Consider the following 144,179-nt stretch of genomic DNA (forward strand, 5'->3'; position numbering starts at 1 on the left):
TCCTCCAAAGTTGGAGCCCTAGATAACTTTCCAAAGAAAGAAGGGGGCGCCGGCCCTAGCTCCTCTCTTCTTGTCGCCCCAAGCAATTGGAGAGGGGCTGATGCCCCTCTTAGTTGGTTAACCTAATCCTCTTCCAAAGAGGATTAGGTGCCTCTCTCATGGTTTCATCCTAATCTAATTAGGATTAGCCAATTTGGGTTCAATCTATGCTAGTCCCAATCTAATTAGGACTTGAATGGATCATGACTCAATTGAACTTTTCAATCCTAATCCAATTAGGAGTCATGTTGATTCATTAGATTAATAATTAATTAGAACTTAAGGAATCCTAATCCAATTAGGATTTGTTTAATTTTAGTCCTAATCCAATTAGGACTCTATTTGAATCCGAAGTCCTAATCCAATTAGGATTTCTAGGAATCCTACTCCAAGTAGGAATCCAATTTTAATTCAAAACTCCTAATCTCATTAGGATTGAGGAATCCTATTCCAAGTAGGAATGCCAGTCCTAATCCAATTAGAACTCTAGGTATCCTACCCGAAGTAGGATTCTTGTTTCAAGTCCAATTAATTAATTCCTTTTCCTTCTTCAACTTCTTATCAATCAAATTGATTTCTTGTGATTCCTAATCACGATTTCAACCATCGGATCGGTCAATACTTCTAGTGTGTGTGACCCCATAGGTTCTATTCTGACTGGTAGTGAGATATATTGTGATCTCTATCACTATATCATTGAAAACTCCTTTCAATGGGTTGGAACGATTCCAACTCAACTCATTAGGGTTTATCGATCATCAAGATAATCCCTATGAGTCCCACCATCCACCAGTGATACCTAGCAGCATGTAGTGGCTACCCAGCAGAATGGAATGATGAACCTCTAGGTGCAGTTAACATGTGATACAGTCCTACTATCGTGGATCCCTACAGGACGGAGGTAATGGACAACTCGTCAAACCCCATCGTCTGTCATATGTCAAGATTTATTCGACTTGAGTTCGATAGTGGAAAACTCTTTCTCCACTTTACTGCCCTGGCCAAGGTCTTAGAACTCAGTCTAACAAATCACATAGGATCACTCCTCTTCTATCAAGGTCGATAGATTCCTTGTAGGTGCATACCCTACTCCTACAGTGAACCTACTGCAGCCAATCTACACTGCATGGACCCATATGGCTAGAGACCATGTATGTGTGCAGTCAAACTACAATAACCTCACTGTGAGTAGCCGAAGCACCGCAGGTCAAAGGACCAGTCACACTACTGCAACATCAAGTAAGTCACTGACGAGTGGATAGACATCCAAGTGACTTCTTGTCTTGGTCACGCTCAGTACCCTTGTTCTCTAACAAGCACCTGCACTATCACTTCAGTGTCCCTACACTGTGGACTCAAGTCTCGTCCATCCAGAAGGAAAGTGATCTGTGCACTGATCGGATCGATCACCGTCCTCGTGATGATCCATTGATCAGGAGCATTTAGAAATTAATCACCAATGATACATGGCTCAAATTCTCAACTCTTGAGAATATGTATCATCATCTTATTAATTTCTTGGACGATTCATAGACACATAAACAATATGAATGAAAAAGATGCCTTTTATTTATTCAATAATAAATAGTCAAGTACAAAATTATGTCCCTAAAATCAACAATGTGTCAGCCAAATTGGCTTCTAGGGCATACATCTAACAGAGGATTGTAAAGGATGTAATAGTGAAGGTGAACGAGTTTTACTATCCTGTAGACTTCGTTATCCTTGAGATCGAACCTGTAATACATCCAGACAGTCACACACCTATAATTTTAGGTAGACCTTTCTTAGCCACAGCAAATGCTGTGATAAATTATCGAAATGGCATGCTGAAGTTATTTTTTGGCAACATGCAAGTCGAGCTTAATGTCTTCAACATAAGTAAACAACCACCAGACGATGAAGAAATCAATGAAATTGACATGATTGAAAGTCTGGTTCAGGAGACTTTCTTACAAACTTATAGTAAGGACTCTTTAGAGGCTTACCTTGCCCATTCCGAGGAAGGGGTCGAGCATGCGCTCCCTAATTCTGTTCTCCTTATGAGCATAGATCGTCATCAGCCGATTGTTCTTCCTCGGACTCTTCCAAAACCATTCTTAGATAATGGTTGAAAAAAAAATGAATCTACATTTTGTCTGGCTGAAGACATAAAACTTAGCACTCTTGGGAGGCAACCCAACATGTAAATATTATAAAAAAATAAAAAAAATTCAATAAATTACTAACATGCAGGTTTGGGGGTTTTTTCCCTAATTGTCAATTTACCTACCCATATCAAGTAACTCCTTCTCTATCCTATTACTGCTTTAAATTTTTTTTAACATTGAGGACAATGTTAGATTTAGGTATGGGGGTGAGAATATTTTTTTTTTCTGCCTAAAAAGATTAAAAAAAAGAGGGGATTTCAAATTTCTAACTCAAATTCTAATCTTTTTAGCTGTATAAACTAGAAATTGCTTTGACAATAACTTTGAGTTAAGTAATATAATAGCAGTTCTAGCTTGAGTTTTCGTCCCACCTGTCTCCTGCTAACATGATAGAAGATGATTTAGCACCTACACGTAAGCACATGAATAGTGGGGTATGTAAACTTGCAACTAATATGAATACTTTTAATCTTCTGGATAATTTAAAGTTAGATGTGCGATGAACACCCTAAAAAAAAAAGGGTTTAAGTCTTCTCACTGAGTAACCGGGCCTCTTGCCTGGCAAGCAGCGAGTGTTTGCGTAAAAAGGTGAGGATGGCTGAGATTAAACTCTGAGTGACTAATTTAGCCTTGGAGCCTAGTTGACTTGAGTTATTAAGCCTGTTAGGGTGTCTTTACACCTAGTGCCCTGAGCCATCTGGATCGGGAGTCATTGGCCTAACACTCGCTACATGGGTTAGCTAGAAAGCTTAATAAGGCTAGATATTGCACAAGTCATTCTTCTTAGTATTCAGTCTGACAAAAAAAAAAGAATCTGGAGTGTTCATTACCATTTAACTCTAGAAAGTCTTGAAAATTGGAGTGATTATATTGGAAGTAAGTGAAAGCCACTCATTTATATGATACTATCTTGCACCTCACTACATTCTTGACTTGTTAGCAGATAGATGGGGTGTAATAAAACTTGAGTTAGAATCTGTTTAAATATGATAGCAACAAGTCTCTATTGTCCTTGCAATTCTAGTTTCATACAGTAATACTTGTTCAAATTTCCAGTTAAAAATTGAAAATTCCTGACTGATGAAGTTTGTGGATAACTTCACTGCAAACCCTTACGAGATAACACTCGTCCACTAGGGTAATCTAGGGGTTTAAAGGCTTGTTGCACGTGCTAAGTACAATCGGGATGCTCTATAAAAGTGGGTACATATCTCAGTTTTATATACTTAGCTTCAATAAAAAGTCATGGGTTAGACTACATCTTTTGTGCCCTCATTTTATCGTTTGCTCGTTAATTGCTAGAGACTAGCAATAAGCTAGTTGGAGAGTGTGATGAGAACACAAAAGTGCGATCTACACGCTGCTTAAATTAGTATTACTGTTAACATATAACGTTAAAATTACTAAGTTAATATTATATTTTTGTTTGGCACAGGTTAGTATAAATTAAAGTTTAAATGTGCATTTGGTAGGGTTTAGAGGGATGCATCATGGCCCCAAACCGCGCAGGCCCAATCCTGCCATGATCTGATCGAGCACATTTGCACCCAAACATTTGAGCCCGCGTGCGATCTCCCAGTGATCCTCGCGTTTCCTCCTTTCCGGATTACCCGCACTCTTCCGGAATAGAGATTCCCACTCTCACTTCATCACAAAGAAAAAAAACTTTTTAACCTCCAATCCCATGAAGAATAGCTGAAAATACTATTCATGTTGAAATCACTGTTCATATGAACAGTGTCCCGAGATGACATTGTTCATATGAACAGTGTTCCGAGATGACACTGTTCATATGAACAGTGTTACGTGAACACACTGTTCATATGAACAGTGTTACGGAAATATTTTGATGTCACCGTCTTCTTCTTCCTCCCGCAACGTCCTAGCCCTTGCAGCACCAACTTGACCGTGCCAGCCGCATGCCAGCTTCCGTGCTAGGCCGTCCGCGTCTTCAGTGCATCCCCACCGCGCCTCACAGCCATCCAGCCGTTCGCCCATCAGCAGAGTCCCAGCATCCGCTGATTCAAAACGCTCCTAGCCATGAGGTGTCTTCCGTGATCTTCCCAGCGTATCACACGTCGCGGCCAGCTCAGTTCCAGATCTTCCCCGGGTATTCCGCCATCAGCAGCGTCTCCAGCCAGCCATCCGCGTCATCCCTATTGGGAATTGTATCCTAAATATCAATCGTCAGCATATTGATGATTGAATTTTGTAAATAAATTGACAAATTAATAAAGTATTATTTGGCATTATTCATCATTTCATCTTCAAATGAACTCTTATATGATGAAGTCCTTAGGACTTATGTTATGATAAAGGAGGATTTATCTTTGAGTCTTTAAACTTGTTCGCGACCAAATGATATGTTGTTACTAGGACGACAATATTATCGAGATTAGGTCATTGTGTGACATATACGTTGGTTGTCCTCTTAACCAAGGAGTGTGGAGACACTGGTATGCCATACAGGTGAAGTGTAGGAGTACATTTTACTGAACGTGACCAATTCTGGAACGCTCTACTGTCAAAAGATGTTCCGAGTGGATATGGGTATAAGTTTGGCCCTCTGATCTGAGATCGCAACCTGTGACTAGCAAGCAACTCACTGTACTTTGGTATCGGACTACCTGAATTTCTAATTCAATGACGGAAGGTCACTGGGTGCAGTCAAGTACTTGCGTAGTCAGTTGTGAGTCAAGATGGAATTGACCCCTCCTAGAAATAGGAGATAATGTCTTGTGATTAATTTAGCAAAACCTTGGCCAGGATAATCCCAGTGAGGAGTCACGGGATATCTAAAGTTAATCATATAATGGATGTACTAATTATAGAGTTGACAGTGAGCTCTAAGTCATCCTGGCATTAGGAGGGATTGAATTATACAGTAACCATAGTCCAGGATTCCAGAATATTTGCTTCGCATATATTTGGCCTATCCGAACGTCGGGTACCATTGCTAGATGGTCACATCGATTAGTATAGGAAGATATTCCTATACTACCGGCTTAGGTTCGAACCTATGAGGTCACACGCATAGAAGTTTTTAGGTTGATCAAATGGCTGATTGATGATTAAGAATCATTCAGGGATAATTTGGTCAATTCGATTGACAAATTATCCTAAGCAAAAGTTGCATTAAAATAATTATTGAATTATTGGAGGATTAATTAACAATTAGATTGCTAATGAACTCAATTTGATTGAGTAATTGGGCTTAGGTTGAGCCAAATTGAATAGGATTCAATTTGGGCTGCATCAGGGTTTGACCTAAATGGATTGGGTTCAACCCAAGTAGATTGAGCTTGACCCAATTGATGGGACTTGACCCAATTGGATTGGACTTGATTCAAATCAATTAGAAGACCTTATTTGATTAGGATTATGAGTCCAAATAATCAAAATTGGATAAGGAGAAGAATTCCTAAATTTTAGGAACTCATCCTTATCTTCTTGGAGAAGAATGACACCTTAATTTATCCCCAATATTTTCTATGCCTATCCTCTTTATTTTTGGCTAAAAATTGGCGTGAGAAGAGAGGAGGCGTGGGGCTATATTTTTTATAAAAATGGTGCCTTATATCTTTCTAGAAAGATTTAGATGAATTTCCTAATTTGTAGGGATTGTATGGTGAATGAAATAGGATGGTCTGCGGCTGAACTTTGGATGCATGAATTCCTCTTAGCTTCCAAACCACCAGAATTTTTTGGAAATTTTATCAGCCAAATTAGTTGGCTAAATTAGGTGTGAGGCGTGGGGTGGTCTTTTGGCTATAAAAGACCCCCATGCCTTGGGTTCAAGATATACCATATTTAGAGGTTTCAAAAAATTTTGAAAAAAATTTCTGAGGGCCTCCATCCCTTCTTCTCCTTCTTCCTCACGTCCATCCATTATCTCCTTGAAGAACAATCAAAGGTTGAGTGTTTAGAAGGAGAAAGCTTCAGCCATTGCTGCGTTCCTGCGCGAGCTAGCACTCCCGCGGAAGATGATCTACCTAGGGCTTCGCGTGTACTTCTCATAGAGGCCATTCATGTGCGTGGCTGTGAAGTCAAGGATCAGATCCACAAGTTTCTTCCATCATAAAAGGTATTAATTCTATATTAATCTTTTTATTTTGGAGTCAGGGTCTAGGTCCGATTCTCCGAGGTTTTACCCTCCTTTGGGGCTCCTTACGGAGTTATCTCCAGAATCCATTCGATGAATATTCGGAGGTTAATCGGAATAGAGTTCTTAAGTTTCAGATCTGATAGTTAATCATGCATAAAAGTTTTAGCATAATTGTTTAAACGATTCCGGCATAATCCTTTGTGTTCTTAAGGTGCTGATTTCTAGATTTGATCTTGTAAGCATGCATGAATTAAATTGTTTGATTCGGTTTTTTTGCTGCGTTTTAAAACTTAAAAAGAACTACGTATGGCTTGATCCCCCTTATGAAGGGGTACGTAGGCAACCCGATCAGGTTCAGCCATGATTTTCAAAAAAAAAAATTCAGCATACTAAACACCGAAGAACTTAGGATTCACTTTCAATCCCCGCCTCGTAGCCATCCGTCCTCAGCGGAATGGCAACCCAATCATCCGGATCCAGCCGTTCCCTCCACGGATCCCGCGATCCCAGCACCCCATCCGCATCCGGGTGATCCCACGGCCAGCCCCTCTTCCGAGTTCCAGCATCCGCGAGCAATCATCCCACGCATCACCGGCAGTCCAGCTCTCTTTCGGATTTGAAATCCCAAGCATCCGCCTCACAGATCGCATCCGCCCTCTCCTTCCTCCCATTGATCACGCGTCCGTTTTCCCCCTCCTCTCCACGTGCTTGCTGGCTAATATTTTGTGGGGATCTATATAAGGAGCATCGCACCATGGAGGGGAGGAGCTCTCGGTTGGGGGCCAAGAAATAGAGGAGGCCATCGGCTGGGAGAAGATAGCCCTGTTTGAAGAGAAGAAAAAAGAAGCCGTGCTCTGTTTTCAAAGAAATTTGAAAACAGAGCAATGTGTTCTTGGGTTTAGTTTTAGTTTTAGTTTTATTTTAGAGCTTTATGTTTTTTCTTTCTGTTGCAATATTAATTTCTCTTAATTTATTTTGTTATGCAGATTCTGTAATTTTTTATTTTATGCAATATATTAAATTTTCTTTTTTGCAATTTATGTTCCAGGCTTCAATCTTCTTAGTACTGTTTGCATCCATTTTTTTATGCCAGAGCTTTCTTTTTCATCAAATTTATAAATGCTCTTCGATTTCTAAGAACCTATCTTTTGTTAATTTCAATTAGAAAACAATCTCTGGTAGACTAGAGAATTATTTAACATCCTCAAAGTAATGTTTTTCTTCTATCATTCAAAAATCGATTTCGAATCCGAGTGAACGTTTTAATTTTTATGCAACTCCAATTGTCTTCCTGTGGATCGATCTCTTACGACCACTATTCTTCGAGTAGAAAAGGTAAGAGTATAATTAAATTAAACTTTGTTTGTCGGTTCTAACAATGATCTGTTTAGCGTATTTTAAGGTAAACAGGAATCAGACAATAGGCGCCTCCAGGTCACGTGCCGGTGATGCGTTTATGCATTTTGGGGTAATCCGTTTTTCCCCAACACTATCCTCCGACTTCCAAGTCCGAGCCGTTTACGAGCTCGGGCGAAGGAAGTAGTTGCCTTTACTGTATTAGTGGGGGCCAGGAAGCCTTAAATTATTCCAGCGCTCCGCGTGTTTTGGGGCATCCTTAATGAGAGGAGACGGGGCAACACCCTTTCACCTTTCGAGGTTGCCTTGCATTGTGGGCTCATGATGGGGCTCCGGGATTCGATGGGACGCCGCCTTGATTCTGTATTCAAAGCGTCAATCCAGATTAAATATGCCGCTTCGGTCTTTGGGGCCGACACGTGGCGGAATCTGGACGGAAGGTGGGATCTGGACTTGCCGATCTGGGCCGTCGGAAGGTCCTATATAAACCTCAAACCTGGTCCTAAAAGTTCTTATTTGGCCGCCGCATTCGCTGCTCCCACTCCTTCTTTCGTCTCTTTTCTTCTTTCACAGTCACAACCGAGTCTTCCCGGCGGCGCCCTGAAAAAATTTCCGGCGACTCCACAGTAGGTTATTTTCCCACGTTGGCTCGGGGGATCCTTCTTCTTCTTCTTCTTCTTTCCTTCATTCCTTGTTTTCTTCTTCATCTTTCCTATTCTGGGATGGGTCGTGGTCCAGGTGAGGTCGGGTCTAGCTTGATTGAGGAGGAACTGGAGCTGGTCCGTTCCCGTTTTTTTTTTCGGCCCGAGTTTTGTCTTGAGCCTGCGGGGTCGGAGGACCGGATGACGAGACCTCCTTCAGGTCGGATTGGGGTGTACATTGAGATACTCTGGGCCGGCCTGCGGTTTCCTCTTCACGAGTTCGTGAACGAGTTGCTGGTGGCGTACCAGCTCGTCCCAGCACAACTCGCTCCGAACTCGTGGAGGACCATCATCGGGTTCCTATCCCTTTATCTTGCGTACGGGATACCGACCTCGGTGAACGTCTTCCGTCGGTGCTTCATGTTGAAGTCAAATCCGGCGGACGGAGAGTGGCTCTATCTCGCCTTTCGGGGCGGTAAGCCACTCTTCCGAGGTGCCCCTTCCTCCATTCATGAGTGGAAGGGGAAATTTTTCTTCCTTTCCTCCGAGCTCACGTGGGGATTCGATCCGAGGTGAGGGCATCCCCAGTTGAAGGCCCTTAATAAGCTCCCCCAGCTTTTGGCGAACGAGCAGAGGATTCTCGACGCTCTGCATGGCCTCGGGGGGGATATCCTTCTGACTGACCTCCTGAGTAAGGAGGCCCTGGTGAACGTCGGCTTGAGCTCGGCGCGTCCCGAGGGTAAGAGCAGTCGCGCTGCTCCTTCTTCATTTCGCTATCTTTTATCTTATTTGTTTCTTGTTGCCCAGATAGACAACTCAAGAGGGGGGATGAATTGGGTTTTAAAATAATTTTAATTATTAAAGCGTTTGTGGGTGACTAATTAATGCTTTTTACAAGATGATTAATTAGTTGCTGTGATGTGTATGAAATGAGGGTAATGGTAAGAGACAAGCAATCACAAACACAAAGCTTTTATAGTGGTTCGGAGCTAACCCTTGCTCCTACGTCCACTCCCCAAGTCTCTCTTGGGAATTCACTATAACCCCTTAGATTACAGCCGGTTGTTTTCCAAGCTCACAACCAAACTTGTTGTTTTACGAGCTCACAACGAACTCGGTCGGTTTTCCCAGGCTCACCAACTAGAACCACCCCGATTGTTTTCTCGGGATCACAATCGAACCCTTACACACGTTGGTTTTACACTCGGCTCACCAACCAACCTCAATCCCCTTGATTCAATCCCCCGATTGAACCAAGCAAATACAATGTGTAAATAAAAGGAAGAAACAGAAAAATACAGCTTCTCAAAAGCAGATAAAAGACAATATGAACAATAAATGAAGTTAAGAAGCCTCAAACGCTTTTAGGTTGGAGAAGAGGAATGGCTTCTTAAACTTCTGGTCTCCTCTTGAGTGAGTAGTCAACTTGAATGCAGGAGGAGAAGGCTTTAATTGCTGGGAAGATGTAGGTGGATGCAGTAAATGCAGATCTTCCTCTTTTTCGTTGAAGAACACGTTGCAGAGCTTGAATGCTTGATTAGTTGGAGTGGAATGGTTCTTTTCTGCCTTGCTACAGTCTTCTGTGGCTATTTAAACCAACCCCCACGGAAACTAGCCGTTAGAGAGCTTTTTCTGCCCGTTCTGCACACTCTGCGCAGCCTGACAATGTGTCCGTTGGTGGGTTAGAGTCGACTCGCGCGATCAGGAGTCGACTCGGCTATAGCGGGAGTCGACTCAAGCTTTTCCGGAGTCGACTCGGCAACTGTTCCAAATTTGAATTAAAGTTGCCTTCACGACTGGGAGTCGACTCGTCTTGACCTGGAGTCGACTCGCCAACTTCTGGAGCTGACTTGGCAATTTCGGAGTCGGCTCATCCACTGAAGTCCGTGGATCCAATTTTGAATTTGATCCACTCGAGTCGACTCGACTATCCTGGGAGTCGACTCGAATCTCAAAGCCCGAACTCCCGATTCTCTGTCTTTTGGCTCGTCCAGTCTTGGAGTCGACTCGAACTTCCTCGGAGTCGACTCGGCTCTCAGTTTCCGAAACTTGGTCTTCTGCCTTTTTGATGTGAAGCTGTCTTGGAGTCGACTCGAGCTGTCTGGGAGTCGACTCGAATCTCAGAGGCAGTAACTTGGTCTTCTGTCTGTTGATGGTCGCGGAGTCTTGGAGTCGACTCGCATATTGCGGGAGTCGACTCGAATCTCAGAGTCCGAAAATTGCTCTCTGACTTTTTCTTGTGTTCCTCTGAGAGTCGACTCTCACCTTCTTTGGAGTCGACTTGCTATCCATCGGAGTCGACTCGCGTTTCACTGGAGTCGACTCGAATCTCAGACCCGAAAACTGCTCTCTGACTTTTTCTTTGTGTTCCTCTTGGAGTCGACTCTTACTATCCTGGAGTCGACTCGGTGAACATCGGAGTCGACTCGCGCACTTTGGGAGTCGACTCGTTGACAGGTTCTAAGTTGAAGCTTTCTGTTCTTCTGTCTGTTCTCAGTCGGAGTCGACTCGTACAGATCTGGAGTCGACTCGAGCCCGTGCCAGTGAACTTGATACGCTTGGAGTCGACTCGTGATACTCTGGAGTCGACTCGAGTCTCAGACTTTGGTTCAAGCTGACTTCTTAACTTATCCAAAAATTATGAACCAAGTCTTGAGACACTTAGACAAGATTTTCACTGAAACACTTAATTGAATTCATTAGTAAACAAGAAATATACTCAAATGCTTTGAGCTCATCAAAATCAAATAGGGTTTTAATCAATCACTCCACAATCTCCCCCTTTTTGATGATGACAAAACATTGAGTATATGTAAAGTGAATTGCACAATAAACAATGAAATAAAATCCATAAATGAATTCAAATGTCTGGTAGTTCAATTTATCCAAGCTTGAAAGGAGTGAAACAATAAATTTCGGAGTTAAAGCTCCCCCTTTCATTTGGAATTATATAAGCCTTCATATCATGCAATCAATTGTTTGGCTTATATATATTTAATGATTTAGCTTTCTTAAAAATTCAGATTCTCCCCCTCAACATATGCATTCTACTTTGTTTTGATTCTTTGAATTTCCTTTTAATGCTTTGAAGTTTTTGAACTGAAATTTTGGTTTTTAGAGGGAAAATCTGTCAATTTGTTCTTGAGTAGGATTCAGCTAATCTCCGAATATCCCTTGAATAGATTCTGGAGATTACTCCATTAGGAGCCCCAAAAGAGAGATAATGAGCCTCGGGGTACCGAATCCACTTAGAACAAATTTGTGTGTTTTAAGAGTTTATCTTTTTATTGATTTCCATTGATTCCTTTTACATATTTTATACATATTTTTCTTCCTTTTACATATTTCTCCCCCTTTTTGTCATCATATCAAAAAGGAGGTAAACAGAACACACAATCAAACATAGATCAAAAGGCACATTATTGAAGAAAAATGCGGCTACTCATTGTATTAATTTGTATGTAAGTACATTTCAGAATACAATAAGTAACATAAAGCAATACATGTCAAAGCAAAATACAAAAAGTAGCTACGGTCTCCTCGAGGATGTAGGTCCTCCTCTCGAGGATGTATCTCCTCCTCTCGAGGATGTGACTCCTCCTCTCGAGGATGTATCTCCTCGAGGCATGCGCTCCACGAGTGATTGGACCGCATTGGTCACGTTCTCTAGCTGGCGAATGATGGCCTGGATGGCCCTGCTCTGTGTCATATCCAGCTCGAGTACTGACTTCTGCAGTCCGTCCAGCTTGTCGATGAGCACATTCGACAAGCGCTCGGCCCCTGCGGTAGTGGTGGACATGTCACGGCCGATGTCATCCCGCATCTGTCGAGTGGTGCTCGTGACCTCACTCATGCTGTGGAACTAGGCCTGTATCAAGGTCCTCCTGTTGTATATCTCTTGCCGCACCTCAGCCGTCATGTCTGTCACGGCTGTCAGGGAAGGGACCAATGCGGAAGATGTGGGCGCAGGAGAGGGAGTAGGCACCGAACCCCGGAGCTCCTGGAGCAGATCTCGGACTATCTCCTGCCGCAGCTCCCGGAGCTGCTCAGATGAGATCCGGACCTCCATAGGCTGAGTGGGTGGAGCTGAGGAGGAGGGTCCGGCGGAGGTAGTAGGAGCAGAAGTGGATGGAAAGTCTGGTACGTCGGGAAAGTCAGAATCGGGCTCAGGACTGGAGGAAGGTCTGGTGGTCTGTGTGGTGATGGATGACTTCCTAACCCAGATCCCCTCTCTCTTCCGAAACCCCATCCTGTGTAGGGTCCCTGCGCGCGTGCGATCAGTCCATCGCAATGCGCGAAAGGGCTCCCCCTCAGGAATGGGAATCTCGTACTCCCTAAACAGAAGGGTGAATATCATGCCGTATGGGAGGGTGAGCCTAGGTCTATCTAGGGGCTCACACATATACCTATAGATGAGTTTGGGGAAGTTGATCGGGGTGTCCTGAAGAATATAAAACATAAGAGCTAGGTCTCTCTCATTTACAAAATCAAATCTCCCTGTCTTAGGAAAGATGGACCTAGACAGTATACTCAAAAGGATTCTCACCTCAATCGGAAGTGAGCTAGCAGAAACCTCGTCTAGAGGTGACTGGGGTGGATGCCCTAGAACGGCCGTAAGGGCCTCAACCCTGTCCTCAGGGTGTGTGGGAGCCACCCCTACTAATGGAAGGTGGAGGATGTGGGCAATAAGATCCTCCGTAACAAACAGAGGGACACCGGCTACTGTGCCCTCGATACCCCCATCTCTCCGATGGACGGTACCATAGAACTCTCTAACAAGGCCAGGGTAAGTGGGGAGATCTAAAGTGAGGAAGTACTCTAATCCCTGTGCCCTAAGCCTATCACCTATGGTGAACCCTTCCCGGGAGAGATAGTCGAAATCGACATATCTCCCGGTGGTGACGGCCTTCCCGGCCAATGGCCTCGCGGGAACCGCCCTAGGCGGGGAACGAGCCGGAGGTGGTTGCCTCGCGGGATCGTGCCGCGCCTTGGAGCGCCGCTCGGGACCGGCCTCGGGTCGGGACCTCTTCCTAACTACGGTCTTACGCGGCATTTTGACCTAAACTGAGAGGAAAAACCTAGAGGACGGTGAAGGACCGACGGAAAAGACTCGGAACCGACCGGGAATGACCTAGGAAGGGAGGAGAACTCAATGTCCGGCGAAGAATCGACGGGAAAATGGCTTGGAGACGATCGGGGACGACCTAGGAGTCGGCTCTAGGGCTTTTTGAACAGTGGCGGCTTGAAAGAAAAGTGTTTTCGAAATGACAAATCTAGGGTTAAAAAGTCGGATTCCGACTGCGAGTCGACTCCACTGAGTCGCGAGTCGACTCGACCTCGAGTCGACTCCAGAATATGCGCGAGTCGACTCTCCTTATGCGCCTGTGGACCTCGAGTCGACTCCCGACAGTATGCGAGTCGACTCCCCCTCTGCTGCCATCTTTGCGAGTCGACTCCCGCCAATGCGCGAGTCGACTCCCCCTTAGGAGCCGGCTCTGAAACTTACTCGAGTCGTCTCTAACTTTGGCACGCACCTAAAACTCATGCTATAATCGTGCCGAATGACGGAAAATCACTTAATTAAGATCTGATTTGATGATCATTGGAAAGAAACTCTATTTTTAACCACATTGTAATCATCAAAATCAATGTATCTAGTGGAACCGCTAGGATGGATCAATCACTCCTAATCCCCTCCTAAGCACACTAAACCTCTCTTCACTTAGGAGTTTTGTAAAAATATCTGCTAATTGATTATCAGTACAAACAAATTGGAGTGTCACATCACCATTCAATACATGATCTCTTATGAAGTGATGTCTTATCTCAATGTGTTTAGTTCTTGAATGTTGAATTGGATTTTTAGTTAGGTTTATGGCACTTGTATTATCACAATTAATGGAAATTTTATCTTGTTTAATGCCATAATCTTCTAATTGTTGTTTAATCCATAAGATTTGAGCACAACAACTCCCGGCTGCAACATATTCAGCTTCTGCAGTGGATAATGCAACCGAGTTTTGTTTCTTGCTAAACCATGAGATAAGGTTTTCTCCTAGAAATTGACACGACCCGCTGGTACTTTTTCTATCAAGCTTACATCCAGCGAAGTCTGAATCTGTGTACCCTATTAAGTTTAGGCTAGATTCTTTAGAGTACCATAGCCCTATGTTCTTAGTTCCTATTAAGTATTTAAAAATTTTCTTAACTGCAACTAGATGTGATTCTTTAGGATTAGCCTGATATCTAGCACACATGCACACACTAAACATAATATCAGGTCTACTTGCAGTAAGATACAGTAAAGATCCTATCATACCTCTATAAAGTTTTTGATCTACAGATTTACCTGATTCATCTTGGTCTAACTTGCATGATGAGCTCATGGGGGTGCTGATTGACTTGTTTCCCTCCATGTCAAACTTCTTGAGCATCTCCTTGATATACTTGGCTTGATTGATGAAGATGCCTCCTTCAGACTGTTTGATTTGAAGCCCGAGGAAGTAGTTCAGCTCTCCCATCATGCTCATCTCAAACTCATTCTGCATCAAATCAGCAAATTCTTCGCAGAGGCGATTGTTAGTAGCACCGAAAATGATATCATCAACATAAATCTGTACTAATAACATATCTTTGTTTTGCTTTTTCAGAAATAGGGTTGTATCTACATTTCCCCTAGAGAATTCATGTTCTAATAGGAATTTGCTAAGTCTCTCATACCATGCTCTAGGTGCTTGTTTTAAACCATAAAGTGCTTTGTTCAGTTTATATACATGATTAGGGTATTGATGATTTTCAAAACCAGGAGGTTGTTCTACATATACCTCCTCATTAATATACCCATTTAAAAATGCACTTTTTACATCCATTTGAAAAAGTTTGAAGTCCTTAGAGCATGCATATGCTAATAATAGTCTAATAGCCTCAAGTCTAGCTACAGGAGCAAAGGTTTCATCAAAATCTATACCTTCTTCTTGATTATAACCCTTTGCTACTAGTCTAGCCTTATTCCTTATAACAATTCCATTTTCATTAAGTTTATTTTTATAAATCCATTTCGTGCCTATAATAGGATATTCAGAAGGTCTCTCTATTAGATTCCATACCTTGTTTCTAGTAAATTGGTTTAATTCTTCTTGCATTGCATTTATCCAATTTACATCATTTTCGGCCTCTTCTATGTGTTTGGGCTCAAAGTGTGAGACAAAAGCTAGATGGTTATTTAAATTTCTAAGGGATGCTCTAGTCCTAACCGGTTGAGATGGATCATCTAGAATTAGTTCCTTAGGATGCCCGTGAGCATACCTCCAAGCTTTAGTTAGCCCATGATCCACAATAGCCTCTTGGCTTGATGATGCTCCTTCACTCAACTTTTGATTATCATCTTGTAATGCCATCTCATCTATCTTTTCTTCAAGAATTTCAACATCATCATCAAAATTAACTTTCTTACTAGAGGAGATGTCACTAGAGTCATCAAATACAACATGTATAGATTCTTCTATAACTAAGGTTCTTTTATTAAAGACTCTATAGGCTTTACTAGTTGTAGAGTAACCTAAGAATATTCCTTCATCCGATTTAGAGTCAAATTTACCTAGATTATCTTTCCCATTATTATGAACAAAACACCTACATCCAAAAGCATGAAAGTAATTAACTTTTGGTTTTCTGTTTTTCCAAAGTTCATAAGGTGTTTTCTTTATGATGGGTCTTAATAAAACTCTATTTAATATATGGCAAGAAGTATTAATGGCTTCTCCCCAAAAGTACTTAGGGAGGTTACTTTCACATAACATAGTTCTAGCCATTTCCTCTAGAGTCCTATTTTTCCTTTCCACAACTCCATTTTGTTGTGGTGTCCTAGGTGCAGAAAAATTATGAGTTATTCCCTTTTTACTACAAAACTCATTGAATAACTGATTTTCAAATTCGGTACCATGGTCACTTCTAATGGCTATTACTGAAGTATCTCTAGCATTGGTTACTTCCTTATGAAACTTTTTAAATACTGAAAAAGCTTGATCTTTATGTGCTAAGAACATAACCCAAGTGTACCTAGTATAATCATCTACAATAACTAGACCATATTTATTTCCACCTAGGCTTGTTGTTCTAGTTGGTCCGAATAGGTCCATGTGTAATAATTCTAGAGGTCTAGAGGTAGAGACACATTTTATGGATTTAAATGAGTTCCTAGATTGTTTGCCAAATTGACATGCTTCACATATTTTGTTCTTTTCAAATTTTAATTTTGGCAAACCTATCACGGAATCTCTTTTAACTAGTTTAGTTATTGTGTCCATGCTTGCATGACCTAACTTACGGTGCCATAACCAACTAGCATCATTATCTTTAGTTTCATTAACAACTAAACATTGGTTATGTTTTGCAAGATCTTCTAGGTCAACAACATATACATTTCCATATCTAATCCCTTTAAAAACTAAACTACTGTCATTAGGGTTTGTTATAATGCATAGTGATGGTTTAAACATAACATCATATCCTTTATCACATAATTGACTAATGCTTAACAAGTTATGCTTAAGACCATCAACATATCTAACATTATCTATAAAAGTTGAAGGGGTGATTTGAACTTTACCAATACCAATGATGTGACCTTGGTTGTTGTCTCCAAAAGTCACAGCACCTCCCTTCTTAGCTTCAAGGGTGAAAAATTGATCCTTATCACCCGTCATGTGCCTTGAGCAGCCACTATCCAAATACCAGCAGTTTTTGTTGACCTTGGCTGCAAGACACTCCTACACAAGCAAATCATGTCAACTTAGGTACCCAAGTTTTCTTGGGTCCTTCATGGTTAGTCAAGTTGGTTCCTTTTGGAACCCATACCCTTTTAATTTTCCTTCTTGATTTACCTTTCCTAAAATTACACACATTTGCTTTATGACCTATAGTTCCACAACAAAAGCAGGTTATTTTCTTAGTTTTAGTTTTTCCAGCTTTAACAAAGAAGTTACTAAGAAGTTTTTGTTTATTTCTTGGTTTATATCCTAAACCCGCTTTATTAAATACTGCTCGTTGACTATTGAGTATCATATTTAATTTTTCTGAGCTATATGTAAATTTTTCAACTAAGGGTTTGTATTTGTTAAGTTCTTTGGTTAGTGTTTGATTTTCTGCCTTTAGATCATTTAGTTCTTTCGTGAGATCCTTGTTTAAGATTTGTTTATGGTTTTTAAGTTCTGAGAGTTCCTTAGTTAGTTTTTCATTATCCTTAGTTAAGGTATTAGTCTTTTGAGTTAAAAGTTGGTTGCTTGTCTTAAGGTCTATATTTTCTTTGGTGATTAAATCCTTATCCTTAACTAATGAATCATACTTACGGATATAAGTTTGGTTAGTTACTTTTAATTCTCTGTTTTTAACATTTATAGCCTTATATTCAATCATTAGTTCATTAAAGGCATCATAAAGCTCATCAAAAGTAAAATCTAAAGGCGATTCGAGCGTTACCTCATTTCCATTGGCCATGAAGCAGAAATTGGCCTTTTCCTCTTGTTCCTCATCCGATGAAGAGGATGATGAGTCTGAGTCGGATAGTGTCGTGACAAGAGCCTTCTTCTTCTTGTACTTGCTCCCCTTCTTTAGTAAAGGGCACTCAGCTCTTATGTGACCCGGCTTCTTGCACTCGTAACAGCCAATCCCCTCATTTTTCCTTTCCTTACCTTTGTCCTTGCGGTAGGAATTTGAGGGGCCTCTCCTTTGATGATAGGACTTCTTGTGGTTGATGAATTTTCTGAATTTGCGCACAAGAAGTGCCTCACCATCATCATCCTCATGTTCTTCTTCTTCACTGCTGCTACTGCAAGGTAAGTCCTTGTTAGATGAAGTAGATTTTAGAGCTATTACCTTTTTCTTATGGGAGGACTCTTCCTCGTTGTGTTGTTTCATGGTTAGCTCGTGCGTCATTAGGGATCCAAGAAGCTCCTCAAGTGGTAATTTGTTCAGGTCCTTGGCTTCTTGGATTGCGGTCACTTTAGCTTCCCATGACCTTGGTAGACACCGAAGGATTTTCCTGACAAGCTCACTGTTAGTATAGTTCTTGCCAAGGCTTTTTAGGCCATTGACAATGTCAGTAAACCTAGTAAACATGCATGTAATTGTTTCATTAGAATCCATTTTAAATAGTTCATATTTATGAACCAAAATATTTATTTTGGATTCTTTGACTTGATTCGTGCCCTCATGGGTCACTTCAAGTCTGTCCCAAATCTCTTTTGCAGAATTGCAAGTAGAGACCCTATTAAATTCATTTCTATCTAAGGCACAATAAAGCACATTCATAGCTTTAGAGTTTAGTTGTGCCTTCCTCATGTCATGTTCATCCCAATCCTTTTCTAGTTTGGGTACCATGACACCCTCTACATATATGGATGGGATGTATGGGCCATTTACTACAATGGTCCACATCTCATAGTCTTGGGCTTGGATGAATATTCTCATCCTAGCCTTCCAATATGAGTAGTCGGATCCATTAAAGAATGGGGGTCTTTGGGTGGACTGACCCTCAATGTGGGAAGATCCAAATGGGGTTGTCATTTTGATCTTTTACTCTTGGGTGGAAGAGTTTAGGCTCTGATACCACTTGTTGCCCAGATAGACAACCCAAGAGGGGGGGTGAATTGGGTTTTAAAATAATTTTAACTATTAAAGCGTTTGTGGGTGACTAATTAATGCTTTTTACAAGATGATTAATTAGTTGCTGTGATGTGTATGAAATGAGGGTAATGGTAAGAGACAAGCAATCACAAACACAAAGCTTTTATAGTGGTTCGGAGCTAACCCTTGCTCCTACGTCCACTCCCCAAGTCTCTCTTGGGAATTCACTATAACCCCTTGGATTACAGCCGGTTGTTTTCCAAGCTCACAACCAAACTTGTTGTTTTACGAGCTCACAACGAACTCGGTCGGTTTTCCCACGCTCACCGACTAGAACCACCCCGATTGTTTTCTCGGGATCACAATCGAACCCTTACACACGTTGGTTTTACACTCGGCTCACCAACCAACCTCAATCCCCTTGATTCAATCCCCCGATTGAACCAAGCAAATACAATGTGTAAATAAAAGGAAGAAACAGAAAAATACAGCTTCTCAAAAGCAGTTAAAAGACAATATGAACAATAAATGAAGTTAAGAAGCCTCAAACGCTTTTAGGTTGGAGAAGAGGAATGGCTTCTTAAACTTCTAGTCTCCTCTTGAGTGAGTAGTCAACTTGAATGCAGGAGGAGAAGGCTTTAATTGCTGGGAAGATGTAGGTGGATGCAGTAAATGCAGATCTTCCTCTTTTTCGTTGAAGAACACGTTGCAGAGCTTGAATGCTTGATTAGTTGGAGTGGAATGGTTCTTTTCTGCCTTGCTACAGTCTTCTGTGGCTATTTAAACCAACCCCCACGGAAACTAGCCGTTAGAGAGCTTTTTCTGCCCGTTCTGCACACTCTGCGCAGCCTGACAATGTGTCCGTTGGTGGGTTAGAGTCGACTCGCGCGATCAGGAGTCGACTCGGCTGTAGCGGGAGTCGACTCAAGCTTTTCTGGAGTCGACTCGGCAACTGTTCCAAATTTGAATTAAAGTTGCCTTCACGACTGGGAGTCGACTCGTCTTGACCTGGAGTCGACTCGCCAACTTCTGGAGCTGACTTGGCAATTTCGGAGTCGGCTCATCCACTGAAGTCCGTGGATCCAATTTTGAATTTGATCCACTCGAGTCGACTCGACTATCCTGGGAGTCGACTCGAATCTCAGAGCCCGAACTCCCGATTCTCTGTCTTTTGGCTCGTCCAGTCTTGGAGTCGACTCGAACTTCCTCGGAGTCGACTCGGCTCTCAGTTTTCGAAACTTGGTCTTCTGCCTTTTTGATGTGAAGCTGTCTTGGAGTCGACTCGAGCTGTCTGGGAGTCGACTCGAATCTCAGAGGCAGTAACTTGGTCTTCTGTCTGTTGATGGTCGCGGAGTCTTGGAGTCGACTCGCATATTGCGGGAGTCGACTCGAATCTCAGAGTCCGAAAATTGCTCTCTGACTTTTTCTTGTGTTCCTCTGAGAGTCGACTCTCACCTTCTTTGGAGTCGACTTGCTATCCATCGGAGTCGACTCGCGTTTCACTGGAGTCGACTCGAATCTCAGACCCGAAAACTGCTCTCTGACTTTTTCTTTGTGTTCCTCTTGGAGTCGACTCTTACTATCCTGGAGTCGACTCGGTGAACATCGGAGTCGACTCGCGCACTTTGGGAGTCGACTCGTTGACAGGTTCTAAGTTGAAGCTTTCTGTTCTTCTGTCTGTTCTCAGTCGGAGTCGACTCGTACAGATCTGGAGTCGACTCGAGCCCGTGCCAGTGAACTTGATACGCTTGGAGTCGACTCGTGATACTCTGGAGTCGACTCGAGTCTCAGACTTTGGTTCAAGCTGACTTCTTAACTTATCCAAAAATTATGAACCAAGTCTTGAGACACTTAGACAAGATTTTCACTGAAACACTTAATTGAATTCATTAGTAAACAAGAAATATACTCAAATGCTTTGAGCTCATCAAAATCAAATAGGGTTTTAATCAATCACTCCACAATCTCCCCCTTTTTGATGATGACAAAACATTGAGTATATGTAAAGTGAATTGCACAATAAACAATGAAATAAAATCCATAAATGAATTCAAATGTCTGGTAGTTCAATTTATCCAAGCTTGAAAGGAGTGAAACAATAAATTTCGGAGTTAAAGCTCCCCCTTTCATTTGGAATTATATAAGCCTTCATATCATGCAATCAATTGTTTGGCTTATATATATTTAATGATTTAGCTTTCTTAAAAATTCAGATTCTCCCCCTCAACATATGCATTCTACTTTGTTTTGATTCTTTGAATTTCCTTTTAATGCTTTGAAGTTTTTGAACTGAAATTTTGGTTTTTAGAGGGAAAATCTGTCAATTTGTTCTTGAGTAGGATTCAGCTAATCTCCGAATATCCCTTGAATAGATTCTGGAGATTACTCCATTAGGAGCCCCAAAAGAGAGATAATGAGCCTCGGGGTACCGAATCCACTTAGAACAAATTTGTGTGTTTTAAGAGTTTATCTTTTTATTGATTTTCATTGATTCCTTTTACATATTTTATACATATTTTTCTTCCTTTTACATATTTCTCCCCCTTTTTGTCATCATATCAAAAAGGAGGTAAACAGAACACACAATCAAACATAGATCAAAAGGCACATTATTGAAGAAAAATGCGGCTACTCATTGTATTAATTTGTATGTAAGTACATTTCAGAATACAATAAGTAACATAAAGCAATACATGTCAAAGCAAAATACAAAAAGTAGCTACGGTCTCCTCGAGGATGTAGGTCCTCCTCTCGAGGATGTATCTCCTCCTCTCGAGGATGTGACTCCTCCTCTCGAGGATGTGGCTGATCCTCCTCTCGAGGATGTATCTCCTCGAGGCATGCGCTCCACGAGTGATTGGACCGCATTGGTCACGTTCTCTAGCTGGCGAATGATGGCCTGGATGGCCCTGCTCTGTGTCGTATCCAGCTCGAGTACTGACTTCTGCAGTCCGTCCAGCTTGTCGATGAGCACATTCGACAAGCGCTCGGCCTCTGCGGTGGTGGTGGACATGTCACGGCCGATGTCATCCCGCATCTGTCGAGTGGTGCTCGTGACCTCACTCATGCTGTGGAACTGGGCCTGTATCAAGGTCCTCCTGTTGTATATCTCTTGCCGCACCTCAGCCGTCATGTCTGTCACGGCTGTCAGGGAAGGGACCAATGCGGAAGATGTGGGCGCAGGAGAGGGAGTAGGCACCGAACCTCGGAGCTCCTGGAGCAGATCTCGGACTATCTCCTGCCGCAGCTCCCGGAGCTGCTCAGACGAGATCCGGACCTCCATAGGCTGAGTGGGTGGAGCTGAGGAGGAGGGTCCGGCCGTTGCGTGGATGGAGGCTGCCGAGGCTGAGCGGCGATCGGCAGTCGACCAGCTCGAAGATGAGAGAGCCGCACACACCTTGGCAAGGTCGGAGTTGCGCACCTCCAAGGCGCATCTAGCCGAGGCCCGCCGGCTACAAATATGAGGGCGGGGTTCTCCACTTGAAGGTCGAGCAGGTCGAGGCTCGAGAAAAAAGGGCACTAGAACAAGTCCGGGACGCGGTGGCACTCTTCAAGGAGTCGAAAGAGTTCCGTGACCTAATGGAGGAGGAGGCCGTGGACGGGTTCCTCCACAGCTTCGAGAATTTTCGGAGGCAAATGCAACGGTTTTGCCCCCAGCTCGACCTCAGGGGTATTCGGCCAAGGATGGGAGTCGGCGTAGAGAGCGAGCTCGACGTTCCCGCGATTCTCGAGGCCGAGCAGGAGGCTGATGAGGCCGAGGCTGATGCGGCCGAGCAAGCGGTGCAGGAGACTCCCTCCAGGGGAGTCGCCGGGGGCGCTCCAAAGGTCACTGGCGAAACCCCGTCTGAGGTCGCCATGGAAGGTCCCGAGCCAGCTTCTGCCGAGGACCCCCAAGTGATCATTGTAGATGACTCCGAGGTCGGTGCCGATGCAGCTGCCGCCCCCTAGGACTTAGCTTTCTCTTTTTCTTTTTGTAAGTGAGGTTGGCCTTCGAAGTCATTGTACGGCCGAACCTTGATTTTGTAATAGCCTTCGGGGCTTTATCAATGAGAAACGTTCTTTTTCCAAACTTATGCTTGCTTCTGTTTGTGTAATTGATAAACCTTCATTTTCGGCCGAACATTGAGTTGGATTCCTCTTTGGCGAATTTCTTCAAGTCTCCAAGCTCGGCTAAGTTTTTAGACCTAGGTTCCGGTAGAATTCACTAAGTTGTTAGGCTTAGCTCTAAGAGGGATCATGCTGAGGCTCTAGGATTAGACTTTAGGAAAACTCGCTAGGTCTTTGAGCTCAGGCTCCGAAAAAGTCCCGTCCCACTAGGTTTTAGGTTTATCTTTTGGAAAAATTTCGCCAAGTCCTTGGGCTCGGCTTCCAGAATAAGCTTGTCAAAGCTTTGAGCTCGAGCTCCGAAGATAACATAGGTCGGGGCCGGGCTATCATTGGAGTTTTCATACTCTTTGATCTCGAACTTGGTCAGAGTGTCATCAGGTAAAATTAGAGCCCATGGTGAGTGACTTGGCACTTCCGAGCTCGGCCAGAATATCATCGGGCGGAGCTCGAGGTCGTCGTTACAGGCCGTCTCGGCTTGAGTTGACGTTCGGACTTGACCGGATCCCCGTCCAGAGGGGTCTGGAGCAAGTGAAAATTGAGCTGGAGATTGGTGGTGAGGAGCTCCCCGTGCTTAGTTGGAAGATTATGCGCGAGGTCGAGAGCACCTTGGCTCGTGGTCGATTTGGGAGAGCATCCCGGCCTTGGTCGGGGGGGAATCCCGAGCTTGGTCGGGGCTTTGTTGAACGTCCTGTAATATAACCAAGTAAGCGCAATGACATAGGTGCTGGGTAGGATATACCTCTTGCACCATCGGAGCTGAGCGTGTCAGATTGAGGTAAGCGACTCTGCTCTGAGGTCGACTTTCAGTGGGGTTCTTTGGCTTGTAGTCCACTCCCATGGGTGGTGCCATCTATTGCAGGGATGGCGCTTTGGTCGGAGCCTCCACAAAAGCATAGCCCACACCGGCCGAGCAGAGAAGGATACTGCGTCCCCCATGAGGTATTGTCCACTTTGGGCACGCCTGTACGCCAGGGGGTCTACGTAGGTACTGCCCCTAGGTCGTACGCCACGAAGGTCCGCGTAGGTACTACCCCGTCGTCGTCGTGCGCCGCAGGGATCCGTGTAGGTACTACCCCATCATCGTCGTCGTGCGCCATGGGGGTCTGCGTAGGTACTACCCCATTGTCGTGCGTCACGGGGGTCCATGTAGGTACTATCCCGTCGTTGTCGTCGTGCGCCATGGGGGTCCGCGTAGGTACTATCCCGTCGTCGTGCGCCACGGGGTCCGCATAGATACTACCCCGTCGTCGTCGTCGTGCGCCATGGGGGTCCGCATAGGTACTACCCCGTCGTCTTGCGCCACGAGGGTCCGCGTAGGTACTACCCCGTCGTTGAATGTCTTTCCGAGGCCGAGGGAGCTTGGGCTCGCTGTCGACTCAGCGGGGCATCCCGACCTTAGTCGGAGGATCGAGCACGAGGTCGAGGGAGCATGGGCTGGCTGTCAACTTGATGACGCTTCCCAAGGTCGAGGGAGCTTGGGCTCGCTGTCGACTCAGCGGGGCATCCGGACCTTAGTCGAGGGATCGAGCACGAGGTCGAGGGAGCTTGGGCTCGCTGTCGATTTGGTGACGCTTCCCGAGGTCGAGGGAGCTTGGGCTCGCTGTCGACTCAGCCCGGCATCCCGATCTTGATCGGGGTCTTTGATGGAGATCGAGACTGAGCTCGACGTTGACGTGGCAAGGTGTTCCAGACTTAGCTGGGGCATCCGAGCTTGGTCGGATTTCCTGAAGTTCACAAGCGTCCCAATATCAAGAAGAGCATGGAATAAATAAAGGAGAACTATGAATGAATTAACATGAGAAGGGGATGAGAATCGTGTTTCCAATCGTCGAGAACCCCTGGGGGCTTTACTGGTAATACATCCAAAGATTTTTGGAATTCCAGCTTCGTGGAATGAGGGCTCCTTCGAGAGACTCCAACTTGTATGCTCCGGGCCGCTGGACTCGTGCAATCCGGTATGACCCTTCATAGTTCGGGGCAAGCTTTCCTTGCTCGGCGGGCTGAGAAGCTTCAGCTCTCCTGAGGACGAGATCTCCTGCCTTAAAGAGCTTGGCCTTTACTCTGAAGTTGTAGTACTGTGCCGTTTTTCATTGATATCTCGCCATGCGAACTCGGGCTACCTTCCTTGTCCCCTCGATGAGATCCAAGTTGCCTCTAAGTTGGGAGGAGTTGGAGGCTGCGTCGTAATGTTCCACTCTTGGCGAGGGGAATCCGACTTCCAGAGGGATGATAGCTTCTGTTCCGTATGCTAGGTTGAAGGGGGTCTCACCGGTAGGAAGTCGGAATGTGGTCCTGTAGGCCTAGAGAACATTGTAGAGGTCTTCGACCCATTGCCCTTTGGATCAGTCGAGCATAGCCTTGAGGCCCTAAAGGATGGTGCGGTTCGTCACCTCGGTTTCTCCATTCGTCTGTGGATGAGCTACCGAGGTGAAGCGGTGGTCGATGCCGAGCTTGGAGCATAATTTTCTGAAATGGGTGTTGTCGAACTGACGGCCGTTGTCAGATATAAGGATGCGGGAGAGTCCAAATCTGCAGATTATTGACTTCCAAACAAAGTCCTGCATCTTCTGCTCGGAGATCCGGGCTACTGGTTCGGCTTCGACCCATTTGGTGAAGTAGTCGATGGAGACGACCTGAAATTTTCTCTACCCGGTAGCCAGGAGGAATGGCCCTAGGATGTCAATCCCCCACTCGACGAATAGCTAGGAGGCACCGATCGAGGTCAGCGGGGCCGAAGGTCGGCACTGGATGTTGGTGTTCCACTGGCATCGATCGCAACTTCGGACGAAGTCCAATGCGTCCTTCTGAAGTGTGGGCCAGTAGTATCCCTGACGCAGGATTTTGTGGGCCAGTGCTCGGCCTCCCAAGTGGTTTCCGCATATCCCTTCATGAACCTCTCACATAGCATAGTCTGCCTCTAACGGGAGGAAGCATTTAAGGAGGGGAGAGGTGAAAGATTTCCGGTAAAGCTTGCCTTCATATAATATGTATCGGGAGGCTAGACGCCTGATTCGGCGGGTCTCGAGCTCATCATTGGGGAGGGCTTCATTATGCAGATAGCTGACGAGCTCGTCCATCCAGCTTGGCTCGGTGTCGATGCAGAGGGTTGGCTCAGGCTCCTCTATGCTGGGCGTTTAGAGATATTCGAGCACTGTTGCCTTAGGGAGCTCGCTCATGCGGGAAGTCGCCAGCTTCGACAAGTGGGGATGTGGTGGATGTTGAAGGAGCTCAAGATGGACGCAAGATCTCGCACCTTTTGGAGATATCTTTGCATCGACAGCTCTCTTGCTTCAAAGTCCCCCAAAACCTGGCTCACGACCAGTTGGGAGTTACTGAAGACCTTCAGGTCCTCCACCTTCAGCTCTTTTGCTAATTTGAGCCCGGCAATGAGTGCCTCATACTCTGCTTCATTGTTCGAGGCGGGAAACTCGAAGCGTAGAGCCTGCTCCACGACTACCCCATTTGGGCTAGTAAGGATAAGACCTGCTCCGCTACCCTCCGAGGTTGAGAAACCGTCCATATATAGGACCTATGGCTGCCTCGGGGTCTCCTCCGCTGGCATGAGTGAGAGCTCGGGATCGTCCGGCAAAGTGCATTCCACGAGAAAGTCAACGAGCACCAGATCGGGAGTCCAAAGGCCGGGCCTCCGGTGGGGCGCCTCCAGGTCGGGCGCCACCAGGTCGGGCGTCTCGAGGTCACGTGCCGGTGATGCGTTCATGCATTTTGGAGTAATCCGTTTTTCTCCCAACAGAAACGATCCTTACTCGCACTACTACATTTATTTTTAGAAGTATAGGTTTGATTTTTTGTTGCCTGTGACACTACACCGTCGATCAATATATATTGTTTTAATCAAAAGGGTTGAAATTATAGCTATCCATCAAATACTCTCCCGGAGAAAATCACATGCATGGCTTTAGAAAGACTTATACGTTACACGTTCCGCATGCTAGCGTGACTTTTGTGATACGAGAAGAGAGTAAAAAAAAAACTCCCCGCATCAACTCGGATACCTCCCGGACCCACAGCGCAATCTAGCCGGCCATCCGGTTGGACAAACTAGGGCTCTTTTCTCCTTTTCTCCGTCGTGGCTACCCCTACCAAAACAAAGGACTCAGTCCGCTGCTTCGGACACAAAACTGGTGCAATGTATTAAATACCCCGCGGAAGAAGACGAAGAGAGCGAAAGCAGGGGACACGCGGAGAGAGAGCAAATGCCGAAATCATCATCACCGTCACCTATCATCACCCCCATGAACCCCATCATCAAAACCCACCCCCAAACCCTAACCCTAACCCCACCACCACCCCAACCTCCAACCCTAAACCCCAACCCCCCTTCCCAAGAGCACGACGACAGCGACGACGATCTCCTGCGCCTCCAATCGTACCCCCAATCCCTCCTCATGGACGAGGAGGATGATCTCGAGCCCAACCCCCACCGCGACCTAACCCTCAATCCCCCGCAGTCCTCCAACCCTAGTTCGGACGAATCCCCCTTCTCCTCCGTACTCTTACGCGATCCCGACGACGACGACGAGGAGGAGGAGGAGGAAGAGGCTGCCGACGAGGAGGACGACGAGATCGATGGCAACCAAGACCGGAAGCCCGCCCTCAACGCCCTCCCCGGGTCCTCCACTGCTCCCGCTCCCGCTCCCGCTCCCGGCCCCGCCCCCGCCCCCGGCCCCGCCGCCGACCCCCCCGTCCCCCCAGCCCCCTATATCGACCCGTCCCCCCACATCTCCTCCCAGTTCTACACCTTCAACCGTGACTCCCATGCCTTAATGGTGCGCTGCATCCTGGAGGGCCGGCTCGCGACTCCGGACGAGATCCGCGGCGCCACCCCCGCCCCCGTCCTCAAGTCGTGGCGCTCCGTGTGGAAGGACCGCAACGAGGACACCGCTTACCTGACGGCTTGGAAGCGCATCCAGGACAAGCTCGCGGCCCATCTCGACTCCACCCCAGGCTCCCTCCCTGCCCTCTTCTTCAAGAACAACCCCGCCCAGCGCGTCTCTCATGTCGACCAGTGGCAGGATATTGTCGCCACTGCGCATGCTGACCCTGACTTCCTCCGCCACCTTGGCCTCAAGGAGACTGTCGACCGCATCAAGCAGTCCTGGACCGTGGGCGCCAAGTTCTATGGTATTCCCGAGTCATTCATCCGGGTCTGTGTCGCTTCCTGCCCCGTCTGCACCTCTGCTTCCTCTGCCATGTCCCAAGGTGGTGTTTCTGCCGCTGCCCGCTCCAAGCGCCGGCGGTTCGAGTACACCGAGTCCTTTGATGTGCCTGCGAAGGATGTGCCTCGCCGGCTCCAGCAGCTCGCGGCTAAGCACAAGGTGGTTCTTTGCATCCGCCAGAAGTACATCCGGTACAAGCCCTTCATGGCAGAGGTGAAAGACTATGCCTGCCACCGAGCTGGGGAGCCATCCTCGGCCTCTGCTTCCTCCAAGAAGGCCAGGGTCTTGAAGAGGGAGCCTTACCAGTCCAAGCGATGTGGGTGTGGGTTCAGAATCCGGGCTATTGTTCCTATCGCCAACTACAATGAGAAAGACAAGACCTTTGTGTACCAGGAGGAGGGCACTGCAGTGTTCAAGCTGTATGCTGTGCACTCTGGGCATGAGCCTGGCCCGCTCGATGGGAATGCCAGGATCATGCACCGGGTAGTTGGGCACAGGGGGAGTTTCGACCTTGACCCAGCAGACTACGGGGTCAGGGACGATGCTGAGCCTGAATCATTCAGTAACCTTATAGGGAAGGATCACAGTGGGGATCTCCACCACATGGTGCTGCAGCAGCTCCAGGAGCTCAGGGTGGAGGCTGGGTTGCTGGAGGGGAAGATTGCTAAAATGCCACTGGAGATGCTGGGTTCTCTGTCACGTGAGCTGTTCGATATTCTTCACAGGCTGAGAAGTGTGGCTGGAACTCAACACGCAGAGGAGGCTCTGGTAGCAGGAGATGAGGAGGTTGGGCAGTGGGGTCATGATGGCAACCATCACCTTGACAGGCATGATAGGATTTTTGGTAAGGATGCAGAGATGATTAATGAGGAGGACAATGATTTTGATTCAACTCTTGGGGCCATTGTCCCATGGGACAGGATGTCGGCAGAGTGCCAGGATAGGAAGCTGCTTATGAGGGAAAGCTTGAAGCCAGACAAGTGGATGATGAAGGAGGATTGTGGCGACTTTGATGAGAAGAGCATTCTGAATTGTGGTGAGGATGCGGACTCCAAGCTGATAAAACCCTTAAGGCATGATGGGACCATTGTGCAGGACCCGAATCTGGTAGGGATACAGGCGGATGGATTCTATCCTGATGTTGCGAAGTGGTATGATTCGCCGAGCAGCTTGGATCCTGGTGCAGATTCTGTGGATAGTGGATTTAGGCATGGAGGAATTGTATGACGTAGTGTTTAGGAATTGCGTGGTTTGCCTTCCTTGATGTTGGAAGGGATTTGTAAATTCTGTATAGTGGGGGAAAGTTGGGACCCACCTTCAGATTACTAGGTGGAGCTTCCCTTCAGTATCACTTTTGGTTGTTTTATATGCAGGTTGCATTTATCAATTAAACCATGTTTAGTAGGCTTGTTCGTGATGGCGCTTGCAGTCATGAGCTACCGGCTAGTTGTTTCCATTTTTGCCTACCCTTGGCCTTTTCTGGCACTTTCTTCGCTTAACCATAATCACGACTGGAAATACTTGTATTACTATATATGGTTTCTTGCATCTACATGGCTAAGCATGGAATGTTTCTGTGAATTAATGTGGCAGGTTATGATTTGTATTCTGAATTATTGAGGTCATTCGTTGGTAGGCGCATTATAGCATTTGTAGCAGTACTTTCAATTGTTTCCTCTTTGAATGATATTAGCATGAATGGAGCGTCTCTTTTGACTGTGTGGTAGTTTATATTACTCATGCAGCTTTGCAGATTTCGCATGCAGTTTAAATCTATGAAGCAGTATTGCCATTTATTTACCTTGTCTTGTGAATATGACAACATATTGTTTGCCTTATGTCAGCATTATTAGGAGCTGTGGTAGTAGTTGTAAGTGGTTTTATTTAGTTTTGATGCTCTGATAAGTTCTCTACTTATGATTAGTTGCTAGCAAGGAAGTTTCTGCTTCCTTTCCTAATCAGGCAAGGGGTTTGGTATTTTCTACATATGATTATCCATTTGCTGCTTTTTTTGTTGCATACTCTTTTATATGATTATTTCTTTATACCATTTAATGTTGAAGTGCTTCTTCTTCTTATCAGGCTATAGTATATCATTAAAAGTCAGCTTTTATGACATTTTTTTTCTCTTCCTTTGTCATATAATCAAGGTTAGAGGAACCGGTACCGGACCCCGTACCGGTTCTCTGGCGGCACGGCTCGGTATGGGCCTGCGCCGTGCCATGCCGGGCCTGTATTGACACAGGGGAGCAGACGGGAGAGAGGGAGAACGAGAGAGAGCGGGGGAGGGAGGGAGGGAGGGATGCCGGCGGAGGCCGGCGGAGAAGAAGGGCCTCTTAAGCGGCCTTTCTTCCTCGGCATCGGCCCCCTCGCAGCCTTCGCCGGGCTCTGCCGGCATCCTTTCCCTTTCCCTCCCTCCCCTACTTGTTCTCTCTTTCCTTCTCCTTCTCTGGCTCCGGGAACGCGTCCCGTTTTGGAGCCGGAACCGTATTAGTGAGCCACCGGTACGGTTCGAAACGGGCGGAATTGGTCGGTTTGGGTCGATTCCGCCGACGTTGCATGTAATGTATATCGATTTATTTGATTTATGACATATGACTATTTTAGTCATTTTATCAGACAAGCTGTGTTGGATTTGGACCATGTGGTTGCAATTGATATTCCAACCAAGCTTAACTTGATGCCTTCTGTCAAGTTGCTCGAGTGTTTTGATGTCTGTCCTTGCTTTTGGCTACTTTGTCACCTTAAAACTTAAATAGTGCACTGTATTGTTGAGAATTTCTCAGTGATAATGCCAACTATGTATTTAGTGATCTTTGACCTACGTGCCTGTTGCATTATCACTTTCTTGTGGACATATTGGTTATTTTCCCAAGTCTTTTGAAATAAAGAGGTGTTCCAAATCATGTCTTGTTGTCTTGTTGTGTTCCTGTCTAATTAATATTGATCATGTCTTCGCTGTTTTAACCTGTCATCCTATATACCTGAGAACCATCTTTGGTGAGACTTTATCAGCCTTCTATTGCACAAATTTATTCTGCATGAAACAACCTCCCACTTGCTATATCTTATGACTTCTAATCTTTTTCTAGTTAGTTATCTTGGACCCCAGTTTCTCCCAAGTTTACACATTAACAATCTTGCCTCTGCCAATTTCATATTATTCCTAAAGGTACTCCGTACTGCTCAACATTTTGATCTGTATAGACTCTTCAACTTCTGATTTAATTGTTGAAGAAGGGGAGGTCGACTTGGTTCAGATTCTTGCAGCATTGTGTCAGATTGTAGAGTGCTTGAAAAGAAAGGTTCTGTGAAGGAGACTGCAAGTTTGATGAGTGTACGTCTGGTAATCTGGATCAGAAGAGCATTCCCACCAGTTCGATGCACTCCCATAAGGCATGACACTACAGTGGTGGCAGAACTGAATTTGGTCACAAAGTGAGCATGTTTCTTAATGCTTGATTGTTATTTTTCCTTAGATATATATTTTTTTAGATGGATTCATCCATGATTTTCCATACTCACATTTTTGCAGTACTAACTACTGAGTTTCATTCTTGTAGCTGCATGGATATGCAATAAATTTGTGGTTGCTGGTATTAATATGTCAGGTATTTTATAGGAGAGTTGTATTGTTCTGATGAAAGGTGAATGTGATCTTTGCTTCATTATTAGGTCCAGTTTGACTGATTTTAGTTAGAGGATCTGAACACCACATTTCCTGAACATTTTACAGCTCTCTTTGGAGTCTTTCTTGTAGAGTTTCCTTACAACCATAATTTAGGGTTTTATTTTAAGAAGATGACTGATTAGCTCTTTTAGGCTCTAGTATTGGATATTGTGGAAAAGGCTAATTTCCTTGATGCCGTCCGAGCCACTAATATGTACGTCTAATGGTCTATAGCGTGTTCAAAGCCTTCTTGGAAATCTTTTGTTGGGAGACTAACATGTGCCTAGCTCCCCATTGTGAGTTAGGCTTCTCTCTTCGGGACATGTTAGCCCACCCTCATCTTCCAACCAGGGGTTACGAGGAGTTTTTTCCGAACCAATGAAGAGCTCGAGGTCGTTCTCCGGTCAAACCTTACTTTCTATCATGTGATGGTTGAGGTATTCCTTTACTTCCATATAGGGACAACCTTGTTGGCATTAAGCACTGGATGCTCCATTTCTTTGGCGTTCGTGAGACCGACAAGGGAAGAAGGGCCGGAGTTAAAGTCCAGTTCAGGTATCCTTCAACTGAAGGAACATTCCTCTGGCTACCAAGTAAAACTGCGAATTATGAAAACAATCATACTGGTTTATGTAGTGCTTAGTAGTTTTTTTAATTAGGTTTTAGATTTATGCAAAAATATGGATTATTTATGAAAACAATCTAACTTGTTTATGTAGGGTTTAATGCTTTCTTCAATTTGACTCATTTAATGCTTTCTTTAATTAGCTTTTAGATTTACATAATGCTTTGTTCAATTTGTTTGTGTAAACAATTTGATTGGTTTATGTGGTGTGTAATGCTTTTTTTTTTTTTTTCAATTACCTTAAATTTTACAGCTTTTTATGATCTATGAATTTGTTGTAGTTATGAGGAAGCATGCCAAAAGGGAAAAAAAAAAAAGGTTTCTTCTTTGTAAAGGGGAAGTCTGATTTGCAGATTTTCTGCTGTTTGAAATACTGGCAAAGAAAAAGGAAAAACAAAACAAAGAGCCTAATTATACTTTTCCAAGAGAACCCCCAATTTTACATTTTGTTTTTTTGAATGCTTTTGCCAGGAATCAGGAAGCAGACATGGCTACAGCTCCCCACCTCCCCCCATGACATGGCCACCCAAACCAACACCCCAAAATAAAAGGGTTTGGATTTATGTGTGGTTGCAATTTTTAAGTATTTAGCAACTTTTCTCGAACAAAGGGCTTTTGCCTTTGTTGTGTTATTTGCTTTTTTCTGACTTAAACTGTTAAAGTACTTCTAAACATCTTTGCTAACCTGGTTTTGTTTTTCTTATATATTAAACCGTTATCCTATATTAAAATTCTTAGAACAAAGGTAATGTAGGAATGCAATTTTAGTGAAAATGGAGATGAAGATGAGGTTGCAAGAGATATCACAAGGTGATAGGTTTTGTTATTTAGAATCGACTATGAAAAATAACATAGATTTAGATGAAGATATATGTAATGGTATTAGATCTGGTTGGATAAAGTCTAAAGTTTTTTTGAGGTATAATGTAATAAATGCATACTTTGGTGACTTGAATGGAAATTTTATAGAAAAATAAGGCCTGCAATAGGTTCGAATATTTGGCAATAAAGATGGTTCAGAAAACAAATATAGCAGAAATGAGGATGTTGAGATGGATGTATCGTAAAACTAGAACAAATAAATTGATAAATAAGTTTGCTAGAAGAGTTATCGGATTTGCATAAATTAAGGACATGGAGAATTTGATTAGGATGATATAGGCGTGAAAATGAATATCTAAGGGGCGTTGGTAATACGTACTTTAATAATTTGATTGAAGGATGGAGGATGCAAAGGCCTAAGGTAACATGGATGGAAGTTGTGAGAAAAGATATGGAAAACTTGAAATTACATCAAAGATGGTCTTGAATAGGAATTCTTTGCAAATGTGGATCTTATGCATGAGGCGGCTTATGTGGACCGCACCATGTTGCCTCTATGCAATTACTATATGGGGTCATACCACTTGTTGAAAATGCTGTCCAAGCATTATATGACCACATAACCAGCTTGCTTAGCATTGTGCAGCTGCATGTATGGCTTGCTTAGCATTATGGAGCCACATATGAGGCCCATTCTTATGTGGTCCTGTGCAGATGGAGCAGATGCAAGCTCGTGGTCAGTTTGGCTGTGTTTTTGATAGGGGTATTGATAATGTTAATATGTTAAGTATGCTTTGACTATCGCTATTAGGTATTAAGTACTAATTAGTAAGCACTAATTATTAGTTCTTATTGTTATGATTATTATTATTTATCCACAAAATTACTACTATCATTATATGACCACATAACCAGCTTGCTTAGCATTGTGCACCTGCATGTATGGCTTGCTTAGCATTATGGAGCCACATATGAGGCCCATTCTTATGTGGTCCTTTGCAGATGGAGCAGATGCAAGCTCGTGGTCAGTTTGGCTGTGTTTTTGATAGGGGTATCGATAATGTTAATATGTTAAGTATGCTTTGACTATCGCTATTAGGTATTAAGTACTAATTAGTAAGCACTAATTATTAGTTCTTATTGTTATGAATTATGATTATTATTATTTATCCACAAAATTACTACTATCATTTTTATTGTTTTTATTGTACTTAATGTATTATTTGTATATTCAAATAGTTAAAAAATACCAATTGCATATACACTCACGCACATGGTCTGCATATGTGGTCCCTTGATTTTCTGAATTCTGCATATGCTCTATATGGTCCCTTGATCGCTTGCATACTGTGGCTGCCTTTTGAAACAATGATATAATCCTTACTAAATCTCTTACTTGACAACTAAATATTTTGCTTAGGATGAATTCTCTATTAAAGATTGTAAACATTTTGATGTCTGTGACTGAATGGCACATGACATTTGATTCTTGAATGAGAGTCAAAGACCATGATTAATATATTTGGCCATGTCTTAGTAATGTTGATAGGTCTTTTATACTATGAAGTATGAAACCATGTTTCTTGCTATCTGACTTGTGAGCCAGTACCTTCCCTCCCCCTTTTCATTTGTTCCACTTCCTATCTCACCAAGAAGCTGACCTCAAATACTTGGGACAAGCCTGGAAGTTTATGGTTATTACTTAATTTGCCTATCAAGATCATTTTTGGAGATGGTTCATATATTGGGCATGCAATTAATTATGGTATTCCTAGATGGTTTGGTACCTCTGGCATTCACAACTGAAAATCCTATACTGCCGACATTCTAGAGGGCTTCAATTCTCTGTATAAGTGGAGTTTGTGCAATCAGACTAAAAGGTTGCATCTTGCATCTTAGTAATGCAGTTATATTGAAGCCAAGGTTTCAAATCTCGGTCTTGGGTCTGGGGACCCGGTCACAGATTGGGTCAATATGGTAGTAGGACAAGATCGTACCAACTCTTGAGATAGCCTAGCCGATAATTGACTAGGACATGTTTTGTTTTTATTTCTCTCTTATTTGTTGTTTTTAATGCTTGTTACAGACTTTTTAGTTTTTGTTTAGGTCATAATTTAGGACTAAGAGAGATTTTTGAGCTCATGATTGTGTTTGTTGTGCAGGTACTAATATTGGCACCAATTTGAGCAATTGAAGCGGGGTCTAAGTTCTTTCCTGACCACCATTCTCTCTCTCTCTCTCCTGACTCTCTTTTCTCCCCTGGCTTACAAAGCAAATGGCAAAAACAAAGTGGCTTGAGCATCTCCTTTTGACACTTCTTGGTGGTACTGGTGGGTATTTGGTTTGTCACAAGCACCATCCTGGATCTTACTAGTTGGTCCCAACTCCGCCAACTTGGTTTGTTATGTTCTAGAGTTGGGGACTTAATCTCAAGACTTCTCATCTCACCAATCCGATCCAGGATGGGCTAGTACAAACTACAAACTGTGATTTGAATCCCTGATTGAAGCGTAAGTTATGGAATTAACCTGTGTATTGCTCATTCTTCTATTAAGATAAATAGAATTATGCATAACTGGTCGTAGTAATTGACCATGTTAAATGTACATTATATGGCTGTGCTTTTTACATCACATACTTTAGTGCCCTCAAGCAGTCTAATTATTCATGTACCATTCTATTTATATACTTGAAATATTAACGATGTTAAACCATTGTTGTTATTATCAATAATTTTCCAATAGTGGATCATCTGTTTTTAAATTCCTTGTATGAAGGGTGGCATTTTGCTTAATTTAATATATGCATTAATGTAGGCTCTGCCTAAGTGCTATTTACCCCTTTATCCAGCTTGTCATGTATGGTAATTCATCCTGGTATCTTGCTGATGATGTAGGTCATGTATTATTTGGATGATGAGTCATATTTTGTAGCTGCTGATACTTTGATTGGTAAAAAATTCTCGAAGTACTTAATTTTGTCAAAGCTTTCTTATTCAGGTATTGCAGGATATCTATGGAGTGTTTCTTTGATTCTTCGGAACCTATTGTTTCCGACCTTGGACTGTTAATTGCTTATCAATTAAAGTGGGATCAAATCATGAATATGCTGCAGCAAAATGCTTGAATTTTCTGATCTATGTTACGTGCTATCTTTTATAGATAAAATATTGTTCATACTGATATTTGTAGTTATATTTTGTTCATCAGTATTTTTTTGTGGTTTAGTTGAACCTTGTAATGTCAATATAGATTTTGGATAGGCATGAATTTGTACCTACTTATCCGCTTCTATGAAGGTTGACAAGGTGGCCAGTCAGTCCTAGCAGGTAGGGACCTTTGACTGCCTAGATGGACCGCCTAGTGCTTGGCAGTCCATCTTTAAACAAGGCAAAGAAAGACAATATTATCAAAAAATATTACAGCTGATTTTTTTTTTTGGTTTTCAAAGTATGCAGGTAAATAACCAAACAAATCATTATAGCTTAATTGGAGTTAAGATTAATCAATAGCAAGAAACATTTTCATCGCATACCAATCTGCCAATGGTAAGAGTGACCAGTGATAACAAAGGCAAATTTATTAAAAGTTAAAGACTTTAACATGCTACAACTAAATAGTAACAACATGTGAACAAGAAACAATGATTACAATTTGCAATAGGATGGGAATAATTAAGAGGGGAAAAATAGAGAAAATAGAAAAAAAAATGCAACATCGGGAAAACGAATAAACAATAGAGAACAAAAATAGGAAAAAATGCAGATAGAGACAAGTCAAAAATGAAGAGGATGAAGATGAGAAGAAAAGGAAGGATCTCTTGAAAGAAAAGGGGAAGAAGAGAAGGAAGAAGAGAAGAAGAAAGGATCATTTGAGAGAGAGGTAACAAGAATAAGAGGTGAAGAAAAGAGCAAGAAAGAGAAGAAAGTGGAAGAAGACGAAGCATGGGGAAAAAAGAAAGAGAAAATAAACATGAATACACACACATAAAACATAGCTTCTGTGATCTGTTAGTCAGTCATTGTGGTGGGTGTTACTCGAACTGACCATTTGACTTGTTAAGCTTATTTCAGTCACAATAATAAAGATACAATAAGGCATTGAAGTACATGTAAGAAAAAATGGGAGCGCACATTTGTTTGAATAAGCGGTTCCTTATCTGTCACTTCCTTGGCAGCCAGGTCTCTTTGGTGCCTAGGCAGACCATCTAGATGCTGAGTTTGACAACACTGGTCACTATACATTATTTTTGATGCCTGTGCTGGTTTATTAATTTTATTTGCATGCATTATGTTGTAAGTATTCTTTATGCTTTGTGTCTTGGATTTTGGCAGCCATGTCCGTTTTATAGCATTAGTTACCATAAATTTTTATTTTCTGGAAATTAGATGCAGGACTTCTACACAGGTATTTGATATTGAAGCCTGAGGGATTAATAATAAACTGTTGATTCAAGCATTGCAATTATAAATGTTGGGCCCAACAAACAAGAGCCAGTCAAGTAATGGATGTGGCACAAATGCCATGGTTTGTGCCACAATCTCTAAGCAGCTGATATGCATAGAAATTTTGAAGCTGAAGGCATTTTTCAGGAAAGGTGGTCCATGAATCTGAAGGTCTGCAACATTTTCTCTCTTTTTTTTTGGGCTGTCATGGGAGGCACTTAGAAATTTAATTACATTTGGGTGGTTGCATGCATAACAGCATCCCATCTTTGATAGAGTTGCAATGCTATGTTACGTTAGATGCATCTAGTTGTACAATTCTGGTTTAAGTTACTCTAGCTTTTCATCTACTAGAAAAATGTAATAATGATAAGTTTAATCATCAAATAGCCCTAAAAAAACAAAGTCTACCTTTGCTTTCTATGGTTTCATTTATAGAAGTTGTCATTTATTAATATTTCTTTGTATGGATCTTAGAGGGTAAAGTATGCTATATCGGTGAAGCATGGCATTTTGTGGCCATCCCGACAGACAAAATGGCCAATTTTTGTTCAATCTGATATAGTGTAAGAATCGAGATGCAAAGGAGTGGAGCACTGTATGTGGAGTTGCATGCGACCTGCAGGAGGCTGGATCTCCCGTCTAGAAGAGGAATATAAGATGAGGGGGAGAGCAATAGTGTGGAGAGGTGGAGGAGGGCTCTAGCGAGATGGAGGTGTGGGGGAAGAGACAAGTGGAACATTTGTGGGGAGGGTGGAGTGGCGGAGGCAGCGGCTGCTTGTAGTGGGATCAGGGTGGGGAGAGCAGGGGAAGAGGTGTGGGAGAGAGGTGGAGGGTGGAGTAGACTGCCAGCTATGGGATCATGTAGGGGGGAGCAGAAGAAGAGGTTGAGTGGCACGTGAGGAGAGAGGAAAGTAGAGGAGGCGGAGGTGAGGAAGGAGAAGAGAGGGGGATTGGTGGAGGGTGGGGGCATGGACTAGGAAGAGTGGGCGCCGGGGGGTGGGGTGGGTGGATGAGGGGGAATGCAGAATGAGGAGCGTGAAGGTGGGGGGGGGGGGTTAGCGTGTAGTGGGGAGTGTGGAGGAGAGGGTGGGGGGATGTGGAGTGGGGAGCATGGAGGAGAGGGGCTGCTGAGTAGGGAGCAAGGTTTGCTGAATTGGTACTGAAGGAGGTACCAGCTGGCAATTGTTTCAGCACGGTACGGGTCCGTACCCTGCTGATTTGGGGTGTGTCGACATACGAAGAGCCAAAGAGGGCGAAAAGGAGATAAGAGAGAGAGGGAGAGGGAGGGAGGCAAGGTTCGCTGTCTTGGTACTGGACTCCGTACCGGGACCATATTCTTATAGTGTTAGTGCACGGTACAATATGAAATGGCGAGGCGTATCGAGTGTCGGTATGATATAAGATTGCATACCAATTCGGTATAGTATGCCCGATATGATACGGTACCAATCCGTATGGCAAACCTTGGAGGGAGGGATGAAGTGGGAGGATGAGGGCAACCCTAACCCTAACTTGGCCCTGAGAGAGGGGAGGGGGGTGACAGGGAGGAAGGGGGAGGGTGAGGGAAACTCTAACCCTAACCCAACCTAGAGAGAGGGTGGGAGGAAGGGGGAGGACGAGGGAAACCCTAACCCTAACCCGATCCAAGGAGAGAGGGTGGGAGGGCAGGACTTACTAGAATGCATGCCGGGGGGGTGTGTGTTTCTAAGTAGGGAGGCATACTCTCGAGTATCCCGAGCCCCGAGAAAATGAATTACGAGTGGGCCGAACCATGTTTAATGGTCTGGGGAAGGGAGGTTTAAGTGAACTGGCTCCATTTTCATTTTTAAAGCTTGAACCGTGCCGGTTCCTGACTGGCCCGATTCGGTATGCCTGGAACTGGCCGGTTCAATATGTTTTGGGAAACCATGGTAGGGAGCTTTGATTGAGAAGTCCAGGGCATGAGCGACTCAAGGCTGCATCTTGTCATGTGATAGATTTGTCTGTAGGATGAGTTGCAGCAACTCGGGCCTGATCTGCAGCCCTTTGGCAACTCGAATGGCAACATGTAATTTAACTATAGGCCTTCAAACACTTGTAGTGATGCTCGCCTGCAGGTGGAGCTGTATGCAGCTCCTCCTCCAGAGCTCCAAATACATCCTAAATGAATGTTCTGTGTACAGTACTCTGAGGAGAAGATCTGTGATATGATGCAAGGGAGAAGGATAGCTGAGACCTAAAATTTACTAACTATTTGACCTGTTACGAAGTATTTAATTAAAAGTCTGAAGTTTAAGAAGATTCCGAGCATACATTCTGTCCTGTCTTTTAATTCTTTCCTCTGAACACCAAGTAAGCCTGTCCATAGCCAAACATGCGCAGCTGTGGTCTTGCCAACTCATGAATATCCCTTGCTGCTCTTGGTTGCACCAGAGGGCTGGTGAAATGGAATGGAAAAACAGGAAGCAAAGGTTTATTATTTCTTTCAGTTTTTTTGTTTACTTGTTTGAGGCAAATAAAGAAAAGTAAATTAGAAATGACTAGCTTGGTGATCCATATTGATGCATAAAGTTCTCAGAAAGCTTTGATGATGATATTAGTTGTTAAGGTGCATAGAGAATAATAAATCAGGAGTCTCCTTGAAGAAAACACGGATGCAAATTCCCCTATTAGGCAACGAATATCTTCTACTCTTCCCTAACAATGTTTGGAACAGCTGCATATTGGTTTCTCAATTTGTGGAAAACATGTTGATGCTGAAGGGTACCAGTGACAGCATCCTACTGTTCTCCAGATTCATTAGTCACAGGTTGCTATATTTCAGTCCAAGTGGAGCAGCATAGTGGAGCCATGAATGGCATATTGGTGAGACCAATTATGTGAAACACTATTGTGGAGATTTAACAACTGTGGATGGAAAAACAATGGGTTCGAAGTATGGAGATTGCAAGCTCTCCATGTGAGTTTGAAAATCATGTTTCTAATAACTAATCTTATGGGTCCCCAAACCTATTGGCGGGTGTTAAGATCTTCTGTTGCAACTGAAAAAGGGTGTAAAGTTGGAGGTTTCAGACTTCTATGGAGAATATACCTTAAAGTATTTCATATACTTTGCAGAAGTATATGTGACTAGAATATGAACCATTGTGTTGATGTGCTGAGTGCTGAATGGCACCACACGTGATGAAATATCTTGGACTTTTGGGGAAGATTTGAGAAATACTTTAGCTTATAAAATTTGCAATCTTGACCCAACCCAAAGTTTGACATTTGTAATAAAGATCAACTTTTTGTACTCTTGGAAGTTGATTTTTTTGAGTATTATTATTACACTGAAATATGAGGCATTTCCTTATTTACATGTAATATCTTAAAAAATTTGCTGATACTCATGTAAAAAATGCCTTTATTAAGTCTGTCTGCCTGTCTTTTGTTGTCTGTTTGCTGAAGTGAGGTCTTATATGCTGAGTCAATATGTTGGACCCACCTACTTTCTAATTGAACTAGGAGGAACCAACCTACTTGGGCTACTGATCTACATAGGTTGACCAACCAATCTTGCCTATAAATCGAGGTATGCAGAACCGACTGAACCGACGTACCGGTGGGGACCGGTACCGGTTTGGTACCCGTTGCAAGCGGTACCAAACTAGCCAACCGTAAAAAAAAAAAAAAACGCGACCCGCGCCCATGCGCGTCCTCGTTTTAGCCACCCCGCGTGGGCGCGTTGCCCTGTGTGCGGATGCCCTTTTTTTTCTTTTTTTTTTCCTTTCCTTCTTCCTCCTTCCTGAACTCTCTTCCTCTCCTTTCTTCCCCTCTCTCCTCCTCTCTTCTCCTCTCTTTCCCCCTTCTCCCGCGAGCAAAGAAGGGGTTAGAACTGCAAGCAAGACGGGTGATCCTTGTCGGCCCGAGGCCCGGTGCGACAGGTAGGCTTCTTCTCTTCTTCTTTCTCTTTTTCCTCTTCTTCTTCTTCTTCCTCTTCTTTTTTGTCTTCTTTCTTCTTCTTCCTCTTCTTCTTCCCCGGTGTCGGTACCGGGCTTGTACCGGTTCGAATCAAACCGGTTTCCACCGGTACCAGGTTGTACTGGTGCGAACCACGGGTAAGGAGCCGCTCAGTTCCGACCTCTTTGGGGTCGGAACCGAGTTCTATGGCTGTGTAGGAACCGACCGGTTCAGCATACCCTGCTATAAATAGAGGCAAGAAAGGTAAGCGCATGGGTAAAGGAAGGGTAGCTCGGCTAGAGAGAGGAGCAATGCTGTCATTTCAGGCCCATGCATTTTGATACTCTAAAACTTATGGTCTTCCAAACTTTGTGATTCTCTTGTAAGGGACTCTTCCTTGCGTTTAAAATTTAAGATATTACGATTTGCTCCATTTTTGTCTTTACCACATTCAAGTTTAATTGTTGTCTGAAATTCGAAAACTTAATATTCTTTTGACAATATATGGTTTTTTTTGCAAGTAATTTTTCCATGTGCTTTGGAAGTAAGTTTTATTTGTTTTTTTAAATCTTGTAGACATATCATTTTGTGTGCTATTTTGAAGTTCTAAACCTTTGGTCATTTTCAAAGTTTGTCTTCTCTATAATGGGTATTTGTTTTAAAGTTGTTCTGAAATTTATAGTTAATTGCCAAACCCTTAACTCTTTTATATTGGCAATCTAGACTTAAGTTGGTTCCTAAGATATTTCAGATTTCTAATTGAAAATCATGAAATCATGGGAGTTTTTGAATCGTTATGCTAAACTTTGACTTGAATCATATCTTTATGGGAGTCTTGTAAACATCTGTCTTGAAATGGAGTGTTTGTTTCCTTCGGAGATTTTTAATAATTGTTCCATATGGAGCTTGTGAGAACCTGTTATATCTGAAAATTATGAAAAATTATAAATTACAATTTGAAACCCAGCTAGGTGGTATTGAGTGGCTTCATTTGAATTATCAATAAGAATATTTGTGGACTTCTGACTAGGTGGTTTATGTGGCCTCATTTGAGTTATTAATGATCATGGTCTGCCGAACTAGTCCGTACCGGCCGGTTCGGGCCGTATCAGACCGGTTCGGCCTGGAACCGATATCTAGACAACGTGGAAATCAATTCCAGGATGTCTCGGGTCGGTACCGACCGGTACGCATACGTACCGGCTGCGTACCGGCCAGTATCGGTGCCATTTTTTTTTAATCATAGCGCGCACGCTGTGGATTTTAAACCACAGCGCGCGGGCTGTGGTGTCAGAGCAAGTGTCCCAAAAAAAAATTAAAACAGAAGTCCGATTCGTACCGGACCGGTTCCGGTATGAACCGGTCTCGAACCGGTTCCGGTATGAACCGGTCTCGAACCGGTCCGGTAGGCGACTGGTACGCCTGCCGGTACCGGTTTAGCAGATCTTGTTAATGTTGATATACTTGGACCCTTGGCAAAGTAGTATGAGTGGACCTTGAGAATATGAGTGGCCTCATCTACATTACCAACAAGGGTAGTGGGCCTTATCCAAATTATTGGTAAGGGTATAAGCAAGGTCTGCTGAACCGACCTGTATCGATCGGTTCATCCCGTACCAGACCGGTACCGAGCCGCACCGGTCCGGTACAGGGGTATAAAACGGTTCCGACCCAATATGGGTCGGAATCGTTTGGTTTGAGCCTCGTACCGGTGCGAACCGGCTCGGTTCGCACCGGTACATGTGTGAACCGGTGCGAACCGCTCGGTTCGCACCGGTATGAGCTCGAACCGGTGCGAACCGAGCCGGTTCGCACCGGTTCGCTTCTGAAAAATAGTGCCAGCGCTGTGGCACTTTGAAAATGCCATAGCGCTGGCCAGAGGCTGGCACTTTCAAAAGTGCCATACTGGGGCACTTTTCAAAGTGCCACTCAACCCGATTTTAGATATTCGAGAGTGCTTTAAATGTATGTAATTGATTGTATCTTAATTTGAAAATATTTTATGTTCTTCATCTCATTATTTGAATCATTTGGAAGTAATAAGTTGCATCATCTACTTTTAACCTTAAACCTAAACATAAAAACATCAAAAAAAATCCAAAAGTGAAAGAACTCAAAAAAAAAAAAACGACTATGGGGTCGAAACCAGGCCGAATGTGCCCCATCGGTACGGTATCGGTTCGGCTCGGTTCGGCACCGGTACCGTACCGTTACCGGAGCCGACCGGTACGTCGGTACCATCGGTACCGCGAACCTTGGGTATAAGTATTCTTACATTAGCAATGAGGATATGAGCGACCTTTAGGGTCTAAGTTAACCTTTGTAAGAAGATGTGAAATTATGGGAACTATCGTAGCTTTTTAGAAATATGAAATGTGCTTTGGTTGTTTTTATAGTGATTTATTCTTGATTCGAAGATTTCAAAGTTTTTGTATTTTCATTATTGAATTTTTTTGCAGAACCTTCACTTGAAATTTTTAACAATTATTCTTTTATGTTCAGCTCTCCATAAGATTATGTATTTTCACCGTTTTATAGTGTCTTGTTCTTTAGGGAAAATTTTGATTTTGTTTTAGTGAATTTGCACTTGAAAAGTCAATTGTTTTTCAATGGAAACTTGAATTCTTTTGACCATGGTATGCTGTACCGGCCCGAACTGAGTGGTACAGGGCGTACCGTACTATACTGGTTCGGTACCGGCACCTGGTATGGGTAGCGTACCGACACTCGATATGCCAAAAAAATTTCATACCGCAATGTACCGACATTGTGCTAGTGTGGCACTGGTATGGGGTCCGGCACCGAGACGACGTACCTTGCTTTTGACTATGGTAGAAGTTAGTCGCTGAGCTGTGTAACTTATTTCATCTATATATAATGTCTTTAGAGTAATTTGTAAGGGACATGGGGGAGCTTTTCCAAGAAAGAGGCCACAATGTTCTGAAGTCATTGGACCTAGTGATTTTTGAAGCAACATTAGAAAAATGGTAGTTTCAATCTTGCTTGTATTTTTAGCATATAATTTTATGTCAACTAGGATATGTTCATAATTTTTTTAATAGAATTCTATTTAATATTTATGGTTTTAAATGTAGCTTTCTTATGTTTTACTTGATTATATGCTTTTTTTAAAGGGTTGTTCAATATTATTGTTAGTTTTGATTAATTAGGTAGTCAAATTTTGGGATTTGTATAAGTTGAAATCTTAGGGCGTAACGTGAAACATGTGGTGGAGTTGGGTTCAAGAACTGAAATGGAGAAATGGTGACAGTGCAATGGTATCTAGGATGAGGTGAAAACTCTGTTGAAAGGAAGATTTTCCCCATGGGCTATCAAAAGAGCTTGACTGTCAGGTTCTGCTGGTTTCATCAGAGGGGAGTAAGGAACAAACAGAGCAGTTCTTAGAATTGTCAACATGAATCAGAGTTTATGAAGTTGAAGAACTGTTAGGACAAAGTATAAAGCAGGCCTTAGGACTATGATTTAGGATTCAGGATAATATGTCTAATTTTAGTCTTTGGACGATAGAGATGGCACGCAAGGTGGCCTTGGAGATTGAAAAGAAGCTGAGGAAAGAAATTTAACATGTGCTGATCTCCTCTATGGTTGGTTGTAGCACCAGTTAGGACAGTCGACTAAATCTTTAAAAGACGGGTCTAGATGAACTTGTTTACATGTTTCAAATGTGGAGAGGTGGGAAATACTGGTAGTGATCATCCTTTTTGCTGTTAGGGGAATATGAAGATAATGGAAGTGAGAGAAGAAAATGTTGGTGAAGTTGAAGAATGAGATGACCTCAGTGACACTGTGATCTCTAAGTACGACCAACAGATGGACCCTAACCCCTCGACCCAGCACCCAGAGAGAGATGGGAACAATTAGCAACATAATTGTACCGACTATGCAGAACTCTAAGCTTGTTGTTATGGGCTTCACTGCAACATAGATGTTGATGATGGGGGTTCCTTATTCTTGAATGAGTTTGTTCAGTGATGGACTGTGGTACAAACAATATTTACACTTTATTTTGCGGTACATTGCTAGAAGATTATAGCCTAAACATGCCGCCTGTTGTATGCTTTGTTGGTCATTTACCCGACGAGTGGGTAGGGTTTGAGGTAATACGAATTAATATTAGAAGTTCTGTCTGAAACTTCAAATCCAAAACAAAGAAGTTATGGTTTCAGTTAAGGCTAGTTTTAACTATTGTTGGTTTCAGAGTTACAGTGAAACTAATAAATAACTAATGAAAGACACCTTAATGATTCAAAAACTAATCAAAGGCTGATCCTCGGCATCCGTATCACTTAGGCCAATAGGCAGGAGCCTACCGACAAATTTCGATCCTTGGATTGGTCTGCAGCGACCAAACATGACAACACATGGTCAAACTTGCCTAACCATGTCCAGTTGATGAAATCCCTCTTCGGTGGGTGACACATGCAAGGGAATTGGAGTATTAGGAGATCATGATGAAAAGTTATCCAAATCTGGATGTTCAGTATCCTGAAACAGTGTCTTTTAGCTGTAGCTCAGTTGACATTGAACTGGAATTTAACGGGTTACATTAGACTTTGCATAATTTTTTCAGATTTCTGAGATTACAAGTGTGAAGGTTTTCTTTTAATTTATATTGTGTTAAATGAATTAGATTTTCGAATTGGCTATTGGATTACCTAGAATGCTTCATACAAGGCTGTAGAAGCTTAATTTCAATCAGATCTCTACTGATCTGATATGTAGAAATGAAACAGCAGTTGAAAATTAGAGAATGAATAAGAGTAGAAACATGTGTGTAAGAGAGGGAGAGCGCTTGTCTCTTCTTTCATTTATTTTTTCTTTAAACCAGAAAACTGGACTCCTAGTTGAATTAAAGCCTCTTTTAAGCAATGTGTCTGGCTTTTCTTACTAACTTGAGTCCTATTGGATTCACATATAAACGTAGAATGCATATCTTCACCAAGAGGGCGAGCCTTGGCGTAACGATAAGGTTGCTCCATTGTTACTTGGGTGTCAGGAGTTCAAAATATAGAAACAACCTCTCCGCATGTGGGGATAAGATTGTGTACATTTGACCCTCCTAGACGCTGCAGTGGTGGGAACCTTGGGCACTAGGCTGCCTTTTTATATCTTAAACGTAAAGAATCAAACCATACAAACATCTTGTTGTTGTCTAAAAAGTTCCTCAACATTTCCTCAAATGGGTCAAGGAAATCATCCTAAATCTGACTTATTTCAATACTTAAATGGATAGGAAGGAGAAGCCTTGTTGTCTCAAAATTCAGAGAAAAGGCAAAGAAAATAGGAGAAGAAATGTCATTCCTTTGAGTCTCACATCTGCCCTTTGCTCAATACTAGCTTTTGAAAATTCAAATAAAAAGACACAAATAGGAGAAAATCATCCTTTCTCCTACTCAAACCAGAACCTCTCCTTACTGGGGGATCAACTTAAGATTATTATGGTTAGATCCAACCAGTCTTTTCTGATATTAACATAGTCAACAAAGTTTAAGCCAAAGTCTCAAATTTTGAACCCAAATACAATTAGCTGTTTTAGGTCATTTTCTACTAGATACCATGGTTGGGTTCAAAAGGAAATGCATATATTCTATGAATGTGGCCTTTAATTTTAGGTCAAGAGGTTAGAAGACTAGAAAATGGTCTAAATGTAGGTTGGGTTGTGTTAGGGGGAGCCCTATCGCATCAGATTAGGTTTGCTTCAGGTTGCCCAAGTGTTTAAATATGGTCCAACTTGATTTGGAATCAAGCTGTTATTTTCCAACCCAAGCCCCAACATGTTCTTATGTTTATCCAGGATATGTATATGTTGGGCTAGAAGCTTAGGGGCTAGGTTTAGAGCCATATCACGGATAATTAGATTCGGTTTGAAGTTGGTCACGTATAATACATGCATGATGTGCGGGCTGATATACAGATTTTGGATATCAAGTTGGGTATTTATTTATTGAGCCAAAAATTGATACAATCATGTAATGGCAACCCATGGGAGAGGTTTTGGGATTAAATTCCACATGTGGCAACCCTACTGTGTTTCTAAAAACAATCTTTCGTACACTAGTAGTCCAATTATAAACATGATTTTTTTTTTGTTTTAGGTATTTTTTTTTTTTAACTTTAGACTGGGAGCACTATAAAATTGCTCCTTTTAATACAAGCTACCTTGAGTAACGTTTAATACTACGAACAGACATTATAAATATGCCAATGAGATCTAATATTTAATCAAAAAGGGTGGAGATTGACTTGACAACATTAGATCTAGCCCAACCTTACCTTGTTTTAATCGTGGAAAGTAATAATGCCACTTAAACTTTCTTTGTGTTAACTGTAATTAGTATATCATAGTCATGCATATGGTTGCAAGTGAGTTCGATCAAGTCTATGGTGGCTTGACCAAGATCTGATTCAAACTGGCAATGGGCCTAAGTTTGGGACTGCAATCTGACTGATTACTTTATGGGTTTGGTCGTGCTTGCTCTCCTTTCAATCTAAGCCACAAGGCCCACAAGCTAGACTCAAACTTTCTAGACCTTGTTTGTTGCATCAAATCATCCATACGCGAGCTTAGTTACCAGAAGCAAGTGAAGTGGGTCTCTTAAAGAATAAAAATACAGTTAGGAAGCAGGTTCAGAGACAAGTTTCCAAGGTGATTTTGGAAGCAGGTGCACTACCCTAAAAGAAAAATTCGTGCTACCAAGTACTTGACCCTAAAAGAAAATAACATGGGCCATTGTCTAACACATGGGTCCTTTGAATTTGGGTCTGAGTAGGTACATGTCATATCCAGATTTCCTTTTTTTTTAAATTATTTTTTCTATGTCTTCCTCTTTTTATTTTAATTTTCTTAAATAAACTATATATTCTGTTTTTTCTGAACTTGCATAATTATAATATTATTACTAGAATTCAGCACAAGCAATACATGTGTTCGTTTTTCTGGTTTTGGAAGCCAGGAACACTGTTAAGAGAAGCTAATACTCAACCCTTTGGTGACTTGCTTGGCTTCTATTTTCTTCGTGTGGAAATCAATTAAAAAATACCAAATGTGTTTTTAAAGTTGGTAGACAAGTAGCTAGCGAGTAGCCTTCGCACTAGGCAGGCACCTTGAGGTTAATGCAGCACAAAATCTAATAAATGCAAGAAAAACATAAAAAAAATAGGTATAATCTAGACCTAAGGATTGAGTTGGGCAGGCCTAAGCTAAGGATCAACAGCTCAGAGCGAAGCCTGAGCCCAACCTAGCTTAAAATCCAAGCATGAGACTGAATTGGCTCAACCTGATTAGAGTAAGGCATGGTAATCCCTTTGATGCTCGTTCTTGAGAGAGGGGTGGGGTGGGGGTGGGGGGGGGGGAGAAGTGGGGTGGATGGCAGGCGAGGGGACTGGGCAGAGGGTAGAGAGATAGAGAGCGGGAGGATTCAAGTTAGGTTGTGGCGGTGAGGGGGAGAGATCGAGTCTGTAGGGAGTAGAGAGAGATGTGAAGGGGGTTATTGCTTGACCATGTGCATGGTAAGGTGTGGGTGGTGGCAGGAGAGAGAGAGTAGGGAGGTGGTGGCAGTCTCTGTCGCACACTCGTGCAAAGAGAGGATGGAGGTTGGCCAAATGAGGGGAACGAGAGATTGGGATTCTGGTCCCCCACTTTTCTTTTATTTTTAATATGAAAATATGCAGGACATTACATAAATTTTATTATACAAAATTATGTAAATTCTAATCTATATAAATCAAGATTTTTCGTCTCGGTACTGGACCCCATATTGGTGCCACATTAGCACAACGTCGGTACGGTATGGTACGAGATTTTTTTGATGCACCGAGTATCGGTGTGCCACCGTATCAGATACCGATACTGAACTAATATGGAATGGTACGTTTTGTACCGCCCCATTCGGGCCGGTACAGTGTACCATGAATTATAAATTATATATTTCAGGCTGGATCGAGCAGTCGGGGCGAAATTTATCAAGGCTGAGTGTGGCTTGATTTCTAATCGGGCTAAAATATTTCTGCCCATCTTGGATCATCTGGTCAAGTGTCTCTATCCATGCCCACCTAAAACCAGGCCGGGCTGTGCCTCGCGGGATAGGTCAATTTTACTCAGATCTATTTAATCCAGCAAATGAAACATAATATATCAAATAAGATGTAGTAAGTTAACGGTAAGTACCAACTTTCAACATGCAATACTATTTTAGAAATTGATATCTATCTTCCATACTCAAACATGATGCAAAATGTTATGGTGGGTGCCTAAGTGGCTGTCTTTCAAAACACTGTTAAAATATTAGTTCATGTTACTGGTAAAACTGACCTGACATTCCTACGTCATCATGAATTCATGATAACTTTCAACGTGCAGAATACTTGATGCACACTTTTGAAGGCCCTGTATATGCAGCCAGACAGTTATATTTGTGGGGAGGCATCTATAGGTAAGCGCACTTACGGCTCAGAACTGTATGACAAGCTTCATCTCCATGCAAGCTAGAAGTCCCTTGCTATTTCACGTGAGGTTGACTCCATGTACATATTACGTACCACATGAGGAGGTGCTTTTCCCAGTATTACTGCAAGATTACAGGCTTTTGTGCTTTAGATTGGTTTAGTTTGCTTCCAACTGCTCATGCTTCTCCAATTTTTTTTTTTCTTGTTTTATTCTCACAGTTGCCTGTAGTACACTACCTTGAGCCTTGCAACACAAAATTCTTATGTTACAGGTAGGTTCATCAGAATGTATCTCCTTCCTATAACATGGAAAAATTATTTGATCCTCAGTTACAAGGCATATATCATATGATTCTCATAGTTTATTTTCTTCTCTTATGGATGTGTGCATGGGGATCACATGCATGTGGGTACATGTGCATGTGTATGTGAACATATTTCTTTGTGTTTGTGTATTCTATTATCAACCAGATGAGCTATGTGCTGAATCTTATGCTGCTTGTTTGCATATCTATCAATACCATTCCTTTTTAAATTCTTCTTGTGACTCATGAAATTATACTCAAACAAAATATCTGGTAATTATTAAGCAAACCAAATATATCAGAGTAAAATCTTATACAGATAAGAAATAAAATTTAAACTGATCTTCCATTGTTCTAGTTCACCTTGCATGATCTCCTGTCATCTCGTGGAAAATGGATTTACCCTTGACTGAATTTTGCAATGAAATAGTTATTTACAGCGAGATGCTTTGAAAATCCATTCAATTGATGATTTTTAAGACTTTCCTTGATCAACAGTCGTAGTCCAGGGTGGTTGTATGGGCTGAGAGGTCATGAATATGGGCAGAAATTTGGTTTTTCCATCCATTGGCATGGTTTTCTTTGTAGATTGCTGAGTTTTTCTAATGCAACTGAGTGCTGAGTTGTTGAGAATGATTAGCAATGTCAAAGTGAGGGTGATATAACAGAAGCTCTTCACTTGCTTCCGTTCTGCTTGCAATATATTTCTGATGGCAGGGTGAGATGTGCATGTTAAAGCAATCCAGCTTGATAATTCCACCAAAAGGATGAAACAATCCATCTTTATTTATTCATCTGAAGGGAAAGAAAATTGATCAGCTTAGCATGAATTTGATGGGGTATCAGCAAAATATTAATGAATGATCGTTAGATGTATTATATAACAACATAGTAGCAATTGCGCAACTGCCTTGAGTCATAATTCATTTAGATATCCAATGACATCATTTAAAATTTTAGCAAGTGTTAGTAAGATTCTTTTTTTTTCTAACTCTCCTGTATTGATTCTGTAATTAACAGTTCTGAATATAAGAAACAGATGTAGGAGTTGACACTAAACCAGGTTTTGGTTCAAATTAGGAAAAAATGGTCCTGCTCCTTGAGTAATTTTAACTCACTCAGTTTCAGTAGTTTCAGCACTTTTGGAAGTTTCATTCAATATTTCAGAGATTCATTCAAAAAAATTGAGAAAAAATCAAAATACTTTGAAAAGTAGAAAAAGAAAAAGAAGTCGAGAAAAATCATTACACATCATTTCAAGTATCTTGTGTTGTTTAAGTTCTTTATTTGTGTAGTTTTACAATTTTAGGCTCAAGTTAATCTTGCATATAAGTGTTTTTTTATTAATTATATCAGTAGTTGTTCCATGAATGTGTGTGTGTGTGTGTGTGTGTGTATTTTGAACTTCAGCTGTCCAAATATCTGTTATATTTAACAATTTTGAATCTTTTCGATGGATATCTGAGATCATGTCTTGATGTGTTGAAGGGCTATAGATCTTTGGATTTCACTAGATCTGATTTTAGTTATCAATTTTTTGTATTTTGTTTTATTTCTGGTTATTTTTAGTTTTGGTGGGTTATCATGGAATGGAGGGCTGAGATTGTAATATCTTTGATCTTATTTAATGTCTATGATGGGCCCGATTACTGTAGCTATTACTGTTCATGCTTCACAGACGTTCGGGCTACAGTAACTGTGAACAGTACCAGCGCTTTATGAAGGGTGTTTTAGGGAGTTTGAAAGTGTGGTTAGTTTTTTTCTTACCTTTAAATAGATAGTTGAGTCTGTGATTAGACATTTATGTAGAATATGAATATCAAAGAATGAGACTTTATTTTCTTTAAACCGTTGTGCTATGATTCTGCAACAAAGATAGGAGGCCTTCAAACCCTTGGTGTAATTCCTAGTTCCCGGATTGAGTCTGGTATTATCCTGTCTTTCCTTTTATTCTTTTCATTATCGTTCTCTGCTGTTTATTCTTTTTGTTGCTGGAAATTGGACCCGGGGGCAATCTTCGGCCGAGGAGAGGGAGCGACTGTTAGTCCTCACGGCGGGGCGGCGGTCTGTCGGCGGGCGGCGTCCTCCGTCCGGGGCGGTCGGAGAGAAGGAACAGCAGGTCCTCGCAGCGGGGCGGCGATCCGTTGGCTGGCGGCGTCCTCCGTCCGGGTGCCTGCACACGAACCGGTGGCCGGGTTCTCCGGCGCCGGCCCTCCGACGCTCAAGTCAGGGAGGGGGCAAATAGTGGAGAGCAGGAGATAAACAGTGATTTTTGGGTGTATGAATGTTTCCCCCATCTTGAGAGGCCAAGGCTCCCTTTTATATGCGGGGGTCGGTTTACCTGTGATGTAACAGGGCGAGGCCGTAGTACGGCTTGGCATGTTGTTCAGGTCGGCGCTCGGTCAGGCGAATCATTGCACTGATGTCGGCGGTATGGCCGAGATCAGAGACTTATCATAGTCGACTAGACCCTGCTGGGTTGATTTGCCGTGGAGAGCTGGGGATCCGTAGATGTCAGGAGCCATGCGCATTTATTGTGGAGTAAGTCGAAGATCCGCATTTATTATGGAGTAAGCCGGAGATCCGCATTAATGGTGGAGTAAGCCGGAGATCCGCATTTATTGTTGAGTGTGCCGGAAGATTACAGCGGCCATACGCAATAAATGCCGGAGGGGTGTTAGAGTTCGGTCCTCGGACATCGGGGTTTCTCTTAGGTCGGAGGTTTCGGGGTCGGTCGTCTTGTGGCCGGGCGTTCCGAGGTCCGACGCTGACTTCGGCTGTCCGGGGTCGGAGGTTGTACGGCTTCTTAGGGGCATTTATGTCATTTGGGGGGAAACTTTATTCCCCCCAACACTACCCCCGACTTCCGAGTTCGAGCGGCTTGTGGGGCTCGGACGTGGGAAGTAAAGTCTGTCACTAAGGTTGGGGGGAAGGTCTCGCCCGCCCCCTCGTGCTTTCCGGAGCTTTCATGGTGAGATGTGCGCCCTTTGGCGCCTCGAGGCTGCTTTATTCGGTGAGCTAATGATGGAGCTCGTATCATCATGCTTCTTGAATCGCCAGGATCATTTTACGGCGGATTAATGATGGGGGACCTCGAGCTCGTCGAGGCGGTGTCTCGATTCCGTAATCGACGTTTCTGGCTCATTAATGAGTGTGCCGTTACGGGGTTTGAAACGGACACGCGGCGCGACCCGAGGTCGGACGCTTTCGATTTCATGTTACTGGGTCATAATTCCGAAGAAGTGGAGGCTTCATCGGGGCTCCACGTGTCCCAGATCTTATTAAACGAGGGGAGCGGGGGTTACGTCCGCTCGTTCCTCAAGACGATTTGATTCTGTGGACCCATGATGAGGCCCCGAGATCCGATGGGACAACGCTTCGATTTCGTATCCGATTTATTAAACCGGAGTGAATACGGTGCCTCGGCTTCCGAGGTCGACACGTGGCGCAACCCGGTCGGGGGGATGGGAACCGACCCCGTCGATCTGGGCCGTCAGGGGGGTCTATATAAACCCCACGAGTCTGCCCTAAAGGTCTTGTTTGGCTGCCTCTTATTTTCGTCGTCTTTCCCCCCTGCTTCCTCCCTCAGCTGAATCTTGCTGGTGGTGCCCGGAGCGATTTCCGGCAATGTCCAGTAGGTTTTCTTCCTGTTTTCACTAGGGTTTCCTCTTTTCTCCTCCTCGTCAACTTCCATTTTCTACTCTTAACTTTTGCTCCACTCTTCCGTGAGAATGGGTTCCGGTCCCGAAGAGGTTGGGTCGAGTCTGTCGGAAGAGGAGCTGGAGTTAATCCGCTCCCGTTTCTTCTTCCAGCCCGGGTTTCGCCTTGAAACCGCAGGGCCGGAAGACAGGGTGACGCAGCCGCCTCCAGGTCGGATCGCGGTTTACCGCGAGACACTTTGGGCGGGCCTGCGTTTTCCCGCCCATGAGTTCGTGAGCAACTTGCTGGCCGAGTACCAGCTCGTCCCGGCGCAGTTGGCTCCGAACTCATGGAGGACCATAATCGGGTTTTTATCCCTGTGCCTCGGGCACGGGATCCCGATTTCGGTAGGCCTTTTTCGCCGGTGTTTTCTGTTAAAGAAAAACCCGGCGGACGTAGGGTGGTTATATTTCGCCTTTCGGGGCGGTATGTCACTCTTCCGGGGCGCCCCTTCCTTGATTCACGAGTGGAAGAGGAAGTTTTTCTTTCTGGCGTCTGCGGCGCCTTGGGGGTTCGAGCCAAGGTGGGGACACCCTCGGCTGAAGGCCCTCAACAAACTCTCCGAGCCCACGGGGAGGGAGCTGAGGACCCTGGACTCTTTGCGAGCCCTCGGAAGGGGCAACGACCTGACCGAGCTCCTGCGGGAGGACGCCCTGGCGAGCGTGGGTCTGAGCTCGGCGCGCCCCGAGGGTAAGGGCGGTTGCATTATTCTATTTATTTATTTCTTGTTCTCCGTCTTTACGGTCACTGGTCTGACTCTTAACAAAATTCTTGATTTCAGATATTCCACGCATGCCGACCAGCAACACATCACTTTTCTCTCGCCTGAGGAGGCAAGAGGCCGAGGCCGGGGGTGCTGCGCCCCAGCCTCGGAAGAGGGCGAGGACGGACGACGCTTCTTCGTCGGCCGGGACGAGTGGCCCCGAGGCGGGGGCCCCTGCAGCCGACCCGAGGCGGGAGCGGGTTGTTGGTGATGCGGGCCCGTCGGCCCCTCCTTGCCCTACCCCCCTTGCCTAGCGGGGGGAGCCGTCCGTGGTCCGGCCGCTGCAGCCAGGACCCGGGCTTACCCGAGGCACCGAGGCGAGCGGCTCCGGGACCTCGGGTTCGATCGTGCCGAGCTCTTCCCGGGCTTTCCGAGAAGAGTCGGTCGAGCCGGATTCTTCTATTCCCGAGGGGCGCTCGGCCTTTCAAGATGCCGAGGTCGCACGCTCCATGTTGCGGCGTGCGGTGCTTCCAGCGGACCGGGCCGTGTTCCGGGGTATTTCGCTGGAGGAGGTCGTCGGCAGTGCTTACTGCAACACCGCCCGGGTAAGCTTCCTTCTTAATTTCTCCGAGTTTTTAGCGTACATATGTGCTTTTCAACTCACAATACCCTCGTTTCTTTCTTTTCAGCATATTCTCGAGCTCGACACCATGGCGTTCATCGCCCATGGGTATCGGGAAGAAGTTCAACAGCTCGGCCAGCAACTGGAGCCGGCCAAGAAAAGAGTCGCCGAGCTGGAGGCGGCGTTGGCCGCGGCCGAGGCTCGGTGGACAGCCACCGAGGCCGAGCGCCTTGCCATGGTGGGGGCGCTCGAGGAGGAGAAGGCGGCTCATGCCCTGACCAGGGCAACCATGCGCGGCACGGAGGCGCGCTTAGGGGAGGTCCAGGCCAGGGTCGCGGCCCTCGAGTATGAGGAGGGGGTCTTCCGCCTCCGACTCGGGCAACTTGAGGCCCGGGAGAGGAGGGCCCTCGAACGAGCCGAGCATGCTGTGGAACTCTTCAAAGAGTCGCAAGAGTTCCGCGACATGTTGGAGGAGGAGACGGTCGACGGTTTCCTTCGAGGCTTCGAGAACTTCCGGGAGCAGGTGCGCCGGTACTGCCCTCAGTACGACTTCTCGACGGTCCGTCCGAGGGAGGACCGGGGCTGGGGGTCCGACGTGCAAGCCCTTCCTGCCATCCTGACGTCCGAGGCGGGAATATACGAGCAGGACCCCGCCGAGCCTTCGACGGGGGTAGCCGAGGCGGACGGTGTCATGGAGGCGGCTCCGGCGGCCGAGATCGACGCTGTCCCGGAGGCGGCGCCCGAAGCTCCTGCTCCCGGCCCCGAGCCTGTTCCGGAGGAAGATCATGAGGTCATCAATGTGCCGGATGACCCCCCGGATGTGGCTCCCGCCGCTTAGGACTTAGCATATTTTTCTTTTTCTTTTTCATTGTATCCGGGGTCGGCCCTTGAGTGGCCGACTTCCAATTTTGTAATTGGCCTTCCGACCCTTTGTTAATGAAGAAATGTTTTTGTCATTCTGTGTTCATCTTTCCCTCTGTTGTCGTGGATGAGGCTAGAACCTTAGCTAACCGCCTCGACGACCTCTAACTTCGTATTTTAATCTTTGGGCTGCTTAACGAAGCTGCCCTTTTCCCTGGCTATATCTTAGCTGCCCTTCTCGGATTCCAGTCGTCTCGACCAAAGGGAGCTCCGAGCTTAGGTTTCTAGAAAATTTCTCTAAGTCCTATAACTCGGATCTTAGAGTCGTGGGAGTTGCCACGTTTGGCCTTTAGGAAAATCTTAAGGCACCGAGGTCGGGCCTTAGCCCTTCAAGTGGGACCGGAATAGGTCTATTCGTGCCGCTATTCGGGGAGTTTAGTCGGGTTTCCGAACTCAACTCCGAACCTCTCATAGGGAGCGCGGGCTAATAAACAAGTTATTGCCGAAGGTTTTCATAGTTATCGTTCTCGGACCCTGCCGAGATTTCGGTGAACAAGGCTGGGATTCCCAAAGATTGCCTTGGTACCTGTGCTTGGCTGGTACATTCGTGGCCGGGACCACTTTCTCAGCTGGACGTCGGAGTTTACTTAGAAGAGCCGAGTTGGGCCCTACTTTATGAAGCCTTAGTACGGATTGCGGAGACTTGACGAACAGAGCAGGCATAACGAAGTTGGGAGGTCGGTCTTAAGCCGACCCAGCGAAGAAGCCCGGCTTTGGGGCAAAATAAGACTCCAACATTGGACGAGATCCCGCTCGGCAATATGTAGATAAAATTTGACAAGGAGGGCGTCTAGTTGGGTGTACCTCTTGCATTCTCGGGGTCATGCTTCGCATGGTGGAGTAGGTCGCTTCCCTTCCTCGTCGACCTCCGGAGTCATTTTTGACTTGTAAAAGGGGCTCGGGCTTCCCATGGATCCGGCGACTCCTGCCGGAGTTGAGAGGATCTGGGGAGGCTCTGTTGATTTGTAGCCCTTTTTGAGGTCGAGGGGGCTTAAGACCCTATGGTCGGACCTCGGAGCGCCTCAACCTTGGTCGAGGGATCTCACGTCAGGTCGGCGGGTTCGTGGACGCTTTGCTGACCTGTGATTCCTCCCGAGGTCGAGGGAGTCTGGTTCTCTACGGTCGACCCTCGGGGCATCCCGACCTTAGTCGAGGGATCGTTCGTCAGGTCGGCTGGTCTGGGCACGCTCTACCGACCGGCGACGCTTCCCGAGGTCGAGGGAGTCTGGTTCTCTACGGTCGACCCTCGGGGCATCCCGACCTTAGTCGAGGGATCGCTCGCTTCGGGGATCGGGGATCGTCGACCGCTCCCGGGGGTCCACTTTGTGGCGCCCCGGGTGGAGCCACCCTTTCCACCCCTCACGGCGCTTTTCCGAGGTCGAGGGAGTCTGGTTCTCTACGGTTGACCCTCGGGGCATCCCGACCTTAGTCGAGGGATCGTTCGTCAGGTCGGCTGGTCTGGGCACGCTCTACCGACCGGCGACGCTTTCCGAGGTCGAGGGAGTCTGGTTCTCTACGGTCGACCCTCGGGGCATCCCGACCTTAGTCGAGGGATCGCTCGCTTCGGGGATCGGGGATCGTCGACCGCTCCCGGGGGTCCACTTTGTGGCGCCCCGGGTGGAGCCACCCTTTCCACCCCTCACGGCGCCTTCCCGAGGTCGAGGGAGTCTGGTTCTCTACGGTCGACCCTCGGGGCATCCCGACCTTAGTCGAGGGATCGTTCGTCAGGTCGGCTGGTCTGGGCACGCTCTACCGACCGGCGACGCTTCCCGAGGTCGAGGGAGTCTGGTTCTCTACGGTCGACCCTCGGGGCATCCCGACCTTAGTCGAGGGATCGCTCGCTTCGGGGATCGGGGATCGTCGACCGCTCCCGGGGGTCCACTTTGTGGCGCCCCGGGTGGAGCCACCCTTTCCACCCCTCACGGCGCCTTCCCGAGGTCGAGGGAGTCTGGTTCTCTACGGTCGACCCTCGAGGCATCCCGACCTTAGTCGAGGAGGCGCTACGGGGGGCCGCGAAGGTACTACCCCGTTGTTGGTGTCGAGCGCCACGGGGGACTGCGAAGGTACTACCTCGTCTTCCCGAAGTGTCGAGGGGTCTGGGCACGCACTGTCGACACTCGGGACATTTCGACCTTAGTCGAGGAATCTTGCACCAGTCGACGTTTCACCGTCCTGCGATTCTTCCCGAGGTCGAGGGAGTTTGGGACTCTACGGTCGAGCCTCGAGGCATCCCGATTTTGGCCGGGGAATCTGAGGATCACAGACGACCCAATATTAGAAGAGGATTACAGTCATCAAAATGAGAGAAATATTTGCAGAAAAAAGGAGCTGAGTCCATTATCCTGATTATCTTGAACCCCTTGGGGTTTCACTGGTAGTACATTCGTAAATTCTCGGAGTTCCAGCTTCGTGGGATCAGAGTCCCTTCCAGGGACTTCAATTTGTACGCCCCTGGCCGTTGTACCCGGGCGATTTGATACGGTCCTTCCCAGTTTGGGGCGAGCTTTCCTTGCTCGGTTGGTTGAGAAGCCTCGGCTTTCCTGAGGACGAGGTCCCCTACTTTGAAGAGCTTGGGCTTAACTCTGGAGTTGTAGTATTGGGCCGTTCGCTGTTGATATCTTGCCATGCGCACCCGGGCGACCTCTCTTGTCTCTTCGACGAGGTCCAAATTGCTCCTGAGCTGGGAGGAGTTGGTATCGGGGTCGTAATGCTCCACCCTCGGAGAAGGCAAGCCGATTTCCAATGGGATGACGGCCTCAGTGCCGTATACTAGGTTGAAGGGGGTCTCTCCCGTGGGCAGTCGGAACGTGGTCCGGTACGCCCAAAGGACATTGTACAAGTCCTCGACCCACTGTCCTTTAGACCGATCAAGCCTAGCTTTGAGTCCCTGCAAAATAGTTCGGTTAGTTACCTCAGTTTCCCCGTTTGTCTGGGGATGGGCAACCGAGGTGAAGCGATGATCAATGCCGAGCTCAGAGCAAAACTCCCTGAAATGAACATTGTCAAATTGTCGACCATTGTCAGATATAAGGATACGGGGTAGTCCGAATCGGCAGATTATAGACTTCCACACGAAGTCCCGCATCTTTTGCTCGGTGATCCGGGCAACAGGTTCGGCCTCGACCCATTTGGTGAAGTAGTCGATGGAGACGACCAGGAACTTTCTCTGTCCGGTGGCCAGGGGAAAGGGCCCCAGGATGTCGATCCCCCATTGGGCAAACGGCCAGGGGGCGATGATGGAGGTCCGCAGAGCTGAAGGTCGGCGCTGGATATTGGCGTTTCGTTGGCACCGATCGCACTTGCGGACGAAATCTGTTGCGTCCTTCTGGAGTGTGGGCCAGTAGTATCCCTGCCGCAGGATCTTATGGGCCAAGGCTCGACCCCCCAGGTGATTTCCGCAGATCCCTTCATGGACCTCTCGGAGGGCGTAGTCCGCCTCGGAGGGGCGGAGGCATCTGAGAAGGGGAGAAGTAAATGATCGTCGATAGAGTTTATTCTCGTACAAGACATACCGGGGAGCCTGGCGCTTGATTCGGCGAGCCTCCGTCTCGTCATGAGGTAGAGTTCCGTCCTGAAGATAGCAGACGAGCCCGTCGATCCAGCTTGGCTCGGAGTCGATGCACATAGTGGGCTCGGGTTCCTCCGTGCTGGGGACCCGAAGATACTCGAGCGCTGTTCCCTTGGGAAGCTCGCTCATGCGGGAGGTGGCCAGTTTGGATAGCTGGTCTGCCCTGAGGTTTTCTGCTCTGGGAATATACTGAATATTGAAAGAATTCAGGGCAGATGTGAGTTCCCGCACCTTTTGGAGATACTTTTGCATGGATGGCTCTTTAGCTTCAAAATCTCCTTGGACCTGGTTCACCACCAGCTGGGAGTCGCTGAAGGCCGTCAGGTCTCCCACTTTTAGTTCTTTCGCCAGCTTGAGCCCGGCGATGAGAGCCTCATACTCGGCCTCATTGTTCGAGGCCGGGAACTCGAGGCGCAGAGCTTGCTCGGCCAGCACTCCATCTGGACTGGTGAGGATAAGTCCGGCCCCGCTGCCCTCCGGGGTCGAAGACCCATCCGAGTGCAGGACCCATGGCTGCTTCGGGGTCTCCTCCACGGACTCAGATGTCGGCTCGGGGTCGTCCGGAAGGGTGCACTCCACGATGAAGTCAGCGAGTATCTGAGCTTTGATAGCCGGCCTGGGCCGATATTCTAGGTCGAATTCCCCGAGCTCGACCGCCCATTTGGCGATCCTCCCCGCACGATCCGACCTCTACAATATCTGCTTCATAGGCTGGTCGGTTAATATAGCTATCGTGTGGGCTTGGAAGTAAGGCCTGAGTCTCCGAGCCGAGATGATGAGAGCGAAGATGGTCTTCTCAAGTTTAGAATATCGGGTCTCAGCATTCCTGAGAACCCGGCTGGTGTAATAGACCGGCTTTTGGAGCTTGTCTTCTTCTCGGACGAGGACCGAGCTTACTGCAGCTGGGGAGACGGCCAGATATAAGTAAAGAATTTCGCCCTTCTGGGGCTTGGTGAGCAGCGGGGGAGAGGCCAGAAGGCTCCGAAGCTCTTCAAAGGCTTGCTGGCATTCTTCTGTCCACCGGAAGTCTTTCGGCCGTTTGAGGCTCTTGAAGAAGGGGAGGCAACGCTCGGCTGATCGAGAAACAAACCTTCCCAGGGCGGCTACCTGCCCCGCGAGCCGCTGCACCTCCTTAACTGTCTTTGGAGGCGACATCTCTTGCAGTGCCCGGATTTTCTCCGGGTTGGCTTCAATTCCGCGTTGGGTCACTATGAAACCCAGGAACTTGCCCGAGGTGACCCCGAACGCGCACTTCGCCGGATTGAGTTTCATTTGGTATTTTCTGAGCTTGGCGAATGTCTCGTTGAGATCGGCTATGTGGTGTTCCGCCGCTTGGCTCTTTACCAGCATGTCGTCCACATAGACTTCCATGTTCCGGCCGATCTGGTCTTTAAAGATTTGGCTGACCAGTCTCTGATAGGTAGTCCCAGCGTTTTTCAGGCCAAAGGGCATCACCTTGTAGCAGTAGGTGCCCTTGTTGGTGATGAAGGCCGTCTTCTCCTCGTCTTCCGGCGCCATTCGGATTTGGTTGTATCCTGAAAAGGCGTCCATAAAAGTTAGCAGTTGGTGTCCTGAAGTGGAGTCGACGAGCTGGTCGATGCTCGGGAGAGGGAAGCTGTCTTTTGGGCAGGCCTTGTTCAGGTCGGTGTAGTCCACGCACATACGCCATTTTCCGTTGGCCTTCTTTATGAGGACTACGTTGGCGAGCCAATCCGGGTAGGAGACCTCCCGGATGAAGCCGGCTCCGAGGAGTTTGTCCACCTCCTCGGCCGCAGCTCGTTGTCGCTCAGGGGCGGAGCCTCTTTTCTTCTGCTTTACAGGCCTGCTGGTTGGCCTCACCTGGAGTCGGTGGACCATGACCTCGGGGTCAATTCCTGGCACGTCCGCGGGCGACCAGGCGAAGACGTCAGCGTTGTCCCGCAGGAGGCTGACGAGGCGACTCCTCTCATGGGCGCCGAGGCCGGAGCCAACCTGCACGGTTAGCTCGGAAAAATTTTCTTGTAGTGGGATTTGAATAAGGAGCTCACCGCGCTCTACTTGCTTCTTCCAGAGAGTGTCCCTCGCATCGAGGGTTTCTATGGGCAGTGAAGGGCCCATCGGGCGGTCTGGGGCCTCGGCTGGTTGCTTTACTGTGTGGGCCGCCATGTAGCATTGCTTGGCGACCAGTTGGTCTCCGCGGACCTCGCCCACTCCTTGGCCGGTGGGGAACCGCATGAGCAAATGGCGAGTTGAAACCACGGCTCGAAGGGCGTTTAACCCTGGGCGCCCAAGGATGGCGTTGTAGACCGAGGGCAGACGGACCACCAGGAAGTCCATCCTCACAGTGCTCTCCTGGGGGGCGAGGCCAACTGTGACAAGGAAGCTAGCCTCACCTTCAACCGGGACCGCATCTCCGGTAAACCCGACCAGCGGGGCATTGATTCTCCGGAGGTGTCCTTCTGTCAACACCATTTTTTGGTAGGCATGGTAGTACAAAATGTTGGCTGAGCTTCCATTGTCAACTAGGACACGCTTTACATCAAATCTATTTACAATCATTGAGATGACCACAGCGTCATCGTGAGGGGTCTCGACCCCTTCTAAGTCCTCGTCCGAGAACGAGATGACTTCATCAGTGCGTGGGCGCTTCGGGGGTGCTCCCTGGGCGGCTGTTCCTGCCGAGGTCCGCCCAATCATGTTGATGGTGCCGGCGATAGGCCTGTTGCCGCCAGGATTTTCGGTTGGTGCGACATTCTCCGCCGGCCTCCTTTCCTCATGTCGGTTCCTCACGAACCGGTTGAGTACTCCCCGTCTGATGAGCGCTTCTATCTCGTTCCGGAGTTGGAAGCAGTCCTCCGTGTCGTGCCCGCGATCTCGGTGGAAGCGGCAGTACTTCCTGGAATTTCGGGGAAATCCCGTGTCTCGCATAGGAGGCGGGGGTCGGAAGAAGTCCCGGCCCTCAATTTCCATCAGGATCTCGGCCCGAGGAGCATTGACGGGTGTATAGTTCTCGTACCTCGCCTGGTACGTCCGAGGCCGTGGTGGAGACCTCGGACGAGGAGGTGTCCTCTGCTGAGGTCGCCCCTGCTGACGGGGCGGGCTCCTCAGTCTGGGGAGATTCTTCTCTCGGCGGGGAGACCGGCTCCTTTGTCGACCGCGCTCCTCGCGGCGCTTCTTCCGCTTCTTCGAGGTGGGCTCGATCGCCCCCCGCCTGGAGGCAACTGCCTCCTCGGCCTTGGCGTACTTCCGGGCTCGGGCCAGCATTTCGGTGAAGTCGGCCGGGAAGCTCTTCTCGATGGAGAAGAGGAATCGGTAGGAGCGGACCCCAGTCTTCAGAGCCGACATGGCTATCGATTGGTCTAGCTCGCGAACCTCCCATGTGGCGGCGGTAAAGCGGTCCAGGTACTCTTTGAGGGACTCCCCCTCCTTCTGCTTGATGTCCAGGAGGGAGTCTGATGTCCGTCGCTGGCGCCGGCTGGCAGCAAAGTTGGTGGCGAACTGCCTGCCGAGCTGCTCAAAAGAGGACACCGTGTTCGGCTTCAGACCAGAGAACCAAAGCCGAGCGGTCCCTCGGAGGGTTGCTGGGAAGGCCTTGCAGAGTATGGCCTCCGAGGACCCTTGTAGGGCCATGAGGGCCCGATAACTCTCCAAGTGGTCAAGGGGGTCGGTGATTCCGCTGTAGGGCTCCACCTGAGGCATTTTGAACCTCGCGGGAACTGGCTCGTCCTCGATCTGGCGGGAGAAGGGGGACTTGGTAGTGAACTCAAAGCCCCCTTCCTGTCTTGCCTTCTTGCTGTGGAGCGCCGCAATCTGGCGCTCCAGATGCTCGACTTTTCGGTCGAGCTCCCCCACCCGTGGGATTGTCGCTGTGGTTTGCGCCAGCTCACGGTGATCCGGGGCTGACTCCGCCTCAGAAAGTTGGGGTCTCCGGTCGAAACCTTCTCCCGGTAACTCTCTCCGGGGAGAAGCTCGTTCTCCATTGTTGGCTCTGGAGGAGCCATGCAAATTTTGGCTGGGGAGAACCGGGCCGTTGGGGAGACACTCCGGCGGGGCCTGGGCCTGCGGGGGAAGTGCCGGTAAAGCCTCCACGCGCCGCAGGCCCTGAACGGCGGCGGCCAGGGCCTGGACTTGCTGTACCAGGGCATTGAACTGTTCCGGCTGGACCTGAGGAGCTGGGTCAGCCGGAGTTGGAGAATTCTGGACGGAGTGTCCAGGACTTTGCGGGGGACGCCGGGAGACGTTAGAGGCTTCCTTACTTCTCGACTTCATGACTGCTACTCGGGCCCTTCCTCTAGCGCCAACTGTTGCTGGAAATTGGACCCGGGGGCAATCTTCGGCCGAGGAGAGGGAGCGACTGTTAGTCCTCACGGCGGGGCGGCGGTCTGTCGGCGGGCGGCGTCCTCCGTCCGGGGCGGTCGGAGAGAAGGAACAGCAGGTCCTCGCAGCGGGGCGGTGATCCGTTGGCTGGCGGCGTCCTCCGTCCGGGTGCCTGCACACGAACCGGTGGCCGGGTTCTCCGGCGCCGGCCCTCCGACGCTCAAGTCAGGGAGGGGGCAAATAGTGGGGAGCAGGAGATAAACAGTGATTTTTGGGTGTATGAATGTTTCCCCCCCCTCTTGAGAGGCCAAGGCTCCCTTTTATATGCGGGGGTCGGTTTACCTGTGATGTAACAGGGCGAGGCCGTAGTACGGCTTGGCATGTTGTTCAGGTCGGCGCTCGGTCAGGCGAATCATTGCACTGATGTCGGCGGTATGGCCGAGATCAGAGACTTATCATAGTCGACTAGACCCTGCTGGGTTGATTTGCCGTGGAGAGCTGGGGATCCGTAGATGTCAGGAGCCATGCGCATTTATTGTGGAGTAAGTCGGAGATCCGCATTTATTATGGAGTAAGCCGGAGATCCGCATTAATGGTGGAGTAAGCCGGAGATCCGCATTTATTGTTGAGTGTGCCGGAAGATTACAGCGGCCATACGCAATAAATGCCGGAGGGGTGTTAGAGTTCGGTCCTCGGACATCGGGGTTTCTCTTAGGTCGGAGGTTTCGGGGTCGGTCGTCTTGTGGCCGGGCGTTCCGAGGTCCGACGCTGACTTCGGCTGTCCGGGGTCGGAGGTTGTACGGCTTCTTAGGGACATTTATGTCATTTGGGGGGAAACTTTATTCCCCCCAACACTTTTCATTATAATATGTGTTCAAGTTTATATTTACTTCTTTTTCTTCTGATTTCCTTTTTCCCTTATTTCCTTCCTCATATTGATCCCAATTTGTTTCTGTTAATACATAAGCATCCTATCTTCGAGTTATAAATCTTACTTTCTCAGACCTATCATTTGACAGCCCTTTAAATTCTTTGTTTGTGTTGAAATTCTAACTTTCATGGTTCAGGTTTGTCGAGTTTTAAACTTGAAATCCAGCAACCTGTATGTTTCAGCCTTGCTTCCTTAGACAACTAGACCCCTACAATAGACTATTCTACATCACATTTTTAGTGTTTAGTGCACGCAAATATTTTCTTCTTTTTTATTTGAATTCATAAATATATCAAGTCATGGCATTTCTCTTGCTTTCTTGAGGTTAAGTGGCTATTCAATCAAGTGCATGCAACTATAGTGTTATATTTATTTTATAAAAACATGTTACTCTAAAATATCTTGTATTTAGTTGTTCTTTAGCCTTTATATGGTACCATAATAACCAATGAGGGTTTTTTTTTGATGTCTCAGCCTGTCAAGGATTATGTTCATTGTCTATCCCAAGGATCGGCAAACCGGTACCGGTAGGCATACCGGTCGGCCATTGGACCGGTTCGGACCGGTGCCAAACCGGCCAACTCATTGGGAGGTATACAGTATCTTTGACTTTCTTATGAACCTTCCCCTTGCTTGGATCTTATATATTTGGTTACTACATATGAGGAGAGCTTAGCATGAATATTACAACGTATGACAAATGTCAGAATCCAAGGCCAGATATGCTACGGCAAAGAGAAAAAAGGGCAAAGGAAAAAGACTCATATTTGATTATATGACCAACCAAAAAAAGGGAAACATGGATGAGTTATTGAGATGCCTACTTATGCAAAGTAGATGATCTCTAGATTGATCTTTGAGCAGAGCTTCAAGTTTGTTGTAATGTAATTGGGAGGACTATGGAGAGATGTGAATAATTTTAAAAATAAAAGGAAAATCTTTATTCTTCAGAGTGTATGGCCCTTGGGAGAAAAGAAAAGGGAAAAGAAAAACGAAAAATCGTGACCATCATCTATAAAGCTGGATAGTAAAAGAGGAACAAGTCACATGATGCTAGTAGAGACATATCTAGCATATATTGTCGGCGATCATTTGAGGTTAGGATCATGAACCAATGAATTAAATGAGAACTGAGTGATCAACTAAATATTGTGAGAGGGAAAGAAAATTAGTAATGCTGCTTCGGAAAATTTGGTTACATTAGTGGGATTGCATGAACTGAAGAGCTATTAACCTGACATGCCTCTCTTTTAGCAGTACCTGGATCCTGCATCTGTAGGGTAACAGTGAACCTCTGGAAGGTTAGCCAAAGTTGGTGGACTATGCAGTTGTATCAGATCCAATTTCAAGGTGGTATGAAATGCTTTAATTGCAACATGTTCACAGTGTTGATTCTCTTGTGATTCATTTCTTTATCCTTCCTGTATTTTATAATGTGAAGGAGACCGGTAATTACTCATGTTTCCTCTTCAGTAATCACCATTAGTGCAACTGCTCTTCGCATGATTAGTTGCTAGTTATACCAGTCTAATGTATGACCATATCAGACCATCAGAGTCGTAAAAGGCTGAATTGATGGGTGTTGCAGGCAGATGATCTGTGCATTTCTGGCAGAGGTTCTGAAGATTTCTTTAACCTTCTGTATGAGCTTCTGTATGATTTTAATTCATTAGGGTATAGGCACTAGCTTGTTGTCACCTGTCGGTGAGTTAATTAGTCTGAAATAGTTATTTAAACCTTGCTTGCTGTGAAAGTTGTTAGGCAAACTTGACACCATAGACAACCCAACTAGGATGAGTTGGTTGTCAAGTCTTTTTGTTTGAAAAGATAGAATTTGGGCTGTCTGGCGGCATGTTGAACTAACCTAGTTGTTTACTGGTGCACAAAATAATAACTGTGCGACAAATTATTGCTATAGCTTCTGAGTGGTGTGGGTAATATAATTGGTGAGTAATGTCGATATTTAATTAGTGTCAGATCTGGTGAATTAAGCATTTGCTTTCTTAAAAGTTATGGTAAGATGGGTGCGAGCAATTATTTTTGCTTAGTAAGAAAAAGATGTGGACCCCCTTTTTGTTAAGGCTTCAGAGGAGAGAGAAGGGGGAGGGGGGGGGGGGGGGGGGGCGCACAGGAGGAGAGGATGGTTGTGGAACTGAGGATAGCAAGTTGAGAAAAAGTGATGTTCGTAAGGTACGCGAATTATGGTGCTAAAATGGAGATTAAGAGTGTGTACCAGCCACAAGAATGTGACAGTGTTTTCTCACCAAAACAGAATCTTGTGGAAGGATGTCACAAGAGAATGATGTTGTATGCATTGCACATTAAGTTTATGTTTGGACTATATAATGGTAAATAGCAGCTACTAGTTCATGTTAAAAGCTCTTAAACAGGGTCTGGCTTGACCCATTTGTAGCCCAATTATGTTTAAGTATTCGGATCTGTGTCATTGTCAATAATTTGCCAACTACATTTGGGCCTTTATTTAGTTATAGTTGCAGTTGCATTTTAATTCTGAAACAGGATTTGAGCTGTCTTTTGATTTGCCTTAATTGTTGAAGGCGCTGTGCAAGTTTAGCTGGCAGTGCAGCAGAACAAGTCTCATCATCGTTTTGCTCGTCTGTTTTGTTGTTGAAGTTAGAGAAATGGTAAAATTGGGGATGGTAATTGGTAGACTAGAATGCATCGGCGAACCATGAAGAAAAGGCAAATGGAGGAAGCAATGAGCTTCCCCCAGAATTAAATGAGATTAAAAGGAGTGTTGATTACAAGAGAAAGAAGGAACGTGCAGGTGTCAAGCAACAAACTCATAAAGCTTGCCCATCACAAAGGGGCCAACAAAAGTTGGAAGAGCTTTGTGCAGAACCGTAGAGATTGCTGCCTTCTTTTGAAGAAACATTTGTGAATTCCTCTCAAGCCAACTATGCCAGCAGACTGCCATCACAAGCTGATCCCACGCACTCCTCACAGTCTTCTTTGTTCTTCGTCTCCTCCAAGAGGTCCGCAGGTCTCGAAGGTCTGTAGGCCAGCCTCAGAGATTGAGATGTGCCTTGATTGAAAACCGGAGACTTTTTGATAAAAAGGGCATTTCAGCACCACGTAAATTGCAACTTGCTCCTCTACCCTACCCTGTCTTATTAGCCAAGACATCTCCTATAAGCCGTCTGTTTTTCAAGGCTCACCACATGAAGATTTCGATTTTTCTGGTACCTTCGCCTTCCAAATAGCCTTGTAAAAGGGCCAAAGGATTCTATCTTGGTTGAGGAATTTGTAAAATGACGAAACTGTCGCAACCCAGGATCTCACCCAAAATGGCTAGTCAGAAAGTATTTTTTAAGTTCTTTGGTCTTGTATAAGTATCCAAGATTTTCTCAGCGAATAATCGATGTGGGACTAAACACATCCCGCATGGGTCGTTCAAATTCTGACGTTCTCGTTAGGCTGAGGGTTCAAATTCATTCAAATCTAATCATAACTACCACAATCGGCTCGTCATCAGCCTCTATGAACCAATGCTGCAGTGTCTTCTAGTCCACATAGGCTATGGATCGAGTTCGCTCTGATACCATTTATAACAATACAGGATCTCACCCAAAATAGCTAGCCGGAAGGTATTATTTAGGTTTCTTGATTCTGTATAAGTATCCAAGATCTACCTAGCTAATAACCAATGTGGTATTAAACACGCTCGCATGGGTCCTCACATATTCTCCCCCATTTAAGCCCTGACGTCCCCGTTGGGCTAAGGGCTCAAATCCATTCGAATCTAATAGCAAACACCACGATCGGCTCGTGGTCGACCTCAATGGATCCATGCTACAGTATCTCTTAGTCCACATAGGTTATGGGTCGGGTCTGCTCTGACACCATTTGTCACAACTCAGGATCTCACCCAAAATGGCTAGTCGGAAGGTATTATTTGGGTTTTTTGATTTTATACGAGTATTCAAAATTTACTCAGCAAATAATCGATGTGGGACTAAACACGCTCGCATAAGTTCTCACATAAGAGCCAGGTTTCGATTCTGGGACCTGTGGTTTGTGGCTAACCACGATCGGCCTGTGGTTAGCCCCAAGGGATACGTGTTGCAGTGTTTTCTAATCCACAAGTTATGGGTTGGGTCCGCTCTGATACCATTTGTAACAATTTAGGACCTTACTCAAATGACTACCCGGAAAGTATTCTTTGTTGGAAATTGTATCCTAAGAGTCAATCGTCAGTATGTTGATGATTGAATTTTGTAAATGAATTGACAAATTAATAAAGTGTTAATTGACATTATTCATCATTTCATTGTACATCTTCAAATGAACTCTTATATGATGAAGTCCTTAAGATTTATTTTATGATAAAGGAAGATTTATCTTCAAGTCCTTACAACTGTTCGCGATCAAATGATATGCTGTTACTAGGACGACATCATTATCGAGATTAGGTCGTTGTGTGACATATACGTTGGTTGTCCTCTTAATCAAGGAGTGTGGAGACACTGATATGTCACACAGGTGAAGTGTAGGAGTACATTTCACTGAACGTGACCAATTTCGGAGCACTCTACTGTCGAGAGATGTTCCGAGTGGATATGGGTATAAGTATCATTCAGACCTGAGATCACCACAGTGATTAGCAAGCAACTCACTGTACTTTGGTACAAGACTACCTGAATTTCTAATTCAGCGATGGAAGGTCACTGGGTGCAGTCAAGTACTTGCGTAGTCAGTTGTGAGTCAAGATGGAATTGATCCCTCCTGGAAACATAAGATAATGTCTTGTGATTAATTTAGCAAAACCTTGGCCAGGGTAATCCCAGTGAGGAGTCACGGGATATTTAAAGTTAATCACATAATGGATGTACTAATTATAGGGTTGACAGTGAGCTCTAAGTCATCCTGGCATTAGGAGTGAAAGGGATGAATTATACGGTAACCATAGTTCAAGGATTCTTGAATGTTGCTTTGCAATCACTCGGTCTATCCGGACGTCGGGTACCATTGCTAGATGGTCATTGCGATTAGTACAAGAAGTTGTTCTTGTGCTACCGGCTTAGGTTCGAACCTATGGGGTCACACGCATAGAAGTTTCTAGGTTGATCAAATGGCTGATTGATGATTAAGAATCATTCAGGGGTAATTTGATCAATTCGATTGACAAATTATCCTAAGCAAAAGTTGCATTAAAATAATTACTGAATTATTGGAGGATTAATTAGAAATTAGATTGCTAATGAACTCAATTTTATTGAGTAATTGGGCTTAGGTTGAGCCAAATTGAATAGGATTCAATTTGGGCTGCATCAGGGTTTGACTTAATTGGATTGGGTTTAACCCAAGTAGATTGAGCTGGACCCAATTGATGGGACTTGACCCAATTGGATTAGGCTTGATCCAAATCAATTAGAAGACCTTATTTGATGAGGATTATGAGTCCAAATAATCAGAATTGGATAAGGAGAAGAATTCCTAAATTTTAGGAACCCATCCTTATCTTCTTGGAGAAGAATGACACTTTGATTTATCCCTAATATTTTTCACGCCTATCCTCTTTATTTTTGGCCAAAAATTGGCGTGAGAAGAGAAGAGGCGTGGGGCTATATTTTCTATAAAATGGCGCTTCAAATCTTCCTAAAAAGATTTGGATGAATTTCCTAATTTGTAGGGATTGCATGGCGTATGAAATAGGATGGTCTGCGGCTGAACTTTGGACGCATGAATTCCTATCTTTTAGGGATCCAAAATGCATGAAATTTGGATATGTTTATCTCCTCTTAGCTGCCAAATCATCAGAATTTTTTGGGGATTTTATCAGCCAAATTAATTGGCTAAATTAGGTGTGAGGCGTGGGGGGGGGGGTCTTTTGGCTATAAAAGACCCCCATGCCTAGGGTTCAAAAATATACAATATTTAGAGGTTTCAAAAAATTCTAAAAAAAATTTCTTGAGGGCCTCCATCCCTTCTTCTCCTTCTTCCTCACGTCCATCCTCCATCTTCTTGAAGAACAATCAAAGGTTGAGTGTTTAGAAGGAGAAAGCTTCAGCCATTGCAACGTTTCTGCGCGAGCTAGCACTCCCGCGGAAGACAATCTACCTAGGGCTTCGCGTGTACTTCTCATAGTGGCCATTCGTGTGCGTGGCTGCGAAGTCAAGGATCAGATCCACAAGTTTCTTCCATCATAAAAGGTATTAATTCTATATTAATCTTTTATTTTGGAGTCAGGGTTTAGGTCCGATTCTCCGAGGTTTTACCCTCCTTTGGGGCTCCTCACGGAGTATCTCCAGAATCCATTCGATGGATATTCGGAGATTAATCGGAATAGTGTGTTTATCTTTCAGATCTGATAGTTAATCATGCATAAAGTTTTAGCATAATGGTTTAAACGATTCCGGCATAATCCTGTGTTCTTACAATGCTGATATCTAGATTTGATCTTGTAAGCATGCACGAATTAAATTGTTTGATTTGATTTTTCCGCTGCATTTTTGAAACTTAAAAAGAACTACGTATGGCTTGATCTCTCTTGTGAAGGGGTACGTAGGCAACCCGATCAGGTTCAGCCATGATTTTTTTTAAAAAAAGAAAAATTCAGCATGCTTAATACCGAAGAACCTAGGATTCACTTTCATTCTTTGGGTTCCTTAGTCCTGTATAAGTATCCAAGATCTTCTCGGCGAATAACCGATGTGGGATAAAACACATGCCTGTATGGGTTCTCACTTTCTTCGTTCAAGCTTTGATGTCCTCACCAGGCTATGGGTTCAAATATGTTCAAATCTATTCAAATCTAATCATATGCATCATGATCGGTTCATGGTCAGCTTTCATGAAACCGTCCTGCAGTATCCTCTAATCCACATAGGCTATTGGCCGAGTTCGCTTTGATACCATTTGTAGCAACTTAGGACCTCACCCAAAAAGGCTAGTCGGAAGGTATTTTTTGAGTTGCTTGGTCCTGTATAAGTACCCAAGATCTTCTCAACGAATAACCAATGTGGGATTAAATATGCCCGCATGGGTCATTACGTACTTCCTCCGTTCAAGCCCTGACGTCCTCGTTAGGGTAAGGGTTCAAATCCATTCAAATCTAATCACAACTACCATGATCGGCTCGTGGTCAGCCTCTATGAACCCATGCTGCAGTGTCCCCTAGTCCACATAGGCTATGGGTCGAGTTCGCTCTGATGCTATTTATAATAATACAGAACCTTACCCAAAAAGGCTAGTCAGAAGATATTATTTGGGTTCCTTTATTCTGTATAAGAATTCAAGATCTACTTAGCGAATAACCAATGTGGGACTAAACACAAGCCCATATAGGTCCTCATATACTCGTTCAAGTCCTGATGTCCTCGTCAGGCTAAGGGTTCAAATTTATTCAAATTTAATCACAAACACTACAATTGGCCCGTGGTTAGCCTCAAGGAATCCGTGTTGCAATGTCTTCCAGTCCACATAAGTTATGGGCCAGGTCCGCTCTGATACCATTTGTCACAATCCAGGACCTTACTCAAAATGGCTAGCTGGAAGGTATTCTTCGAGTTTCTTAGTCCTGTATAAGTACTCATGATCTCGGCGAATCACCGATGTGGGACTAAACACATGCCTGCACGGGTTCTCAAATATTCCCTCCATTCAAGCCCTAATGTTCTCGTCAGGCTAAGAGTTCAAATTTATTCAAATCTAATCATAAGCACCATGATTGATCTGTGGTCAGCCTTCACGAATCTGTGCTGCAGTGTCCTGTAATCTATGTAGGCTATGGGCCGAGTTTGCTTTGATACCAATTATCACAACCCAGGACCTCACCCAAAATGGCTAGCCGGAAGGTATTTTTTGAGTTTCTTGATCCTGTATAAGTACCTAAAATCTTCTTAGCGAATAACCGATGTGGGACTAAACGCATGTTCAATGGTTCCTCACAGAAACAGCGAGTTACTATCATTTGTGAGTTTCCAAGCAGGCACATCCACGAGTTTCGACGGTCTGAAAGCCTCAAGAAGCTGGACCAGGTCTTCTTCCTGCTTCGATTGAAAAGGAGAAATGGGTCTGAAGAAATTGAGGCGGCATTTTTGTCTTCTCCGACTCCAACATGAGGCCACTGAAGAGTTAGCTTGAACCGCTTGATCATACAGCTTGTGGAAGAGAGAGGCTTGAGGAATGTTTCTTGTCCAAGCATCCTTCTAAAATCTGATGTTTGCTCCATCCCCGAGCTCGAAAGAGATGCAATTCCAAAGTGCCTTAAGATCCTTGCAAATATCTTTCCAAATTGGCGAGATGCGGCAAAAAGATCTTTTGACTTTGAAACCGAACCTTCCATGGGCATAGTGTGTATTCTTAGTAAGTCTCATCCACGATGCCTCCGATACTTTCAAGAATTTCCACGCCTACTCCGATAGCAGAGCATATTATGGTCACTAATGTTTTTGATGCCCAAACCACCTTCCATCCCAATTGACTAAGCAATTGAAACGGCTGATTGACTCTTTTCCTTTCCATAGAAAGGATCTTTTCATCTGATCAATTCGGTTCACAACTAATGAGGCAGCTTAAAGCCAGACATGGAATAGAAAGGAAGAGCTCTAAGAACGGTGCTGATCAATGCGAGCTTGTCCCCTCCACTCAGGAATTTACCTTTTCAAGCAGCAAGTCTGGAGCAAACCTTTTCAATCAGTGGCATTGAACAATGCCTAGAGAGCCTTCTGTCACTAAGAGGGAGGCTGAGGCAGGTGAATGGGAAGGAACCCCTTTCGCAGTTCATCAATGTTGCAAGTTGCCTTGCCTCCTCGTCGTCCATGTAAGGCAAATCAATAAGCTGTTATAAATATTGATCTTTAGCCTGGATGCTTGCTCAAAGCCAAGGAGTAAAACTTTCACTGCCACTAAGCACTCCTTTGTTCCAGAGCAAAACAACAAAGTATCATGTGCGAAAGGAAGGCTTCTCGGATTAGAAAAGCAAGGCTCAGAACCAATACCTTTTATTAAACCCACAGATCTGGCTTGCTTGAGCATTCTAGCAAGCACGTCAGTAATGAGGATGAAGATTGGGGGTTGACATTATCAACTTTGTACAGAGTCCCTGTGATAGGAAGAACTGGAAGGGGGTTAAAATTAGATGTGTTGGGAGTGATCATAAATCTATAATGAACCAAGCAGAAGTGAGGCTTAAGAATACTAGGCTGTGAGAATTGGGGTTTATCCCAATATTCAAACCCCTCTGTCTAAGAGCCAGTTGTTCTCGAGTTGAGGTGGTGCATCCCCAAGTATTTGAACTCTGTTAATTATAATCGAGTGGGTCTACCTCCCTTTCTCTTGAAAAGGAAAAAGAACAGAAAAAATAAGACTGTATCTGAACATATTTGGCACATTTTAAATAAAGTTGACATTGAAAAGATTGTATGAACCTCAGCTGTTTCTATGACAAGTTATGCTGGTGGACAGGCCCTTTCAATTTTTGCTGTTTGCAGACCATTTGGAACCTACCGCACAACAATAGTCTTTAGAATCTGAGAAAAAAAAATCACATTTCCATTGTTAAAAAAAAGTTAGCTTGATTGCACTATTACATGTTCGAAGCAATCGGGAAATCTGATGCATCTGGATTTTTTCAGGTTGAATGGCAAGTATTTCAGCACCAGCTCTGATCAAACGCTCATGTCATATATATCCTTTCATTATTTGTCATTTGATGGAGAGCAATGTTCCCTATCAAGTGTCATTTCGTATTCTTCAGATGAGCCAAAGAGATCGGCAGGCATATGATTCTACTATTGCATCGGTGACTTTGGAGTCTCCTCAATCTTACCATAATGTTTTCAGAAGCTTGTAGAGCCCCAGATTGGAGGCAGCCCAACTATCTTAATTGCACACTATAATTTCTCCCCGGTTGATAGGTAACATTTAAGTTTTTGGTTGTCATTCAAAACTAGATGAGTGACTAATGAATTTGCTGAAAAATTGCAACTGAAATGCTGTATAGTCACTTACAGCTGTAGTTCGAGGCAAGGTTTTAATAATGGTGGGAAAGAAGGGCGTTACACTCTCTCATGTGGGATGGGAACAGTTAGGAAATGGACCAAGATGGGATGAAACATCCACTGTTTTAAGTATCGGTATGCAGGGTGTCCCATTTTTTTTGGGTGGACGTGACAGCCCGGCCTATGGTATTTAAAACCTTTGTTTCAGAGACAGAAGAGTAGGTGGTTAGTGCACTGTTGTAAGGGCCTCAATAAGGCCCTCAGATTTGGTGGCCCCTGGTATCTTCTGTCCTTACAATGCAGATGCCCAGCATGCTGCTGCTTCTGCTGCCTTTCCTTTTTTTTTTTCTTTTTTTTCAAAACAATACAGAAGAAAGGGGTTTAGGCATGAGAATTGCTGCTTGATGTATATATATTTTTTAAAATGATACTGGTTTGGCCAACTCTTTCATGCCTCTTTGCTAGAATTCTTAACTGGTCAGAGCTCCACAACTGTCCTTGGTCATCTTATTTTTCATTTTGTTGGTCAAGGTTGCAAGTCTTGGCTTGTGGACTCATGGAGGACTGATCTAATACGTGGACCTTTTTCTTTCTTTTTATCATGGTATTTCCACAAGGATAAGAGGTCTCTTTCCCTAGAAAGAAGAAAATCTTACTTGCAGTTGCTGCGGCTAACAACATACAATCAAGAAAACAGAGTAGTGATCATTGTGGATTTTGAGGCAGATTGACAGCATTTACGTGTCAGTCTAGGAGGAGCTATCAATCCCTTTCCAGCTATATTTGTTGAAACATTGTGGTTGCTGCTGCCAGACGCAGCTTAGACATTGGTGCTTGATATGAGTATATATGTCATAAAGGACCAACACAGTTGTCCAGTTGCTATTGCCTGAATACAGTTGAGAAAGAACTCATGGACTCTTAGTGTGTACACTTCTCCGGCTGCGCGAGATCCCTAATCAATCTTTGGCAACAGAGAGAGCAATCGGTTGGCTAAGTGAAATTTTGGGATTGAACTTGGAAAAGAAATATATGTATGGGGGAAGGCTTGAAAGGTTGTTAAGCTCCAATGCATTGTGAGGGTGTTCGTGTAAGGACTAGATGTCTGCACAACAGCCATGGGTCAAATCAGGCACTGGTAATGTACTGGGGATATAGGTTGGGGATGGCACCTTGCCTCTACAAATTGTATTGAGTGGAACTGGATTTTAGTTGGAGCATGTCTATAATCTTGTTCTGAATTGCTGCTCTGTTTCCAAATCCGGTCTTTTGATTTCTTGTCATCTCACTGGAGTAGATCATGCTTATAAGTTTGGCATTCAGGAATAATTCGGTTCGATATCTTGATTCAGAATTCAGGAAAAAATTGAAAAATTTATCAACGATTCGAAAAGTGTTTGGAAAACAAAGAAGGGAGAAAATAATAAAAATTAAAAATATTGGCTTTGTAAAATATTTTTAATTGATTCACTTAAAAATAAATATAGTATAGATAGAAGTAATAAAAGCTAGCAAAAAGCATCATTGCTAGCTACTAGATATGTGACTATTAATGTGTAATGCAAACATTTCTTAAATTACTTAATTATGCAAACATTCATAAATAAATTGTGCAATTCAAGAAGAATTGAACATTTTTGGATCAATTCGGTTTTGGAGGAGAACGGAGAATCAATCAGTTGAAGAAAAATCAAGAATAATTCAAATTTTTTCTCTATAATTCAGATAATATTGTAAGTTTGGGGTCTGCTGCACTTATGGTGTACTCTGCCCAATCTCTGCTTCGACTGGTAAAGCTTTTATTGGATCTCTCTTTGTGCATCACATGCTGAATTATAGAAGATCATAGGATCAAAAGGAGATAGCCTTGGTGCCGTGCCCCTTGTCCACGTTAATTTTGCGCCATCTATTATAATAATTTGGCTGATGCATTGGATTCATAATTACAGATTCGGATCGGCTCATCGGATTGAAAATTCAAAATTACCAACATTTCAAATGGGTTGGGTCGGTTCAGGTTGGATCGGGTCTGAATTTAGCAAATGCAGACTCGACCTAAAAAATGAAATGAGTCCAATTTTAAAACTCGATGCAGCCTCAAAATAGGTCGGATCACGGGTTAACCCAACCTATTTATAGTTTTAGCAATAGTGTAGCCGATTGGATAGCATGAACAATCATTGTAGAGTAGTGCTAAGAAAGCTATAGAAAATGACGGCATCGGAGTCCTAGAGATTGAAGGATATTTTTATATCTGATGTGAAATGATGCGTCTATTCTAAGGCCATGAACAAGGCCCCCTCTAGGTCTTTGAAAGCTGCTATATTTTAATACGTGAGGTTCTAGAAGGCTTGAAGTGTGGGTCTGGGTAGCCAGAAGCGCGGAGTTTCGGAGCTGTGCATGGTGTGAAACGGTTTCCAATGGAATCTACGGGTTCCCACAAGTAGGGAAAGGTGGCGGAGAAATGCTGATATTGGTGCGATTTGAATGATTCAGTACGTTCAATATTTCCACAATGTGGAAGGTACGGATTTAATTCAATGTTCGTGGACAAGGAGACGCTGGTGGAAGAGAAGATGAAAGCTTCTCGCCAACCATTTTGATTAGGAGAAATTTAGCTATCCAAGAAATGTGGCTGGAAACAGTCAAGATTGCCTAATAAGAATTAATACTTGTGGAATTAAATGACCTGATCCAATCCATCAGGGCAACAAAAGTTGTGTGGAATCTGGGTTATGGTGCAAATGAGCCCCAATGTTCTCATGGCCTTTTCTTTCTTTCTTGTTTCTTTTTTTTTATAGAAAAAGGGAGGGGAAATCCCTCCCTCTTAATAAAGCCAATGAATGAAATGGGGTTGATATATGTTGCCTAAGCTTAGCTCTAAGTGCATTAAATTGAGCTTCCACCAAGCTGCTCGAGCTCAACTTATTTATAATCGAGCTATAGGAACTTTGAGCGTAACTCATTTTCTAATGAATTTGAGACTAAGTAAGCCATCGTCGGGCCAACCCAGAGATCTGTAAGTGGAATAACCTGATGCAAAATATAAATTTTTAGGTGGATCTAACCTAATTCAATTTGGTTGGGTGGGTTAAATTGAGCTCGGATTACTTCCAACCTGATTGCCTTTTAGGTCTGGGGAGTATATTTAGATTGACCCATCACTTTGCGCCTAGCATCTACTCTAATATTGACATGTGGAAAACTAGAACAAACCGTTTTTTTGTCCTCCTTTCTTTTTTGTTAGAAGGAAACTTTCATTGAAGACTCTGCATTGGAGATATTTGCTAGTGTTGCTGGAAATTGGACCCGGGGGCAATCTTCGATCGAGGAGAGGGAACGACTGTTAGTCCTCACGGCGGGGCGGCGGTCTGTCGGCGGGCGGCGTCCTCCGTCCGGGGCGGTCGGAGAGAAGGAACAGCAGGTCCTCGCAGTGGGGCGGCGATCCGTTGGCTGGCGGCGTCCTCCGTCCGGGTGCCTGCACACGAACCGGTGGCCGGGTTCTCCGGCGCTCAAGTCAGGGAGGGGGCAAATAGTGGGGAGAAGGAGATAAACAGTGATTTTTGGGTGTATGAATGTTCCAATCCCCTCTTGAGAGGCCAAGGCTCCCTTTTATATGCGGGGGTCGGTTTACCTGTGATGTAACAGGGCGAGGCCGTAGTACGGCTTGGCATGTTGTTCAGGTCGGCGCTCGGTCAAGCGAATCATTGCACTGATGTCGGCGGTATGGCCGAGATCAGAGACTTATCATAGTCGACTAGACCCTGCTGGGTCGATTTGCCGTGGAGAACTGGGGATCCGTAGATGTCAGGAGCCATGCGCATTTATTGTGGAGTAAGTCGGAGATCCGCATTTATTATGGATAAGCCGGAGATCCGCATTTATTATGGAGTAAGCCGGAGATCCGCATTTATTGTTGAGTGTGCCGGAAGATTACAGCGGCCATGCGCAATAAATGCCGGAGGGGTGTTAGAGTACGGTCCTCGGACATCGGGGTTTCTCTTAGGTCGGAGGTTTCGGGGTCGGTCGTCTTGTGGCCGAGCGTTCCGAGGTCGGACGCTGACTTCGGCTGTCCGGGGTCGGAGGTTGTACGGCTTCTTAGGGGCATTTATGTCATTTGGGGGGAAACTTTATTCCCCCCAACACTACCCCCCGACTTCCGAGTTCGAGCGGCTTGTGGGGCTCGGACGTGGGAAGTAAAGTCTGTCACTAAGGTTGGGGGGAAGGTCTCGCCCGCCCCCTTGTGCTTTCCGGAGCTTTTATGGTGAGATATGCGCCCTTTGGCGTCTCGAGGCTGCTTTATTCGGTGAGCTAATGATGGAGCTCGTATCATCATGCTTCTTGAATCGCCAGGATCATTTTACGGCGGATTAATGATGGGGGACCTCGAGCTCGTCGAGGCGGTGTCTCGATTCCGTAATCGATGTTTCTGGCTCATTAATGAGTGTGCCGTTACGGGGTTTGAAACGGACACGCGGCGCGACCCGAGGTCGGACGCTTTCGATTTCATGTTACTCGATCATAATTCCGAAGAAGTGGAGGCCTCATCGGGGCTCCACGTGTCCCAGATCTTATTAAACGAGGGGAGCGGGGGTTACGTCCGCTCGTTCCTCAAGACGATTTGATTCTGTGGACCCATGATGAGGCCCCGAGATCCGATGGGACAACGCTTCGATTTCGTATCCGATTTATTAAACCGGAGTGAATACGGTGCCTCGGCTTCCGAGGTCGACACGTGGCGCAACCCGGTCGGGGGGATGGGAACCGACCCCGTCGATCTGGGCCGTCAGGGGGGTCTATATAAACCCCATGAGTCTGCCCTAAAGGTCTTGTTTGGCTGCCTCTTATTTTCGTCGTCTTTCCCCCTTGCTTCCTCCCTCAGCTGAATCTTGCTGGTGGTGCCCGGAGCGATTTCCGGCAATGTCCAGTAGGTTTTCTTCCCGTTTTCACTAGGGTTTCCTCTTTTCTTCTCCTCGTCAACTTCCATTTTCTACTCTTAACTTTTGCTCCACTCTTCCGTGAGAATGGGTTCCGGTCCCGAAGAGGTTGGGTCGAGTCTGTCGGGAGAGGAGCTGGAGTTAATCCGCTCCCGTTTCTTCTTCCAGCCCGGGTTTCGCCTTGAAACCGCAGGGCCGGAAGACAGGGTGACGCAGCCGCCCCCAGGTCGGATCGCGGTTTACCGCGAGACACTTTGGGCGGGCCTGCGTTTTCCCGCCCATGAGTTCGTGAGCAACTTGCTGGCCGAGTACCAACTCGTCCCGGCGCAGTTGGCTCCGAACTCATGGAGGACCATAATCGGGTTTTTATCCCTGTGCCTCGGGCACGGAATTCCGATTTCGGTAGGCCTTTTTCGCCGGTGTTTTCTGTTAAAGAAAAACCCGGCGGACGTAGGGTGGTTATATTTCGCCTTTCGGGGCGGTATGTCACTCTTCCGGGGCGCCCCTTCCTCGATTCACGAGTGGAAGAGGAAGTTTTTCTTTCTGGCGTCTGCGGCGCCTTGGGGGTTCGAGCCAAGGTGGGGACACCCTCGGCTGAATGCCCTCAACAAACTCTCCGAGCCCACGGGGAGGGAGCTGAGGACCCTGGACTCTTTGCGAGCCCTCGGGAGGGGCAACGACCTGACCGAGCTCCTGCGGGAGGACGCCCTGGCGAGCGTGGGTCTGAGCTCGGCGCGCCCCGAGGGTAAGGGCGGTTGCATTATTCTATTTATTTATTTCTTGTTCTCCGTCTTTACGGTCACTGGTCTGACTCTTAACAAAATTCTTGATTTCAGATATTCCACGCATGCCGACCAGCAACACATCACTTTTCTCTCGCCTGAGGAGGCGAGAGGCCGAGGCCGGGGGTGCTGTGCCCCAGCCTCGGAAGAGGGCGAGGACGGACGGCGCTTCTTCGTCGGCCAGGACGAGTGGCCCCGAGGCGGGGGCCCCTGCAGCCGACCCGAGGCGGGAGCGGGTTGTTGGTGATGCGGGCCCGTCGGCCCCTCCTTGCCCTACCCCCCTTTCCCAGCGGGGGGAGCCGCCCGTGGTCCGGCCGCAGCAGCCAGGACCCGGGCTTACCCGAGGCACCGAGGCGAGCGGCTCCGGGACCTCGGGTTCGATCGTGCCGAGCTCTTCTCGGGCTTTTCGAGAAGAGTCGGCCGAGCCGGACTCTTCTATTCCCGAGGGGCTCTCGGCCTTTCAAGATGCCGAGGTCGCACGCTCCATGTTGCGGCGTGCGGTGCTTCCAGCGGACCGGGCCGTATTCCGGGGTATTTCGCTGGAGGAGGTCGTCGGCAGTGCTTACTGCAACACTGCCCGGGTAAGCTTTCTTCTTAATTTCCCCGAGTTTTTAGCGTATATATGTGCTTTTCAACTCACAATACCCTCGTTTCTTTCTTTTCAGCATATTCTCGAGCTCGACACCATGGCGTTCATCGCCCATGGGTATCGGGAAGAAGTTCAACAGCTTGGCCAGCAACTGGAGCCGGCCAAGAAAAGAGTCGCCGAGCTGGAGGCGGCGTTGGCCGCGGCCGAGGCTCGGTGGACAGCCACCGAGGCTGAGCGCCTTGCCATGGTGGGGGCGCTCGAGGAGGAGAAGGCGGCTCATGCCCTGACCAGGGCAACCATGCGCGGCACGGAGGCGCGCTTAGGGGAGGTCCAGGCCAGGGTCGCGGCCCTCGAGTATGAGGAGGGGGTCTTGCGCCTCCGACTCGGGCAACTTGAGGCCCGGGAGAGGAGGGCCCTCGAACGAGCCGAGCATGCTGTGGAACTCTTCAAAGAGTCGCAAGAGTTCCGCGACATGTTGGAGGAGGAGACGGTCGACGGTTTCCTTCGAGGCTTCGAGAACTTCCGGGAGCAGGTGCGCCGGTACTGCCCTCAGTACGACTTCTCGACGGTCCGTCCGAGGGAGGACTGGGGCTGGGGGTCCGACGTGCAAGCCCTTCCTGCCATCCTGACGTCCGAGGCGGGAATATACGAGCAGGACCCCGCCGAGCCTTCGACGGGGGTAGCCGAGGCGGACGGTGTCATGGAGGCGGCTCCGGCGGCCGAGATCGATGCTGTCCCGGAGGCGGCGCCCGAAGCTCCTGCTCTCGGCCCCGAGCCTGTTCCGGAGGAAGATCATGAGGTCATCAATGTGCCGGATGACCCCCCGGATGTGGCTCCCGCCGCTTAGGACTTAAGCATATTTTTCTTTTCTTTTTCATTGTATCCGGGGTCGGCCCTTGAGTGGCCGACTTCCAATTTTGTAATTGGCCTTCCGGCCCTTTGTTAATGAAGAAATGTTTGTCATTCTGTGTTCATCTTTCCCTCTGTTGTCGTGGATGAGGCTAGAACCTTGGCTAACCGCCGCGACGACCTCTAACTTCGTATTTTAATCTTTGGGCTGCTTAACGAAGCTGCCCTTTTCCCTGACTATATCTTAGCCTTCTCGGATCCCAGTCGTCTCGACCAAAGGGAGCTCCGAGCTTAGGTTTCTAGAAAATTTCTCTAAGTCCTATAACTCGGATCTTAGAGTCGTGGGAGTTGCCACGTTTGGCCTTTAGGAAAATCTTAAGGCACCGAGGTCGGGCCTTAGCCCTTCAAGTGGGACCGGAATAGGTCTATTCGTACCGCTATTCGGAGAGTTTAGTCGGGTTTCCGAACTCAACTCCGAACCTCTCATAGGGAGCGTGGGCTAATAAACAAGTTATTGCCGAAGGTTTTCATAGTTATCGTCCTCGGACCCTGCCGAGATTTCGGTGAACAAGGCTGGGATTCCCAAAGATCGCCTTGGTACCTGTGCTTGGCTGGTACATTCGTGGCCGAGACCACTTTTCCAGCTGGACGTCGGAGTTTACTTAGAAGAGCCGAGTTGGGTCCTACTTTATGAAGCCTTAGTACGGATTACGGAGACTTGACGAACAGAGCAGGCATAATGAGGTTGGGAGGTCGGTCTTAAGCCGACCCAGCGAAGAAGCCCGGCTTTGGGGCAAAATAAGACTCCAACATTGGACGAGATCGGCAATATGTAGATAAAATTTGACAAGGAGGGCGTCTAGTTGGGTGTACCTCTTGCATTCTCGGGGTCATGCTTCGCATGGTGGAGTAGGTCGCTTCCCTTCCTCGTCGACCTCCGGAGTCATTTTTGACTGGTAAAAGGGGCTCGGGCTTCCCATGGACCCGGCGACTCCTGCCGGAGTTGAGAGGATCTGGGGAGGCTCTGTTGATTTGTAGCCCTTTTTGAGATCGAGGGGGCTTAACACCCTATGGTCGGACCTCGGAGCGCCTCAGCCTTGGTCGAGGGATCTCACATCAGGTCGGCGGGTTCGTGGACGCCTTGCTGACCTGTGATACCTCCCGAGGTCGAGGGAGTCTGGTTCTCTACGGTCGACCCTCGGGGCATCCCGACCTTAGTCGAGGGGTCGCTCGCTTCGGGGATCGGGGATCGTCGACTGCTCCCGGGGGTCCACTTTGTGGCGCCCCGGGTGGAGCCACCCTTTCCACCCCTCACGGCGCCTTCCCGAGGTCGAGGGAGTCTGGTTCTCTACGGTCGACCCTCGGGGCATCCCGACCTTAGTCGAGGGATCGTTCGTCAGGTCGGCTGGTCTGGGCACGCTCTACCGACCGGCGACGCTTCCCGAGGTCGAGGGAGTCTGGTTCTCTACGGTCGACCCTCGGGGCATCCCGACCTTAGTCGAGGGATCGCTCGCTTCGGGGATCGGGGATCGTCGACCGCTCCCGGGGGTCCACTTTGTGGCGCCCCGGGTGGAGCCACCCTTTCCACCCCTCACGGCGCCTTCTCGAGGTCGAGGGAGTCTGGTTCTCTATGGTCGACCCTCGGGGCATCCCGACCTTAGTCGAGGGATCGTTCGTCAGGTCGGCTGGTCTGGGCACGCTCTACCGACCGGCGACGCTTTCCGAGGTCGAGGGAGTCTGGTTCTCTACGGTCGACCCTCGGGGCATCCCGACCTTAGTCGAGGGATCGCTCGCTTCGGGGATCGGGGATCGTCGACCGCTCCCGGGGGTCCACTTTGTGGCGCCCCGGGTGGAGCCACCCTTTCCACCCCTCACGGCGCCTTCCCGAGGTCGAGGGAGTCTGGTTCTCTACGGTCGACCCTCGGGGCATCCCGACCTTAGTCGAGGGATCGCTCGCTTCGGGGATCGGGGATCGTCGACCGCTCCCGGGGGTCCACTTTGTGGCGCCCCGGGTGGAGCCACCCTTTCCACCCCTCACGGCGCCTTTCCGAGGTCGAGGGAGTCTGGTTCTCTACGGTCGACCCTCGGGGCATCCCGACCTTAGTCGAGGGATCGCTCGCTTCGGGGATCGGGGATCGTCGACCGCTCCCGGGGGTCCACTTTGTGGCGCCCCGGGTGGAGCCACCCTTTCCACCCCTCACGGCGCCTTCCCGAGGTCGAGGGAGTCTGGTTCTCTACGGTCGACCCTCGGGGCATCCCGACCTTAGTCGAGGGATCGTTCGTCAGGTCGGCTGGTCTGGGCACGCTCTACCGACCGGCGACGCTTCCCGAGGTCGAGGGAGTCTGGTTCTCTACGGTCGACCCTCGGGGCATCCCGACCTTAGTCGAGGGATCGCTCGCTTCGGGGATCGGGGATCGTCGACCGCTCTCGGGGGTCCACTTTGTGGCGCCCCGGGTGGAGCCACCCTTTCCACCCCTCACGGCGCCTTCCCGAGGTCGAGGGAGTCTGGTTCTCTACGGTCGACCCTCGGGGCATCCCGACCTTAGTCGAGGGATCGTTCGTCAGGTCGGCTGGTCTGGGCACGCTCTACCGACCGGCGACGCTTCCCGAGGTCGAGGGAGTCTGGTTCTCTACGGTCGACTCTCGGGGCATCCCGACCTTAGTCGAGGGATCGCTCGCTTCGGGGATCGGGGATCGTCGACCGCTCCCGGGGGTCCACTTTGTGGCGCCCCGGGTGGAGCCACCCTTTCCACCCCTCACGGCGCCTTCCCGAGGTCGAGGGAGTCTGGTTCTCTACGGTCGACCCTCGGGGCATCCCGACCTTAGTCGAGGGATCGTTCGTCAGGTCGGCTGGTCTGGGCACGCTCTACCGACCGGCGACGCTTCCCGAGGTCGAGGGAGTCTGGTTCTCTACGGTCGACCCTCGGGGCATCCCGACCTTAGTCGAGGGATCGCTCGCTTCGGGGATCGGGGATCGTCGACCGCTCCCGGGGGTCCACTTTGTGGCGCCCCGGGTGGAGCCACCCTTTCCACCCCTCACGGCGCCTTCCCGAGGTCGAGGGAGTCTGGTTCTCTACGGTCGACCCTCGGGGCATCCCGACCTTAGTCGAGGAGGCGCTACGGGGGGCCGCGAAGGTACTACCCCGTTGTTGGTGTCGAGCGCCACGGGGGACTGCGAAGGTACTACCCCGTCTTTCCGAAGTGTCGAGGGGTCTGGGCACGCACTGTCGACACTCGGGGCATCTCGACCTTAGTCGAGGAATCTTGCACCAGTCGACGTTTCACCGTCCTGCGATTCTTCCCGAGGTCGAGGGAGTTTGGGACTCTACGGTCGAGCCTCGAGGCATCCCGATTTTGGCCGGGGGATCTGAGGATCACAGACGACCCAATATTAGAAGAGGATTACAGTCATCAAAATGAGAGAAATATTTGCAGAAAAAGGAGCTGAGTCCATTATCCTGATTATCTTGAACCCCTTGGGGTTTCACTGGTAGTACATTCGTAAATTCTCGGAGTTCCAGCTTCGTGGGATCAGAGTCCCTTCCAGGGACTTCAATTTGTACGCCCCTGGCCGTTGTACCCGGGCGATTTGATACGGTCCTTCCCAGTTTGGGGCGAGCTTTCCTTGCTCGGTTGGTTGAGAAGCCTCGGCTTTCCTGAGGACGAGGTCCCCTACTTTGAAGAGCTTGGGCTTAACTCTGGAGTTGTAGTATTTGGCCGTTCGCTGTTGATATCTCGCCATGCGCACCCGGGCGACCTCTCTTGTCTCTTCGACGAGGTCCAAATTGCTCCTGAGCTGGGAGGAATTGGTATCGGGGTCGTAATGCTCCACCCTCAAAGAAGGCAAGCCGATCTCCAATGGGATGACGGCCTCAGTGCCGTATGCTAGGTTGAAGGGGGTCTCTCCCGTGGGCAGTCGGAACGTGGTCCGGTACGCCCAAAGGACATTGTACAAGTCCTCGACCCACTGTCCTTTGGACCGATCAAGCCTAGCTTTGAGTCCCTGCAAAATAGTTCGGTTAGTTACCTCAGTTTCCCCGTTTGTCTGGGGATGGGCAACCGAGGTGAAGCGATGATCAATGCCGAGCTCAGAGCAAAACTCCCTGAAATGAACATTGTCAAATTGTCGACCATTGTCAGATATAAGGATACGGGGTAGTCCGAATCGGCAGATTATAGACTTCCACACGAAGTTCCGCATCTTTTGCTCGGTGATCCGGGCAACAGGTTCGGCCTCGACCCATTTGGTGAAGTAGTCGATGGAGACGACCAGGAACTTTCTCTGTCCGGTGGCCAGGGGAAAGGGCCCCAGGATGTCGATCCCCCATTGGGCAAACGGCCAGGGGGCGATGATGGAGATCAGCAGAGCTGAAGGTCGGCGCTGGATATTGGCGTTTCGTTGGCACCGATCGCACTTGCGGACGAAATCCGTTGCGTCCTTCTGGAGTGTGGGCCAGTAGTATCCCTGCCGCAGGATCTTATGGGCCAAGGCTCGACCCCCCAGGTGATTTCCGCAGATCCCTTCATGGACCTCTCGGAGGGCGTAGTCCGCCTCGGAGGGGCGGAGGCATCTGAGAAGGGGAGAAGTAAATGATTGTCGATAGAGTTTATTCTCGTACAAGACATACCGGAGAGCCTGGCGCTTGATTCGGTGAGCCTCCGTCTCGTCATGAGGTAGAGTTCCGTCCTGAAGATAGCAGACGAGCCCGTCGATCCAGCTTGGCTCGGAGTCGATGCACATAGTGGGCTCGGGTTCCTCCGTGCTGGGGACCCGAAGATACTCGAGCGCTGTTCCCTTGGGAAGCTCGCTCATGCGGGAGGTGGCCAGTTTGGATAGCTGGTCTGCCCTGAGGTTTTCCGCTCTGGGAATATACTGAATATTGAAAGAATTCAGGGCAGATGTGAGTTCCCGCACCTTTTGGAGATACTTTTGCATGGATGGCTCTTTAGCTTCAAAATCTCCTTGGACCTGGTTCACCACCAGCTGGGAGTCGCTAAAGGCCGTCAGGTCTCCCACTTTTAGTTCTTTCGCCAGCTTGAGCCCGGCGATGAGAGCCTCATACTCGGCCTCATTGTTCGAGGCCGGGAACTCGAGGCGCAGAGCTTGCTCGGCCACCACTCCATCTGGACTGGTGAGGATAAGTCCGGCCCCGCTGCCCCCCGGGGTCGAAGACCCATCCGAGTGCAGGACCCATGGCTGCTTTGGGGTCTCCTCCACGGACTCAGATGGCGGCTCGGGGTCGTCCGGAAGGGTGCACTCCACGATGAAGTCGGCGAGTATCTGAGCTTTGATAGCCGGCCTGGGCCGATATTCTAGGTCGAATTCCCCGAGCTCGACCGCCCATTTGGCGATCCTCCCCGCACGATCCGACCTCTGCAATATCTGCTTCATAGGCTGGTCGGTTAATATAGCTATCGTGTGGGCTTGGAAGTAAGGCCTGAGTCTCCGAGCCGAGATGATGAGAGCGAAGATGGTCTTCTCAAGTTTAGAATATCGGGTCTCAGCATCCCTGAGAACCCGGCTGGTGTAATAGACCGGCTTTTGGAGTTTGTCTTCTTCCCGGACGAGGACCGAGCTTACTGCAGCTGGGGAGACGGCCAGATATAAGTAAAGAATTTCGCCCTTCTGGGGCTTGGTGAGCAGCGGGGGAGAGGCCAGAAGGCTCCGAAGATCTTCAAAGGCTTGCTGGCATTCTTCTGTCCACCGGAAGTCTTTCGGCCGTTTGAGGCTCTTGAAGAAGGGGAGGCAACGCTCGGCTGATCGAGAAACAAACCTTCCCAGGGCGGCTACCCGCCCCGCGAGCCGCTGCACCTCCTTAACTGTCTTTGGAGGCGACATCTCTTGCAGTGCCCGGATTTTCTCCGGGTTGGCTTCAATTCCGCGTTGGGTCACTATGAAACCCAGGAACTTGCCCGAGGTGACTCCGAACGCGCACTTCGCCGGATTGAGTTTCATTTGGTATTTTCTGAGCTTGGCGAATGTCTCGCTGAGATCGGCTATGTGGTGTTCTGCCGCTTGGCTCTTTACCAGCATGTCGTCCACATAGACTTCCATGTTCCGGCCGATCTGGTCTTTAAAGATTTGGCTGACCAGTCTCTGATAGGTGGCCCCAGCGTTTTTCAGGCCAAAGGGCATCACCTTGTAGCAGTAGGTGCCCTTGTCGGTGATGAAGGCCGTCTTCTCCTCGTCTTCTGGCGCCATTCGGATTTGGTTGTATCCTGAAAAGGCGTCCATAAAAGTTAGCAGTTGGTGTCCTGAAGTGGAGTCGACGAGCTGGTCGATGCTCGGGAGAGGGAAGCTGTCTTTTGGGCAGGCCTTGTTCAGGTCGGTGTAGTCCACGCACATACGCCATTTTTCGTTGGCCTTCTTTACGAGGACTACATTGGCGAGCCAATCCGGGTAGGAGACCTCCCGGATGAAGCCGGCTCCGAGGAGTTTGTCCACCTCCTCGGCCGCAGCTCGTTGTCGCTCAGGGGCGGAGCCTCTTTTCTTCTACTTTACAGGCCTGCTGGTTGGCCTCACCTGGAGTCGGTGGACCATGACCTCGGGGTCAATTCCTGGCACGTCCGCGGGCGACCAGGTGAAGACGTCAGCGTTGTCCCGCAGGAAGCTGACGAGGCGATTCCTCTCATGGGCGCCGAGGCCGGAGCCAACCTGCACGGTTAGCTCGGGAAAATTTTCTTGTAGTGGGATTTGAATAAGGAGCTCACCGGGCTCTACTTGCTTCTTCCAGAGGGTGTCCCTCGCATCGAGGGTTTCTATGGGCAGTGAAGGGCCCATCGGGCGGTCTGGTGCCTCGGCTGGTTGCTTTACTGTGTGGGCCGCCATGTAGCATTGCTTGGCGACCAGTTGGTCTCCGCGGACCTCGCCCACTCCTTGGCCGGTGGGAAACCGCATGAGCAAATGGCGAGTTGAAACCACGGCTCGAAGGGCGTTTAACCCTGGGCGCCCAAGGATGGCGTTGTAGACCGAGGGCAGACGGACCACCAGGAAGTCCGTCCTCACAGTGCTCTCCCGGGGGGCGAGGCCAACTGTGACAAGGAAGCTAGCCTCACCTTCAACCGGGACCGCATCTCCGGTAAACCCGACCAGCGGGGCATTGATTCTCCGGAGGTGTCCTTCTGTCAACCCCATTTTTTGGTAGGCATGGTAGTACAAAATGTTGGCTGAGCTTCCATTGTCAACTAGGACACGCTTTACATCAAACCTATTTACAATCATTGAGATGACCACAGCGTCATCGTGAGGGGTCTCGACCCCTTCTAAGTCCTCGTCCGAGAACGAGATGACTTCATCAGTGCGTGGGCGCTTCGGGGGTGCTCCCTGGGCGGCTGTTCCTGCCGAGGTCCGCCCAATCATGTTGATGGTGCCGGCGATAGGCCTGTTGCCGCCAGGATTTTCGGTTGGTGCGACATTCTCCGCCGGCCTCCTTTCCTCATGTCGGTTCCTCACGAACCGGTTGAGTACTCCCCGTCTGATGAGCGCTTCTATCTCGTCCCGGAGTTGGAAGCAGTCCTCCGTGTCGTGCCCGCGATCTCGGTGGAAGCGGCAGTACTTCCTGGAATTTCGGAGAAATTCCGTATCTCGCATAGGAGGCGGGGGTCGGAAGAAGTCCCGACCCTCAATTTCCATCAGGATCTCGGCCCGAGGAGCATTGACGGGTGTATAGTTCTCGTACCTCGCCTGGTACGTCCGGGGCCGTGGTGGAGACCTCGGACGAGGAGGTGTCCTCTGCTGAGGTCGCCCCTGCTGACGGGGCGGGCTCCTCAGTCTGGGGAGATTCTTCTCTCGGCGGGGAGACCGGCTCCTTTGTCGACCGCGCTCCTCGCGGCGCTTCTTCCGCTTCTTCGAGGTGGGCTCGATTGCCCCCCGCCTGGAGGCGACTGCCTCCTCGGCCTTGGCGTACTTCCGGGCTCGGGCCAGCATTTTGGTGAAGTCGGCCGGGAAGCTCTTCTCGATGGAGAAGAGGAATCGGTAGGAGCGGACCCCAGTCTTCAGAGCCGACATGGCTATCGACTGGTGTAGCTCGCGAACCTCCCATGTGGCGGCGGTAAAGCGGTCCATGTACTCTTTGAGGGACTCCCCCTCCTTCTGCTTGATGTCCAGGAGGGAGTCTGATGTTCGTCGCTGGCGCCGGCTGGCAGCAAAGTTGGTGGCGAACTGCCTGCCGAGCTGCTCAAAAGAGGACACCGTGTTCGGCTTCAGACCAGAGAACCAAAGCCGAGCGGTCCCTCGGAGGGTTGCTGGGAAGGCCTTGCAGAGTATGGCCTCCGAGGACCCTTGTAGGGCCATGAGGGCCCGATAACTCTCCAAGTGGTCGAGGGGGTCGGTGATTCCGCTGTAGGGCTCCACCTGAGGCATTTTGAACCTCGCGGGAACTGGCTCGTCCTCGATCTGGCGGGAGAAGGGGGACTTGGTAGTGAACTCAAAGTCCCCTTCCTGTCTTGCCTTCTTGCTGTGGAGTGCCGCAATCTGGCGCTCCAGATGCTCGACTTTTCGGTCGAGCTCCCCCACCCGTGGGATTGTCGCTGTGGTTTGCGCCAGCTCACCGTGATCCGGGGCTGACTCCGCCTCAGAAAGTTGGGGTCTCCGGTCGAAACCTTCTCCCGGTAACTCTCTCCGGGGAGAAGCTCGTTCTCCATTGTTGGCTCTGGAGGAGCCATGCAAATTTTGGCTGGGGAGAACCGGGCCGTTGGGGAGACACTCCGGCGGGGCCTGGGCCTGCGGGGGAAGTGCCGGTAAAGCCTCCACGCGCCGCAGGCCCTGAACGGCGGCGGCCAGGGCCTGGACTTGCTGTGCCAGGGCATTGAACTGTTCCAGCTGGACCTGAGGAGCTGGGTCAGCCGGAGTTGGAGAATTCTGGACGGAGTGTCCAGGACTTTGCGGGGGACGCCGGGAGACGTTAGAGGTTCCCTTACTTCTCAACTTCATGACTGCTACTCGGGCCCTTCCTCTAGCGCCAACTGTTGCTGAAAATTGGACCCGGGGGCAATCTTCGGTCGAGGAGAGGGAACGACTGTTAGTCCTCACGGCGGGGCGGCGGTCTGTCGGCGGGCGGCGTCCTCCGTCCGGGGCGGTCGGAGAGAAGGAACAGCAGGTCCTCGCAGCGGGGCGGCGATCCGTTGGCTGGCGGCGTCCTCCGTCCGGGTGCCTGCACACGAACCGGTGGCCGGGTTCTCCGGCGCCGGCCCTCCGACGCTCAAGTCAGGGAGGGGGCAAATAGTGGGGAGAAGGAGATAGACAGTGATTTTTGGGTGTATGAATGTTCCAATCCCCTCTTGAGAGGCTAAGGCTCCCTTTTATATGCGGGGGTCGGTTTACCTGTGATGTAACAGGGCGAGGCCGTAGTACGGCTTGGCATGTTGTTCAGGTCGGCGCTCGGTCAGGCGAATCATTGCACTGATGTCGGCGGTATGGCCGAGATCAGAGACTTATCATAGTCGACTAGACCCTGCTGGGTCGATTTGCCGTGGAGAACTGGGGATCCGTAGATGTCAGGAGCCATGCGCATTTATTGTGGAGTAAGTCGGAGATCCGCATTTATTATGGAGTAAGCCGGAGATCCGCATTTATTATGGAGTAAGCCGGAGATCCGCATTTATTGTTGAGTGTGCCGGAAGATTACAGCGGCCATGCGCAATAAATGCCGGAGGGGTGTTAGAGTACGGTCCTCGGACATCGGGGTTTCTCTTAGGTCGGAGGTTTCGGGGTCGGTCGTCTTGTGGCCGAGCGTTCCGAGGTCGGACGCTGACTTCGGCTGTCCGGGGTCGGAGGTTATACGGCTTCTTAGGGGCATTTATGTCATTTGGGGGGAAACTTTATTCCCCCCAACAGCTAGGATGAATAGCTTAAGAATATTGTTTATGCTTAGGTTATAGACTATAGAGCTACTTGACAGCCCACCAAAGAGGATTACGGTTGTTTTTGGTTTATTTTAGCTTATAATGGAGGTAGCTTAAGCGGTTTGCTGCAAGTGCATAATATGAGGTGCAGCCAGTGCCAAATTAGAAGGGTAAACGGTGCAGCGATGCGGTATTAGTTGGTTCCAGTATTTCTAGTCTAAACTGGTCTCTATCTAGATCGAAGCTCGAACTCTAGCACCAAGTTATGTGAGATCAGATCTTTATCTTTGATGGAGGTTGGAGATACCAAACCCTGTGATTTCTCAATCATGCATCCTCATATACACAATTCTAAGATCGAGGATCTCAAAAGATTGAAATAAGGAGTTAAAAACTATCAAGGATGAAATTGTAAAGAATGCGCTACAAGTTGTGCTGGAATAAGATTGAAGGTCAAAATTGAACGGGTGGTTCTATATACACCCCCCCTATTGCTCAGGACACCCCCCAAAAATTAAAAAAAAATTAAATACTCTCTATACCCCCCCATTTGCTAAGGACACCCCTAAAAAATTAAAAATACCTAAATTACCCCCCACCCTCCCCACCCCCTCACCTAAATTGCTCTCTACACCCCCCAAACCCCCCCCCACCCCACCCCGCTCTTCCCCTCCAAAACACCCGTAACCCTTCCGCCCAAAAAACCAGCCTCAAGCACCTCGCCGGCGGCCAAACCCCCTCCGTCTCCCCCTTCTCCCTCTCGTCCCCGGTCGGTGCAGTGCACCTCGCCAACGCCCAAAACCCCCCCGTTCCCCCTTTTCCCTCTCGTCGCCGGCATTCTCCCGATCTCCGACCACCTCGCCGGCTTCTCCCGGAACCACCTCCCCGGCCATCTCCCGAGCAACGAGCACCTCGCCGGCGCCTCCACGACCACCTCGAGGTAGCTCCCCCCCCCCGCCTCCAGTGCTCCGTTCGGCACTGGATCGCCGAACAGAACCCTTCTGTTCGGCTGAACAGTGCCGAACAGAAGCCCTCTGTTCGGCAACCCTCAACCAGACAGAAGGCTTCTGTTCGGCTGCACGGTGCCGAACAGAAGCCTTCTGTTCGGCTGCACAGTGCCGAACAGAAGGGTTCTGTCCGGCACCGTGCAGCCGAACAGAAGCCTTCTGTTCGGCTCTGTGCAGCCGAACAGAAGCCTTCTGTTCGGCACTGTGCAGCCGAACAGAAGGCTTCTGGTGCCAAATCGCGTGCCGTGCTGAATTTTGTGCCGAACATTTATGTATGCAATTGAATTATTTTCTTTGATATAGCCTAACATTGAATTTCTATATTTTCAGACATGGATCCCCGTCCCGCCAGAGTTAGACCTACGGCGTCAGCTAGGAGACGTCGTGCTAGGATTGTTTCTCCCGAGCCTGCTCATATGCCATCGGACTCTCCTGAGTCAGAGCATGATGATATGCCCGCTAGGGGCGAAGACGATGAGTTCGTTGGACCATGTCCAGGAGGTCCAGAGGATGAGTCCGTCCTGATCAGTTTCAGGACGCATATAGCAGCTTCCATCTGGAGGCAACAGGTATTGTTTATTTGTTATAGCATTATATTTTGTTTATTGATGTTTTATAAAGTAGTAGTAATTATACATTTATATTACAGGAACGAGCTCCACTAAAGTGCATGAACCATACTGCCAAGGTTGGTGAATGGAAGTGGTGGTCTTCAAACCAACCAAATACCAGGTTCAGAGCACTATTGAGGCAGTCGGGCCTCGTAGAGTTAGTACAGTGCTCTTATCGATTCATCGATAAGATTCTGATTTCGGGCTTCGTAGAGAGATGGCAGCCCGAGACGAACACCTTCCATATACCATTTGGCGAGATCACTATCACGTTGGATGATGTATCCGCCATTTTAGGGATTCCTGTCGCAGGTTCCTCAGTATCAGTTTCTCCTGAGAGGATGAGTGATCGGGATGCTGAGGAGATACTTGTGGAGTTGTTGGGGGTGTCAGCTGGAGACGCGCGTCAGGAGGTACTGTCATCGCACGGTCAGTCTGTGAGGATGGAGTGGCTGAGGACTCAGTTTCACTCTGTATCTGATAGAGACAGGCAGCAGAGGATAGAGTGTGCAGCACGAGCCTATTTGTTATTTTTGTTAGGCTGCACACTCTTTGCTGATAAGAGTGGGACCAGGGTGCCTATAGCGTATCTGTGTTTACTGCGGGATCTGGATAGGGTGAGCACATATGCCTGGGGTACAGCTGCCTTAGCATATTTGTATCGGCAGTTGGGGATTGCGTCGAGGTCATCAGTGAGACAGATCAGTGGTTATATGACGCTTCTGCAGGCATGGATTTATGAGCATTTTCCAGCACTCAGTCCTCACCCGTCGCTCGAGTATACTGATGCCAGTCCCCGCGTGCACCGCTGGATGCCCGGTACTCCATCCCGTACCACGATGGACCATTTAGTGGTTCTACGTGAGTCATTGGACCTTTTGAGCATCGATGAGATACGTATCATATTACCATTTGCTTGTGTTTGTCAGTACTTTTAATATGCGATATAGTATAAAACTGAAATGGACCTTTTGTTTTGCAGGTTATTTGGGATCCCCATCATCGGCTTCGGGGAGATCGCCCATATATACCCGTCGCATTTTTTAGTGGCTCCATCAAGTGCCTTGATATCGTAGAACCCTATCATCCAGAAAGGGTTCTTAGACAGTTTGGTCGTATTCAGACCATCCCTCGAGCGCCACTAGCCCCTACGCGAGCCAACAGAGGTTCCACAGCAGGCTCGTACCGGATACATTACTCCTATATGGATCAGCTTTGGGAGAGGTGGGAGGACCACGTGCTGAGCCAGGCGAGCAGGAGCCACCCAGTTACCCGGCCATCAGACAGCGTACCGGGATACATGGAGTGGTATCTCCGTATCACGCACGTTGCAGTTCAGCCTCCTCATCTGCACTCGAGTACTCATTCTGGAGCTAGGGGAGGTCATGATGATGCTGACATGCACCGGCGGCGTAATGCAGCTGCACTCGGTATCAGTACCGACATTGTACGGATGGGTCCCTCAGAGGCTACGTCACTAGGTGCCGGGCACCTATATGATGCTATTTCTCAGATGCATCAGGTACTTCTGGGTGATGAGCCTGGCCCGAGTACAGCACCCTCTCATTCGGATCCAGGACCCTCTCATTCGGACGTACAGCAGTACACGCGTCGACGATGGCGTCATAGGGATTGATGATGGAGCCTTTGTAATCTTTGTAAAGCCTTTGATATTAATGAAAAATATATATTTTTGGTACATTTACGTGTAATCTTTGTAAAGCCTGGCCCGTTCTATTTTACACAAATATAACAGTGCACATAACAATCAATCTAACAATGCGAAGACAGATATTTTTTGATTTATATTGATGATGGAGTTTCACAGTACATGACTCTAAGAGGCCAAAAAAATTTACAACTTTCAAAAATTGTACATATATAAACAATCAATCTAACTCTACTGTCTTGCCTCCACCTCCCCCTGAGGAGATGGAGTCCCGTGGGGGGTTTGACCCTGAATCTGATACGACTGATGTTCTGCCTCCACCTCCCCCTGAGGTACCTCCAAATGTTGTTCCAATCAAAGCTGACCCTGGACAAAGTTCTCCTCCAAAAAAGGCAGCAAAGCCTAAGAGGGTGCCAGTGGCAAGACCTGGCCTTGCAAGGAGAGGGCAGCCGATTAACCTCTTAACCAAGAACATCACAGAGCCCTCTTTTCCAACAAATGTGTTAATCATCTGCTCAAGCTTGTCACCGTTAAGTTCTTGTACATCAGAAAGGTCTATTAGTTCCCCTGTTTGATTTGTTTGCTCCCACCAGCTCTTAAGTATGTTTCTGTTTACATCTGAAATCTCAACGGAAACAACAGTCGTCATATGTATTCCCAGCTGATGATGGAGTTTCACAGTACATGACTCTAAGAGCCCAAAAAAATTTACAACTTTCAAAAATTGTACATATATAAATAATCAATCTAACTCTACTGTCTCGCTAATTATAACATTAGGTGAGATGCTCTCTTTGAACTGTTGAATCCGTGCTTCATATGAATTTTTCCATCCGGTAGCACAAGGAAGATGATATTTTCGCCAGTTGGTCGCTACTGGCGGAACGGGATGTCCCGGCAACAAGAACACCTTCAAAATTAGAAATAAGAAAATATTAATAGCTACAAAATTATAAATAAGCAAAATTAAATAAGCAAAATTAAATATTCGCAAGTGTTGTGAACGTAGTACCTCAACAAAATGATTTCCATTTACGAATCCGATAGCGATATCTTTGCGGGATAGAAGAGGTACTGGCACAGAACGGAGAGGTAGGAAGGTCAGACATTGTTGCAACGAGAGATGGTATAGGACAACATTATAGCAGGATGCTATAAGATGACCCATGTCCGGCATAGTCATCCATCTGTCATATGGTGGACAATCATCATAATATGATAATGCATGAGTGATCTCAGCAATCGTCCCTTCCACACCATATAATGTGCGATAGTGGTCCGAATGACATTGCAACTCTTGCAATAAATCCTTCCTAACACGCACCCAGTCATCTTCTCCAAATCCCAGTAAGTCAGCTATTGCCCTAAATCCGCAATTCCCATCAGCTTTTACATCCTTGATATGCTGGATGTATGGTCTCAAGGTAGAAGGAATAGCATCAATATAGATAATGGGCGTATGTGACTGGGCTCTAGTACGAGAAACCTGCAAATAATATCAAATGATAGAAAATATGTAACAATGGCAGAAATATCCAAATAGTTATCCGTCTCAGCACATCCCGTACCGGCACGGCACGGCACGTCCCGACATGTCCCGTATCGGCACATCTCGGCACGGCACGTACCGACATGTCCCGTATCGGTACATCTCGGCACGGCACATCCCGTATCGGCACATCTCGGCACGGCACATCCCGTATCGGCACATCTCGGCACGGCACGTCCCGACATGTCCCGTATCGGCACATCTCGGCACGGCACGTCCCGACATGTCCCGTATCGGCACATCTCGGCACGGCACGTCCCGACATGTCCCGTATCGGCACATGACATACCGGCACGGCACGGACCGTCCCGTAGACGTTGTGATACCTATTGTAAGGAAATAAATATTTGGTACTTACCTTTTGCTTGGGCCGCCTCTTTTGAATCTGAGTAGATGGATTGCGGATGGTAACTTTCTCAACACCAGGTGAATAACTATCCTGTCCAGATAGAACCAACTCAAACGCAGACGGGTCACGTCGAGTAGACGTATCAACCTTCATTGAAGCGCGCCCACGTGAACCGGTCTTCCGTTTTGCAGGCTCTAAAAGAGGTGTACTATCTGGACTTGCAATCTCTCGTAACTTCTTGATCATCTGCAATTGAGAAGCCCCATCTAACTTCTTGAATCGTAGCGCAATCAAATCTAACTCTGCATCACAACTCAACTGAATTGGCTGCACGGGGGGGGTAGGCAGAATATCAAGTTTCCTCCAATGAGGATCTATGCAGTCGAGAGGAATGGGCCGACCTTCCACCCTGTACCGCGCAATCTGGTGAGCACATGGTATACCATGTGTGCGTCGAATAGCGCACCCACAATTTGAATCATCAAACCCAACTGAATTGGCTCGTTTCGATTGGGCGAGGACATGATTTAACGCACTTATAGATATGAAACCTCGCAACTCTTTGAATTCAGCTGGCTTGAAGTTGTGCTGCACTACCAATAAACTCTTCTCCAATGAGGCTTTAACGGAGCTGTGCTGCAACTCAATCAATCCATGTATTCTAGTCCAAGATGACTCGAAACTTCCTTGGCTTGATCCAAGCTGCTTTTTGAGCTTTGCATGTGCACTCTCGACCCTAGTAAACAAATGAAAGTTAGATATAACAATTGAGGCAAATTAAAATTAAATGAGTCTTTATTTGTGATACCTATTTGTCGTCACATTTCCGTAGTGCCTGCATGTATCCGTCCACGCCGCAACAAATCTTTCCTTGTATTTGCTCAGCCAAGTATCTGACACATACTGTAGTGCATCTGGATAGGTACCGAACTCTCTCTGCAGTGCACTCCAGCGATCATTATACTCGTCTTCCGTGGAGGACAGCACTAGTACATTCCAACTCATAATAAATTTATCCTATTTCTCCTTCAATTCGAAATTTTTTTTGCACTTGGCCAAAACATTCCTACTAATATGCCATCTACATAATAAATGTCTAGCAGTAGGAAATACTCTATGAATTGCATTCATCAAAGCCAAGTCTCTATCTGTAACAATCAACTCAGGCAAAACATCATCAGCTATGACACTGCGCAATCTCTCTAATGCCCAAGTATAGCTTTCTTCCCCCTCAGAATTTAAGTATACAAAAGCAACTGAAAATGTCATGTCAGTAGATGTCACCCCCACAATCTCTAAGAGCGGAAGACGATACCTATTCGTCTTGTACGTGCAATCCATTATCAACACACGGGGAAATGCACGGAACAAATCAATGCTGCCAGGGTGTGCCCAAAATAAGTCATGCACAACATCCGTATTAGTACAATTCCTATGCCACTCAATATATTTAGCCTCTGATAATTTACCTAATAGATGTTGCATTTCAGACCTCCCAGCTTTCTCTGCAACCTTAAACCGTTGACGTACATTGTAGATAGTCTTGATAGTCGTAACATTGAGGGCATCTCTTTCCTTCAATGTGGATAATATGTCCTTTGGACGAACCAAACTCTTCGACATATCCACTAACAATTCCGTCTCCTGCTCAGATAATCTCCCTGCATATGAGTGCCCCTCCAGATTCTCTGCAGCGGGATGATTGTGCACTCCACATACGACCAGTAATATCCAATCATCCGCAGTATCCAATTTCTTTCCTCTTAATGCAAAAGGGCATCCACACTTCTTTGTCCCACAGGCAGTCTTTATTCGCTTTTCTTTTTTGGTTCGGTACGTCCCACCCCTCTCACAACCTAACGTAATTCTGGGTTTCTTAGAAATGGTACCTGCATCAGATGATTTGATTACAACAACAAAACCATTTCGCCTCCCAGCTTCACGACACCAATTACACAAGTCCTCTCTACTCTTGAAGATCTATACATTAAACAATTTATGTAAGTACACAGTTGTAAAAATAGCTCGCTAAACTAATACAAAATTGCACAATACATTATAATACCTCGTAAGTTGTAAATTCGCTTGTGTAATCCAGTACAAATTCTGATCCAATTATACTCGATTCGGTTGTAGCATAGCCCTACATATAAAATAATTTATCACCAAGAATTAATGAATCAGAGGATCTGTTCGGCACAAAATTCAGCACGGCACGCGATTTGGCACCAGAAGCCTTCTGTTCGGCTGCACAGTGCCGAACAGAAGGCTTCTGTTCGGCTGCACAGAGTCGGACAGAACCCTTCTGTTCGGCACTGTGCAGCCGAACAGAAGGCTTCTGTTCGGCACCGGGCAGCCGAACAGAAGGCTTCTGTTCGGTTGAGGGTTGCCGAACAGAAGGCTTCTGTTCGGCACTGTTCAGCCGAACAGAAGCCTTTTGTTCGGCGATCCAGTGCCGAACGGAGCACGAACCGTGAAAAAAAAAATTCGAAACAAGGTGGAACACGTACCTTTGCGGCCGATTCCTCGTCCCAAATCACTAGTTGCTTGTCCATGCTTCGAATGGGGCTTAAATCTCCTTCAAAGATCGCCTAAACGATGTAAATGGATCGAGGGGTTTAAGGGGGGTTTGAGGGGGGGTTTTTTTTTTCTTTTCAAAACGAAACGGAGGAGGAGGAAGGGGGGGTGTATGAGAAAATTTCAAGGGCAATATGGTAATTACACTAAAGGTTAGTTTGGGTATTTTTTTTTTGGTTTTTGGGGGGTGTCCTGAGCAATAGGGGGGGTGTATATAGAACTACCCAAATTGAACCCTTCGCTGTCACAAGAGCTCCGGGCGACCCTCTGTCCCTTCTAGGAACAACTAAATGGAGGACAAAAGGTGACACTCGACTCATAAATGTGCAATGAGCATAAATTTTATAAAACATGTCAATAGTGTCATAGTCTTAGAAGTAGTCCGGTACGCAACTGTCTCAAAGAACACTGCACCACGAACAAGTCAAATTGAACATAAGCTCAAATAATTTCTATTACATCTAATATCAAGTAAGCTTTATCTTGAATAGTCTTGATCAAAGCTTAGATGAAGAAGATATGTTCAAAATTGTGAAGCTATACTAGTGTAGTCAAATCCTTGAACCGATGGTGAAACCATGCTGTATCAGTTAAACTAACATTGAAATGATGCTGTGTCTGTTCAACTAACTATGTGTTTAAAGCCAAATGATGATGGACTAAGTTTGTATTAGTTCAAATTTTGTCCGAATTTGACCCAAATTGGGTATACATTGTTCCGAATCTACAATGATTAGTGTGGAAAAGGTTCAAATGATGAAATTCATATTATTGGAAGGTTTTTTTCATCCAGAAGCTCCTCTAAGGTGAGGAAATTGTTCTAGAATACTTTTATTACAAGTTGTGCAAGTTTATAATCAATTTCTAGAGACATCTTAGAGTGTACCAATATAAGGGGCTCTAGAACGATACAGATACCCCCTTATATACTCAAAATTCACATCAATGAATGTTTTTTTTTTTTTAATCTCTTAAGTGCACGTTAATTCATGTTTCCTCTCAATTTTGTTTTTTTGCATGGTGGATTCTGTACATACTCTGATGGATTCTAGAGTGATCTTGGTGGATTTCAGGGACAATGATATCAGTTAGTTCTTGGAGTTATTGGCCATTTAATATGCTTCGGAATCACTTGAAATGGATTCTGGACCATGGGGAAGCCCTTTTGGTAGCAAGGTAAAGCGCTGCTAGTTATCCCTTAGTTCTTCTAATTTACTTTTTGCTTCTTTTCTTTTTCTTTTTAAGCTTCTGGTTGATCTATGTTGCAAAATTGGTTTTTACATTCTATGCTTCCACTATGTCGCTTTAATACTCAAGCTGGCTGTCATCGTACATCAGCTTTTCTAGTATCAGAGCCGGTTCTTTCATACTTTGGCTTTGGCTTTGTGATGCACACATTCTTTTTCTTAAAAAATTGAGTCCTAAGAAATTTAAATTTTTTTCTCATTTATTTCCAAAAAAATGTAATAAAAACTGTTCTTAAGTTTTTAATATTTCAAGTTTCTAGTTTCTTTAAAACTTTTGGTTATTTTAAAAATTATTTTTCTTTCAAAGTCCGAATTATTTTTGAACTTCTAATTAATGCAGGATTTTTGCTTGATTACTTTTCTATCACTCTTTTAAATAGGCCATGTTCGTGCACATATCGTGAAGTAGTCTCAATCAATGGCAAGTAGCCAACCATCTAATTCCTATTTGATGGCAAGCAATCCACTATATGGTCTCTAATTAATGGCAAAGTATGAATTAGGAATCTGCCTCTAGGACCTCCTTATTGGAGGGATGGTGAAGTTGCACTCATAAGTCCTTCCTTGCCAATAAATTAGATCGTTACCCATAATCTTGTCCATTAGATAGATTTATGGCATCTTAGCTAGATGGTGACTCCATAATAAGCCCTAGATCAAGCGGGAGCATTGAACAACTAACACCATTTGTTCTATTTCAATGGCATTTTTCTACTTGTCTATTTAAATCCAATGACAACCCTATCACTGTTGGTAACTGAATAACTAACATAGTTCTAGCCGTGTAAGGAGTTTTTCATAGCATACACAGTCGTGCATGCACCTCTACAATGGCCGAAAGTTTCTAGAAGCTTGACAACAACTCAATAAACCACATCAAGCATGAATCTAGATGATAATTCCAATTCTCGAGTTAAAGAGCATGCAGACCATGAGGTAGTTACAAACTACCATGTAGGACATTCTACCCCACTTACAGACACTCCCAATCCTATAACCAACTAATCCTAAGCCAACTAGAAGAGGACCAGTAGTTGGGAACTTTCCATGCTTGAATCATCACAATCCTATTAGAAACCAGCAACCAAAAGAAAAAAATACCATAGGCATCATGACAAGAATGTATGCTTGATCATAGATGACTTCTTTGGAGAATTAGAACTAGAGGCTTTCCAAGATTGGATAGCTTCAATTGATGACTATTTTGGTTGGCACCGTCTACCCGACAAAGAGCAAGTCCAATTCCTTCATGCTAATCTTACAGGCCTAGCTTGTATCTAATGATCTATCCTAGAAGACAATATGAACTCAATATAGCATGAGACCCATCGTAGCATGGGCCCAGATGAGGGAGAAGTTGGACGGCTACTATAATTAGACTAGTCCTAAAACCTTTAAGCATGATGTTTCAACTCAAGTAATGAACTAGATCAGTCCAAGAGTATTGAGAAGAATTCAACAAGCTCACACTTTGAGTTCTTTCAGTGAAACCCCAAACCAGTAGGTTGGCCAGTTTCCTAATAGACTTTATCATGAGATCCAAGATCAGATGGTGATACTACAAACGGAAAACCTGGAAGAAGGAATCAGGTGCCCAAAAGGGTTGAGTGCTTTAAGTCCAAAGCTTGTAGTTTGAATTTCCAAACCAAAGGGTCAAATCCGCGCCTACCACATGATGTACTAAAGCCAGCCAGTACAAACCTGAGCAAGCGCATATGATCTAAGCCTAATGGTAAAAGGTTGAAGACCCCAACTACTCATAGTGCTCCCAGATCAGGCATATAATATTTCAAGTGGAAAGGGTACAAAAACATGGCTGCATGGTTCCCTACAAGAACTTTGAACTAATCTTAGCCAGTTTGGGAAGAGCAAACCAAAATGCTTGAAGAAGATAATTCTACTGTTAAAGAACTCGAGAAGACACAGTAGGAAGAACCCATTATGGATGATGAGGAATAACATGGTTGTTGCTCCCTTATTCTTCATTTTGTCCCCACTACCCCTCAGTAGGAAGTAAAGGTTGATTGGAGGCTGAACAATATCTTTCGTTGTTGTGTTACTTGCTAGGATCGCTACATTGATGTCATCATCTATAGTGTCAGCAGCGAGAACACAGCAGCCTCCAAGGAGCTCATGGACAAGCTTAGGTTCAAAACTATCCTTCACCCTTCGTCCTATCAAGTTGCCTGGGTTAAGGACCAAACAATTCTAGGCAACCACAAGTGCCTTCTTCTCTTTGGATGGAACAAAGGGTATGAAGATGAAACTTGGTGTGATGTAATTCCCATGAAGGTTTGCCACCTCCTTCTGGGTCGGCATGGCTCTACGACCATGACGTTACTCGTCAAGATCTAAATATTATGCGCACCATCACTCTGAATGAGAAGAAGATCATGTTACTACTTAGATGCATTGAAGAGTTGAAGGAGAAGAAGATAGGATTAGAGCAGGAAAAGATAGCAGAACCTCATGTTTCCTCCATCATACAGCCTGAAAAGGAGAAACAGGAAGATAACTCTATGAAGCTAATTACAAAGCTAAGTGAAGCAGGCTAGGAGGCCTAGCGCGAGCTTTAAAGTGACATGATAGAAGATTAAACTATATAAGCAAGAAATTTAAACTAATCCTAGAAGTTTAAAAGAAGATATGAACTTTAAAAATATAAAGGTTAATAGATAACTAAGAAACTAAAGGCTATCCAGAGATTGATAGTGGTACTAGGTCCAATGGTTGTCGTGGTGTTACTCCTGCTATAATCTCAAAGAGAAATTGTAACAAGCAATTCATACTGCTGCTGTTGTTGTTGTATGCAAATACATCCTGGGAAAGAATTGAATCTCAAGTAATTAAGTGTTCTACAACAAGTGCTGATTTACGCCCCGTTCGATGCGACGTTCGCAGCGAAATTCGAACGGAACGTCGTTCATCGTATGAACGCGCCTCGGATCGTAGAATTCAAAAAATTTTCTGGATCCAAATCCAGAAAATCTTTGAACAAATTAGGGAGGGGAGATTAGGATCTGAGGAGGATTGATTAAGATTCATAAAACTGAAATGAAAATCAGAAGTTATAAATTTGAAGATTTTCTTTTCAAAAATTCTGCATGTGTAGAACACAGCAGCCTGATGATCTATTCTAGGTTCCTGTTTGAGCCGCACAATTATCCGGCCTCTACAGGTATCCACACGAGAATTTAATTATCTGAGAATAGGTCTTACCGGAGTGCTAGCTCCTTGCAAAGACCTCTTATGACTATCATAATATTGAAAGATAAAAATCTGCAACATACCTCTTTGAAGAAGAATGCTTTGTTCTTCAACCTTGCTCGCAATGGAGGAAGATGGGAGATGAAGCTTTAAGCATGGATCTTCCTTGCCTTGCTCCTGTGGATGAAGAGGAAGATGAGGTCCTCTTGCTGCCGTGGAGAAGGAAGGAAGAAGAGAGGGAGAGAGGCGTGGGGATCTAGGATTAAGAATTCAATGCACATGCCTCCCTTTTTATAGATTGGTTTAGGGCTTCTCCTAATCTTATTAGGAGTATGGGACTATAATCCACCCTTGAATTAATTCCAAGTGTCCAATCTTGGTGCTCATAGATGCATGACATATGTCCACTTAATCAATTGATTAATTTTCTAATCACATTAGGACTCCTAATCTTATCAGGAGAATTAATTGATTTGGGAGCATGCATCCTACGACGCCATGTAGACTTTAAAGTCTGCATAGTGTGAACATGACTTAAGTCATATTCATCCTACGACGACATGTGGTCTTTAAAATCCGCACAAACTTGGTTTAATCAAATTGACCCAATCATGAATCCAAATCAATTTGGGTCGAACCCAATTTAATTTGGCTCATTAAATCAGCTCAATTGCAATCCAATTGCAATCAATTCCACTTAATTCTTCTTCCATTAACTCACTAATAATTATGGATTAATTTAATCACCAATCATATTGATAATTGACTTCAATTGAGATTCTAAATCACAATTATGATAGTCTGACTAATTAAATCCTCTATGTGTGTGATCTCATATGTTCTATTCTGACCGATAGTGAGACATATTAAGATCTCCATCTCAATATCACTGAAACTTTTTTCAGTAGACTGAAACGATTTCAGTTCTACTCTTAGGGTTCACTGATCACCAAGTGAATGCCTTCGAGTTTCACAATCCACTAGTGACACCTAGCAGTATATGGTGGCAACCCAGCAGAATGGAATATATGAACCTCTAGGTGCAGTTAGCGTATGATACAGTCTCTCTATTATGGATCCAGACGTGACGGAGGTTATGGATATGTCGTCAAACCCCATCGTCCGTCATATGTCAAATTTATACAACTTCTAGTTTGAGATACGAAAATTTTTTTTCCAAAATACCTGGCCAGGAATTTATCGAACTCAGTCTTATAAATCACATAGGATCACTCCTAATCTATCAAGGTTGATAGATCCCATCTAGATGCAACCCTATTCCAAAATGAACCAACTGCAGCCAATCCGTACCACAAGGACCCGAATGGCTAGGGCCCAAGTTCACATGTTCGTCAAACTACAGCAACCTCACAGTGAATAGCTGAGGCATCGCAGGTCAAAGGACCAATCATACAACTACGACATAAGTAGTCACTGACGAGTGGATAGACATCCATGTGACTACTATCTTTGGTCACGTTCATTACAAGTACTCGCACAATCACTCCAGTGTCTCTACACCATGGACTCGAGACTCGTCTATCTGACTAAGTGATCTGTGCACTAATCTCAGCGGATCGATCACCGTCTCTCATGATGGATCCATCGATTAGGAGCATTTAGAAATTAATCCCTAATGACACATGTCTCAAATTCTCAACTCTTTTGAGAATATGTGTCATCATCTATTAATTTCTTGGACGATTCATGGACACATACAAACATAAATGAAAAATAAATTGCCCAATCTTATTTATTAATAAGTATCAAATTATAAATTTATGCCTCAGATTACAAATATGCGTCAGCCACATTGGCTTCTAGGGCATACTTCTAACAATCTCCCACTTGCACTAAAGCCAATCAGACATGTATCTCAGTCCCATCTTCTTAAGATGGACTTCCAACTTTCGCTGACTTAGCTGCTTAGTGAATGGGTCCGCCACGTTATCAGTGGAGTCTACTCTCTGCACCTCTACATACTTCTTTTCGAGGTAGTCGTGAATTAGATGAAATCGCCGCTCTATGTGCTTGAACTTTTGATGAGACCTCGGCTCCTTAGCCAGTGCTATAACGCCGTTATTGTTGCAGAAAAGGGTTATGATATCTGATGACATGACTCCTAGCTCTTCGACAAACTTCTTGTACCAGAACGCTTCATTCGCAGCATCAGATGTAGCAATGTACTCTGCTTCCATGATAGAATCTAGAATAATCAGTTGCTTGGAACTCTTCCAATTTACCAATCCTCCATTACATAAGAATACATATCCTGATGTAGACTTTCTATCATCAGGGTCAGTCATGAAGTCTGAATCAGTATATCCTTTTACTTTTAACTCTGTGCCTCCCCCAAAGATCAAAAACATATCCTTAGTCCTTCTTAAGTACTTAAGGATATTTTTCACAGCTATCCAGTGCTCTTCGCCTGGATTTGACTGATATCTGGTCGTGATACTCACAGCATGTGCTATATCAGGTCGAGTACATAACATGGCATACATGAAGCTCCCTATTGCCGATGCATAATTGATCCTACTCATGCGCTGAATCTCTTCAGATGTTTTGGGGCACATCTTCTTGGAGAGATTTATCCCATGCCTTAGGGGTAACAATCCCCTCTTAGAGTTTTCCATGTTGAACCTCTTCAGCACTTCCTCTATGTACATTTTCTGTGATAGGCAAGCATCCTATTAAATCTATCTCTATAGACCTTTCCCCAAACTATAAGATTCTTCACCTAGGTCTTTCATGGAGAACTTTTTAGACAACCATAACTTGACCGATGTGAGCATGGGAATATCATTCCCAATCAGAAGTATATCATCTACGTACAATACGAGGAATACTATAGCCCTCCCTCTGACCTATTTGTACACACATGGTTTCTCTTCGTTTTTGATGAAATTAAACGATTTGATCACATCATTGAAATGAGTGTTTCAATTCTGAGATGCTTGCTTTAGTCCATAAATGGATCTTTGCATCTTGCAGATCTTGTGATCACCATCACTGAAAGTGAAACCCTGAGGTTGTTCCATATAGATATCTTCCTCAAGATATCCATTAAGTAATGCAGTTTTCACATCCATCTGCCATATCTCATAATCATGATAAGCTGTAATGGCAAGCAACGTTCGAATGGACTTCAGCATGGCTACCGGTGAAAAGGTGTTGCCCAGTAGATACAACCCAAGAGGGGGGGTGAATTGGGTCCTTTTAAACTTTTAGACTACTTCTAAAACTTTTCAATTAATTATGCTAAGTTATATAGATGCACAGTGAAATTTAAACTTAGCAACAGTTTGATGTATAGAATGTGACTAGATTGAATATGCTTGCAACTAAAGGATGCGCGGATAAAAGTTAAGCAAGCAATTTATCTAAGTAAGTAAGTGAGTAAGTTAGACAATGACAAGAATCATTACAAACACAACAAACATATAGTGGTTCGGTGCACCCCAGCACCTACATCCACTCCCCAAGACCTCTTGGGAATTTCACTATAATCCTACAGATTACAGCCGGTTGTTTTACAAGCTCACAACCCAACTTGTTGTTTTACGAGCGCACAACGAACTCGGTCGGTTTTTCCAGGCTCACCGACTAGAACCACCCCGATTGTTTTCCCGGGATCACAATCGAACCCTTACACGTTGGTTTTATCCTAGGCTTACCAACAAACCTAACACCGTTGGTTTTCTCTTTGGCTCACCAACAAACCTTAAGCCCTTGATTCAATCCCTTGATTGAATCAAGTTACAAGATATTAAAATCAAAGTTTAAAACAAATCAAAGCTTCTTAAATAAGCAAATATAACAATATAAACAAAGAGAGTAAAGAGAAGCCCTCAAACGAGATTTGAAGATGAAGGAGCTTGGCTTCTTCTTTACTTGACCCTCTTCTGATTTGGCACGAAGTAGAGGATTTCCGAGGCAGCACACGGATGAAGAGGAAGCTTTGTGATTCACTTGGATGCTCTTCTTCTCTCTATTTTGCTTTGAATGGCCCTTTTGTGCTTATGGGAGATTTCCCTTGTAATCTCTTTGAAATCTCTTTTCTAAATGTTCTTTCCTACTTCCATAACTTCTCCCCTAGCTCTCCTCTTGTTTTTATAGCTTTTGATGGCATGGAAACAAGAATATAGCCGTTAGAGATAAAAATAGAGCCGTTGGACACAGTCTGCACTTCCTGACAATATTACCGTTGGGATCGGAGTCGACTCGCGCGATCAGGAGTCGACTCGTCTGTTGCAGGAGTCGACTCGTGCTTTACTGGGGACGACTCGGCCACTGTTCCAAATTTGAATTAAAGTGCATGCCTTGACTGGGAGTCGACTCGACTTAACCCGGAGTCGACTCGCCAACATCTGGAGCTGACTTGGCATCTTCGGAGTCGGCTCATCCCATGAATCCAGAGGACATACTTTCTGATTTTCTTCCTCGAGTCGACTCGGATTCTCTTGGAGTCGACTCGGCTCTCAGAGCCCAAAAACTGATCCTCTGCATTTTTGGGGTCGCGCTGCCTTGGAGTCGACTCGAACTGTCTTGGAGTCGACTCGCCTCTCAGAGACGAAAATACCGTCTTCTGTCTTTGGGTTGCGGTGTCTAGGAGTCGACTCGCATATTGCGGGAGTCGACTCGAATCTCAGAGTCAGTAAATTGGTCTTCTGTCTTTTTCCTTGTGTTCCTCTGAGAGTCGACTCTCACTTTCTTTGGAGTCGACTTGCCAACCATCGGAGTCGACTCGCGTTCCACTGGAGTCGACTCGAATCTCAGACCCAAAAACTGCTCTCAGACTTTTCTGCCTGTGACTCCTAGGAGTCGACTCGTACTACCCTGGAGTCGACTCGGTGAACATCGGAGTCGACTCGCGCTCTTCAGGAGTCGACTCGTTGACAGGTTCTGAGATGAATCTTTCTGTCCGGCTGTTTGTTGCTCCTTGGAGTCGACTCGGAACTGTAGGAGTCGACTCGAGTGCCTTTCCTTTGAATTTTTCTTAAAACTTGCTCTTCTAAATTGAAGCCTTTGAACTTGAATCTTGGGCCAATGAGGTGTGGCTTTCTTCTAACTTTTCTTGAGAGCTTTGGAGGCCTTCTTGAATTCTTCCAACTTGCTATGTTCCTTGCAAAATAAATAATCTTTCTTCTTGCAACACAAACATTAGTATTTATACTTCAAGGTTTTGTGATCATCAAAATCAATCTTTAAATCAATCTTTGGGTCATCAGTCTCCCCCTTTTTGATGATGACAAAACTTGGAGTATATGCAATATAAAATATATTGTGTTCTAGAAGTAATACATAGCTAAGTTGCATGAAGTAGAAAACATATATATTTAAAAACATACTTCATGATAATGCTTTAGATTTAATCAGCTTAACACAATCAACATATTTCAATTTAAGCTGAGTTGGTGTTCAATGCAAAACACAAAGCATTATGAGCATATACTTAGATATTTCTCCCCCTTTTTGACAACATCAAAAAGATAGTGAAACATTAAGCACAAAGATAAGAATACTCAAATATTTCTTTTTCTTATTGTACTCTGATTTGCATGTCAAATTATTGCAAGGATATGAATCATATAACTCAAGGCAATAATATTAGAATCAGATTAATGAGCATAGATCAGAGACAATTAAGATAATTTTAGAGAAGAACACATCGAATGTGATTTTAAGAAGTTTTCTAATTTGATACCACAGATAGTTTTCTAATCAAGTGTAGGTGGAATCTTTCTTAAGTTAATTCAAGAAGTACCACGAATGATATTCAAAGAAACACATGAGTGAAAATCTAACCTCTCTTTAATAAGTATGAAAGCTTGTTCATTTAAGACCTTTTGCCCAATCTGTTAAGTATTTTCTCAACATGAGAGCAATTTAATTGATTTTCAGAGTAAAAGATCAAAACTTATATATTTGAAAGACATATCATCATGTTGGATCATTAATTCTTAATGACTTCAAGGTTCTTTTATGATAATAAGAGTATTGGGGCACAAATGCTAAAATATGAATTCATGCAATTTATGATTCATCTCAGAGCTCCTTTAAAGACTTTCTTTTGTTCTTTTAGAAAATAAGCACAATTTGATACATAAAAAATATGAATTGGCACACAATTTAAGTTCTAAAGAGCAAGCCAATTAGGACTCATTAGTAAATTTCAAAATAGATTTTCTAAAAGATACTCAAGCAAATTCAACACGTTATTCTCCCCCTTTTTCATTAAATTAGAGGCTCTTAAGATCAACTATTTGAATTGCAATTTGGTTCATGATTGATGCATAAGATATACTAACCAAATAACAAGCTTCAAGGTGTATCGTAAAAATTTTCAGATTTAAATTTCAGATGATAAATATTGGAGAGCATTAGGATCACTTTTCATTTAGTATTCTTTCTCTCTCCTTTAGTTATGGATTTATGCGATTTAGCTTCAGATGATCTTTCCTTCTGAAATTTTCTTTCTCCCCCTTAATTGATCATTCCATTTAAGAGTTTAGAATTTGAAGATAATGTTCAATAAAATTGTCAATCTCAAAAATATATTTTCTATAAGTTTCAGCTTATTTTCATAAGACTTAAGGTTTGAGATAAGACAACCTTTATAGAACTCATCTCAAGGTATAAACTTATTATATAATTAAAGCAAGTGTGGCAATATAAGAAGGTTCATCAAAATCAATCCATAAAAATCAAGGTATGCTTCAAATTGAAGTAACTTTAGGATAAGATATCTAAAGCTCCCCCTCAAAAGATGCATACTTCTTTAATCATTCTTTTCTTTTGTTGAATTTCAGATTTTAATGTTAAACGTGAATAAACCTGAAACTTTATGATATCAAGAATGTAGAGTGATCTAGAATTATTCAAAATTTATAGTAATCACTCTTTCTAATCCTTTAAGAACATGTTACGCTTTCTCCTAATCTTAGAGAAAAATGTATAGAAATATTTATCAGAAAATGATTCATTTGAAGCTCAGTTTCTTTCAAAGGCATTTACATTTTCTTTCTTTTAGAATCATTCGAGTGAGCTGAAATATTTCTAGCTTTAAGATCATTCACTCTATATATATTCTGATGGAAGTCTTTAAGAATGTAGGAGAGAAAAAAAAAATATAGATGATCATTTATAGAACTCAATTTCTTAATCATAGTTTTTCATCAATGTATACATGAAGCACAATAAATCTTTTTAAAATCAAAATAAGATCATATATTTTAGAAATTTTTGTTTGCAATCAAGATCATCGAAAAAACACATCATTTGGACCAATATTAGTACACTTTAAAGATAAGAAATGATATGTTTCGGATGCGTATCGGAGCAATACCAAAATTAATTCTGTTTTTCTTACATTAAGATTTTATTTAGAAATCATATTGAGTTTAAGCTTTTATACAAAATCAGATTCTGAATTTTCATAAGAATTTCCAAGAAGGCTCTCAAAATTTGAGATATGTATCTTCTACTTTGTAGCTCATCTTAAATCATTATGATTGAAGACACATATTTCAATAACATTAGAGCACTTTCAGAATCTTCGTATTTAATGTTGAGTTTTGGTACGAATTAGAACATTATATACCAAATTTAGGCAAGTTGAAGGATAGAACAAAATCAATTTATTTTCTCTAAATAGAGATATCCTTCTCTTCTCCTTTTTACAAATTTATTCAACTTTCAGATTTTAGAGATGATTGTGAACGACAAATCTGAAATTTTTTTTCAATAATAAAATAAAATAACTTCATATAGTATTTCAAACATTCAATCAGATTATCCAATCATGGAACATTACAAAATATTGAGAATCCATAATTCAGAACATCATGCCATATGCAAAATATATCATGTGTTAAGTCATGCATTAAAATATTAAGAAAAAGAATGTCAAGGATCAAAATCAATTCTTTTCAAATAAACTCCCCCTATTTAAATATAATTTTGCACTGATTTCATCCTTAAAGTGTGTTTTCAAGTGATTAAAAATTTGACTTGATTCTTCTTATATACTTTCATTTACTTTGTCTTTCATTTTTAACTTTCCTATGTTCTATACTCTACTTGCTCCCTATCCGGTGGAGTTGGGAAGGGGCACGAGGTACTACCACTAGCCTCCCTCTTGTGCCGTCCCTAATATGCCCTACACCGAATAGTTGGGTCAAATAGTGCCGGGTACTACCACTAGCCTCCCCATTGGCACCATCCATATGATGAGCAATATAGAAAGGTTAAACTATTTACTTTAAACTCTCCCTCTATTTAAGTGTAATTCATTACGGATTTTATCCCTTTCACAAGTCAAATATATTATGCTTGTTTTGCTTTTCCTTAAGATGAAGTATTTGCCTTTACTTAGATTTTACTTCTCTTGAATAATATCCATTTTCTTTTCTTTATCTCTCTCTCTTTTTGTTATTCTCAAGTAATTTACATGAAAGAGCAGAATAAAGAATTAATCTTATGTATCATATATATGTATATCATGCAAACAACATTTTCATTATGCTCATGGATTCATAACTTCTCACAAGTTATTTTACATCCAAAATTTTAAGCATATACTTGTGTATTTCATGGTTATGATATAGGCTAAGAAATCATTTAGTTTGGGCAAACCATGAAACAGTTTCTAAAAGTATAAGTCAGTCAATACACATATAGACATGATATCAAAAATTAATAATTAAAGAATTTAATCATGCCATCATAAGATTTAAGTTATTGACTTTGCTCAATTAATTTGTGAGAAAGGTATCTAAAATTACCTATTCATTATATATATATATTCTTCAAGCCAAACTAGATTTCTTACGTGTGAACTTTTGGCTGAAGAAGATCCTCTCTCTTGTTTGCATTTGAATGTTTGTTGTATCTTATGTGGAGGTGTCCTTCAAGTTGAAATCTCTCATTTTCTTGCTCAAGGATCCTGCATTATTAACAAAATTCTTTTCTTTCTTGAAAGAAAGTTATTAGTTTCTTCAAGATACAAAACATTCATATAGCATATTTCTTAACTAGGTAACTCAACCTAAGATATGATAATAATTGAATGTTGAGTCACTTTACTCAAGAGATTGCCTAAACATAAGCAAACATATGTCACTTGAACTAAAGAGATAGTTTCATTAACCAAGACTGTTCAAGGACAAGCATGTGAAGCAATAGGAAGATTCATCAAGGTCAAATTAATTTTTTATTTTCAACATCAATTTAGCTTAGATTCTATTTGCTTAAGATAATTATCAATAAGGCATGCTAGCTAAGTTTTGATCAAATTGCCTTAAACAATTGTTTCTATCAAAATTCAGATTATGATTCATTTGTTATCAATAAATTATGATTCATTAGAGTTAGATTGAAGTCTTGCATAAGGGCACATAATGATCACACAATCTGGTCTATTAGGTGTATGATGAAATAATTATTCTATCATGCTTTTGATGCTTGTTCCAAATCACATATTGCTTTATCATATTGGTAATGAGTGTTTTCAAATAAGGTGGTTATTTTACATAGATTTTTTTTAAATGAAATAACCACATAGACGTATATTCTACACATTCATTTGACAGAATATAAAGCTCATAAAGCAAGCAAATGATAATGGTGATCTTTACTTCTAATCATGCAAGAATTTCATCAAGATCTAATTCATCTTTTCTTGATTGAATCTTTTAGTAGTCACCAATTTTTCTTCATTAAGTGCATTTCTGAAAACTCAATTTGGTTCTAATTATTAACAAGTTTTCAGATTGTCATATGTAAAAGATTAAACATATCCATATATAATTTGATTTTAGTATCTTGATAATGAATCATTAGTCTCATAAAGAATAAACTGAATTGATATTTCTTTAACTAGAATCTTTTCATTGAATATTCTATATGCATTGCTTGATGAATGATATCCAAGGATAGAAATATCTTTATCAGATTTGGCATTATTTTCATAAGAATATATCAGGTATAACGTGTACGACTGAAAAATATGAAAGATATGCAGTAGTTCATTTTCTATTTTTCAGAAGATCAAATGGAGTTTTCATCAAAAATAGACCTAATAGAAACCATATATATGACAAGCAATGATGATAGCTTTTAAATGACTATCGTACAACATTGCCTTTTTCATTTCTTCAAGGATTCTAGTAACCCTATTTTACTTATGGTGTTCTTTGGTGCAGAAATAATTGTATTCAATATTATTTTCTGTGCACAACTTAATACAAAATTGGTTTTCAACACTATGCCATGATACTTCTTTTACTTTCATAGTTTGCAAACCTTTTTCATTTGATCCCTTTCACAAGATTTAGCAAATGCAGAAAATACTTTAATTTTGCTTGCCAAAAACAAATCCAATGTAAGCTTGTGAAAACTTAGTGATGGAAACAACATCTTTAGATTTAGAAATTGATTCTTGTTTGTTTCCTTAGTTAACATGCATAGTAAACTTTGACCTTGCAGAAGATATTCTAAGTAAACCAATGACAAGATCTTTTGAGATTAGGTCCATACTAGCATAAGTTAATTTTATATGCCAAAAAGAATTCTTTGATCATAGTATTTATAATGCATATATTCAAAGATATACCAAGTACACATTTTCATATCTATGATCAATGAACAATAATGCCATGGATAAAAACTCTCAGTCAAGCATATAGAGAATTCATTGAGTTATTCTTAGGAGAATTGATTTACCAAATTATCCATCTATAAGTAAAGCATAATCTAGAAAGATGGAGTGATTTGGATATATTTTCTTTTCATATCAGAAATATCACTTATATCACAAGAAAAGAATGATTAATACTTGCAAGATGTGTTTTAATCAACTAATAAAATAATTTCAGTATGAGAGGATGCAAGAATTACTAATTTCATTATTTCTTCCATTTTAGTCACTTTTCTTAAGTATATTTTAAGTTTCATTCTTTAATATATGTCTAGAGCACCCAATGTCCAATTTAACATCTTTTGTTGGAGCCTTGAGTGCTAGACACACCTGCAGAAAATATTTAGATTTTCAACTTTGGAACCCAAGCTCTTTTGGGTCCGTGCAGGTTAGCTATTATTGTTCCTTTTGGAACCCATATTTTCTTAATAGCTATTTTGTCCATCGGCTTGTAGATTTTAGGGCTACAAGAAGTGTATTTCTGCATCTTCTTATTAAATTTAACAAACATGGATTTAACATGAGTGGTAGATAACCCTTCAGTTTTCTGTTTTTGCCTTTTAGGTTTATCAAATTTGTAATGTACAGATTTAGGAACAGAAGAGATTTTGCATAACCTTTGTTCCTGTTTATCAACATTATAAGAATCTATTTTAAAATGATTAGAAACTGTTTTAACAAACATATTCTTGAAAGATTTTTGGGTGTACCAAGGTTGACATCCCAATCCAATATTATCAAATTCAGCTCTTTGATTATTTATAATTAGATTCAACTTTTCAGAGCTCAAAGTAGATCTTTCAACAACGGGTTTTAATGTGTCAACTTCTTTAGTTAATCTTTTGTTATCTTCTGAAAGCAATTCATTATTTTTCTTAAGTTTATCATGGCTTTCAGTGAGAAGTTGGTTTTTCTGATTTAGTTCTTGATTTTCTTTCCTCAAGTTCTTGTTCTTACAAACAAGTTTCTTATATTCTAAATACAAATCAGAAAAGGCATCGTGAAGTTCATCAAATGTAAAATTGCTTTCAGTTTCAGCATGTACCTCATGTGCCATGAAACATGAATTTGCCATATGATACTTGTTGCCCAGTAGATACAACCCAAGAGGGGGGGTGAATTGGGTCTTTTAAAACTTTTATGCTACTTCTAAAACTTTATGAGTAACTATGCTAAGTTGTATAGATGCACAGTGAAAGTTAAACTTAGCAAGGGTTTGATGTATAGACTTCGACTTGATTAAATATGCTTGCAACTAAAGGATGTGCGGATAAGAATTAAGCAAGCAATTTATCTAAGTAAGTAAGTGTGTTAGTTAGACAATAACTAGAGGCATTACAAACACAAAGGACATATAGTGGTTCGGTGCACCCCAGCACCTACATCCACTCCCCAAGACCTCTTGGGAATTTCACTATAATCCTACCGATTACAGCCGGTTGTTTTACAAGCTCACAACCCAACTTGTTGTTTTACGAGCGCACAACGAACTCGGTCGGTTTTCCCAGGCTCACCGACTAGAACCACTCCGATTGTTTTCCCGGGATCACAATCGAACCCTTACACGTTGGTTTTACCCTCGGCTCACCAACAAACCTAAACCCCGTTGGTTTTCCCTTTGGCTCACCAACAAACCTTAATCCCGTTGGTTTTCCCTTTGGCTCACCAACAAACCTTACACCGTTGGTTTTCCCTTTGGCTCACCAACAAACCTTTAACCCCTTGATTCAATCCCTTGATTGAATCAAGTTACAAGATATTAAAACAAAGAATAAAAACAAATCAAAGCTTCTTAAACAAGCAGATATGACAATATAAACAAATAGAGTAAAGAGAAGCCCTCAAACGAGTTTTGAAGATGGAGGAGCTCGGCTTCTTCTTTACTTGATCCTCCTCTGATTTGGCATGAAGTAGAGGATCCCCGAGGCAGCACACGGATGGAGAGGAAGCTTTCGGATTCACTTGGATGCTCTTCTTCTCTCTATTTCGTTTTGGATGGCCCTTTTGTGCTTATGGGAGATTTCCTTTGTAATCTCTTTGAGATCTCTTTCCTAGATGATCTCTCCCACTTCCATAAGTTCTCTCCTAGCTCTCTTCTTGTTTTTATAGCTTTTGATAACGTGGAAACAAGAATATAGCCGTTAGAGACAAAAATAGAGCCGTTGGAACCAGTCTGCACCTCCTGACAATATTACCGTTGGGATCGGAGTCGACTCGCGCGATCAGGAGTCGACTCGCCTGTTGCAGGAGTCGACTCGTGCTTTACTGGAGACGACTCGGCCACTGTTCCAAATTTGAATTATGGTGCATCCTCGACTGGGAGTCGACTCGTCTTAACCCGGAGTCGACTCGCCAACTTCTGGAGCTGACTTGGCAATTTCGGAGTCGGCTCATCCACTGAAGTCCGTGGATCCAATTTTGAATTTTGTCCTCTCGAGTCGACTCGACTGTCCTGGGAGTCGACTCGAATCTCAGACCCCGAACTCCCGATCCTCTGTCTTTTGGCTCGTCCAGTCTTGGAGTCGACTCGAACTTCCTTGGAGTCGACTCGGCTCTCAGTTTTCGAAAGTTGGTCTTCTGCCATCTTAGTGTAGTGCTGCCTTGGAGTCGACTCGAGCTGTCTGGGAGTCGACTCGAATCTCAGAGTCGGAAAACTGATCCTCTGTATTTTGGACCCGCGCTGCCTTGGAGTCGACTCGACTTGTCTTGGAGTCGACTCGCCTCTCAGAGACGAAAATACCGTCTTCTGTCTTGGGGTTGCGCTGTCTTTGGAGTCGACTCGGACTTTGTGGGAGTCGACTCGAATCTCAGTGTCCAAAAACTGCTTCTCTGAGTTTTCCCTTGTGTACCACTGAGAGTCGACTCTCGCTTTCTTTGGAGTCGACCCGACAACCATTGGAGTCGACTCGCATTCCTCAGGAGTCGACTCGAATCTCAGGGTCGAAAATCCCTCTCTGACTTTTCTGCCTTTTACACCCTGGAGTCGACTCGTTCTACTCTCGAGTTGACTCGCCAAGCATTGGAGTCGACTCGAATTCCTCAGGAGTCGACTCGAAGACTATTCTTTTAAATTTTCCTTGAATTTGCTCCTCCAATTTGAATCTTTTGAACTTGAGACTTGGGCCAATAACTTGTAGCTTTCTTCCAACTTTTCTTGAGTGCTTTTAGAGGCCTTCTTGTGTTCTTCCAACTTGCTATGTTCCTTGCAACATAAATATCTTTCTCCTTGCAACATAAACATTAGTATCTATACTTCAAGGTTTTGTGATCATCAAAATCAATCTATGAATCAATCTTTGGGTCATCAATCTCCCCCTTTTTGATGATGACAAAACTTGGAGTATATGCAATATAAAAGATATTGTTTTCTAGAAGTAATACATAGCTAAGTTGCATGAAGTAGAAAACATATATATTTGAAACATACTTCATGATACTGCTTTAGATTCAATCAGCTTAACACAATCAATTTAAGCTGATTTGTACTCAATACAAAAAGCATTATAAGCATATACTTAAATATTTCTCCCCCTTTTTGACAACATCAAAAAAAATAGGGAAACATTAAGCACAAATATTTCTTTTCCTTATTGTACTCTGATTTGAATGTTGAATTATTGCAAGAATATGAATCATATAACTCAAGGCAATAATATTGGAATCAGATTAGTGAGCACAGATCAGAGCCAATTAAGATAATTTCAGAGCAGAACACATTGAATGTGATTTCAAGAAGTTTTCTAATTTGATACCACAGATAGTTTTCTAATCAAGTGTGGGTGGAATCTCTCTTAGGTTAATTCAAGAAGTACCACAAATGATATTCAATGAAAAGCACGAATGGAAGTCTAACATCTCTTCAATAATAAGTATGAAAGCTTGTTCATTTAAGATCTTTTGCCCAATCTATTAAGTGTTTTATCAACAGGAGAGCAATTTAATTAATTTTCAGAGTAACAGGTCAAAACCTATATATGTAAAAGACACATCATCATGTTGGATCATTAAGTCTTAATAACTTCAAAGTTCTTTAATGATAATAAGATCATTGGGGCACAAACACCAAAATATGAAATCATGCAACATGATTTCTTTAGAGACTTTCTTTTATCTCTGTAGAAAGTAAGCACAATTTGATACATAACTATATGAATTGGCACACAATTTAAGTTCTAAAGTTCAAGTCAATTACACGTTATTCTCCCCCTTTTTCATTAAGTTAGAGGCTCTCAAGATTTGTAATTTGGTTCATGAGTGATGCATAAGATATACTAACCAAATAACACGCCTCAAGGTGTATCATAAAGATTTTCAGATTTAAATTTCAGATGATACATATTGGAGAGTATTAGGATCACTTTTCATTTAGTATTCTTTCCCTCTCCTATAGATTCATGTAATTAAGTTCCATAAGACCTCTCCTTCTGAAATTTTCTTTCTCCCCCTCAATTGATCATTCCCTTTAAGAGTTTAGAATCCTAAGATAATGTTCAACAAAATTGTCAATCTCAAAAATATATTTTCTATAAGTTTCAGCTTATTTTCATAAGACTCAAGGTTTGAGATAAGACAACCTTTATAGAACTCATCTCAAGGTAATTAAAGCATGTCTTGCAATACAAGGAGGTTCATCAAAATCAATCCATAAAGTTCAAAGCATGCATCAAAATAAAGTGTCTTTGGGATAGGATACTGAATATCTAAAGCTCCCCCTCAAAAGATGCATTCTTCTTTAATCATTTTAAATTGTTGAATTTCAGATTATAGTGATAAACGTGAATAACACTGAAATTCTATGACATCGAGAATGTAGAGTAATCTAGTATTATTCAAAATTTGTAGCAATTACTCTTTCTAATCCTTTAAGAACAAGGTATGCTTCCTCTTCAACTTTGAGAAAATGTACTGAAATATTAATCAAAAATGATTCATTTGAAGCTCAGTTTCTTTCAAAACCATTTACATTTTCTTTCTTTTAGACTCATTTGAGTGAGGTGAAATATTTCTAGGCTTTAAGATCATTCACTATATTAATGGAAGTCTTTTATAATGTAGGAGGGAAAAACATATAGATGATCATTGAGGTATATATTTTATAAACTTCAATTTCTTAATCACAGTTTTTCAGCTATGTACACATGAAGCTCAATAAAATTTTAAATATTAAAATAAAGTCATATATTTAAAAATATTTGCTTGTAATCAAGATCATTGAAAGACACACCATTTAGACCAATATGAGTACACTTTGAAGATAAGAAATGATATGTTTCGGAAGTGTATCGGAGCGATCAAAATAAATTCTGTTTTTCTTACATTAACATTTTATTTAGTAATCATATGGAGTTTAAACTTTTATACAAAATCATATTCTGAATTTCATAAAGATTTTCAATAGAGGCTTTTTAAGTCATAGTTTGAGATATGTATCTTTCACATTGTGGCTCATCTTAAATTATTACAAAATAAGGATATTTTAACAAGTATTAGAACATTATGTATCAAAGTTAGGCAATTAGAAAGATAGATCAAAATCAATTTATTTTTCCTAAATAGAGATACTCTTCTCTTCTCCTTTCTACAATTTTATTCGACTTTCAGATTTTAGAGATGATTATGAATGACAAATCTGAAATTTCTTTTCAATAGAACCAAACAAAAGATGTTATGTAGCAATTCAAACATTCAAACAAATTGTCCAAGGATGAAGCATTACAAAACATTGAGAATCAATAAATCAAGACATCATACCATATGCAAAATATACCATGTGTTAAGTCATGCATTAAAATACTAAGTACAAGAATGTCAAGGATCAAAATCAATTCTTTTCAAATAAACTCCCCCTATTTATATATAATCTTGCACTGAGTTCATCCTTAAAGTATGTTTTCAAGTGTTTAAAAAATTGACTTGATTCTTCTTATATACTTTTATTAACTTTGTCTTTCATTTTTACTTTCTTATGCTCTATACTCTATTTGCTCCCTATCCGGTGGAGTTGGGAAGGGGCACGAGGTACTACCACTAGCCTCCCTCTTGTGCCGTCCCTAATATGCCCTACACCGAATAGTTGGGTCAAATAGTGCCGGGTACTACCACTAGCCTCCCCATTGGCACCATCCCTATGATGAGCAATATAGAAAGGTTAAAATATTCACTCCAAACTCTCCCTGTTTGAGTGTAATTAATTATAGATTTTATCCCTTCCAAATGTGCCGAATATATTATGCTTGTTTTGCTTTTCCTTAAGATTGAAGTACTTGCCTTTACTCAGATTTTTCATCTCTTGAACAATGTCCATTTTCTTTTCTTTATCTCTCTCTCTTTTTGTCATTCTCAAGTAATTTACATGAAAGAGTAGAATAAAGAGATAATCTTATGTATCATATAGATGTATATTATGCAAACAACATTTTCATTGTGCTCAAGGATTCATAACTTCTCACAAGTTATTTTACATCAAAATTTTAAGCATATACTTGTGTATTTCATGGTTATGATATAGGCAAAGATATATTTTAGTTTGGGCAAACCATGAAATAATTTCTAAAAGTATGAGTCAGTCACTACACATATAGACATGATATCAAAAATTAATAATTAAAGAATTTAATCATGCCATAATAAGGTTTAAGTTACTGACTTTGCTCAACTAATTTGTGAGAAAGGTATCTAAATTACCTATTCATTATATGTTCTTCAAGCCAAACTAGATTTCTTATGTGTGAACTTTTGGCTGAAGAAGATCCTCTCTCTTGTTTGCATGTGAATCTTTAGTGTATCTTACATGAAGATATCCTTCAAGTTGAAATTTCTCATTTTTCTTTCTTGAAGGAAGGTCATTAGTTTCTTTAAGATACAAAGCATTCATCCAACATATATATTTTTAACTAGATGACTCAATATAAGATATGACAATAGTTGCATGTTGAGTCACTTTACTCAAGAGATTGCCTAAATATAAGCAAGCACATATCACTTGAACTAAAGAGATAGATTCATTAACCAAGATAGTTCAAGGACAAGCATGTGAGGCAATAGACAGATTTATCAAGGTCAAATCAATTTAGTTTAGATTCTATTTGCTTAAGATAATTATCAATAAGATGTGTTAACTAAGTTTTAATCAACTTATCTTAAGCGTTTGTTTCTATCAAAATTCAGATTATGACGTATTTGTTATCAATAAAATATGATTAATTAAAGTTAGATTGAAGTCTTGCACAAGGTCACATAATGAGCATACAATCTGGTCTACTAGCTGTATGATAAAATAATTATTCTATCATGCTTTAATACAGCTTTAAACAATAGATCTACTTTTTAATGAAATAACCACATAGGAGTGAATTCTACACATTCATTTGACAGAATATAAAGCTCATGAGTCAAGCAAATGATAGTGGTGATCTTTACTTTTAATCATGCAAGAATCAAGATCTATTTCATCTTTTCTTGATTCAGTCTTTTAGTAGTTATCAATTTTTCTTCATTAAGTGCATTTCTGAAAAACTCAATTTTGTTATAATTATTAACAAGTTTTCAGATTGTTATATGTAAAAGATTAACCATATATAATTTGATCTTAGCATCTTGACAGTAAATCATTAGTCTCATAGAGAATAAGACGACTTGATATTTTTGCAACTAAAATCTTTTCATTGAATATTCTATATACATTGCTTGATGAATGATATCCAAGGATAGACATATCTCTATCAGATTTGGCATTATTTTTCATAAGAACATATCAAGCATAACATGTACGACTGAAAAATATGAAAGATATGCAATGGTTCATTTTCCATTTTTCAGAAGATCAAAAGGAGTTTTCATCAAAAATAGATCTAATAGAAATCATATGTATGACAAGCAGTGATGATAGCTTTTTAAAAATCATTTAAGTAGATGACTATCATACACAGTTGTCTTTTTCATTTCTTCAAGAATTCTATTACCCCTATTTTACTTAAGATGTCCTTGGTGCTGAAATAGTTAATTTCTGCATAAACTTTATCAGGATTTTGGTTTTCAACACTGTGCCATGATACTCTTTATCTTCACAGTTAGGAAACCTTTATCATTTGAAACACTTTTACAAGATTCAGCAACTACAGAAAATATTTTCAAGTTTATTTTCCAAGAACAAATCCAATGTAAGCTTTTGAAAACTTAGAGATGGAAACAACATCTTTAGATTTAGAAATGATTTTTGGTTGTTTCCTTAGTTAGCATGCATAGCAAAACTTTGACCTTTAAGAAGATAATTTAAGTAAGCCAATGGCAAGGTCTTTTGAGATTAAGTATATACTAGCATGAGTTGATTTTGTATGCTAAAGATGGTTTCTTTAATCTTGGTATTCATAGTGCATATATTTAAAAACATACCAAGTACACATTATCATATCTATGATCAATAAACAATAATGCCATGGATAAAAACTCTCAATCAAGCATATAGAGAATTCATAGAGTTATTCTTAATAAATTGATTAATCATTTAGCAACTTATCCAATAGTGAGTAAAGTATACCAAAAAAATGAAGAGATTTGATTATATTTCCAAAAGTATTTTCTATATCACAAAATTGATCACTACTAGCAAATCATATCAAATACTAAAGCACAAATAATGATGAGATGCAAGAATTACTGATTTCATTATTTTTTTGTTAATAACTTTTTAAGTTTCTTTATGTTCCATAGGTACCTTGGTACACCTATGTGTACATCCTCATTTTCTCATTTTGGGTACCCAAGCTTGCTTGAGTCCTTGAGAGTTAGGACATATGGTTCCTTTTGGAATCCATATCTGTTTAATAATAATAACTTTACCATTTGATTTAATTATACTAGAACGATAGGTAAAGTTGTTATTCCCATCCTTTTCATTTTTGAAATAAGTTATCTTATTTAATGGTTTGCTTGGTAAATTGATAACCTTTTTCTCTAGAGATTTATGGCTAAGTGAAGGAGTCAAGCTAAATTTTGATTTATCAAAATCAGCATATTGGCTTTCAAACATCATTTTTAATCTTTCTGAACTTACAGTGAATTTGTTAATAAAACATTTTAATTGGTTAATTTCTTTACTTAAGTTTTGATTTTCTTTAATTAAGCTATGATTTTTCTGAATCAATTCTTCTGAAAATGACCTTAAGCTTTCATTTTCAGAATTTAGTTTCTTAAGATTTTTATTCTTTACAGATAATTTTCTACAATCACTATACAACTCATGAAAAGCATTTAAAAGTTCATCATAAGAAAATTCTTCATGAGATTCGTTTGGTTTGAAATTAGATTCAGATTTTACTTTTTCTTCTAATGCCATAAAACATAAATTAGTTACCTTTTGTAGTTCACTGTTGCTCCTAACTTTCAATTCTTTGTCTGAATTTCTCTTGGTCAAGGCTTTCTTGCGTTTTACCTCTTTCTTCCTTTCTTCTTGCTTCCTCTTCTTCTTTGTCTTTAGGAAGCTGATTTGCCTTGGAGTCGACTCGGACCTTATTGGAGTCGACTCGGTTAACTTGAGGGTCGACTCTGAAATACTTGGGGTCGACTCGACTGAGATGGAAGTTTCAACACCTTTTTCTGCAGTCTCATTGTTAGTATGCAATTGAAGTACATGTGAGCTACTCTGAGATTTCTCATAAATATTTTCTAAAGTATCCCAGATCTCCTTTGCAGATAAGCATGCAGAAATTTCATTAAACATTGTTTCTTGAATCGCACAATATAATATGTTCATAGCTTTAGCATTTAATTGTGCTAAGTCTTTTTCATTAAAAGTTTGAGAGAGTGTGTGAGGGTCATTTATTATGATTTTCCAATAGTAATAGTTTTGTGATTGAATAAAGATGCGCATGCGTATTTTCCAATGTGCATAGTTTATGCCATTAAATAGTGGAGGTGTGTCAATTGCTTGTCCTTCTCCTAGAAAACTATCTATTTGAGTTGTCATGATCTTTGGCTCTAGTCGGTTAAGACTACAAATAATATTTGAGCACCTGCTCTGATACCACTTGTTGCCCAGTAGATACAACCCAAGAGGGGGGGTGAATTGGGTCTTTTAAAACTTTTATGCTACTTCTAAAACTTTATGAGTAACTATGCTAAGTTGTATAGATGCACAGTGAAAGTTAAACTTAGCAAGGGTTTGATGTATAGACTTCGACTTGATTAAATATGCTTGCAACTAAAGGATGTGCGGATAAGAATTAAGCAAGCAATTTATCTAAGTAAGTAAGTGTGTTAGTTAGACAATAACTAGAGGCATTACAAACACAAAGGACATATAGTGGTTCGGTGCACCCCAGCACCTACATCCACTCCCCAAGACCTCTTGGGAATTTCACTATAATCCTACCGATTACAGCCGGTTGTTTTACAAGCTCACAACCCAACTTGTTGTTTTACGAGCGCACAACGAACTCGGTCGGTTTTCCCAGGCTCACCGACTAGAACCACTCCGATTGTTTTCCCGGGATCACAATCGAACCCTTACACGTTGGTTTTACCCTCGGCTCACCAACAAACCTAAACCCCGTTGGTTTTCCCTTTGGCTCACCAACAAACCTTAATCCCGTTGGTTTTCCCTTTGGCTCACCAACAAACCTTACACCGTTGGTTTTCCCTTTGGCTCACCAACAAACCTTTAACCCCTTGATTCAATCCCTTGATTGAATCAAGTTACAAGATATTAAAACAAAGAATAAAAACAAATCAAAGCTTCTTAAACAAGCAGATATGACAATATAAACAAATAGAGTAAAGAGAAGCCCTCAAACGAGTTTTGAAGATGGAGGAGCTCGGCTTCTTCTTTACTTGATCCTCCTCTGATTTGGCATGAAGTAGAGGATCCCCGAGGCAGCACACGGATGGAGAGGAAGCTTTCGGATTCACTTGGATGCTCTTCTTCTCTCTATTTCGTTTTGGATGGCCCTTTTGTGCTTATGGGAGATTTCCTTTGTAATCTCTTTGAGATCTCTTTCCTAGATGATCTCTCCCACTTCCATAAGTTCTCTCCTAGCTCTCTTCTTGTTTTTATAGCTTTTGATAACGTGGAAACAAGAATATAGCCGTTAGAGACAAAAATAGAGCCGTTGGAACCAGTCTGCACCTCCTGACAATATTACCGTTGGGATCGGAGTCGACTCGCGCGATCAGGAGTCGACTCGCCTGTTGCAGGAGTCGACTCGTGCTTTACTGGAGACGACTCGGCCACTGTTCCAAATTTGAATTATGGTGCATCCTCGACTGGGAGTCGACTCGTCTTAACCCGGAGTCGACTCGCCAACTTCTGGAGCTGACTTGGCAATTTCGGAGTCGGCTCATCCACTGAAGTCCGTGGATCCAATTTTGAATTTTGTCCTCTCGAGTCGACTCGACTGTCCTGGGAGTCGACTCGAATCTCAGACCCCGAACTCCCGATCCTCTGTCTTTTGGCTCGTCCAGTCTTGGAGTCGACTCGAACTTCCTTGGAGTCGACTCGGCTCTCAGTTTTCGAAAGTTGGTCTTCTGCCATCTTAGTGTAGTGCTGCCTTGGAGTCGACTCGAGCTGTCTGGGAGTCGACTCGAATCTCAGAGTCGGAAAACTGATCCTCTGTATTTTGGACCCGCGCTGCCTTGGAGTCGACTCGACTTGTCTTGGAGTCGACTCGCCTCTCAGAGACGAAAATACCGTCTTCTGTCTTGGGGTTGCGCTGTCTTTGGAGTCGACTCGGACTTTGTGGGAGTCGACTCGAATCTCAGTGTCCAAAAACTGCTTCTCTGAGTTTTCCCTTGTGTACCACTGAGAGTCGACTCTCGCTTTCTTTGGAGTCGACCCGACAACCATTGGAGTCGACTCGCATTCCTCAGGAGTCGACTCGAATCTCAGGGTCGAAAATCCCTCTCTGACTTTTCTGCCTTTTACACCCTGGAGTCGACTCGTTCTACTCTCGAGTTGACTCGCCAAGCATTGGAGTCGACTCGAATTCCTCAGGAGTCGACTCGAAGACTATTCTTTTAAATTTTCCTTGAATTTGCTCCTCCAATTTGAATCTTTTGAACTTGAGACTTGGGCCAATAACTTGTAGCTTTCTTCCAACTTTTCTTGAGTGCTTTTAGAGGCCTTCTTGTGTTCTTCCAACTTGCTATGTTCCTTGCAACATAAATATCTTTCTCCTTGCAACATAAACATTAGTATCTATACTTCAAGGTTTTGTGATCATCAAAATCAATCTATGAATCAATCTTTGGGTCATCAATACTGCTCTTCTTCTACACATGATGTTTCAGATTTGTTAGGGCATTCATATTTAACTTCAAGCATATTCCATATATCTTTAGCAGTTATGCAAGAAGATATGTAATTAAACTCATTCCTATCTAATGCACAATATAATAGGTTCATAGCCTTAGCATTTAGTTTAGCCAAATTTTTATCAAACATACTTTCAATTAATTTCGTGGGTGTGTGTAGGCCATTTGTTATGACATTCCATAGCTCATAGTTTTGTGATTGAGTAAAGATTTTCATTCTAGCTTTCCATTGAATATAGTTAGATCCATCAAACAGTGGAGGTCTGTTTGTGGACAGTCCCTCAGCAGGTAATACGTTATGTGGGGTTGTCATGATCTTTGGCTCTAGTTGGTTAAGACTACAAATAATATTTGAGCACCTGCTCTGATACCACTTGTTGCCCAGTAGATACAACCCAAGAGGGAGGGTGAATTGGGTCCTTTTAAACTTTTAGACTACTTCTAAAACTTTTTAATTAATTATGCTAAGTTATATAGATGCACAGTGAAATTTAAACTTAGCAACAGTTTGATGTATAGAATGTGACTAGATTGAATATGCTTGCAACTAAAGGATGCGCGGATAAAAGTTAAGCAAGCAATTTATCTAAGTAAGTAAGTGAGTAAGTTAGACAATGACAAGAATCATTACAAACACAACAAACATATAGTGGTTCGGTGCACCCCAGCACCTACATCCACTCCCCAAGACTTCTTGGGAATTTCACTATAATCCTACAGATTACAGCCGGTTGTTTTACAAGCTCACAACCCAACTTGTTGTTTTACGAGCGCACAACGAACTCGGTCGGTTTTTCCAGGCTCACCGACTAGAACCACCCTGATGACCCAAAGATTGATTCATAGATTGATTTTGATGATCACAAAACCTTGAAGTATAGATACTAATGTTTATGTTGCAAGGAGAAAGATATTTATTTTGCAAGGAACATAGCAAGTTGGAAGAACACAAGAAGGCCTCCAAAAGCTCTCAAGAAAAGTTAGAAGAAAGCTACAATTCATTGGCCCAAGTTTAAAGTTCAAAAGGTTCAAATTGGAGGAGTAAAATCAAAGGAAAAATTCGAAAGAATAGTCTTCGAGTCGACTCCAGTGGAACGCGAGTCGACTCCGATGGTTGGTAGGTCGACTCCAAAGAAAGCAAGAGTCGACTCTCAGCGGAACACAAAGAAAAAGTCAGAGAGCATTTTTGGGACTCTGAGATTCGAGTCGACTCCCGCATTGCACGAGTCGACTCCGAGACTCCGCGACCATCAACAGACAGAAAAACCAAGTTACTGCCTCTGAGATTCGAGTCGACTCCCAGACAGCTCGAGTCGACTCCAAGGCAGCGCTACACCAAGATGGCAGAAGGCTGTGTTTCGCAAACTGAGAGCCGAGTCGACTCCAAGGAAGTTCGGGTCGACTCCAAGACTGGACGAGCCAAAAGACAGAGGATCGGGAGTTCGGGCTCTGAGATTCGAGTCGACTCCCAGGACAGTCGAGTCGACTCGAGAGGACAAAATTCAAAATTGGATCCACGGACTTCAGTGGATGAGCCGACTCCGAAATTGCCAAGTCAGCTCCAGAAGTTGGCGAGTCGACTCCAGGTTAAGACGAGTCGACTCCCAGTCGAGGCAAGCACATTAATTCAAATTTGGAACAGTGGCCGAGTCGTCTCCGGTAAAACACGAAGCCGACTCCTGCAACAGGCGAGCCGACTCCTGATCGCGCGAGTCGACTCCAATCCCAACGGTAATATTGTCAGGAAATGCAGACTGTGTCCAACGGCTCTTTTTCTTGTCTCTAACGGCTATATTCTTGTTTTCACGCCATCTAAAGCTATAAAAATAAGAAGAGAGCTAGGGAAGAACTCATGGAAGTGGGAGAAAACATTTAGGGAAGAGATTCCAAGAAAAATCTCCCATAAGCACAATAAGGGCCATTCAAAGTGAAATAGAGAGAAGAAGAGCTTCCAAGTGTATCCCAAAGCTTCCTCTCCATCCGTGTGCTGCCGCGGTGATCCTCTACTTCGTGCCAAATCAGAAGAGGGTCAAGTAAAGAAGAAGTCGAGCTCCTCCATCTTCAAAACTCGTTTGAGGGCTTCTCTTTACTCTATTTGTTTATATTGTTATATTTGCTTGTTTAAGAAGCTTTGATTTGTTTTTATTCTTTGTTTTAATATCTTGTAACTTGATTCAATCAAGGGATTGAATCAAGGGGTTAAAGGTTTGTTGGTGAGCCAAAGGGAAAACCAACGGTGTAAGGTTTGTTGGTGAGCCAAAGGGAAAACCAACGGGGTTTAGGTTTGTTGGTGAGCCGAGGGTAAAACCAACGTGTAAGGGTTCGATTGTGATCCCGGAAAAACAATCGGGGGTGGTTCTAGTCGGTAAGCCTGGGAAAACCGACCGAGTTCGTTGTGACCTCGTAAAACAACAAGTTGGGTTGTGAGCTTGTAAAACAACCGGCTGTAATCAGTAGGATTATAGTGAAATTCCCAAGAAGTCTTGGGGAGTGGATGTAGGTGCTGGGGTGCACCGAACCACTATATGTTTGTTGTGTTTGTAATGCTTCTGCTTATTGTCTAACTAACACACTCACTTACTTAGATAAACTGCTTGCTTAACTCTTATCTAGACATCCTTTAGTTGCAAGCATATTTAATCAAGTCACATTCTATACATCAAACTGTTGCTAAGTTTAACTTTCACTGCGCATATATACAACTTAGCATAATTAATCAAAAAGTACTAGAAGTAGTTTAAAAGTTTTAAAAGACCCAATTCACCCCCCCTCTTGGGTTGTATCTACTGGGCAACAAGTGGTATCAGAGCAGGTGCTCAAATATTATTTGTAGTCTTAACCGACTAGAGCCAAAGATCATGACAACTCAAATAGATAGTTTTCTAGGAGAAGGACAATCAATTGATACACCTTCACTGTTTAATGGTATAAACTACCCACATTGGAAAATACGCATGCGCATTTTCATTCAATCACAAAACTATTATCTATGGAAAATCATAATAAATGACCTTCACACACTCTCTCATATTAATGAGAAGGACTTAGCACAATTAAATGCTAATGCTATGAACATATTATATTGTGCTATTCAAGAAATAAAGTTTAATGAAATTTCTGCATGCTTATCTGCTAAGGAGATCTGGGATACTTTAGAAAATATTTATGATAAATCTCAGATTAGCTCTCATATGCTTCAATTATATACTAACAATGAGACTGCAGAAAAGGGTGATGAATCTCCCTCAGTCGAGTTGACTCCAAGTAGCTCAGAGTCGACTCCCAAGTTAGTCGAGTCGACTCCAATAAGGTCCGAGTCGACTCCGAGGCAAATCAGCTTCCTAAAGACAAAGAAGAAGAGGAAGCAAGAAGAAAGGAAGAAAGAGGTAAAGCGCAAGAAAGCCTTGACCAAGAGAAAGTCAGACAAGGAATTGAAAGTTAGGAGCAACAATGAACTACAAGAGGTAACTAACTTATGTCTTATGGTACAAGAAGATAAAGTAGAATCTGAATCTAATCTTACACCAAATGACTTTCATGAAAAATATTCTTATGATGAACTTTTAAATGCTTTTCATGATTTGTATAGTGAATGTAGAAAATTAGCTAGGAAAAACAAAAATCTTAAAAAGCTAAATTTGGAAATTTCAAAAGAAAGAAATTCTATTACTGAAATACAAGACAAACTAAATTCTGAAAATAAAAGTTTAAGGTCATTTTCAGAAGAATTGATTCAGAAAAATCATAGCTTAATTAAAGAAAATCAAAACTTAAGTAAAGAAATTAATCAATTAAAATCTTTTATTAACAAATTCACCATAAGTTCAGAACGATTAAAAATGATGTTTGAAAGCCAATATGTTGCTTGTGATAAATCAAAACTTGGCTTGATTCCTTTACTTAACAATAAACCTCTAGAGAAAAAGGTTATCAATTCATCAAGCAAACCATTAAATAAGATAAGTTATTTGAAAAATGAAAAGGATGGGAATAACAACTTTACCTATCGTTCTAGTATAATTAAATCAAATGGTAAAGTTATTACTATTAAACAGATATGGGTTCCAAAAGGAACCATATGTCCTAACTCTCAAGGACTCAAACCAGCTTGGGTACCCAAAATGAGAAAATGAGGATGTACACATAGGTGTACCAAGATACCCATGGAACAAAAGAAACTTAAAATATACTTATGAAAAGTTATTAACAAAAATCAGTAATCCTTGCATCTCATCATTATTTTTGCTTAGTATTTGATATGAATTGCTAGTAGTGATCAATTTTGTGATATAGAAAATACTTTTGGAAATATGATCAAATCACTTCATAGTATACTTTACTCACTATTGGATAAGTTGCAAAATGATTAATTTATTAAGAATAATTCTATGAATTCTCTATATGCTTGATTGAGAGTTTTTTATCCATGGCATTATTGTTTATTGATCATAGATATGATAATGTGTACTTGGTGTGCTGTTGAATATATGCACTATGAATACCAAGATTAAAGAAACCATCTTTGGCATATAAAATCAACTCAAGCTAGTATGTACTTAATCTCAAAAGATCTTGCCATTGGCTTACTTAGATTATCTTCTGGAAGGTCAAAGTTTACTATGCATGCTAACTAAGGAAACAAACAAAAATCAATTCCTAAATCTAAAGATGTTGTTTCCATCACTAAGTTTTCGAAAGCTTACATTGGATGTGTTCTTGGCAAATAAAATTGAAATATTTTCTGTATTTGCTAAATCTTGTAAAAATGTTTCAAATGATAAAGGTTTCCAAACTGTGAAGATAAAGAGTATCATGGCACAGTGTTGAAAACCAAAATCCTGATAAAGTTTATACAGAAATTAATTATTTCAGCACCAAGGACACCTTAAGTAAAATAGGGTTAATAGAATTCTTGAAGAAATGAACAAGACAATTGTGTATGATAGTCATCTACTTAAATGATTTTTTTGGGGCTATCATCACTGCTTGTCATACATATGACTTCTATTAGATCTATTTTTGATGAAAACTTCTTTTGATCTTCTGAAAAATAGAAAATGAACTATTGCATACTATGCTTGATATGTTCTTATGAAAATAATGCCAAATCTGATAAAGATATTTCTATTCTTGGATATCATTCATCAAGCAATGCATATAGAACATTCAATGAAAAGATTCGAGTTGTAGAAATATTAATTCATTTTGTTCCTTATGAGATTAATAATTTATTATCAAGATACTAAAGTTAAATTATATATGTATATGGATAATCTTTTACATATAACAATCTGAAAACATGTTAATAATTATAACCAAATTGAGTTTTTCAGAAATGCACTTAATGAAGAAAAATTGTTTGCTTAGAAGATGAAATAGATCTTGATTCTTGCATGATTAGAAGTAAAGATCATCATTATCATTTGCTTGCTTTATGAGCTTTATAGTCTATCAAATGAGTGTGTAGAATGGACTCCTATATGCTTATTTTATTAAAGAAGATATATGTTAAATAACCACCATATTTGAAAACACTCATTACAAATATGATAAAGCAATATATGATTTGAAACAAGCATCAAAAGTATGATATAAAAGCTTAAGCAACCTTTTTGATATAAAGTAATAGTGATAATTCTTTGCATCAAAAATGTGTGATATCTTACTTGCTCAAAGTATACATTAATGACATCATTCTTGGTTCTACTAATGGAGATTTATATGAAGATTTTACTTAGCTCATGTAAGGTGAGTTTGAAATATGTATGATGAACATCTTCTCTCAAACTCTAAATTAAGATAAACAAGAAAGGGGATCTTCATTGACCAACATTAGTCCACAAGAAAACTCTGATAGAAGATTGGCATGAAGAAAGTATGTCTATGACCCCATCTTGTAGAATTTGTAAAGGATGAGCAAAGTAGATCTATTGTTTAAAGCTGTATTGAAGCATGATAGAATAATTATTTTATCATACAGCTAGTAGACCAGACTGTATGCTCATTATGTGACCTTGTGCAAGACATCAATCTAACTTTAATGAATCATATTTTATTGATAAACAAATAAATCATAATCTGAATTGTGATAGAAACAACTGTTTAAGATAAGTTGATTAAAATTTAGCTAGCGTGCCTTATTGAATAAAATCTAAACTAAATTGATTTTGAAAATAAAAAATTGATTTGACCTTGATAAATCTACCTATTGCCTCACATGCTTGTCCTTGAACTATCTTGGTTAATGAATCTATCTCTTTAGTTCAAATGATATGTGCTTGCTTATATTTAGGCAATCTCTTGAGTAAAGTGACTCAACATGCAACTATTGTCATATCTTATATTGAGTCATCTAGTTAAAAAATATATATGTTGGATGAATGCTTTGTATCTTAAAGAAACTAATGACCTTCCTTCAAGAAAGAAAAATGAGAAATTTCAACTTGAAGGATATCTTCATGTAAGATACACTAAACATTCACATGCAAACAAGAGAGAGGATCTTCTTCAGCCAAAAGTTCACACATAAGAAATCTAGTTTGGCTTGAAGAACATATAATGAATAGGTAATTTTAGATACCTTTCTCACAAATTAATCGAGCAAAGTCAATAACTTAAATCCTATTATGGCATGATTAAATTCTTTAATTATTAATTTTTGATATCATGTCTATATGTGTATTGACTGACTTATACTTTTAGAAATTATTTCATGGTTTGCCCAAACTAAAATATATCTTTGCCTATGTCATAACCATGAAATACACAAGTATATGCTTAAAATTTTGATGTAAAATAACTTGTGAGAAGTTATGAATCCTTGAGCACAATGAAAATGTTGTTTGCATAATATACATCTATATGATACATAAGATTATCTCTTTATTCTACTCTTTCATGTAAATTACTTGAGAATGACAAAAAGGGAGAGAGATAAAGAAAAGAAAATGGACATTGTTCAAGAGATGAAAAATCTGAGTAAAGGCAAATACTCCAATCTTAAGGAAAAGCAAAACAAACATAGTATACTCGGAACATTTGTGAGACGTTTGGAAGAGATAAAATCTGTAACTAATTACACTCAAACAGGGAAAGTTAGAAGTGAACATTTTAACCTTTCTATATTGCTCATCATAGGGATGGTGCCAATGGGGAGGCTAGTGGTAGTACCCGGCACTATTTGACCCAACTATTCGGTGTAGGGCATATTAGGGACGGCACAAGAGGGAGGCTAGTGGTAGTACCTCGTGCCCCTTCCCAACTCCACCGGATAGGGAGCAAATAGAGATTAAAGCATAAGAAAGTAAAAATGAATGACAAAGTAAATGAAAGTATATAAGAAGAATCAAGTCAAGTATTAATCACTTGAAAACACACCTTAAGGATGAAATCATTGCAAGATTATATTTAAATAGGGGGAGTTTATTTGAAAAGAATTGATTTTGATCCTTGACATTCTTGTACTTAGTATTTTAATGCATGACTTAACACATGGTATATTTTGCATATGGTATGATGTCTTGATTTATGGATTCTCAATATTTTGTAATGTTTCATACTTGGACAATTTGATTGAATGTTTGAATTGCTACATAACATCTTTTGTTTAGTTTTATTGAAAAGAAATTTCAGATTTGTCATTCATAATCATTGTTAAAATCTGAAAGCTAAATAAAATTGTAGAAAGGAGAAGAGAAGAACATCTCTATTTAGGAAAAATAAATTGATATTGATCTATCTTTCTACTTGCCTAACTTTGATACATAATGTCCTAATACTTGTTAAAATATCCTTTATTTTGTATCGAAACTCAAAATTAAACACAAAGATTCTGAAAGTGCTTTAATGTTATTGAAATATGTATTTTTCAATCGTAACAATTTAAGATGAGCTACATTGTGAAAGATACATATCTCATATTATGACTTAGAAAGCTTCTATTGAAAATCCTATGTAATTCAGAATCCGATTTTGTATAAAAGTTTAAACTCCATATGATTACTAAATAAAATCTTAATGTAAGAAAAACAGAATTAATTCTGATGCCTTTGGTTGATTGCTCCGATACGCATCCGAAACATATCATTTCTTATCTTCAAAGTGTACTAATATTGGTCCAAATGATGTGTCTTTCGATGATCTTGATTGCAAACAAAAATTTCTAAATATATGATTTTATTTTGATATTAAAAAGATTTATTGTGTTTCATGAATACATTGGTGAAAAACTATGATTAAGAAATTGAGTTCTATAAATATATATACCTCAATGATCATCTATATGTTTTTTCTCTCCTACATTCTTAAAGATTTCCATCAGAATATTAATAGAGTGAATGATCTTAAAACTAGAAATATTTCAGTTCACTCAAATGACTCTAAAAGAAAGAAAATGTAAATGCTTTTGAAAGAAATTGAGCTTCAATTGAATCATTTTCTGATTAATACTTTTATACATTTTCTCTAAGATTAGGAGAAAGCATAACTTGTTCTTAAAGGATTAGAAAGAGTGATTACCATAAATTCTGAATAATTCTAGATCACTCTACATTCTTGATATTACAGAATTTCAGTGTTATTCACGTTTATCACTAAAATCTGAAATTCAACAATTTAAAATGATTAAAGAAGAATGCATCTTTTGAGGGGAAGCTTTAGATATTTAGTATCTTATCCTAAAGTTACTTCAATTTGATGTATACCTTAAATCTTATGGATTGATTTTTATGAACTTCCTTATATTGCAAGACATGCTTTAAATTACCTTGAGATGAGTTCTATAAAGGTTGTCTTATCTCAAACCTTGAGTCTTATGAAAATAAGCTGAAACTTATAGAAAATATATTTTTGAGATTGACAATTTTATTGAACATTATCTTAGGATTCTAAACTCTTAAATGGAATGATCAATTGAGGGGGAGAAAGAAAATTTCAGAAGGAGAGGTCTTATGGAACTTAATCGCATAAATCTATAACTAAAGGAGAGAGAAAGAATACTAAATGAAAAGTGATTCTTATACTCTCCAATATGTATCATCTGAAATTTAAATCTGAAAATCTTTATGATACACCTTGAGGCGTGTTATTTGGTTAGTATATCTCATGCATCACTCTTGAACCAAATTGCAAATCTTAAGAGCCTCTAATTTAATGAAAAAGGAGGAGAATAATGTGTTAAATTTTCTTGAGTATCTCTTAGAAAATCTATTTTTTTTAAACTTCACTAATGAGCTCTAATTGGCTTGCTTTTTGGAACTTCAATTTTGTGCAAATTCATTATTTTATGTATCAAATTGTGCTTATTTTCTAAAGAAATAAAAGAAAGTCTTTAAAAGAGCTCTAAGATGTATCAAAAATTGCATGAATGTATATTTTGATATTTGTGCCCCAATGCTCCTATTATCATAAAAGAACTTTGAAGTCATTAAGAGAATTAATTAATTTGCTCTCATGGTTGATAAAATACTTAATAGATTGGGCAAAAGGTCCTAAATAAACAAGCTTTCATACTTATTATTGAAGAGAGGTTAGATTTCCATTCGTGTGGTACTTCTTGAATTAACTTAAGAAAGATTCCACCTACACTTGCTTAGAAAACTATCTGTGGTATCACATTCGATGTGTTCTGCTCTGAAATTATCTTAATTGGCTCTGATCTATGCTCATTAATCTGATTCTAATATTATTGCCTTGAGTTATATGATTCATATCCTTGCAATAATTTGACTTGCAAATCAGAGTACAATAAGGAAAAGAAATATATGAGCATTCTGATCTTTGTGCTTAATGTTTCACTATCTTTTTGATGTTGTCAAAAAGGGGGAGAAATATCTAAGTATATGCTCATAATGCCTTTATGCTTTGAATTGAATACAAATCAGCTTAAATTGAAATATGTTGATTGTGTTAAGCTGATTAAATCTAAAGCATTATCATGAAGTATGTTTTTTAAATATATATGTTTTCTACTTCATGCAACTTAGCTATGTATTACTTCTAGAAAACAATATCTTTTATATTGCATATACTCCAAGTTTTGTCATCATCAAAAAGGGGGAGATTGATGACCCAAAGATTGATTCATAGATTGATTTTGATGATCACAAAACCTTGAAGTATAGATACTAATGTTTATGTTGCAAGGAGAAAGATATTTATTTTGCAAGGAACATAGCAAGTTGGAAGAACACAAGAAGGCCTCCAAAAGCTTTCAAGAAAAGTTAGAAGAAAGCTACAATTCATTGGCCCAAGTTTAAAGTTCAAAAGGTTCAAATTGGAGGAGTAAAATCAAAGGAAAAATTCGAAAGAATAGTCTTCGAGTCGACTCCAGTGGAACGCGAGTCGACTCCGATGGTTGGTAGGTCGACTCCAAGGAAGTTCGAGTCGACTCCAAGACTGGACGAGCCAAAAGACAGAGGATCGGGAGTTCGGGCCCTGAGATTCGAGTCGACTCCCAGGACAGTCGAGTCGACTCGAGAGGACAAAATTCAAAATTGGATCCACGGACTTCAGTGGATGAGCCGACTCCGAAATTGCCAAGTCAGCTCCAGAAGTTGGCGAGTCGACTCCAGGTTAAGACGAGTCGACTCCCAGTCGAGGCAAGCACATTAATTCAAATTTGGAATAGTGGCCGAGTCGTCTCCGGTAAAACACGAAGCCGACTCCTGCAACAGGCGAGCCGACTCCTGATCGCGCGAGTCGACTCCAATCCCAACGGTAACATTGTCAGGAAATGCAGACTGTGTCCAACGGCTCTTTTTCTTGTCTCTAACGGCTATATTCTTGTTTTCACGCCATCTAAAGCTATAAAAACAAGAAGAGAGCTAGGGGAGAACTCATGGAAGTGGGAGAAAATATTTAGGGAAGAGATTCCAAGGGAAATCTCCCATAAGCACAATAAGGGCCATTCAAAGTGAAATAGAGAGAAGAAGAGCTTCCAAGTGTATCCCAAAGCTTCCTCTCCATCCGTGTGCTGCCGCGGTGATCCTCTACTTCGTGCCAAATCAGAAGAGGGTCAAGTAAAGAAGAAGTCGAGCTCCTCCATCTTCAAAACTCGTTTGAGGGCTTCTCTTTACTCTATTTGTTTATATTGTTATATTTGCTTGTTTAAGAAGCTTTGATTTGTTTTTATTCTTTGTTTTAATATCTTGTAACTTGATTCAATCAAGGGATTGAATCAAGAGGTTAAAGGTTTGTTGGTGAGCCAAAGGGAAAACCAACGGTGTAAGGTTTGTTGGTGAGCCAAAGGGAAAACCAACGGGGTTTAGGTTTGTTGGTGAGCCGAGGGTAAAACCAACGTGTAAGGGTTCGATTGTGATCCCGGGAAAACAATCGGAGGTGGTTCTAGTCGGTAAGCCTGGAAAAACCGACCGAGTTCGTTGTGACCTCGTAAAATAACAAGTTGGGTTGTGAGCTTGTAAAACAACCGGCTGTAATCTGTAGGATTATAGTGAAATTCCCAAGAAGTCTTGGGGAGTGGATGTAGGTGCTGGGGTGCACCGAACCACTATATGTTTGTTGTGTTTGTAATGCTTCTGCTTATTGTCTAACTAACACACTCACTTACTTAGATAAACTGCTTGCTTAACTCTTATCTGGACATCCTTTAGTTGCAAGCATATTTAATCAAGTCACATTCTATACATCAAACTGTTGCTAAGTTTAACTTTCACTGCGCATATATACAACTTAGCATAATTAATCAAAAAGTACTAGAAGTAGTTTAAAAGTTTTAAAAGACCCAATTCACCCCCCCTCTTGGGTTGTATCTACTGGGCAACACACCCCGATTGTTTTTCCGGGATCACAATCGAACCCTTACACGTTGGTTTTATCCTAGGCTCACCAACAAACCTAACACCGTTGGTTTTTCCTTTGGCTCACCAACAAACCTTAAGCCCTTGATTCAATCCCTTGATTGAATCAAGTTACAAGATATTAGAATCAAAGTTTAAAACAAATCAAAGCTTCTTAAATAAGCAAATATAACAATATAAACAAAGAGAGTAAAGAGAAGCCCTCAAACGAGATTTGAAGATGAAGGAGCTTGGCTTCTTCTTTACTTGACCCTCTTCTGATTTGGCACGAAGTAGAGGATTTCCGAGGCAGCACACGGATGAAGAGGAAGCTTTGTGATTCACTTGGATGCTCTTCTTCTCTCTATTTTGCTTTGAATAGCCCTTTTGTGCTTTTGGGAGATTTCCCTTGTAATCTCTTTGAAATCTCTTTCCTAAATGTTCTTTCCTACTTCCATAACTTCTCCCCTAGCTCTCCTCTTGTTTTTATAGCTTTTGATGGCGTGGAAATAAGAATATAGCCGTTAGAGATAAAAATAGAGCCGTTGGACACAGTCTGCACTTCCTGACAATATTACCGTTGGGATCGGAGTCGACTCGCGCGATCAGGAGTCGACTCGTCTGTTGCAGGAGTCGACTCGTGCTTTACTGGGGACGACTCGGCCACTGTTCCAAATTTGAATTAAAGTGCATGCCTTGACTGGGAGTCGACTCGACTTAACCCGGAGTCGACTCGCCAACATCTGGAGCTGACTTGGCATCTTCGGAGTCGGCTCATCCCATGAATCCAGAGGACATACTTTCTGATTTTCTTCCTCGAGTCGACTCGGATTCTCTTGGAGTCGACTCGGCTCTCAGAGCCCGAAAACTGATCCTCTGCATTTTTGGGGTCGCGCTGCCTTGGAGTCGACTCGAACTGTCTTGGAGTCGACTCGCCTCTCAGAGACGAAAATACCGTCTTCTGTCTTTGGGTTGCGGTGTCTAGGAGTCGACTCGCGTATTGCGGGAGTCGACTCGAATCTCAGAGTCAGTAAATTGGTCTTCTGTCTTTTTCCTTATGTTCCTCTGAGAGTCGACTCTCACTTTCTTTGGAGTCGACTTGCCAACCATCGGAGTCGACTCGCGTTCCACTGGAGTCGACTCGAATCTCAGACCCAAAAACTGCTCTCAGACTTTTCTGCCTGTGACTCCTAGGAGTCGACTCATACTACCCTGGAGTCGACTCGGTGAACATCGGAGTCGACTCGCGCTCTTCAGGAGTCGACTCGTTGACAGGTTCTGAGATGAATCTTTCTGTCCGGCTGTCTGTTGCTCCTTGGAGTCGACTCGGAACTGTAGGAGTCGACTCGAGTGCCTTTCCTTTGAATTTTTCTTAAAACTTGCTTTTCTAAATTGAAGCCTTTGAACTTGAATCTTGGGCCAATGAGGTGTGGCTTTCTTCTAACTTTTCTTGAGAGCTTTGGAGGCCTTCTTGAATTCTTCCAACTTGCTATGTTCCTTGCAAAATAAATAATCTTTCTTCTTGCAACACAAACATTAGTATTTATACTTCAAGGTTTTGTGATCATCAAAATCAATCTTTAAATCAATCTTTGGGTCATCAAAAGGTATCCTAATAGTCAATGCCTTCACGCTTACTATAACTTTTTGCCACCAACATTGCCTTATAGGTCTCTACCTTGCCATCCGAAGCCATTTTTCTTTTATAGATCCAATTAAACCCAATAGGTACAATACCTTCAGGTGGATCTACTAAGGTCCATACTTGGTTGGAATGCATGGAGTCTATCTTTGACTTCATTGCATCCATCCATTTCTTAGAGTCGATGTCTAACATCGCTTCATTGTAGGTCTTGGGATCATTACTATGATCTATTTCTCTCATGAGGAACTCTTCCTCTATGTCCTCTGTAAGCATACCTAAGTATCTTTCAGGAGGATGGGAGATCCTACTGGATCTACGAAGTGGACGAGATTCTTCATGTATTGGCTCAATGTGAATAGGTTCACTAGGCTCAATTGCTCGTTGTTCTTAAGAGAATTTCTCTTCGAGCTCAATTTTTCTCCCACTGCCTCTATCAAGGATAAACTATTTTTCCAAGAAGATGGCATGTCGGCTTACAAACACTTTATGATCTTTTGGGTTGTAAAAATTATATTTTAATGACTCTTTAGGATATCCAATGAAACGAGCACCAATTGTCCTAAATCTAACTTGTCTGCCTGTTGTCGCTTGACTTGGGCCGAATATCCCCAAATCTTGAGATAACCAAGACTTGGTTTCTTACCATACCATATCTCATACGGTGTGGTAGGAACGGACTTAGAGAAAACTCTATGCAATATATAGATAGCTGTAAGTAGGGCATCTCCCAACAAGAATAAGGGTAAGTCAGTGAAGCTCATCATGAACCTGACCATATCCAATAGAGTTCGATTCCTCCTTTCTGACACTCCGTTGAGTTGCGGTGTTATAGGAGGTGTCCATTATGAAACTATACTATTTTGTTTGAGATAATCGCAAAACTCTCCACTAAGGTATTCTCCTCCTCGATTTGATCGAAGAACCTTATTGAGTTTTCCTGTCTATTTTCTACTTCAAATCTGAATATTTTGAATCTTTCAAATACTTCAGATTTATGTCTCATAAGATAGACATAACCATACCGTAAGAAATCATCGGTAAAAGTAATAAAGTAGAAAAATTGACCCTTAGCCTGCACATCGAATGGGCCACACACATCAGTGTGTATTAGGGCAAGTATTTCAGTGGACCTCTTCCTGTGTCCTACAAAGGGTAATTTGACCATTTTTTCTTGAAGACAGGATTCATAAATTGGATATGACTCAGAAGTCAATGAACTCAAAAGTCCATGTTTCTCTAATTTGTTAATTCTATCTTCTCCTATATAATCAAGTCTGAGGTGCAATAAATACTTTTAATTTATCTCATCTCTAGATCTTTTAGATCCTATGGTACTCACTGTATGCTCAGATACGTTCACAGATACATCCATATGTAGGTGATAGAGACCGTCAATCATAAAACCATGTCCAAACAGTTTATTTCGCAAATAAATGGAAACGTAGTCTTTATTAAAATTAAATTCATAATGTTTCTGTGCTAGACAAGATACAGAAATCAGATTTCTGCTAGCACTAGGTACAAAAAAACAATCTCTAAGTATCAAACTAAATCCTGACGGTAAATTTAAAGGGAATGTGCCTACAACAATAGCAGCAACTCTTGCTCCATTGCCAACTCGTAGGGTTACCGCACCTTCCGTAAGCCTTCTACTTTTCTTTAGATCCTGCATGGTAGTGCACAAGTGAACACTAGAACCAGTGTCTATAACCCAACTAGAAATAGAAGAAATCGTTAGATTAGTTTCTATAATGAGCATATTAGACATACCTTCAGAAGGCGTGTCACCCTTATTGCTCTTTATGTTTCCCATGTAGATAGGATAGTTCCTCTTCCAATGGCCATCTTCATTGCAATGGAAACATTTTCCTTTGGGTTCGACTTTCTTCTTAGGAACTTCCTTCTTCGGCTTTTTCTCAGTCTTTTGCTTCTTCTTCTTTTCAGTAGATTTTCTCTTGGAAGTAGAAGCTAGCTCAGCAGTGAGAACTGTGCACCTTGAACCTTTCAAGGCTCCCTCAGTTGTCACCAACATATTCAACAATTCAAGCTTGGTGCATTCAATTTTATTCATATGGTAGTTTACAATAAACTGCCCATATGAAGATGGTAATGATTGTAGGATCAAATCCGTTTGCAAATCCTTGTACATGGTTATGCCAAGCTTCTTAAGCTCCTCAAGATCCTTGATCATGGTCAAACCATGTTAATGGACGGATTGCTAATCGCGCATCTTGGCTTTGAAGAGCCGCTTGGACACTTCAAACCTCGCTGCACGACTCTGTTTACCATACAACTCTTGTAGGTGATTAAGTATGTCCTTAGCAGTCTTCATGCTCTCATGCTGGCATTGCAATTCGTTGGACATGGATGCCAAAATGTAGCACCTAACCTTATCATCCAACCATTTTGCATGCATCTTACGCTGCTCATTGGTTGCACGGGCTGGTAACACCGGGAGTTCATGGTCAAGAACATAAGCTATCTTTTCGCAACTCAAGACGATCTTCAAGTTGCAGGCCAATCTTTGTAGTTTGGTCCGGTCAACCTATTGTTATTTAGTATTCAAACTATCGGATTGGAAGCTATTGACATCTGCAGAGAGTAAAGATTCTAATTAGAAATTTGTATTTGACATTAATTTATTTTAGAAACTTTTAAAAAAAAATTGGATCAAATCCTTCCACTATTTTTCGGATCTCTCACACTCCCTTAGTAAAGATACGAAAATCTGCGACTTAAGATTTCGAGTGGGGTGCTGCGGTCCCACCAATCTACATGTCACCTCACCTAACAATTATTGGAGACACATAGACGATGAGTGTACAACTCTTGTACAATGCTCCGTAAGCATATTGAGCTAATCTGGTCTCCAAGTTATAAGGACCTCACCTAACAGTTATTGAACCCGTTCCTTGGTTAAGTCAGATCCACCGTATATCCCGTGAAAATAAAGCTGTGATTGGATCCTCACCTAACAGTTATTGGAGCCCAACCTCATCTTTACCCCACAACATCTCATGTTAATAGAGAGATCCAATCCCCCGATGCAACTAGCCCACTATATCCAGCCGAGACTAATCAACGCCAGAAAGATCTTAGCAACTCTACTACGGTGGAAGATCAATCGACTTAATATTGGGTAATCAGATCTTAGTGATTCCAACTTTGAGCTTTCCATAGGAGGTAATCGATCAATTGGCCAGGTAAGCAGGTGGGAGGCTCCTTTTACTCAGAAAGTAAGGTCCTAATTAAGTAACCACTTTTGAGCTTTCCTAGACACCAATTAGATCAATTAATCAAATATGGCTAGCTCAATGTATCGTTCACTTTCGATTAATTTAGGAAGGTTTTAGGTCTC

General features: G+C 43.5%; 2 protein-coding genes and 2 long non-coding RNA genes across 4 annotated transcripts; 3 read left to right on the forward strand and 1 right to left on the reverse strand.

The window, feature by feature from the left end:
* The first annotated feature begins 27,126 nt into the window (after positions 1 to 27,126).
* LOC103722633 (uncharacterized) lies at positions 27,127 to 29,607 on the forward strand. The gene has a single exon (XM_008813254.6). It carries the CDS (start codon positions 27,236 to 27,238, stop codon positions 29,423 to 29,425), a length of 2,190 nt encoding a protein of 729 aa, XP_008811476.4. The 5' UTR covers positions 27,127 to 27,235; the 3' UTR covers positions 29,426 to 29,607.
* Positions 29,608 to 50,118: 20,511 nt separating this feature from the next.
* Positions 50,119 to 66,193, forward strand: LOC149753269 (uncharacterized). Its single transcript, XR_016395702.1, has 3 exons — positions 50,119 to 50,253; positions 50,369 to 50,421; positions 65,669 to 66,193. It is a non-coding gene; the product is annotated as an uncharacterized LOC149753269 (long non-coding RNA).
* LOC148703091 (uncharacterized) lies at positions 55,301 to 75,602 on the forward strand. Its single transcript, XM_089923838.1, has 2 exons — positions 55,301 to 65,786; positions 74,794 to 75,602. The coding sequence occupies exon 1, from the start codon at positions 55,366 to 55,368 to the stop codon at positions 56,314 to 56,316; it is 951 nt and encodes a 316-aa protein (XP_089779964.1). The 5' UTR covers positions 55,301 to 55,365; the 3' UTR covers positions 56,317 to 65,786; positions 74,794 to 75,602.
* A 20,348-nt stretch (positions 75,603 to 95,950) lies between these two features.
* Positions 95,951 to 99,624, reverse strand: LOC149753270 (uncharacterized). The gene is made up of 2 exons (XR_016395703.1): positions 96,460 to 99,624; positions 95,951 to 96,357 (listed from the first exon to the last, which is right to left on the reverse strand). It is a non-coding gene; the product is annotated as an uncharacterized LOC149753270 (long non-coding RNA).
* Between the last annotated feature and the right edge of the window lie 44,555 nt (positions 99,625 to 144,179).

The sequence above is a fragment of the Phoenix dactylifera genome, chromosome 6 (genome assembly GCF_051530095.1).
Source record: "Phoenix dactylifera cultivar Ajwa chromosome 6, Ajwa_hap1_PhDact_Kaust_v1.1, whole genome shotgun sequence".
Classification (NCBI taxonomy): Eukaryota; Viridiplantae; Streptophyta; class Magnoliopsida; order Arecales; family Arecaceae; genus Phoenix; species Phoenix dactylifera.

Excerpts from the sequence above, each read along its gene's own strand:
- LOC103722633 (XM_008813254.6), top strand. The coding sequence starts at position 27,236 with ATGCCGAAATCATCATCACCGTCACCTATCATCACCCCCATGAACCCC.
- LOC148703091 (XM_089923838.1), top strand. The coding sequence starts at position 55,366 with ATGTTGCGGCGTGCGGTGCTTCCAGCGGACCGGGCCGTGTTCCGGGGT.